General features: G+C 37.9%; 1 protein-coding gene and 1 non-coding gene across 4 annotated transcripts; one reads left to right on the forward strand and one right to left on the reverse strand.

The window, feature by feature from the left end:
* Positions 1-12,276: 12,276 nt before the first annotated feature.
* On the reverse strand, positions 12,277-76,938 carry FAR1 (fatty acyl-CoA reductase 1). Of its 3 annotated transcripts, none has more exons than XM_050758840.1 (12): positions 76,794-76,938; positions 50,569-50,764; positions 45,035-45,210; positions 36,986-37,165; positions 34,184-34,361; positions 33,250-33,294; positions 33,016-33,134; positions 31,985-32,052; positions 30,344-30,515; positions 23,178-23,307; positions 17,345-17,472; positions 12,277-16,014 (listed from the first exon to the last, which is right to left on the reverse strand). In XM_050758840.1, the coding sequence occupies exons 2-12, from the start codon at positions 50,755-50,757 to the stop codon at positions 15,852-15,854; spliced, it is 1,548 nt and encodes a 515-aa protein (XP_050614797.1). In that variant the 5' UTR covers positions 50,758-50,764; positions 76,794-76,938; the 3' UTR covers positions 12,277-15,851. The 3 variants fall into 3 exon arrangements, with proteins under 3 accessions (XP_050614797.1, XP_050614795.1, XP_050614796.1); XM_050758838.1 differs by having other exon boundaries at positions 33,007-33,134; XM_050758839.1 differs by lacking the exon at positions 76,794-76,938 and adding an exon at positions 56,190-57,963 and having other exon boundaries at positions 33,007-33,134.
* On the forward strand, positions 37,420-37,526 carry LOC126936779 (U6 spliceosomal RNA). The gene has a single exon (XR_007719575.1). It is a non-coding gene; the product is annotated as a U6 spliceosomal RNA (small nuclear RNA).
* Positions 76,939-144,179: the final 67,241 nt, after the last annotated feature.

Genomic DNA, 144,179 nt, shown 5'->3' on the forward strand with positions numbered 1-144,179 from the left:
CAAACTCCTAGGCTCAAACGATACTCCCACTTCAGTCTTTCAGATAGCTAGGACTACAGGTACATACCAGCACACTTGGCTAATTTTTAAAAATTTTTTGTAGAGTTGGGTTCTCACTATGTTGCCCAGGCTGATCTTGAACTCCTGGCCTAAAGTGATCTTCCTGCCTTGGCCTCCCAAAGTGCTAGGATTATAGACAGGTATAAGCCACCAAACCCAGCCCCAACATATATGTTAAAATCAGCAGTCAAGGACTTTAAAGCAGCTATTATAAATATATTCAAAATTCAAAGGAATAGATGACATAGGGAATCTATTGGAATAGAGAAATGGAAAGTATAAAAAGATAATTACATGAAAATTCTAAAACTAAAATATATAATATTTGAAGTGAGATTTTACTGGATGGGCTTAATGGTAAATAAGACACTACAAAAAAAAAAATCAGTAAACTTGAAGACAGGTCAATAGAAACTATCCAAACCAAAGCACAAAGAAGAAGAAATGAAAAATTAAACATAGACTGAGTAACCTATGAGTTAACACTAAACAGTGTAATATATGTATACACGAAGTCTCAGCATAAAAGAGAGTAAGATTGGCACAGAAAAAAATTTTTTTAATGGCCAAATTTTTCTAAATTTAATAAAAACTATAAACCCCTAGACCCCAAAGAAGCTCAATAAAACCTAAGCAGTATAAATATTAAAAGAAAAAAAACCTCAACACATCCATTATAGTTAAATTGCCAAAAGCAAAATAAAGCAGCTAGAGAAAAAGTACATACAGGAGACCAATCCTAAGAATGATCACCGATTTTTTTATGGGAAGCAACAGAGATAAAAAGAAAATAGAATGATGTATTAATATTTAAAGTAATAAGGAAAAAAATTATCAACTTATAATTTTTTCCAGGGATAAATAAAAATATAGATTAAAAAAGACATCTCCAGATAAAGAAAAAAAGCTGATGAAATTCATCACCACAGAGCTATATACTACAAGAAATGTTAATGTTTTCAGGCTGAAGGGAAATGTCAGCAATTGGAAATATAAATCGAACATGGAGTTTTGGAATACAAAACTTCAGAAATGTTTTTATGATTTTTTAAGTTATTACAAGAAAAACAGCTGATTATTTAAATAAAAAATATTAACTATGTATTGCAATGTTGTATACCATTTGGAAAAGTAAAAAAAAAAATAAAAATAAAAAAAAATAAGTTTGACCACAGCAGAGCACAGAATGGGGAGGAGATAAATGGAAATATTCTATTGTAAGGTTTCTATATGTTATAGGTGTTACATACATTCTATATGTTACAATATTCTATTGTAAAGCAATATTGTAAAGGTGGTTAGAATATGTTAGGTGGTGTAGAATATGTTAGGTGGTGTAACATTAATTCAAAGTATACTATGATAAGTTAAAATATTAGCAAAATAAATTTAGTGGTCTATACAAAAGCTAGTATACCATGACTGAGTTTAATCCTAGAAATGTGAGGTTTTAATCATTTAAAGTGGAATAATTCACCAGCCCCACAGATTAAAGGCAAATCATCATCATGTTTTTCCTGTTCTAGAACTGTCCTTTTCCATCCTGACAAGGTAACTGGAAAACTGTATTAACACCAGGCCGCTTACAGATACATAAGTTTGACAAAAGATGGCAGATACATAGTACACATTGTCATGTTTTTGTTTTCTGCACCCATGACAGACGTGACTAAATGGTCATGCATGGCATTCTCTTCTGCTGAGCCCCTCTTGGCCCTTAACATTTTTCTTAACACAGATATCAGCTAGCTGATTTGCAAAAACGTCAGATAAAACCTGGTTCTTTGCGATATCTGGTTTGGACCAGGAGAATGAGAATGTGGAATAGAGTTTTATCAGAACCATGGGAACAATAATTTAAAAGACTAATCTTACTGTTATAAAAAAATAATAATTTCTATTAAAAGTAATAGTGATAAAAATAAAAATACAGTGAGTCAATGCTAGCCACTGCTGCTTTCCAGACTTCTTACATAAAAAACAATTAACTGCAGCCTGGGCTTCTAGATATTTGCAGTTGAAAGCATTCCTGATACAGACATGATGCCCACATTGAAACTTGAAAGACAGGTGAAAGTAGACAGAACTTTGCAGGTAGAAGGACATAATGATGAAGGCAAGAAAGAGACTAGAATTTTGGTGGAACAAAAAGTGCTTGGGGTGTGAGAAGTAGGAAAAATGTGAGACATGAGAAGCTATTGTCCAGGCCGTAATGAGCTTAGAAATTGTGTTATGAAGTATGGACTTGATCCTGGGGCCAGTATACAAAAGGGATGATCAGATTTGTGATTTAGAAAGATTATTCTGGCTGCTGAAAAGAGCATTCTTTGGAAAGCAACCAGGCTCATTCTTTGGAAAGCAACCAGGCTAGAGACACGAAGACCAGTTACAAAGATGTTATAATCCATGTAACAGAAGTGTTGGTCTTCTGGATCACAGTAGTAGTGGTGAAGATGTAAGAAAGTTAAGGGACTAGGGTGGAAAACATGGGGTGACTTATGCAATATTTAGTATAAGGAGAGAGAAGATATAAGAGTGATTCCCTGCTGGGCACGGTGGCTCACACCTGTAATCCCAGCACTTTGGGAGGCCAAAGCAGGCAGATTATTTGAGGTCAGTAGTTCGAGACCAGCCTGACCAACATGGTGAAACCCCATCTCTACTAAAAATACAAAAATTAGCTGGGCGCGGTGGCGGGTGCCTGTAGTCCCAGCTACTTGGGAGACTGAGTCAGGAGAATCGCTTGAACCCGGGAGGCAGAGGTGCAATAAGCCGAGATCGCGCCACTGCACTCTAGCCTGGGAGACAGAGCGAGACTCCATCTCAAAAAAAAAAAAAAAAAAAAAAAGATGATTCCATGTTGTGGAACCTTGAGCAGTCTCTTCCTCTTCCAGAGTGGAGTGGATCTCAGGGAATGGATGAAGGGCACTCTACTGAAGTGCTATGACTTTCAGACTGGGTAGAAAGGAAGTTTGTGAAGGTAAAGAATTTGGTTTCTGGACGTTGGTGGACTAACCAAATCCGTGGTCTCAGCACTCTGCCATATAGTGACATGTGAAACAGCACACATGATTCATGATTCCCATGTAATTATGTATCCCCATGGTACATCAGGCACTGACAGGGAAAGTACTCACCAATTTGAAAAATAGAAAAAGGCAGTGACAATTTTTGTCAAGACTGGTCAACAGGCTTTATTCCATCATATTTGGTGTCACAGCACTACCAAAATGTAAATGAGGAGCTGTACCCGCGTCCAGCAGGAAGCAGCATCCTCAGAAAAGTAACAGATTTTAAGGAAAGGACTATTTACAAACGTGTAAGGAGGGCCATGGCACCCAACAAGAGATGGTGAAACACAGTGAGGAGAATGTCAGGGCAAAGGGAGGTGGCAGTTATTGAAACTCTGAGAAATATATAGCCTTAAGAGCAGGGCCACCCTATGGAAGCACTGGCATTTGGTAGAGGAAGGCAACCACTGCCAAGCCAGAGCCCATAGGGAGTGACTGAGGAATAAACCCTCAGTCCTCTCTCCGGTCCTCTACTCCTGCCAGTACCCCTCATTGGCTGAACCCCACCAGAAGCCAGAGGGCAAGGGAACCCAAATGTGTCATCCACAAAGGTCAGCTTGCTGTGGCAAAGAGCAGTGTGGAAAAGAGAGAAGAGGGCTCTGTAGGAGTGAAGGGGTAACACTGAGCATAGGAACCCTCCTCTTAGGGGAAGGAGGTTAGGGTGGGGATTGAATCAGAATAGAAACTTACCTCAGTTGAAATAACTAGGAAGTTCTAGCCAAGGAAAAAAGATAAAAGATAACCAGATTTATTTTGTGAATGTATTCATTTAAACTGTAATGGAAAAAAAGAATAAGCCTAGAAGAAAACACTGGCAACTGACTGTGGAAACATCGTACACACTCCTTTGAAAATGAGAATGGCTGAGAAAGCTGATGGAATGCCTGGAGCAACAAGACCCAAATCATGACCACGCCAGGCGTGGTGGCTCATGCCTGTAATCCCAGCACTTTGGGAGACCAAGGAAGGTGGATCACTTCAGGTCAGGAGTTCAAGACCAGCCTGAGCAACATGGCGAAACCCCATCTCTACTAAAAATACAAAAGTTAGCTGGGTGTGGTGGCAGACACCTACAGTCCCAGCTACTCAGGAAACTGAAGCATGAGAATTGTTTGAACCCAGGAGGCCGAGGTTGCAGTGAGCCAAGATCATGCCATTGCATTCCAGCCTGGGCAACAAATCAAGACTCTGTCTCAAAGAAAAAAAAGACCCAAAACTAGAGCTAAGAACCTGTGATTTAACAATTTCTAAACACATGTGTTTTGCAATTTCTAGTTGTAAGTGAAACTATTCTGGCATAGATGTTTGGTTCTGAGGAAGGAACCTAGTTTGATTGTAAGATTTTAAATGCATATGTGGCTAAGTGGATGATTTCCTTCCTGTTTCAGTTAACTGGGAGCTTGTTTCTGGACAGTTTAAAGTTTTCATGAATTATAAGCCACTGCTCATCCTGTGCCTATAATTTTTCAGCATGGAGGACTACAAGGCTAGTGAAATGTGAAATGTTCTTGGGAGCCAAGTTTCACAATTAGCAAAATCAAATTATTTTGTGTTTCAGGTTTATCTCTTTTAAATACACGCAAAAGGAGGGAAACTCCCAAAATGTTCTTGGGAAACAAATAGGGCCCAAGTTACATGGTATAAACTTCTCAACCCCACAAGGGAAGACAAACCCTTGTTTGCTTGAAAATTGGCTGCCTACAGACCACTGGAGGTGGGAAAGAGGGTGAGTTGTCTCGAGGTCTGGCTAACAATGACAACAGCAAAAAACCATGGGATGATAATTTGGAAGCTGCAAACTGAGGAATTCTTCTGCCTTTGGGAGAAGTAAGTAGGAATTTTGTCATTGGGTGGGAAAGATTAGAAGGATCTTCTCTATCTCCATGGCCAAGAACTGCTGGCTGCAGAAAAGCCACAGTGGGGGAGGTGCTCAAGGAAAGAGATATTATTATTAACACCACAAAGAGAAAAGGGAATTAATGTTTTATATTTTTACTCAAAATTTTCAGAATCTGTAATCCTTAAAAATAGTTTAAAAAAAGAAAATGTGATAGAAATAAAATGTTAGAAATTGGTAAACCATAGTGTAAAAGTGGAGAATATAAATTAGGTTGCATTAATATAATTCCTTTTATAGTTTGGGACTTTTTTTGGTGATTCTGAGGGAAGAGTTACTAGATACTTACTATGTACTACACACTTTATATTCACTGTACCATTTAAATCCTTACAACCACCTTCCCAGGTAGGTATTTTACAGATGTGGAAACTGCAGGTGAGAGGCTAAATGACTCATTCATGACCACACAGCTGGTAAGTGGCAGTGAATTTATACCTAGTCAGTCTCTCTCTTTCCACAATACAGTTCTGCTTCTCTATCCTTACGGAAGAGTTTTGTCACCATAGTTTTTTTATTTTTTTAGACAGGGTTTCTCTCTGTCGTCCAGGCCAGAGTGCAGTGGTGCGATCACGCCTCGATTTCCTGTGTTCAGTCCCCAACCCTACCCACCTCCGCCTCTAGTAACTGGGACAACAGGCACATACCACTACGCCAGGCTAATTCTTTATTTTTTGGTAGAGACAGGGTCTCACTATATTGCCCAGGCTGGTATTATATTATTTTTTTTAATTTGAGAAGTGACTAGGTACTTCTGCTCTGGAGTTAACATGGAATAGTATGTTAGAGATGCAGATGTGGTACATTTATTTACAAAAACAGCAGAATGTTTATACTAAAATGGCAGTGGAATTTGCTGAACAATGCTAAAGAACTGAAATTGTAAACATTGTTGTCATCTACTTTTGTCTTATTTGGAAAAAATGCTGGTATTTTTTTCCTAAGAGTGCCAAAACATTTCTTGAAAAGGTTTGGGTGACTCGTAAATACCCTAAGTATGTCAAATCACCCACAAGGATTATAATAAATGTCTTGTCCCCGTCCCAGTTGTCTGGGATACATGGCTCCTAGGTAGGGCCTAGATACCTCTATGTATATGGAGCTCTTCAGATGATCCTGCTGCATACCACTGGCTTAGGGCAGGGACAATCAAATCTGGATCATCAGAGTCACTGGGAGATAATTTTAAAATTCAGATCCCTGGGCTTTTCTCTAATCAGAAACTCTAGGGATCAGGCCAGTCATGGTGGCTCACACCTGTAATCCCAGCACTTTGGGAGGCCAAGGTGGGTGGATCACTTGAGGTCAGGCGTTCGAGACCAACATGGTCAACGTGGTGAAACCCTGTCTCTAGAAAAAATATAATTAGCTAGGTGCAGTGGCGCTGGCCTGTAGTCTCAGCTACTTGGGAGGCGGAGGCAGGAGAATTGCTTGAACCCAGGAGGCAGAGGTTGCAGTGAGCCGAGATCGCGCCACTGCCCTCCAGCCTGAGCGATGGAGTGAGACTCTGTTTAAAAAAAAAAAAACTCCAGGGGTCAGTCCATGGAACCTTTATGTTTAAAAAATTAGCCAGTAATTTTGAACTGGCTAGATATGAGATCCGGGTTTGGGGGTTAGCTAGAATGAACTCTGAGCTTGTGGTTTTTTGTGGATAGAAAAGTGATTGGCATCATCCAAGGAGATGGCATTTTCAGCTTGGGGCTTTATAAACTTATGATCTGATTCTTCAAGAACCCTAGCAATAATGTGAAGGGAAATCATCTGAATTAAAGAAGAATTAAATAAGCATAATGTTTGACAAACCTTTTCTGCTTTTTAAAAACTACTATGTTTCAAAAAAGGTCTCCCCCCACAAACCAATATTCTTTCTCTGACAGCATCTTTTATTTGCTGAGTTATGTGACATAAAAAGATTAGGATATATATATTAACATTATATATATATTTTATATTTAAAACATATATATAAAAAACATATATAATATATATATTAAACATATATAAAATATATATATACACCACTGACCCCTCAAGGGTCAATGGTAAAATTGGAGTCAGTTTAGTAAGTTAGCAATATTCAATGCTCTTTAAGAATGCCTTTCAACACTGATCTTTATCTGCTTGGTTATTTCCAAAAGTGTCATCCTTCTTGTATGTGGACCCTACAGGAGCCCAGTCCCCTGGAAGAAGAATGCCAACTGACCCTAGAAGGCTCATTACAGCTGGCAAGGGAGCTTTCAAATGGGAGATGGGGAAGGCAGAAGCAGACAGGATCTGTCAAGCAACTATGTGACAAAAAGAAGAATAGCAAATGAGACCAGGGTAGGCAAACAAGCATAAGTGGCTTTCAAAGAGATGAAGCTAGGTTTATACAATATACTCAGGCTTTGTAAAAAAGCCTGTGAACTGGAGTTTTAGAATGCCTCAAAGTCAACATTTTCCCCTTGCATTTTTCTCCGCTAAGTGAAAAAAATGTTTCCTTTCTGCTCTAAGGGGCTCTTCCATTTTCCTCCTACAGGATAGTTTTTGTGTGTGTTTTTGATATGTCTACCTAGTGCCAAGGAGGATTTCTGAGTACTCCAGGACCCAAGTACTGACATTTATTTAAGAACTATCCATTTCCTCTGTGATGACTCAGAATCTAGTGGTCTAGTAAAACTAACAGAGTATGGATATACAAAATGTGCTTGTAGGTAAAGTATATCTGACAATACATGAGAGGCAGAAGGGTATTTATAATGTGGTATGAGAACAATATTGAACACTGAGGGAACTAAGGCTTGAAGTCTGGTGGATCTCAGAGCAAGGTAGGCAGTTCTTACAGTGCACTGAGAACTGTCTCTTGTACCAGATGGGGGAAAAATAAAAACTATAATGCAGGTCTATAAGATGCATTCTGGCATACTGCAGAAGGCAGATGATATAGGCATGGCAGTGTTCCATCTACTGTGCTCTGTCAGGTGTCACATGTACAGCCCACCCTCCTAACCACTTCAGCACTACTGAGCTCAGCAGAGTCATCAAACCTACCCATAAACCAGAAATCAAGTTGCCCCTCAATCTAGACAATTAGATATATTTGGAAAAATGTCTTCAACGAAAAACCCTGGAGGTATAAAGGCATCCGTTAGTACTTTGATTATGATCTGTTAACAATTTAGAAAAGAGCACTTAGCATGATTTTACATTAGTGGACCACAAACAGCTAATCAATGCTTATTGATTAAAAGACAGTAAAGTCTGTCAACTGTGGAGTTTCTAACATGGGATATTTGCATTACATGTTGCGTTAACATCTCTAGGTGACCAACAACAAAAAAGTTAGTGGTGTTAACTGTTATACCCTTCTTGGCAAAGTCTTCTTGATTGCAAAATCTTATATATAAGCAGGAAGCTTAAGAATCCTGTGACTGATGGAAGGAAGGACAAACTTCATTCTAAAGTTAAGATGAAATATTCATTGAGTAACTTCTATGTGCCAGGTACCTTAAAAAATAGGCCCTGCCCTGTAAGAATGCTCATACATCAAATAGAGAAAACAATGTAAATAGGCATTTTTAATGTAATGGGGTAGGTTAGGCCCTGTTTTCATAGAGGTTAAGGCAAAAGAATCTTGATTATTTCAGATTTCTTCTAATAAGACATTTGAAAATGAGCAATACTTTCAACTGTTGGTGCCACACTATGGTAGTTAGACGTTCCCATGGCACAGGCTCTAGAACTCAGCTTTAAGGACCAGAAATACCTTCTCAGTCTACTATGAGTTGAGCAGTCTCTGTGGGAGCTGATTCTCTATAAATTCAGTTACTTGATTTATAAATGAGAATGCCAACATAGCATTATAATGGGAATCACAAAGGAAAACCAAGTTAGCTGAAGGAGTGATTACTTATTACACGGACAAGATGTATACTCGGGAGTTGGCAAGGTCATCAGAGAAAGATCAAGTTAGAAACTGGTAAGGCTGGTAGTATTTACCAAGTCCACCAAACACACAACAACAACAACAAAAACCTGGACAATTTGACGGGCCATAGCAGCCTAATAAATTGTTGTTCCCTACTCACAAGAAAAATTGTCTCAAGCTAAAAATTCAGAATGAATGAACCCTCACCCTTTATTGGAGATAAGACATTTTTTACACTTTTATTTTTCTAGATCCAATCATCCTCATCCTTACATTACTTTAAAATAAAAACTTTGCTTTGGTTAAAAACTCATTCAGGGTCACTGCAGAAAACTAATATAAAAGAACAAGGGGCCCATAACCACCACATAGCGCTAACTTCTTTAATATTTTGGCCTTACTCTTACCAGTTGACCTTTTTCTATGTACACGTTTTGTATCATGTTTTATATATATATATATATATTTTTTTTTGAGATGGAGTCTTGCTGTCACCCAGGCGAAAGTGCAGTTGTGCCATCTTAGCTCACTGCAACTTCTGCCTGACAGATTCAAGCAAGTCTGCCTCAGCCTCCTAAGTAGCTGGGATTACAGGTGTGCACCACACCTGGCTTTTTGTATTTTTAGTAGAGATGGGGTTTCAACATGTTGGCCAGGCTGGTCTCAAACTCCTGATCTCATGATCCGCCCACCTTGGCCTCCCAAAGTGCTGGGATTACAGGCTTGAGCCACCGCACTTGGCATTAATCATTGATTTTTAAATGGTGCTTACTTGACCCTGTCCCAAAATCCCAGAAAAGCACTCTACTTAGATCATGTTGGTATGGCATGAAGACTGACTTAGACCAGTGTTTCTCCAATCTTAGTGTGCATCAGAAATACCCGGAGGACTTGTTAAAATAGATTGCTGAGCCCCACCCCAGAGTTTCTGACTCAATAGGTCTGGGGTGGGGTCTGAAATTTGCATTTCCAGTGAGTTCCCATGTGATGCCCATGCTGACTCCTCTGGTCTCGGATTGCACTTTGAGAATCACAGAAAACTGAAAAACAGAGACTGGTTGTTTAAACACTGGTATGGTCTGTATTCTCAAAAAACAAGCGACACCACACCAGTACTTTTTTCTCTTAAATTTTCATTTAGAAAATATATTTAAAAGTCTGTTCACTTAAAGTACAAAATCTACTCATATTTAATAGAAATTGGGTATGTCAGAGGCATCTGAACAGAGCAACTCCGTCTTGAAGAGGGGCTAGGTAAAATTAAGGCTGAGACCTGCTGGGCTGCATTCCCAAATTAGGCATTCTAAGTCACAGGATGAGATAGGAGGTCGGAACAAGACACAGGCCATAAAGACCTTGCTGATAAAACTGGTTGCAGTAAAGTAGTAAGCTAAAACCCACCAAAACCAAGATGGCGATGTGAGTGACCTCTGGTCATCCTCACTGCTACGCTCCCACCAACGACACGACAGTTTACAAATGCCATGGCAACATCAGGAAGTTACCATAAACGGTCTAAAAAAGGGAGGCATGGATAATCCATTCCTTGTTTAGCATACAATCAAGAAATAACCATAAAAATGGACAACCACCAGCCCTCGGGGCTGCTCTACCTATGGAGTAGCCATTCTTCATTCCTTTACTTACTTAATAAACTTGCTTTCACTTTATGGATTGAGAATTCTTTCTTGCATGAGATCCAAGAACCCTCTCTTGGGGTCTGGATCGGGACCCCTTTTCCAGTAACAGATGTGCTTTAGCTAGCAAAACCTTCTTAGTGTTTTTCTAACAGCCATTGAACAGCCTATAGTGCATTCTGAGTGTATGAAGACCCTCAGATGGCCCAACAATCTCTACAGCCTCATCTCTCTTTAGCCATCCTCTCCTTTAGCACCAAAACATTTCCTCTCGGTTCCTTACACCTCCCAGCCTTTGCAAATGCTCTTCCTGAAACCTGGATGCTTCCCTACCCCAGCATTCCACCAATACAACATAAAACCACAATTCAAAAGTCCTGTTTGCATGGGCTTTCTTGAAATAAGCAAGAAATCGCTCCTCTGTGCTTTTAGTATTTTGTTCTTATCTGTCATTACATACTAAAATTATCTGCTTATTTATCTATACCAAATCATAAAATCCTAAGGGAAGGCAGTGTGCCATATTCAGGTCTGGGCCACTGAGCAGCTTAATTTATGTGATACAGATAACTGCAATATAAGACACAGTGCCTAAATCATACCAGGCACTCAAAATGTGTTGAATGAATGTTGAGTTTTTGAAATGAAGTCAACAAAGACATTTAGTACAAGTCAGGGAACCTCTGAATAGTCCAGAAATATCTATATTCCTATGGTGAAAGGCAGTACAGTATAATGGACTGGACCGTGGGCTTTGGAACTAGTCTTGAGTTCAAGTCTCGGCTCTGCTACTACCGGTGTAACCTGGGGTACTTTATTAACATCATATACCTTAGTTATCACACTTACAAACACAGAGGGCGTAAGTGGATTATTACATGTAAAATGCTTAGAGTAGTGCTTGGCACATTGTAAGAACTTAACAAATGTCATTAGTGTTGTTTTTATAACATACAACATGCAATGCTGGTTTCGCTCTCAAGAAACCAACAACCAACTTGGGAGAAGTTAGGGGAAATGACAAGAACCTGTTAAAGATGTGACATAAAGCAGAAAGTTAGGTATTAAATGTCAAACAACTAAATACTGATAAACAATCTGGATGACTAATAAAACTACACCCATCTGTTTAGGTTCAGCTGTTTGTTAGAAAACAAAAGAACAAAAGGCAGCTATAATACTAGACTGAGCCATATGAAATTTCTTATAGGTCAAAGATATATTAGCATTTTTATATGGCTCAACCTAACACTTCCCAGTTACACCTTGCTCAAGACAAGTGAAGGGACGCTCTCTAGATTTATATGAGAGAGAAACAATTAGGTTTACTGTACAACAGCAGAAAATAAAGGAATTCTGCCTCCAAAGCATCTTTGGAAGACACCTAATTCAACTTCATGGAACTTTAAAAATGAAAATTAAATGTCTAGAAGAGAAAAGTATTTTGAAGACAATAACTAGGAATGTTAACTTTGTTTTAAATAAATGAATTCAGAAAAATCTTGATTGTCTCTCTTGTCCCTTGTATAAAATTATAGGTATTATAGCTATCATCTGTGATCTCTGGCCAAAAAACAATTATGTCCTTATTTCTCTGAGTTCAGGCCCACGGTAAAGACATTAAACTTTTACTTACCATTTCATGTTTTTCTAAATAAATGAACTTTAGAGACATCAACTTGCAAAGGAGCACATCAAACTTACTGTTACTCAAATTTTTCTTTAATAAAGACAAAGGAATTATTTAACAATTTTTGCACAACTATACTTAACTGACAAAGATGATTTGTTTAGGATCTTAAGGACAGCAAAGATATAAGCTAAGAGGGTATCACCAGGAAAAAGACAAATACATCCTATCACTAGAAAACGCTTCAAGACAAAAATATTAATTCAATAAGAAAATATTTCATTTTTTTTTTAATCACAGAGACTATTAAATTAACTCATTTCTGTAATCCAGTTACGTGGCATACATTCCTTTTTCTAGTTTCTCATGCAAAAGGTTGGAAAATTTTTCTCAAAACAGAGCAAGTCACCACTAATGGTTTCAAGTCAGGGCTGGGAGTCAGCCTAGAAGAGCATGCTCAGAAGGCCATTTACACTTACCTGACCCCAGCCTGATGCTCTCCCCATCCAAAAGGGTTCAATTAATTTCTATTACTAATGAATTATCTCTTATACTTAATAGACATATACATTACTACAAATGTACCTATAAATTAACAGGATATCATTCAGTGTGGAGGAGAGCAGCTGGAACCTAATGACACCTTGGAGGTCTCTTGGTTACTCTTTTTAGAAAATAGAAAAAAACCTGCCTCCTTCCAGGTAATACATAAAAATAACACTTTAACACAAAGTGTTCATCCTGCCTGTATGCTTCCCCTAAAATGCCGTGTGAGCAACTCAGAATTAAATAAAATTAGGACATAAGAATTAACAAGTACACCTAAAACAGACAAGAAGTGTAAGTAAGGACTGCTTCCTGTAATCCTAACCATATTGTTTCATGGATAATTTTCAGAACATAAAAATACAATAAATACTATAATGGAAATATAGGGATTCATTTATTACTTTTTGGTTTACAAACAAAGGCACACAATAATGCTTCTATTTCCTTCTTATAAAAGATTATCAATTTACATTAAAAAAAACCCCACAAAACAAAAAATCCCAAGTTAATTCCTACAGACAACACAAAAAAAGGGGGAAAAGGAAATTCTTTTCCCTGCTTTCAAGCTTTATTACACAGGTTCAAAATGATTATTTTATGCCATCCTTAAGTCAAAGAACGTACTGCCCATGCTTCTCTGCACTGAATCTTAGGACATGTTAATGTTGTCAAGTCAAATTTAAATACAGTCTCAATGACATCACAATTTACAAATGCGTATTCCAGGATTAAAACTGAATAGGGGGAAAAACCCCAAATGTTTCATAATACAGTTTAATCAAATGAGTTAAATGAAATAAGAAACATTTAATTTAGTAGGCTATCCTGTTAAATAACAAGTTTGTGTAGGAAACATAATCAAACAACTAAAAATCACATCTAGTAAATGACACAAATGACTTCTCAAATCTTTAAGTCTGACTTAAGTTCAAAGTCTAGTTGGTGGGGATTAACAATCTATATACTCTTTATACTAATCTTAGAACTTTAAATTCTAGAATGACAAACCAATTTATTCATTAGTTTTCTTTTGACCACAGAATTCTAAACACACAAAATTAATGCAGCGGCCTCAGCACCCTCCCAGTTAACATTTCTTTAAGCTAGATTACAAGAACAATAAAACAGTTCAGAAGACATACACTCCCTATGCACTTCACAGGCCTGCCCAAGTTGTCCCCAACTCTTTTGCAAGACACAAAGACAATTCATCTGATTCTAAGTCTATTCGGCAAAAGTATAAAAATCATACAAACGTCAGCATGTTTTCGACACATTATGGAAATACATTTGGAGAGATGGAGTACTCAATGTGTATTATGTGGACCACTTTAAATAAAAGGCATCATTATTTATTCCATTTTCAGACATTGTCATGGTCTCTTATACCTTTATATAAGGTATGGTCCTAGACCAGAGACTTTAGTATCATTCCAAAGAATATAGAGATATTTATATACATATTTCTTTTAAAATAATATTTAAAAGTTTTACTACACAAAATCTGGCTTCAACATGGAAGCATTTTTCCTTTTCAAGATTATACACCTGCATGAAAGTAGGTGATTTCCTTTACATTTAGTTTTTCATAATAGCAAAATAAACTTCTTATACATTGCATTTAAATTGACAAAGAAAGTTAAGATGTAAAGCTCCATGTAACTTTTTGTATTGTGAACTGTTGTCTTTAAACATACTCCAGATACACTGTTGATTATTTAATATAGTACAACTTGATCAACTTAATTAGAAGTGTTATGCTGAACAATTTGTTAAATCAAATGTATGTTAAAACAGTAAGTAGAGTTAACTATTATGATTAAAAGGGAATTTTAATGTATCATTAAAATATACATCAATTTTCTTGCTATTACTTGTTTCTATAATGCATTTCTTTCTAAAGCTAAAACCACATGCATAAAAAATAAATGATACCTTCAAACTCATTCAACAGTTTGCTACTGTTGTGGCATGTAAATAAAGTCCTTTATTTAATTTCATACACATTATCTGAAGCATTATTTTATTTTTCGTGAAGGAATTCAACTTTCAAGGTCAAAATTAGTATGTGTTTACACACGAGGACATTTTCTTAACGTTATTACTACCTGCAAATACATTCTTCCATAATAATGCACTTTCAGTTTTCATTGGAAAGATAGCACAAGCCTTTTAAAAGTCCTAAGAATAAAATTTATAAAGGGAGGAGAACACAAGTATGGTGAATCCCTCCCAACTCCCACTTCCAACAAAGTCTCAAGAAATCCTCCTGCTTCAAAACATACACGCAATCTCACAGGATTTTTATTTGATCATAGTGTGGACAAGAAAACTGTATTCCTATTCTTTTTGATACTAACAGTTTTACTGAATTTGTTTTCACTTTCTGTCAAAAAACACGTAGCATATGTTGTTGATATGGATTCTCAAACCCATTTAGATGCAATAGGGTCATTAGAATAATATAGCCTTCTGATTTTAAAAGCAACTGATTGCTAATTGAAAAACGATATGCATCAGACATTTAATCAGAAAAAGAAAAATGAAGACATGTCTTTCATGTTTGATATCATTTAACTTACAGAATGATGTGAAAATAGGTTGGTTATAATTTTAACAAAACTAAAACCCACTTCAACTAATGAAAAAAATCAAACAATGAAGAATCAAATATCTACCAACTTAGCTAGTATTACTGTCCAAATAAATGTCTTCCATTGCACTGAACATTAGAATTAGAAATTCACTATATGTTAAGGCATATTTTAATTAATATGTTCCAGAATTGCACAGTTATACTGGTCAGTGTTCCTATTTCCCCACTCTTGCCCTCAGCCCATCCCTTTCTTCTAGGGCTCAAAATATTAAGTCATGGTTTTGGTGGCTATTGTAGATTTGAGCTGGCATAACACAGTGTGTTCACTAAGTTTTATGAGCATAAACATTAAAATGTTACATAAAATGTATCATAATTTACTTCGCACTCTGATCTAAGATGGTTTAATGTCTTGACAAAAGGTGAGATGACTTAAGTACATTTTACATTTTGTGCATTTAGATCACCACATGTATAGATGTTCTAATGCTGAATTCTTGGTCTTCAGTATCTCATAGTGCTGGATGCTCGGAAGTATGACAGAAACTTGTAACACAGACTAACCACAAAGTACCAGATGTTTCTTGCCATTTGTGATCTTGCAATAAAAATGCGCCAGATGAGGATCACAAGGATAGTATTAAAACCATAACGTATATTCCGCAACCTGGAAAGCAAATCAAGAGATATGTTAGACAGTATTTTCTAGAATAAAGTATTGTTAGATGGCAGCTAATTAATACTGAGTTTCTAAATCAAAGCTCAAATCCGTATTAATTTGAAACTTACGCTAGACATTAAGTATACTGTAAATAAAACAGATACGTTCCTTGAATTTCTAGAGCTTCCCATCTAATCTAAAAAGGTTCATTCGTTACATACATCACAGTACAGACAAAATAGAGCAAAGTTTTTTTTTTGACATCTTTAGTTGCTTACAAGTTGTCAGACAAGTAACTTACTCCTTCAGTTAGAGCTGACAGTCATAAGATCACAGGCCAACCGGACAAGCCCTCATCCAAGTATAAAACATGGCATTAACTCGATAAAGGAGGATCTTCCCTTTTCTCAAAGAGTAACAACATATTACTCAGCTCATGTTTCAACAAATTTTGATGTTTCTGATGGTGTTTCAAAGAAATACAAACCTTTAGATATGTAATAATGCTACATAAATTATACTCACTTCAGCAGGCAGTGCAAGATAGGACTGCAATGTAAGAAAAATGATGTAGAGAAAAAAGCTTCGAATAAGGAGTCAAAGATCAATATTCTAGTTTGCTTTGCCACTCAATACAATATGGCCTAGGCAAATACAACTTTCCTAAGCCTCGATTTCCTCATCTATTGAACTGACTGCCCTGCAAAGTCTCACAGAGTTATGAGGCATGAGAGGGATAAAAATGTGAAAGTCTTTAAAAGTGTCATAAAAATCATATTAAAAAGCACTACAAATATAAGAGATTACCATTAAAAATTATCTGCATCTTTGAACGATAGATTACCAGTGATTTTTCCTCTTCTATTTTCTGAGTATTAAAAAAAAAAAACAGTATGTGTTACTTGTATAAAGAGATAAAGATACAGCTCTATTTTATGTAAGAAAAAATATTCTATGTTGAATAATATATTCTCTTCTCTTCCTCCAAAGATTATTCAGGATTAAAATAAAAAAAAAACCTTTAAAATAGATTATCTACATTTTCTTTCTTCTAATATCTTTACTTTTTAAGTAGCAATATAAAGAAAGATAATAGTAATTTCTGAAACTCAATTCCACCTGAACTTCATACTAAGAAAGATATAAACTGAAGACAGTAAGTTTCAACAATCTTAGGCTAAAGTAATACTACCATAGTTCCAGTCCAAAGGTAAGTAATTTTCCTTAATATAATAGATTAGCAATATCTTTTATTCAATATACCAGTTTACCAAAAAAATTGTGGAATATTTCATAAGGAAGACAAGAAGCAATCAAATCCATGCATCAAACTCACTTGTTCAGATGTTTTCTGGCTGCAGGGAGGCCAGACATTTCTTCATTCAATACGTACTTCTTAGTTCCCAAGCAGTAGTTTTCTATATATTCTGCCCAATGTAACTGCCGTACATCAATATTGAAGGTCTACGTTAACAAAAAAATTACTGATTATTTTCTTGACTAATTTTTCTCACAACCAGTCAGAAGTTCATACTTTTTCTGAAGGCCAGTTCCAAGTGACATAATTACAAAATTCTTAAATACAGAATTAACTTCTGAAATCTTACTGCTAGTCACAGAAAAGTTCTTATTCCTAGTTCATACCATCCATTAAACATGGAAACATTTGAGAAGATAATCTGGAAACTAATGTCAGCATTTAAAGAGAAGTAGGTTAAATGTAAGAAGAAAAAAGCCTGTACCATTTTGCTAAACAAAGAAAAAAAAGACAAAATTCTATTGTCCAAATAGATCTATGTATTCCTCACTACTTTATGCATGTACTGATACATTTCCAGTTCCTTTCTATCTGCAGTCTCTTCTCTCTTCCTGTACATCAAGCCTACTGAACAGACCAATGTTCCTGGAGAATATTTCTGACATCAACAGACGTTATAAAAACAACATCTGACATCATATCTTGATGAAAGCTGGCAAAGGAGTTTGGATAACAGTAATTCGACTATTTGATGAAAATGATAGGTAAATCCAGAAAAGAAAGCCTTCAGAAATGTTACGGCAAAATAAGAGGGCTATGCACTGCTCAGTGCCCCTTAGCATATAATCAAATAATTTTTTGGAGTTACAAAGATATTATTTAGTATATACCATCACTTATTTAAAAATAGCCAATTCTAGGAAGGGAAAAGCTACTATAAAAAATTAGTAAAATATAAAAATGCAGTAACTCTGCATTAAAATGAAGACTTAGGAGACATTTTGAGAAGGTATATGTGTATGTTATTGGGAATCCCATAAGAACAGTTTTTTAAAAAAATGGAAGAGAAGCAGTATCTGAGAAGACAATGCCTGGAAATTTTCCAAAAATGATAAGAAACCAAGTCACGAATTTAAAACACAAATACAACTCCCACTCCCCCATCCCTGCCCCAATACACATCTAGGCATATGAGAATCAGAAAAAGGTCCTATAGATTACTTCCAAAAGAATAACTATTAGACTGTAAGTTGACTTCTCAATAGAAGCAATGAAAGCCAAAAGACTGAGAGATGTTTTCCAAGTACTCAATGAAAATAAGTGCTAAGGTAAAACTCTATGCCAGTGTAAATATCCTTCAAAAATAAAGGTGAAATAAAGATATTTCTAGAGAATAAAACCTGAGACAATCTGACATCAGCAGAAAACCCATGCTAGAGAAAGTAAACTCAAGGATATTCTTTAGGCAGAAGGAGAATGATTCTAGATTTAAGTCTGGGGATAGAGGAAGAAATAAAGAGCAATAAAAGGACAATTAACCCTGGTAAATTTGTATGAATATTTACTGCATAAACCACAATATACCGGCTTGTGTGGCTTAATATATATATACAGAATTAAAACATGCATTATGGCCAAAACCGAAATTACTTTTGCACCAACCTAATAACAACAATAACAGATACATGCTGATCCTTCAGTATCAGAGAAGGGTAAAAGTATCAATTTATATTAGACCTTGCTAAATTAAAGGATACTATAATCTCTAGAGTAACCCACTAAACCAAAAAGGAACATAATTCTATGCAACACACATAAGATGGGAAAAAATAAAATTATTCAAAATATAATCTAAAGGGCAGCAAAAAAAAAGAAAAGAAAAGAAAAAAGAACTTAAAACCAGCATGACAAATATAAAGCACAAGTCAGGCTAAATCTAAAATGATAGGAATTACATAGGAGTTAAGTTCTCCAATTAAAGGCCAAAAATTGTGAGACTGAAAACAAAAACTAAGAACTATATGCTGCTTACAACTAACTATATGCTGCTTACAAAAGACATATCCAAACGATAAGACACAAAATGACTGAAAATAAAAGAATGGAGAAACATACACCATATAGTTCTACCAGCAATGTATAAGGATGCTGATTTGTCCAGGGACTCACCAGAGTACATTGTCCAAGTTTTAATTTTTGCAAATTTGATAAATAGTAAATAATATCCCAGTCTAACTTTAGTCTGCATTTACACTGAGTAAAGCTGAGTATCTTTTCAAACTTGTGAATCATTTTCTGTAAACTATTCATCTCTCTAATCTATTTTCTGATAGGATTAATTACTTTTTCTTTTTTTTTTTTTTTTTTTTTTTTTACAATTTTTATATAAGCATTGTATGTACTAGGGAATATATCATTTTGTTATACCACTATATACCACCTAAGTGACTAAAAATAAAAATCAAAATTAAAAGGCCAAGTGTTATGGAGGATGTGGATTAACAGGAACTCTCATACACTGTCCTTTGGAATGTAAACTGATACAACCACTTTGGAAAACTGCCATTACCTGCTAAACTGAACGTATGAATGCCCTATGCTATCCTATTTCTAGGTATATACCCTACACAAATGTGTACATATAAACGTAAAGAATGATCGTATGATAATTATTCCTAATAGCCAGAAACTGGAAATAACTCAAATGTCTATCAACAGAAGAATGAAAAAATACTGTATAATACTATTTATGTGAAGTCAAAAATAGGTAAAACTAATATTTCGTGCTAGAATTCAAGAGCTGTTCCCTTTGGGAAGAAGACAAAGGAGGTAGTGATTAGGTGCATTAGTCCATTCTCACATCCCTACAAAGAACTACCTGAGAATGGGTAATTTGTAAAGATAAAAAGGTTTAACTGGCTCATGGTTCTGCAGGTTGTACAGACTTCTGTTTCTGTACCCACCTGTGCCTCTTGGGCACTTTTAATATGGCTAGTCCAAACTGAAACATGCTATGGAGTATAAAATGCACCCTGGATTTTGAAGGCTCAGTATGAAAAAACAGAAAGTAAAATATCATTTAAATAACTTTTAGATTTTTGATATGTTCAAACAATATTTTTGATTATATATTGAGTTAAATAAAACATTATTAAAATTAAAAAAATAAATGGGAAGAGAAAGGAAGTTAGTACTGTATGAAAAAAGAAACTCTTGAGAAACTGTAATGAACCAAATCTACAGTCTTTTTTCTTTCTTGGAGACAGGGTCTCACTCTGTCACCCAGGCTGTAGTGCAGTGGCACAATCTTGGCTCACTGCAACCTCTGCCTCCTAGGCTCAAGCCATCCTCCCACCTCAGCCTCCCAAGTAGCTGGGACTACAGGCATGCGCCACCACGCCTGGCTAATTTTTGTATTTTTTGTAGAGAGAGGGTCTCACTTTGTTGCCCAGGCTGGTCTTAACTCCTGAGCTCAAGTTATCCACTGGCCTCCCAAAGTGCTGGGATTACAGGTGTGAGCCACCACGCCTGGCCCCTACTGTCTATATAAGACCTACATTAATCTGAGTTGTGCTAAAAACCTAATCAGATACTTTAAAGGGGCCCTGGCTTATAAATGCCAGTTAGCTAATTAACTAGGCTACTGGTAGAAGCAAAGGCAAATCCTTATCAGAAAACTGTAATTTCAATCCTGGCCTCAAAAAAATTCTCGCAGAAATCCTCAAAGAATATAAATTTATAGTCAAACAAATTTTTTTTAAAAAAATTAGGTGCCATGGGTGACACCCAGCTCAATCAATAGATGGCAGAATCAGATGCTGCAAATCATCTGGAAGTTTAAATTATCAGAAGCAGAATGCAAAACAATCATATTTAATATGTTTCAAGAAAAAATTCTAGAGACTGTTTAAGAAATATTTATAAGATCTGAAAAATAAATTATACTTTCTAAAACTGCTAATAAGACAACTAAAACTCTACATTCAATTGGATAGTTTAGACACAGCTGGCAGACTGCCACAGAATCTTAAATTATCTAGAGTTTAGCCCAGAAACACAGAGATACAAAATAGGAAATTAAGGTTAAAAGATTTGGAGGACAGAATAATCTAACATACACTAGGAATTTTGGAAGAAGATATAAGAATAGTGAAGAGGCAATATTTGAAGAAACACTGGCTAAGTATTTCTCTGAATTGCTGAAAGACACCAAACCTCAGATTCAGAAAGCCCAATCCAATCAAGGTAAATTTTTCAAAATTACACCCACTTTCATAGTGATACTGCCAAGCGGCAAACATAAAGAGAAAATGGAAGAGGAGACAAGAATAAAAGATCACCTATAAAGGAAGAGTCAACTACTGACTTTTCAATAGCAACAACGTAAGACAGAATATAAATAAACAGGTTTTTTTTTTTTTTTTTTTTTGAGACTCTCACTCTATTGTTCAAGCTAGAGTGCAATGACGTGATCACATCTCAATGCAGCCTTGACCTCCTAGGCTCAACTGATTCTCCCACCTCAGACTCCTGTGTAGCTGGGACTACAGGCACAAGTCACCACGCCTGTCTCATTTTTTTATTTTTGTGGAGATGGGTCTCGCTATGTTGCCCAGGCTGGTCTCGAACTCCTGGCCTCAAGCCATCCTTCCACCTCAGCCTCCAAAGTATTGTGATTACAGGCATGAGCTACTATGCCCAGTAAAAAAGTTCTTTAACGTGCTGAAATCATGTTCCAAAACCAAGGGTGAAACAACACACATATCAGACAATCAAAAACTGATAATTCACTATAAAACAGACTCCCTACTAAAACATATTCTTGGTATGCTGAATATATTTCAGACAGAAAAAAGATCATAAGGAGAAAATCTGAGCGCACAGACATTGGTATACATATATACATATTACACACACACACACATATATAGAGAGAGAGAGAAAGAGAGAGAAATCTAAATAAAAACTAAATGAACAAAATAATATCTCATCATGGGGTTTAAACAGAGAACTGGGCTGGGTGTGGTAGCTCACGCCTATAATTCCAGCACTTGGGGAGGCTGAGGAGGGTAGATCACCTGTAGACCAGCCTGGCTAACATGGTGAAACCCTGTCTCTACTAAAAATACAAAAATTAGCCGGGTGTGGTGGTGTGTGCCTGTAATCCCAGCTACTAGGGAGGCTGAGGCGGGAGAATCACTTGAACCTGGGAGGCAGAGGTTGCAGTGAGCCGAGATTGTGCCATTGCACTCCAGCCTAGGCATAGAGTGAAACTCCATCTCAAAAAAAAATAATAATAAAAAAAATAAATTTAGAGAACTGAAGTAATGTATTAATACAACCATTTTAAGTGAGTGGGAGTGGTAATCACAACTAAAACATTTTAAGGTTCTAAATAATATTAAGGAGGAAGCTATAAATATTGCTTAATTTAGTCTGTGTTAGATATACATGTTAAAACATCTAGAGTAAGCTCAAAAAGAACATACACAAAGAATTTAAGTTCCAAACTAACAAAGGGCAAAATGTGGAATAACAAAAAGTAAAAGAGTTTATAAAAAACAATTTCTTCGAGAAGCGTTTTCTCAAAACTCAAAGAAAACAAAGTGTTTGAAAGAAAAACACATAAAGATAAAATTCTCTCTGAAAGCAACATTAAGGGAAAAAAAGAACCAACATTTCAATCATGCTTTGAAAATACCTTTGCCACTCTAAAATATTTGTATTAGAAATGTTAAGATACAGCAATTTTATTTCACCACTAACAATTATGACTAAAGCTTTATGAGAGACTATAAATAATGGCTTTCTTGTTGCATAATAGCTGTGGAAAATATTTCTCAGGTTGCTAATGGTTCTGTAATTAGTATCCTACTTATTTTCTAATATAAAACAGAAAATACTTGCTTGCCTTTTTATCTTCAGGGTTTAGTTGATTCATTAACATATTGACATTGTCAGTATTCCAAACCCAAGAATTACTTGTGAAATATTCAAGAAACACCATAGCTTTGTGAAGACGAGTTATTGTTTTCATCATCCTGTATTGTAAGAAAAATTGACAGATTTATATTTTGTATAGATTAGGAAAAATCCTATTACCACCCAGGGTGTAAGTTTCCCCCAATATAGACATTAATATTAAAATTATAACATTTAATCATTAAGTGTACCAAATCAGCAGGGAATAAGAATATTTCTGCATCTTGAATGAACAACTTATAAATCCAAAAGGAAACTAAATGCTTTTTGAAAGCAGCAGCAAATGCATTTAATACTACCTAAACAGAGTTCTGCTGATATATAAAATTAATTCTCAAAGGAGACACAATACTCTTAAATTTTCTACACAAAATACTAAGCAAATGAATGGATTCAATTAATATTTCGTTGCTTTCTATTCCTTAAACTACATTTTAATTCACAGCTGCATTTCCTAAGATTTCCTGTGAATTCATAACATACTGTGTTATATTTATAATTCCAACTCTTCAGCACTGCTGAAGCAAAGAATACAGAAATGTTCGTTTGCCACATAGTCAACTCTATTCATTTAAAAAAACAAAACAACTTTTCTTTAACGATTGGCACCACTCTTGATCATCTGGATGTGCTGTGAAATCAATGACTCATGCTGAAAACTATCTGAAACAGATACCCACTCACCTCCGCATACCCCACCAATACGCATCCTTATAGAAATAAAGGAGTGTGACACCCTTTTAAAAGTGTGTCTTTAAAGAAAGAGTGTGATTGTTTTTGAAAGTACAAGGAGCTTTAATCTTCAAATCTGTCATTTTATATATCATGGCTCACTGTAAGTCATTGATATCATAACACTAACTTAAGCAGTAACATCTATACAATAATATTTATGATAAGTAGGGAAAGGGAAGAAAGAACTTTTTGAAACAAAACAAACACCAAAAAAATCCCAACTTCTGTGAACAGAAAAATAATTTGTGGAGAAGTACTTTTTAGAGATTTCATTTATATTATAATAACAATTAGCATTATATGTATCGAATAGTTTAGACAGTCTCAAAATTAGGGGCTTTAGAAATAGGAGGGGCATGGAGGAAAATTACATTAGAAATGAGGAGGAAAAAAACAAGAAAGTATCATTAGCTAAGCAATTCTGATAACACATTCAATACATTTAGAAATAAACTATGAATCCAGAATAGTGGAAGAAAATGAAGCAATATAAATTAGGTAAAGAAAAACTATATTTCATTCAATAAAGTAATTTCAAAATAAAATCTCAATTAAACACAAAATGAATTATCAAGCATCAAAGGTAGTTTTTGAACAGGGATAGTTCTGTAGATAAAAAGCATCTGAGGGGGAAAAACACATGCTGCTCTTAGAAAAGGTTAGGTGATTATTTTTTTCTAAAAAACAAAAAGATACAACAAATCTGTCACTAAATCAACCCATACTCTCATGCCAGTTTAGCATACTTAAATCTCTCTCTCACACACAGTTAACGTGGTTTTCCTATATATATCTTATTAAAAGTTTTTTCTTCTTAACTTTTTTTCACTGATAATTCTCTCACCTAATCTTATCTTCAGATTCATTCAAGTGACACAGTCAACCCTAACATCAATCAGTAATTCAGCCATTCAAAAAATAATTGCAATAAAAATTGGGGAGGGGGAAGATATTTGGAAGGCCATATATTTGTGTGTGAAATTTATTATTTATTATGCAACAAAAATACTGGATTGAAAACAGTTGAGGAAGAAGAAGAAATGTAAAACTTTGCATCATCACTCCTTGGTTAAACATACCATAGAACAGATGTTTATGACTACATTGCCAGGTATGTTCTGAATATGTATTTATTCTTTATTACGGCAACTTAAAAATAATCACAATCCTTTAGACTAAGGCAAGATCTTAATGATTCTCTAGTCCAGGGTTTCTCAACCTTGGCACTATAAATATTGTGGGTCTGATCATTCTTTCTTGTGGAGGGCTATCTTGCATGCTCTAAGATGCTTGTCACCATCCCTGGCCTCTAGGTGCTGACAGCAGCCCTTCCCCAGTTGTGATAACTAAAAATACCTGTGAACATTATCAAATGTCTCCAGTTGAGAAGTATACAGATTAAAAATAGATATCTGGTTTAGAGAAGTTAAGCTAGATAAAGTTATGCTAGTTAACCAAAACATAAGATCATGGAGCCATTTTTTAAAAAATGTCAGGTCAGATGCTTACCTAGCTCACATTCAGAATTACGTAAACGAGTAAACTGGATGAAATGAATGACATGACTGACATCAGTTTAATGTAGAATTAGGCATTATAGTAAGGCCCCCATATAAGGTATAAAGTCTATTACTGTGCTCAATAAATTTCTGAACAAATGAAATAATATAAATTATAAGACTTTGTATTTAACATTTATAAAATTGTCTAAGTAAAAAAACCTTTATATTCCTTGTTGCCTTCAGACTATAAGCTCCCAGAAGTCAAGGATCTGTCCTGCTTTGATACTTAGAAAGCCTCACACAGCACAAACCTCAGGTAAGAAGATTGTTTACTTAATATTTCCTATTTAGGAAAGATGAATTTCCAAAGGTGCCTATGATATGATCTCCCATCCTACATGCCCACCTACAATACAATGTCACCTTGACTGTCTTCTCAATGAAAGTTGAAAATAACTTAGAACCAACAGAATGAGGTGGAGGTGACACGATGTGACTTCCGAGGCTAGGTCAGAAAAGGTGTAGAGCTTTCTGTCTTGCTCACTGAATACTCACCCTTGAAGCCTTCAGTCACCTTGTATGCTGTCCAACTCTCCCTGAGGCTGCCATGCTGCGAGGAAGCTCAAACTAGTCCACAGGGAGAGGCCACATGGAGAGGGTCTGACACTACTGGAGAGAGAGAGATGCCCAGCCACCCCAGCTACTGTCCCCTTCCCCCCTTTACCACTCCCTCCACAGCAAAGCTACTCCAGTCCCTGTCTGACTACAATCATTTGAAAGATCCTGAGCCATTACCATCAAGCTAACCCTTCTAGAATTCTTGACCCACAGAAATTGTGACACACAAATAAAATTATTGCTTTAAGACACTAAGTTTGAGGTGACTTGTTATGTAAAACAGATTAACAAATCTCAACACAGATCTCAATACTAAGAGGGTCTGCTACAATAAAAACCTAAAACATGTGGTATTAGCTTCAGGGTCAAGTGGTAAACAAAATCTGTAAGGCCTGTTAGGTGAGCAGTAGTGAAATGTGAAAGGACAAGGAAAACATTATTAATGGAAGCCTTAAAGGGTTTTAAGAAAGCTGTTGGTGAGGGCTTGAAGTAAGGACAACAAACTGTCACTTCTGGTTATATGGAATATAGAAAGTGTACCTAATAAACTCAATGATCTAGCCGAAATTTGCTGAAAGAGGGCAAAAGAGGACAAAGATGATCTTTAAAAAATGAATTATTTGAGTGGAAATTTGGAAGAAATGTAAAATGTCAGCCAGGAATTCTTTAAGAAATGGTGTCTGAGCATAGCAGGGTAGGGGAAGATGAATCCTTTGCTAAGACTTTAGAAAGACCTAGGTAGTACCTTTTAGAACTTTCAGACAGACAAAAGGCACTCTCTAAATCTTAAATGTGTAACAGAAACTCTTACTGTTGAAAAGGCAGGATCTAAGAGGCAAGGATCTAAGATCTAAAAGTGTTGTCCCACTTTTAGAGGACCCAAGATAGAGAAGGGCTTGTGTCAAAGAGATTTATGGGTATGGCTTTAGTCTAACGGATTAGATTCCTTGAAAACAGATACACCGGAAACCCACACAATTTTTAAGCAATCATGTCAGATTAAATGTAAAGGGATAGACAAAAAAAACAAAACAATGAAGAAACTGCTATATTAACGGTCAGCAAACCAGGGCCTATATACCAAATCCAGTCCACCAACAGTTTTTGTAAATAAAGTTTTACTGGGACACAGTCATGTTCATTCATTTACCTATTGTCTACAGCTGCTTTCATTTTTAACAGCAAAGATAAGTAGCTTCAACAAAAACCATATGTCCTGCTAAACCTAAAATATTTACTATATGGCCCTAATTTACAAGGAAAGCTTGCCAGTTCCTGCCCTGATCCCCTAACCTTTCATGGGCAGGAAGCAGGATAAGAAGGCTACTCGGCTGCACACAGAGCCCACAGGCCAGTTTTTATGCATAAAGAAGGATGACTCAGAGGGCAGAGGCAAGAACCTCAGAGAACTCCCAGAGAATAAGACTGAGCTCCTAATCAAGAAATCATCAACATATATCTGACTGGAATTCAGAAATGTTATAGACCAGTGTTTGCTGGGTGTCTCCCAATTTCTCTCTTTTTGAATAAAACTGTCTAAAGCCATTTCCTATGCTTACCATCATTTATAATGGGTGTATGTAACTCGTTGCTTTAGTTCACAGATCAATTCTTGAGGAACTATACTTGAGGAGCTATACTGACAAAATCACTCCTAAAAAGCCTCATCTTGTCAATCTCAATTGACCAGATTTAGAAGACAGAACCCTGGCTTCCAGCTGATGTCACAGGGATCTAGGGCGGTCGGGGGGTGGGGACGCATGAAGGGGAAGGCAGGATGAGGAGGGAAGAAGCAACTGTCCTTTCCATGTAGAAGAAATATGAACTGTTTTGGCCAGAAGGTTGACTATAGCAGATTGTACTTTCCAAAAACGATGGCAACAATATCCTTCATCTTGACTACTTTCTAAATCCCCTTACTTGGACACAGGGCGGGGAATATCACACACCTTGGCCTGTTGTGGGGTGGGGGAAGGGGGGAGGGATAACATTAGGAGAAATACCTAATGTAAATGACAAGTTAATGGGTGCAGCACACCAAAATGGCACAAGTATACATATGTAACAAACCTGCACGTTATGCACATGTACCCTAGAACTTAAAGTATTAAAAAAATGTGCTATGTCAGGCACCAAAATAAAATTATGAACATATGAAAAAAAAATTTAAGAAGATTTGTGACTCACTTGTGACTAGAAGAATGAGGCAAAAGTGATGCTGCATGACTTCTACGGGTAGCTCAAAAGGCAACACAGCCTCCACCTTACTTGCTAAAAGACTTCCCCTTGAAGCCATCAGCTGCCATGTAGGAAGTCTAATTCCCCTAAGGCTATCATTAATCCTTGCAAAGAACTACATGGAGAGATCCTTATGACATGACAAAGAGTAACATCGGTCCCCTTGCTATTCCATTGCCTCTCTGCCCACCTGCCTCTTTCATCTGATCACAAACACACGAAAGACTCCAAGCCAAAACTGCCCAGCGGATTCTTTCTCAAATTCCTGATCCTGACAGAAATAACTGAAAGAAGTAATAAAATGACTGTTGCTGTTTTTAGCCTCTAACTTTGAGATGATTTGTTGTGCAGCAACATCTCCTCTGAATTGTTTAGTAAACTAGCTGCTCACTTATTTTTTTTAAAAGTTTACTAAGCCCCCTTTCTTTGTGTAAGGCAATGTGATATATTTAACTTGTTTTATTTTTTGACCCAGTTTTTACTTTTCTGCCCTAAATTATAACAATCTTAATACAAACAAAGCATGCACTGCCATCATTCATGAATTTACACCTGCTTTTTAGCCATGAAAGAATGCTTCCAATGGCAAGTACTGCATTTTGCAGATCATTCTAGAAAAGTCTGAAAATATTCTTTATCTGTGCTAAAGTTGTTCAACACCTCTCACATATTTCAATTAGCTAACATATAGGGTTAGAAACATCATGGAAAAGCGAATCCACAGACAATACCTACAAGGAATTCAGATCCTGATACACTGTAATTGGCAGATACTTCACTTTTATTTTTTGAGTAGTTGATGGAAGTTCTGGGATCAGCATCTTCTTTATACCAAAATACTCAAATCCTGAACTCTCCAATCAAAGACTCTACTGTAATGCCATTGTAGTTTAAAAAAATAAGTATTTTTATAGTATATCCCACTGTAATTGTGTGGTAAAGACAGTAGGAGATCTTTAAGTTTGTGGGATTTCAACAAAAACAAAAAAGAAAGAAAGTAAGGCTATAGCAACTATAAGAAAACAAAGTTTTCCATTTGTTATTAACTTTTTTTTTCATAACTATGCCATTCCAAACCTGGAAAATTAGTCAAAAACTGAAATAACCATATTATAAGCTGAATGGGCAGTTGAGATATTTCAAGTAATTTTCTAGAAGCATCCTATATTTTTCACATAAAACTGCACCATCCGTTCAAAGCAAAACTTTTGCCCTTAATCCCCTATAATAACTCATCCCTAGGTTTTTAAGAGGGAGAGAAGGGCTCAATTACAGCTTATAATAACTATGATAACCATGATGTAGGACATTTCCTATATTATGGAATTTTGGAGGATCAATGACCCAATACGATGTGGTCCATAGTTAGTGTCCCCAAAGACCTCCAAATTCTAAGAAATGTCCTAGCATTCTGATTGTGATTAATCAGGTGAGTAAATCTAAAGGTAAAACTCATGCTAGTGATTTTCCATCTCTCCAGCAAGCTTCCACCACCTTACCAATACATAGTGTATTTACTGCTATTCTTCTTACCGCGGTTTCTGACCTGTCAACATGAGTGCAATCGAGCAATAATGCAGATACTCTATGGCTGACACCCTTCCGATAATGGTGCGATAGGCTGTTGGAATTAAACTTAAAACTGGGGCACCTGAATACTTGGTTTAAAGGATTCATCTTGAAGGAATGACTTACATAATATCCTGTAGGAAAAATAAGCGTCAAAGCATTTTAAATATTGTTATTTAGAAAGAAACCTAAAGTAAGACCTAGAATTCAATACATGACGATAACTTATCCAAACTTTAAACAAATTAGAGTGACTTACAACACTACCTTTGCTTTTCTGACAAAGTCTTAAATTCAAGAGTCTTCTCATTCACAAAAGGCTATTAAGCCTTATCATAAGCATAAACAAATACAGAGTTAATATGCATTTTAGTGTAAGCATGGGTTGTTTAACAGTCAGAGGAACAGATAAGACAGAGCTAGTCACCATTACCTTGGGCTTCTTCCAGTCATCCTGAGGTAGATATCATACAGGAATGCTGGGGCCTTATGGCTTACAGCAATCCAGTAATGATATAAAAGATGATTGGAGGTTAGATTTACATTGGGCCGTCTGAAGGCCTGTTCGAGAGGATTCCTCTTGAAAGTGGAAATTACATGGTACTCTGAAGAAGAAAAGTTGTGTAACAGCTTTGATAATAACCATGTAATGAAGTTTTGAAAAAAAAATCACGTTTTTACAATGCAAAATATTTTACCAAAGATGTTAGAGTTCATTCATTTAAAAAACAAACTTTTCTACTCTCTAGTAGCTAAGAGAATATGGTTATTAGACTGCTAAACTCAAGTGGTTTTATAACTGCTGCTATTCATGAATTTTAATTAGATGAATGAATTTTTTCTAAAATTCACTCTTAAAATCCTTTTAATGTTTTACCTATGTCAGTTTACAGTGTCACTTTCTATATTTCACCTCTCTCGATAGCTTCTTTCTTTCTGTTCCTCTTTCCAGACTCTTATTACTGTACTTACTTAAAAAAGAAAAGGGAAATAATCATCCTTTGCTTAAGATGCTTAAATTAACATACATCAACAGGCTTAAAACAACCCAAAATTAATTTCTGTTGTAATTTACATAGGCTATGTAATGTCAACACAATCAAACCTAGTATCATCTATATTAATACTTCACTGGAAATGTATACTGAGATAGTCACTAAAATATAATGCTCAATTTCAGCTTTTACTAAACTTTATGACACAATAAAAGATTACCAAAAAATCTAACTCATTAAAAATGTTTATTCTTAAAAGAATACTGAAAATAATTAAAGTTAAAATCACCTTAGATTTTATCTTTTTCTTATATGCTCTAATGGTCAATTTTACACTGAAATAAAAATGCCATAGAAAAATTCTAGGACAAATGTCATACAAAATTTACATTGAAATCAAAATTGTTCTGCAGGGGTAATTATTCAATTAGAGGTTAAATAAGATCTATCACTAAATCAATGCCAAAAAAAATTTTACTTTAAATTTGAACTCATCAACCAACTATTTAAAAATGATTCAATTTCAATGGGTTTTAACCATTTCTATTTAAGTTATACTATTCCTATAGAACTAGGAACACGTATATCTGCTGTGAATCTGTGAATTTAAATAGATTAATAAAGGTTAATAGAAAATATTCTGGCAAACTGTATCCTACTTCCTAACTCCTTTATTTATTACTCTGAGTACCACTTGATATACCACCTCTTGTAAGAAGTGATACTGTCTATGGATAGGCAATATCAAGACCAAGGGTGCTCACAAGGGAGAAAAAAAGCACTGTTCCCATGCTATAGGTATCTATGAGGGCTACTGCAGATGGCAGCAGAAAAACAGCAAGGCTTAGACAAGGGTAGGGTGGGTGGGTAAGAATAGACAGCAGGATACTTTTAAATTTGTGAAACATTATTAAGGACCACAAGGTAGTATTGGTAGATATTACTTCTAAGATGACAATTAAGAACAAATTGGTAACTCAGTGGCCTTAATGTCTCATAAGTATTCTAACATTAAAACTTCAGGGAGCTTGGTTCTTTAAGATTTATTCTAACATTCAAAAACACAGGTAAAATCATACCAACTTCGCCCCAGTGGAAGGGATTAGTGCTGCCTGTTGTACAATTATACACCATGATGTTTCTTGGTCTGCAAAGACAAAGATGAAACCAATTAATCATAATAAGAGGCCAAACATATCCAATCTAAGTCCTACATAATATTCGAGAAGACATGAGGATGATGGGCATCTTTTCTATACTAATTATTATTTTTTTAATTATCCTTAAAAGATTAGTTTTTACGTTAATGACTATTTACAATTACCCTTTCTTCTTCCCCTACCAAAAAGAATTACTTATTTAAAAAAAATACATTTTTTCTTTCACATTTTTCCTCCTTATATTATTAGGAATATCTGTTTTTAAACATGAGGAAAACATCAAACGACCTCAGCTCTTCTTGTCTTTTTCAGAGGATCTAGTTGAAAAAAAATTATGGACTAAGTTTCCTTATGCCAGAAACAACATATTCACATAATCCTATCTTTCTTTTTTTAGGACAGAAAATACTGATTATCAAAAATAAGGGTAGTTTACTACCTAGAAAAAAGAAGTTATTGGGAAGTTTAAAGTTTAAGTGTTACCTGTGAATGCTACTATTACCTTTTAAAGGAAAGATGCTCATGGGTTGATTAAAGCTGCTCTGGTTTAATCAATCATGTTTAATATATGTAACACCATGTTTAATATATGTAAACCATGTTCTGTGAATTTCAGCTTTTTATATATACCAAGTTTTAGTTTGGATTAAAAAATCATCCTTAGGGAGTTTTTGTTGTTGTTGTTGTTGTTGTTTTTTCCATTTTTAACCTCTAGTGAACTTGTCTATCTTGTAAGTAATACATGAGCATTAACATTAATTTTTCATTACTACTGATGGGAGCACTTGCTATTGTCTGTGATAATACCAACTTTTGGAGTTGGCAGTGCTACTGCCTAAATATTGGTATGGCAATATCTGGATGGAGGGATTAATTAACATTACTCAATAGGTATGTCTTCCCTTTTCAGTTACCACATATTTAATAAGCGACATTGTCACCTCATATACCTATTAACTCCGGAATACCAGGCTGCCGCAAGACTCATGTTGACAACTACATCTACAGGAACAAGATCTGCAAGGGCATTGTTGGAGGCACGTATTGTTCGAAGAATTCCTTTCCCTGCCTTTGTTGAAATTAAAAACAACACCTTAAGATATATAAGCCATAGTGTATATTTAAAGATATACAAAAAGCAGAAAAATGTATAGAATATTAAATAAATCAAAAGGTTTACTTACCGCAATAAAGAGACCACTTGGTCCATTAAAGTTATCAATCCATCCCTAATACCAAAAATTTTAAAAGGGGGAGAAGCTTAGAAACATTATGAAGCTAGAGACTTATTATTTGAACTCTACAACCCCAAATATATACTTGGTAGCTGTCTTCTAAAAACTAAAAAACATACTAGATTCAGGCCAGACTATTTCTACCAGTTCCAAACAGAAGCAGTCTTCCTCTGGGATCAAAAATGATTGAGTAAAATCATTTTCAAAGGGTTACCTACTACTCTTCCATTAACTCTCTGCAAAGAGAAATTTATAAAAGAGGGTTTATATTGTTAAATACTTTGGTAAAATTAAGCTTGTTCAAGTTTGATTTTATGCTATTTACTAATTCAGTATCCTGAGACTAGGGAAAATGGTAAATCCTCCTCAAAATTATGAATAAAACAGAAAAATAGAATAATTGTCAAAGCAACAAGAGATGCTGTCACTTACTACCATTACATAGACTTAGGTTTTGCCTAAATCAATTTACCCAACTGGTTTATATTTCTGCTTTCTCTCATTCCAGGAATTCACAAATACCTTAACACCCTGTACCTTTTTTAGCTTTGTGATCTACAGAGGAAGGGGTCTACCTCTTGGAAGATCTGCTTCTTTTTGGTACTAAGAAACAAACCAAATCTCCTCTGACTTAAGAAAATGTCACAGCTTATGATTTAATTTTCAATTAGGATTTTTAAAATGTTGATCTACATTTCTATACACCCAGCATCACATTATAGAAATGAAAGTACCAATAAAATTAACTCTATGAACACAAAACAGCTTTGCCATGGTAATTCACCTTTAGTAAATAATACCTGTTCTTAAAGAACTGCCAGCTCTTTTTATACAACTTAAAATTCTCAACTCCAATTATTTACAAAGGTTTCTAACAACTTACTGGAAAAGGTTCTTTCCAACTGGCACCAACAATCGATGGCCTTACAATTGCCACATTTAGTTTTGCTCCTTCTTGTTGTACAACATATTCTGCCAATGCTTTTGTGTATATGTATGTATTAGGTCTGTCTCCTATCAATTTTGGCGTGATATCATTTACTAGGCCATCATCCATCCACCTGGTAAAGAAATTGCATACAAATATATTTCCAGATATTTTACTATAAAATGAAAAGCTACTTAATTGAACTTTGCACATTCAAACATACCTGTTGTTCTGACTCAAATCATTTGACAATTTTTACTGAAAAATGGAACTCAGTCTTATTTTTCTTAAACATCAACTACAGGTCCACAATCCCTTATCAGCAATTTCTATATCCAAAAAGATCTGAAAACTAAGAGTTCTTTTATAAATCATACGGTGGATAGCAAAATCTGATCTACACTGACTTACGGTCTTCTTTTTGATACAACTTAGTTTAAACGTTCATATATTTTATATGTATTTGATGAGGGATACTAACCCAGATCAAGTTAAAGTTTTTTCTTATTACATAGTACATAAGTTATATTCCCTCTCTAAAGTCCAAATAAATTCCAAAATATATCTGAAACCTTTTAGAAGGTTGCAGATTAGGAAATATAGATCTGTATATAACCACCTAATGAAGTAACATGTTAAATTATATACAGTTACAATTAACATACACTTATAATGAACATAAAAGGCATAAAAGGCCTAGTATGATGAACAATAAAAATAAATTGAACCATGCTATAAAAATTCAATTAGCAACCTACTATGAAGTGAAAAAATTCCTCCAATTCTCTTTGAGGAAATGGTCTACTCTGTTCATCTGTAAAAGGAGGGTGGTATACTAGGTGGTGTCCATGGTTTTTCCTAAACTTCTAATTCTAATACGTTATGTACTTGTTTTCAGTTCTAATATGTTATGTACTTGTTTTCAGTTCTAATACATTATGTACTTGTTTTCCTTCTTGTCGATAATGTTATGTATGCAAGTAGACTCAGTATATTGTCATACTCTAATCATACTAATTGACAAAAAGGCATAAAATGGAGATCAAGATAAAATTTTCTTCTGTATATGGAAGTACTTTTTGTATATGAAAGGAAAAGAACATTAATTAAATTGAAGGGAAATTGCTACCCAACTTAGGAAAAATTCCACCATGGAGATGAGATTTGAAAAATGAAAGGGATAGTTGACACGTGGGGAAAAAAAAACCTGCCTAAACTCAGGAGAAACTTTAGCCAGTAAGCCTTATTACTAGAACGAGTTTACAGAACAAACCCATGATTATCTTAAAATTATGTTACCTAGATTTCTTTGCAGCAAGGAAAGGAGATACAGCATTAGCTTACAAGTTCTTTTTCAGTTTCTCAGATGTTTGTATATATTGTTAGTAAGAGAAAAAGTAAAATGCTTCATTAACTTCCACACTCAACTTTTCCCACAGATATTAAACACTTCTGTCTATTGACCTATGAAGAAAATGAAGTAGATATTTGGGACCATCTAAGAAAACGAGTGAGAAAATAGAAATTAGGGAATTACAATGAAAATGTCTTGGTAATTTCTCATACTTATTTTTTTTTACAATCTGTTTCTTCATATTAGCAGGAAAGCCTTAAAGAAAAGACTGTGCTTATTTTAAGAGAAAGCAGCAGATGTTAACTAAGTAGTTAAAGTGGATAGAATCTCTGGAAAGAAAGGACACTAAAAGAGACAGGGAAAAAGAAAGGACGAAAAAATTCAAAGATATTATATAAGGATTAACAAATGCGAAAATATGGTGGATACTGGAATGTTTATATAATTGCAGTCTATAGAAGTAAAAAAGATCTCTCTTTTTCTTGGCTGAACCTTGTCTGTTTGATGAGAAAGCCTAAGCTGCAGCAAATGAGAACAAGGTCATGGTATACACTACCTCATTTAATCCCTATCTATCAATACTCACAAATAATTTTCATGTAATAATTGCTGACAAGATCTCAATCCTCAGAAAGATGATAAACAGTAAGACAAAGGGTATGAATTAAAAGACTATGATTCCTCTGATTCTCTAATAATTAAAGGCCCCTCTATAGATATACTCCATGGGCGGGGGGTGGTGAATGCAATCCTTTAATAAATTAGAGGCCTGCTATTAAACAGGCAGTCATGGGTCTCCACAGGTACTTCTTGGTTGCTAAGATTGATTCCCTGAAAAAGAGAGCACCTAATATCACTAATAAGATGTTCAGGAGCCTTCCTCCAAATGTTACCATTATACTTGGTCAAAAGTGAAAACTACACATTGACTTCACTAACATTTATTTAGATATTAATCTATACAATAAAGAGAATATAGGGGATATGCAAAAAATTTTTTAAGAAAAGAGATATACGTATGTATGTGTTTGTGCATGTGTATATGGGGTGTGGTGACGAGTAGAGGGAGAAGAGTTTGAATCCAAAGGTTTTTTTTTTTTTTTTTTTTTTTTTTTTTTCTGAGACAGAGTCTCGCTGTGTTGCCCAGGCTGGAGTGCAGTGGCGCGATCTCGACTCACTGCAACCTCTGCCTCCCAGATTCAAGCAACTCTCCTGCCTCAGCCTCCTAAGTAGCTGGGACTACAGGTGCCCGCCACCACGCCTGGCTAATTTTTTTGTATTTTCAGTGAGATGGGGTTTCGCTATGTTAGCCAGGCTGCTCTTGAACTCCTGACCTCATGATCCGCCCGCCTTGGCCTCTTTTGGGATCAAAGTAAACGTATATAAATTTCAAACAAACATACTCTAAAGAATCAATCAGCTTCTTGGGATCCACAGGTGGTGGATAGACGACTTCATCAATATGCTTTCGATTACAGTAGGCATATGCTGTTGATACATGCATGAACACTTCCAGATTCTTCATTTGTTGTGCAAGGAGAATAAGCTGTCGCGTTGCAATCACATTTAACTGAACAGCATCTCTGTTTAAAAAGAAAAAGTAACAATAGAAAATTAGGAAACTATGTTATTTATTTTACCTGTTTAAAAAAATCTTATTTTCATTAGAAAGGTAGAGAAACAGAGACAGAAATTTTTGTTTCTTTACAACTTAGCCTTTAGCTGTGATTGTGTGTATTTTATTTCCATATTAAATATGTTCACTCTATCAGCTGTGTTAAAAAAAATTTTTGATTATAAAATAAACTGCATTGCAGCACTTAATAATTAGAGTAGAGTGCTCGCTTTTGCAGCATATATACTAAAATTGAAATGATACAGAGAAGATTAGCATGGCCCCTGCGCAAGGATGACACGCAAATTCGTGAAGCGTTCCATATTTTTAAAAAAAAAATTAAAAAAATAATAATAATAATAATAACAATTAAAGTAGAAATTTAAAAATTATGTAATTGTCCAGGAACAAACAGATAATTTCAGTCTTTAGCTTCTATGCACACATTTTGAAGTCATGCTGGACTTATTTTTAAAAAGTATAATCTTGCATAATATGGATGTGCCACAGGGAGAAAAAAACAATGGCTAAGTAATTTTAAAATGTTAAGGTACAGTCACTAATAAGGGTGATACAGCCAGAGAAAACTCAGAAACATTAAATTATATTAACATACAATCAAGAAAGAATATGTGTATTTCCCTCTTTGTAGCAATCAATCCAAACACTTTTCTAAGGCTACCTTATAAAATTCAAAGGGACATTATAATAAAACTGGTACATTTGTTACAAGGCATATGCAAAACCCCAAAATAATCTATATATTCCCTTCTTGGAATTTACTTGAAGTAAATAATTCCACAAAAGCAAAAGCATATAAACAGAAAAGTTATCAATGAAGCATCATGTAATAATAAAAACCTAGAGAGCCCAAATATTCACTATGGAATATGGAACGACTCAATAAAGTAGGTATTTTATCACAATGAAAGAATATAAGTCACTAAAATAATTATGTGAAGTCTATAAAAACATGAAAAATTTGTATGAATAATACCAAAAAAATACATAAATATGATGTGAAGCAGGATTAAAAACAAGGCTCTGGAATCAGGACTGTGTTCAAATCCTGACTTGGCCTACCTATCAGGACATAAAGTTACTGAAGCACTCAGGCCTCAGTTTTCTTACCTGGAAATGGGAACAGTAATGAAACCTACCTACTAAGACTGGTATAAAATTAAACAAATAGCTTGCAAGCATTTAGCAGTATTTCTAACATAGTCACCAAACAGGCAGTCAACAAATATTTCTTAAGGTAATGAGATGGTGGATAGATTTGCTTTGTATTAATCTTCTGTTTACAGCTTTTTAAAAACTGACCAAGAGATCTATTGTACAACATAAAGACTATAGTTAATATCAACGTATTGTTATTTTTAAAAATTATGAAGAGAGTGGATTTTAGGCATTCTCACCACACAAAGTATGAGATAATGAATATGCTAATTAGCTCATTTGACCATTACAATGTATACATATTTCAAAACATGTCGTACACAAAAACTTTGGTCAACTAAAAAAATAAAAACAAACAAAAGACTTAAATACTCAATACCAGTGAGAAAAATGGCAAAGTAATACACTGTTGTTGATACTACAAACTGACACAAATGATTTGAAGGAACCTAGGACATGTTCAAGTACCAGGAGTTACAGAAAAGGTATATTTATTAATCTAGTTAACCTGTTGAAATTAACTCAGAGGAAAAACTTGTTCTAATCTTCATTTTTCAAAAAAAAAGAAACTAAAATTCCTTAAAGTTTATTCTAAGTGAGTAATACATAAACTGTGGTATGTCAACATGATGGAATATCATCAAATCACTAAAATTATAACTACAGAAAAACTTAGAAATACAAAAATTGTTTCTATATTAAGTTTTAAAAGTAAAATTAGAAAGTCTATATTTATAACAAAGAAAAATACTGTTCAAACACAAAGGAAATTTTTTTAAAAAACAAAAATATTTTTCAGTACTTTCCAAAATTCTTTTATTTTCAGTATTTAAGAAAAAAATCCAACTATTGTTTTAAAAGGCCAGGATATTTCATAGATAGAATCCAGTCCACTTCACTGTAAAGCAGTGCTTTGATGTCTATCACATTTGCAAAACAATGGGGATAGGGAGGGTACTGTTTGGGAGAGGAATACAGAGAATATTCTGTTACAGGTTCCTGAGGACAGGACAACAAGTTCTGGGTCACCAGGAACAAGGAATAACTCCAGGAGAGAAAAAAAGTCCTGTGCCATATTTTTTCTTTTAATTTAATAGTATCCGAGACCCTATGAAAACATACTAGAAATAATTTTTTTTAATGAAATAATTGGGTTGAGCTCTTAAAATCATGGATGCATCTTTTTATTTTTCTTCCTTGTCTCAATTGAGGGAGAAAATCTGTTTAAGTGAAAATCCAACAAGAAAGACATTTCACACAGAAGATACTGTCCACTAGACTATAAGGGAATGCACTATTTTCTTTTGCATTTGCAAAACAATAGGGGCAGGAAGAGCAATGTTTTGGGAAAAGTACACAAAGGATATTCTGTTACATGTCCCTGAGGATGGTGACAGAGTTTCTAGGTCACCGAAAATAAGGGATAACTTGAGAGGAACACTTCTGTGCCTTGCCTTTTTCCCTTTGCATCTGTACCTGAGAGCCCAAACTTGAAGCCATTCTGCGCCCACATGAGTAATGTCTAGTATCTCTCTGCCAGGCTAGTCAACCTAACTCTGTTTTACCTCAATCCAATTTCTACTCCATTGACCTTCAGAATGAGACTCTGACATGTGATATCAGAAGTCATTTAGTACTAAACAAAAATAATATTTTCGTTGTTTTGGTCATACAGAGTCATAAATGTATCTTCAATAAGACAGGCTTTTGGGAGAGGGGTACAAAATGAGAAACTCTTTGTAATTAGAATCCTTCACTAAATGAAGACATGGAAATCACTTCAAAGAAAAATTTAAGAAGAAAAAAAGCTCAATGACCTGAAATGCCAATACATTTTCTTGTTCGTCTTTCTTCTACAGGCATCTTAGGTTCTTCAAAGAAATCTATGTTGATAATATTTCTAACGACCTTAAATCAGGGTTCTCATACTTGGCATAACATATACCTGGCAGTGTATTAAAAATGCAGACTCCTGGACCTCATCATCAGATACTTTTAACACATGAAATGAGGTCTGGAAAACTATTTTAAATAAGTTCTCCAGGCCATTTTGACACAAATCTCTTTTCCACCCTCCTGCCTCTGAGAAAATATTGTCTAGATGAGATCTCATCACTACTGCCACCATTTTTTAAAAATCTTAATGAAAATACAGACACAGACATTTAGGGAACAATGAGTCAATCTTAGAGTAAGGGGCTCAGTCATCTGTAATTTAAAACATGTCTCCAAAGCTGATTCTGACAGCAATGGTCCTAAAGGGACAAAACAAGGTCCAACAGTGACTAAATCACACCTTAAGACTCTTGCTAAAAACAAGAACTCTGGAGTATGATTCCAAAATTAAAAAGTCAAACTTTGGCAAGTCTAGGAATATGCATTTTTAACACACTTTCCAGTAATTCTTAAGATTCTTAATACTTTCTAAAGTTTGATAATCAATGACCAACAAACTCAATAGTTTCTTGATCTTTTCTAAGCATCAATCTTAACTTCCATTCCTTTCTGAAAATCTTCCATATTCATACCTTGGGTCTTATCACCCAGAATTCTTCTATTTCTAAAATTTTGTACTATGAATTTTCCCCAAACCACACCATCTGTCCATCTATCTCTCCCTTCAGCCTGGTTTTTGTCCTCACATTCTCTAGTTTCTTGCCTCTCCATTACTGTCAACTCTATTGACCCTGTCTTACTTGCACTTCCTTTACTAGTACCTTCCCTTATACCAGATCCCATGATGAACTACTTAAGTCACTCCTTTTATTACCTTCACTTCTCCCCTCGCTTTTTTTTTTTTTTTTTTTGAGATGGAGTTTCGCTCTTGTGGCCCAGGCTGGCAATGGTGTCATCTCGGCTCACTGCAACCTCCACATCCCAGGTTCAAGTGATTGTTCTGCCTCAGCCTCCCAAGTAGCTGAGATTACAGGTGTGCACCACCATGTCCGGCTCATTTTTGTATTATTAGTAGAGACGAGGTTTCACCATGTTGGCCAGGCCGGTCTTGAACTCCTGACTTCAGGTGATCCACCTGCATCAGCCTCCCAAAGTGCTAGGATTACAGGCGTGAGCCACCAGGCCTGACCCTCCCCACACTTTTTGTCAGTATTTCCTTATGAATCCTAAGCCTGATATCTATTTTTCACCTGTCTCAAGATTTAGGAACCACCACATCTGAAAATAAGTGAGCTCTATCTACCTTCTCTCAACTCTAATAGCATTTCACATATGTTCCTTAATAAATCCTTATTTTCGGCCGGGCGCGGTGGCTCACGCCTGTAATCCCAGCACTTTGGAAGGCCGAGGCGGGCGGATCACAAGGTCAGGAGATCGAGACCATGGTGAAACCCCGTCTCTACTAAAAATAGAAAAAATTAGCCGGGTGCAGTGGCGGGCGCCTGTAGTCCCAGCTACTCGGGAGGCTGAGGCCAGAGAATGGCGTGAACCCAGGAGGCGGAGCTTGCAGTGAGCCGAGATTGCGCCACTGCACTCCAGCCTGGGCGACAGAGCGAGACTCCGTCTCAAAACAAAACAAAACAAAAAAATAAAAATAAATAAATCCTTATTTTCTATCCTATATTATGGTTATTTTGCATATCCTATCTCCTCTAGATCACATGCACTTTGCAAATAAGATCTGTGTGCAATTTATGTTGGTTTCTCTCCCAAGGTATTGGGCTTAACGTTGTAGTAACATCTGAAAACTTCCTCCCAACAGTAAAAGCTTCATGCCATTTTTTATTTGTGGGTTAACTTAACAAGTAGTTATGAAGAGTAACTGTTAGTGAAACCCTGTCTCTACAAAAAATACAAAAATTAGCCAGGCATGTTGGCATATTCCTGTAGTACCAGTTACTAGGGAGGCTGAGGTGGGAGGATCACTTGAGCCCAGGAGGTCGAGGCTGCAGTGAGCCGTGATCTTGTCATTGCACTCTCAGCCTGGGCAATAAAGGTGAGACCCTATCTCAAACAAAAACAAAAACAAACAGTAATTCTTTCATACGAAGTTGTTATATGCCTACCGGGAGTATTAAAGAGTGTCTGACCCAAACCTAACGTCCTATCACCACTTGGATGTCAACATACATTAAAATTGCTTCCCAGAAATAATTTCAATGTAATGACAAGGGCTAGATCAATGAACATACATGCCTTGAAAAAGGAAGAGAAGAACAATGTAATATGTAAGATGCCTTCTGCTATGGCATCTCTAGTAAAATAAGAAAATAATAATGAGAAGGTGTCCTTTTCATTAATGGTAGCCTTGCTTACCCTAGGGGGACAGAAAGTAAGTTCCCTGAAAGTGCTGTACTTTGATCCTGCTTGTAAAGCTTCCCTTTATGAGTTTTACCCTAATCAATGTTTCCTGTTCACCTTTCAAAGCATATAACTTCCCCCGTTAAGTCAATGAGGACTATACCACCATTAGCCAATATCTACATATGCTTTTCATGAAAACATGCTAAGCTTCATAAAGCTGTGTGAACTCTTTCTTTCGTCTATGAAGGAAATAATAAAAGCCAGAACTATGGGGGCAAAAAATCTATTATACTGACCACTTCACACTAATGAATTTTAGGAAAAGATAAAGCACCAAAAATTAGAGATCACATTCTCAATCTTGGAAATGCTAGTTAAAAACAAACAGTTAGACCTATATACAAAAATATATACACACAACGAAAATTTTAAATGTAAAAAATAAGGAGTTTTGTTAGTTTATGAGGGTATCAGTCCCTTTAAGATTTCTTATAGGTGTTACTTTTAAAAATAATTTTTAAAAGTCATTTGTATACAGCTTTATTTGAAGATTAATACATGTTCATAGTAGAAAAAATAATATGCAGGTAAGACTAAAAATGTACCTGTAACTGCAACATTCAAAGATAAATGTATTATCAGCAAATATAGAAAGACATGTACATAAATACATCTACACATATATTTTATGAAAATAAGATACTATAGTCCTAATAACATTCTTTTGTCACCTTTGAATCATTAACACATAATGGCTGCACAATATTTTACCTGTCGGCTGCACAGAAAGAGCTAAAAAATAAATAAAGTAACTGCTACACATTCAGATTTCCTGTCATGGACAGGCAAACAGACATCACTTAAACTTCCTGAAGGAAAAAAAAATAATCTTTTGAGAAATGTTACTTCAATTTTATAAATCAGGAAGCTGAGGCTTAAGGAGGTTAATAACTTACACAAACTCACCAGTAAATAAATGATATGGTCAAGATTAGAACTAGTGTATGTAATTCCAAAGCTCATGGCCCTTCCATTACAATGCTGCCTCAGCTTCCTCAAGCGTACAATGAATTTGCCTATAATATTATAGTAGGTAAGGTGACCATGGAATAAAATAATTAATGAGAAAATACCTTGAAAACCCACAAAGGACTAGATCTAAGGGACTATTACAGTGCCCTCACTTGGAATACAGGCAAAACATACTGTAATGCTTTGGCACTGAACTGTCACCTTATATAATGTTGACTGATGTTTATACTTCCGTATTAGATAAAGACAATATGGGGAATAATATCAAACCTTTTGTAATTAGAACTTAATTTTTAATTTTTTTTATTCCTAATTATTTTGTTTGTAGAGACAGGGTCTCATTATGTTGCCAAGGCTGGCTTCAAGCGATCCTCCCACCTCAGCCTCAGAACTCAATTTTTAAACTTCTAAAAATGTATTTTATTTTTAAAATTGGCATAACTGTACATATTTATAAGATACATAGCGGTGTTTTGATGCATACAATGTATAGTAATTAGATCAGGGTGACTGGCACATCTATCATCTCAAACACTTACCATTTCTTTGTTAGAGCATTCAATATCCTCCTTTTAGTTATTTATCTTTAAAACATTTTAAAGAGAACGTTTTACATTTCAAATAGCTTTGAAACCTATACCAAGTCCATACCATTTTAATTGGCATAAGACTATACAATTAGATTGACATTATAAAAACTGTGTTTTTAGCCACACTGTCAAAAAGAATGCTCTGAATTCAGAACCATTATTTGAAATGCATACTCATTACATTTTTTAGGAATAGTGGACATTTAGAGTCTTTTTCTTGCAACAGGCATCGTGAAAGATGTCTAAATTATTTTTTAAATTAATGTCCAACATACCTTGCCCCTAGCACTACCACAAAAGTTTGAAAATAAAAAAACTTTATTATTTTAATTTATAAGTGTGTGATTTAAATTTATAAGCAATTTTACCTTATCCTGTAAAACCTGAGCCTAATTTTGTTTATTTTCATAAGGATAGGATGTGAATTAGAAGAATAAAGCTGCTGGGGTTTAGGCTTCTGAAGAAAGAGAAGATAAACACTATTAGTTGTTAAGACTAAGTTTTCTTCTACTCCATTTTTTGCCTCTTCCCTGTTGCATGTTTAAATTCATGGCAACTTCTTCCAATAAACATGTATTAGTTATCCAAGGTTTTTAAACTGAGAAGAAGAAGAAGAAAATTCTTTTAACACTTGGTAGGACACTGAAAGCCACAGTTAACATATGGCAAATAGTTTCAAATCACAGTCAAAACAACTTGACTAAAAAGTAGAATTAAAATGAGATTTTTAAATAACTATACTGAAGTCCAAATATTATATAATTACCTGTACTTACCTTAAATTTTCATTAAACCTTACTGTAGCTGCACAGTGGAATATAATATTTGTAGAATCTATGATCACCTCTTTATCTTCTTCACTAAGAGCCAGTTTAGGTTGGGTGAGTTCGCTGTTGATTGCTATAATTTTCTCTCTAAAATCTGGATTTTCATCTCTCAATCTGTCAAAGAGCTATCAAAGGGGAAAAATATTTTAGGGCAGTGTTTTTCCACTTTCTAACACTCATTATCACCATTTTTTCCCACCAAGGATGACTATTTTTTTAGAAACTTAAACTATGCAATTCCTAAAGTTGCTATTCTTAATTGCTATTATTCTATATAGAAAACACCCTATGAGTCCTACACTATCATCCCCATTTTGCAGATAAGGAATCTGAGACTCAGAGAGGTTAAGGAGTTTGCTAAGTACATAAAGCTGGTAGTTCAGAGTTGAATTTGAACTGTCCATGCCTTGGCTGATTAGATTGTATCACCCCTCAGAATAGACTTCAGCAATAGACATCAGGACAATGTTTAAAATGATCATTCAGATTTCTAAAATCTAGATCTTAATTTTTCACTTCACTTCATTTTTATTTTATTCCCTTTTGGTAGATTAGAGAAAAACATGATTTACATTCTACCTAAAATTTTAGAACAAATTTTTAAAAAGGAAAACAAAGTCAACATGTTAAAGGAAAAAGTTGGTAAGCAAATGCAAACTAGAAACTGAACAAACTTTGGAAGTATTACATATACAGGATTTAAGCTGCAAATTCAACATTCTTTAAGTGTACCCAAAGGAATAAATTTTGCTAGACAATCAGATCACAAAATGATTACAGTTTAAAGGCATATTCAATTGTGAGTCAAGTTAAACTTTTTATCCCAGATTTGACAGAGGAACACTGATGCTACCTCCAGGTCACTGCACTAACACATTTGAAGTTCATACTTGAGGTTTAATGGGAGTCTTAACTTAAGGAGAAAGACAAATAACATATCAGTGCTCACTTTTACCTTCCTGGATGACTTTAGTATATAACAGTCTTCTCGCTCCTACTGATAGCTTCTACTGCTACTTCCACTGCTAGCACATGACTTGAATATTAATGTATTCTTATATTAATAAAAACTTACTATTTCATATGAGCCAGGCAGGAACCTTCTAGATTCTAAAGACACAACGAAATGGCCGTTGGTCCAAGTAAATGTACAATTAAAATATAGTGTTCTAAGTAATAACAGATAAGTGTTATGGGCCTGCATAGGAGAAACAACTAACCCAGCTTTGAAGGAACACACACAAGCTGGCTTCTCAGAGAAAATGACACTTAACAGAATGTGTGTGTGTGTGTGTGGTATGTGTGTGAGTTAGGGACAAAAGTGAGGGAGGAAGGCCCTGAAATTGCAAAGTAGAATAATAGTGTTTCTAGGCAGAGGAAGTAGTATGTATAACCCTTAGAAATCAGAAGGCATTAACATGCTTGGGAAATTAAAAATAATTCAGTCAGCCTAGAACATAGAGTATGCAGGAAAAAGCGGCCAGAGTTGTATGGAGATAAGAAAGGCCAGATAACTGTGTCTTTTAAGCCACGTTAAAAAGATGAATTTTATTTGGGAGTAATGGTGAGCTACTGATAGATTTTTTTTTTTTTTTTTGAGATGGGAGTCTCGCTCTGTTGCCCAGGCTGGAGTGCAGTGGTGCGATCTTGGCTCACTGCAAGCTCCACCTTCCAGGTTCACACCATTCTCCTGCCTCAGCCTCCTGAGGAGCTGGGACTACAGGCACTTGTCACCACACCCAGCTAATTTTTCTTTATTTTTAGTAGAGACTGGGTTTCACCATGTTAGCCAGGATGGTATCGATCTCCTGACCTCGTGATGCCCCCAACCTCGGCCTCCCAAAGTGCTGGGATTACAGGCGTGAGCCACCACGTCTGGCCGCTATTGATAGATTTTAAGCAGAGAGGTGATACAAGCATGTTCATAATTTTTAAAAAATCCTTTGGCAGTAATGAGTTTTAGGACACTCTTGTGGTTACTCATATCAAGATATTTACTGGTCTGAATCAAAATAATGGCAATGAAAGATTCAGGATGGAACATTCAGGATTTTGGCCAATGACTGGATTTGAGAGATAAGGAATGCAAACTTCATTAGGGTAGGGTCCATATCTATTTTGCTCAGCATACAAGTCCAAGAGAGCAGATCTTGCCTGGCAAGATAAATACTTTAAACATTTGTTAAGTGAATAAATTCAGTAGACTGAGGAACACAGGGAGAGAAAGAAGTACTGTTTTGGAGATACAAATTCAGTCTTGTAACTGTCGAGTGTAAAGTGCCTACATGACACCCCAGAACACAGGTCTAGTAGAGGTGACTGGCTTTGTGGGTCTAAGTTCAGGGAGAGAGCTAGACTATCAATATAGATTTTATTAACCACATACAGGTCGTAACTGAAGCCCGGAGAATAGGAAAGAGTTTATCCAGGTAGCAGCAATAATAACTACCCAAGATCCTAACTATATGAAACTAAATCCAAATCTAATTTAAAGGACATCCATTCATCTCACATAAAACAGAGGGAGGCTGAGTAACCATCTCACTGGACCTAGTAAGATATCAAGGCCTAAGCCTGAAACTTGAAGAATATCAATCCTTATAGGGCAAGCAGAGGAAAAGTAACCTAAGGAATGACTAAAAAAGTACTTTTTAACACCCTAAAGTCATATTTCTTCATTCTCCTGATTGCTCATGACCTTTAATTCCCTTTAATATCAGCTACCTATACCACTACCACGAGGACATGATCATGCTGCTCTTAAATTTGCTAGATCTTAAATGTGATATTCTTCCCTTCTTTAGCCAACATCTCTTTACTCAATACCATCTTTTCTGGTGCTTTCAACCCACTAGTACCCAATTAGTTCCTACTTTACTAAGTTTACGAATGCCTTTTTAATATCCTTGATTCTCTTTCCTGAATTTACTTCATGATCAACTACTTCATTTTAGTTTTTATTTTTTTGAGACAGGGTCTCACTCATCACCCATGCTGGAGTGCAGTGGCACAATCTCAGATCACTGCAACCTCCGCCTCCCAGGTTCCAGCGATCCTCCCACCTTAGCCTCCCGAGTAGCTGGGACCACAGGCATGTACCACCTTGCCCAGCTAATTTTTGCATTTTTCAGTAGAGATAGGGTTTCTCCATATTGGCCAGGCTGGTCTCGAACTCCTGGCCTCAAGTGATCCACCAGCCTTGGCCTCTCGAAGTGCTGGGATTATAGGCATGAGCCACTGTGACCAGCCATGATCAATTATTTTAATTCAATCTTCATCACCCAATGGAGTTTCTGTTACCTGAGACATTCCCATAAGTCAGTGGTTCTCAACCAGGGGTGATTTTGGTCCCCAACAGACATTTGGAGATGTCTAAAAACATTTTGGTTGTCACAAGAGGGAGTGAGGCCAGGAATGCTGCTGATAACCCTGTAATGCATAGAATAGGCCTCCAGAACAAAGAACTAGCCAGCCCAAAATGTCAATGGTACTGAAGCTGAGAAACCCTACTATAAGTTAATGTCCCATATGGTGGTATGTGCTCTTGGAATTATGTTCCTTATTCCTATTTCAAATCAGGTAGACCATACCTAAAATTTCCTACTAACTTTAAGTGCACACGCACTGCTATCTGACATAAAAAGGGCTCATTTTTATGGACTCACCAGCAATGCTATACATAATGGAGAATACATGGCTTTAGGATTAAGTGGTAGGATATGCCAGGAGGTAACTGAAGGCATAAGATAAAATTACATAATTTCATAAAGTATCAAGTTTAGTCAAATATTTGGGGAAAAAACTTTTTTTATATTGAAAATAACAGCTGTATGTTCAGGCTAAACCACTGAAGTTCAATGAAACCTCAGGCTCTAAGTAGAAAATACTCATTTTCTTAGGCTTGGTGTGGAAGAAATTTTAGAAGCACTGCTCTAAAGACCCTGAAGAAGATGCCCAAGTCTTCTTCATGTTTTACTCAGACCCTCAATTCTGGCCAGCACATCAACTTAAATATCTGTTCCTATCTCCTCCTGACACGACTATCACTTCCTCTTCCTTCCCTCTTCCCTCTTAAAAACTGTCTAAAAGGCCAGGAATATATCTTACTTATCCCTGAATTCAACCCCCTGCAACAAGTCAAACCCCCAGGACTAAACAGGCACAATAAATATCATCTAAAAAATAAAAAGTGAGTCAGAACAAATAACCCCTCACAGCGGGGAGAGGAATATTAGGAGAAAAATTAAAACATACCAATTACAAGAGGTTCATAATAAAAATGCCAAGATGAGTAAACAAAGGGCAAAGGGCAGAGACAGCAACAAAACACACATGTAGACATTTTACTTAGAACAAGTCTTGTGGTTTTATAGCCCCATTGATGACTCCTTCCTTATAGGTTTTAAGGGAAGCAAAGGATTCCAGAAGGGTTCAGCAAAGAATCAGAGAGAAAAAATGATTAAGGGAGACTAATGTCGACTAATTTGAATAATTTCAAAGTATAATAATAAATTTTAAACTTCTAAGAAAGAATCTTACATCCAATCATTAAAAAATAAAACCAACATAATGAGGAATATCTGTTGCATGGTGTCAAACAAATGCTAATGGGATATGACAATTAATTCCAAAGAACTATCATAAAGGTATATGAAGTTCATTCAAAGTCAAACTCTAGTTGGTTGCTATGAAGAGGGTTGCTACAGTTTCAGGATTTTTTAAGAGGCCTGTAAGAATGTAGATATTCAAATGAGTGTTATTCTAATTATAAAAGAAATGTTCTACTTGAAATTCCTTTTTGAGATATGCCTGCAGTCAGATTCCTTATGTGTACCAAAATTGAGCTTATAGCTTTCCGATTCAACTTATTATTTATTAGTAAATGCCAGATAAATTCATTCACTTTGAGAGAATTCACAAACTTATGATAGTGAAATAATTTTACTCCAGCTCATTTCCATTTTTTCTTACAATATTTTTCCCAAGGCTCAAAATGTTTGACATAGTCTTATATTCTATATGGCCCCTCTGTCATCTATCAAATGGGAATATGTGACTTCTCTACCTCCTAATACTGTTGTGGGGGAGTAAGTGGTGTTTATAAATTTTATCAAAGCACAGTGTCTCACAGAATAGTAGGTAGTCTCACCACCTAATTACTATTATTATCAAAAGACTATTTAAATTATTTAGTAGTTACAAACAACCTCCCTCAAATGTTCTAAAAACATACTTTAAATACCTACCATAAAGGTAATTTAGAGCTTGTTATACAATTTTGCCAGTCACAGAGGAAAACTTTTTCTCCTTGTGATTCACAAGTCATATCCAGTTTCTTGCCATCCTGTAGGAACTTACTAAATTTTTTTTACCAATTTTTTCAGAATACGGAAGAAATATACTAAGCTACTGACGGTTACAATAATTACACACACAAGCACACACTTTTTTCTCCGTTCCGAGTGCTCATTTTCCATACTTACCTTGCCACTAAGGACTTCTTCCACTCGCTCTTGTGGTGTCTGTCCAGCTTTCTGCCTCACCAAAACATATACTGAATTCACCTTAGGACAAGACCTCAGCAACTTTTCCAGAAGCACCTTCCCTAGAAAACCGGTAGCTCCCGTGAGGAGGACATTCTTGCCTTCATAGTATTCTGGGATTGAAACCATTTTGATCCTAAGAAAAACATGGCAAATAAGCATTAGTTTAAGGATTCACCATCATTCTTACATACTAAAAATCTCTTGGTATTCAAATAAGTATTTTTAAAAGCAGGCAAAAGTCAAAATAGAACATTAACAAGAGAGGACTCTAACCTCTAGTTCAATGTAGTAAAGTGGAAAGAAGAATGAGAACTATAGCTTATTTTAACCCTGTGTTTTACCCTTGTATCACCTCAGACAAGTCACTCACCTTCTCTGGACCTGAGTTTCTTTGGTACAATTTGTACTAAAGGATGTGTAAAAATTCCTTCCAGCAGTAAGAACCCAAATCTTCATTCAATCTCAGTTACACCCTAAACACAAATGAATGGTGTTTCTCTGACTCCAAAGGGATTTATAACACCAAATACAGGTCAGCAGCAAGACTCAATTATCTAGCTTGTGTAACACTGGAGGTGTCATATTCGCCTATCAACATATTCGCCTGAAACAAGAAGAGGTAACACCAAGCCCTTTCTACTACGTGTCTCTTAGTGACAGTATATCCAAAAAGTGCTTAAATCTCCCTTTTTAAAAAGTTAGAGTAAGAAATACATGAGCTGACTTATCTTCCCTACCCAAATTCCACTGAAACAGCAGAAAAGATATATTAAGAAAACAAACCATAATGAAAGGAAAAATAAAAACAAGGTGAAGAATTCATGCATTATATCACTACAAAAAGCTCTAACACATTCAAAACAATGCTCTGTATTGTTTAGAAATGCATACAGATGGAAAAATATTAATAGATGCATGAGAGGGAGTGCAATACAACCAGAGACAGAATAAGGAGTTTGAATTGTATTTATGTTTTATTTAAGCTGGGGAGTAGATACATGTGATTTATGTCCAAATTTTTCATAATTAAAAAATATACATATTCCCATTAACAACCTGGAAAAAATAGCTCCATTAAACCAAGCCAAACAAAAAGGAAGAAAGAAAAGAAATAGAAGAATTTCTAGAAGAAATAGATAAGACTGAATTGGTAGAAGAGCCATACCAAAAGAAACAGCAACCCAAGCAAAACAAGCACAGGAAAGGACTATAACGAGGCAAGAGCTCTTTTTACCAGTCCCCTAAATGGAACCTGGGAGAAAACACCAAGGTCAGGATCCAGAAGCTGGACTAAAGCATAAGGAAATCAAGGTAATTAAAAGACTGTTCATAGAACAGCAGAGCTACTCATGACAGTCTTACTTTCTGCATAAACTTTGGCTCCCAGGCTTAGTATCTAGATCTGATTGAGAAGAGCATCCAGCATGGGTACCAGGGACAAAACAGAAGTGGAACTGATCCTGATGGTTGCTTCAAACCTCCACAATTGAAGGTGGGGAAGGCAGTGGATCAGGAGAGAGCTAACAAAAACTACCAAAAGAAAAAAGCATTTACAGCACTCAGAATACATTTTAGGTCCTCAGCCTCTGCTTCTGGCCTTAATGCAAGCTTGTCCAACCCGTGGCCCAGGATGGCTTTGAATGCAGCCCAACATAAATTCATAAACTTTCTTAAAACATCATTAGTTTTTTTTGTGATTTTCTGTTTGTTTGTTTTAGCTCATCAGCTGTCATGAGTGTCAGTGTAGTTTATGTGTGGCCCAAGACAATTCTTCTTCTTCCAATGTGGCCCAGGGAAGCCAAAAGCTTGGATACCCCCACCTAAAAGGAAACTCATGCAGAGCTCTCAACCATACCATCTGTGAAAAAGCTCTTTTGAGGAAATAGACCTCAAAAAACTAAAGGAAGCCAGTATCAGCTACCAAAACCAACCACCCTATTCCATTATAAATACGAATAGATAACCACAGATCACCAGATATTTTAAAGAAAAATACCTACAAAATAAAGAAAGACCAAAATGAAAAGCAATAGAACTACAAAGGAAACTAAGGTAAGGACAAATGTTAAGAAAACTTAAATTCCTATATTCTCCAAGTTGTTCACAAGACTGCTGCATCCATAATTACTAAAAAAGGAAACAAATAATATGAAAGCACTTAGAACTTGGAAATTCAGGTGTAAGTACAAAATCCAATAAATAAATAGACTATTAAAATTAATAGCCCCCAAGTGAATTTAAGAAGGTCACCAGATTACAAGGTTTATATGGAGAAAAAATGTATTTCTATATACCAACAACAAATAGTGAAAAATTTTAAACTCAAAATTACACCACTTAAAACACTACAAAACACTAAAATTACAGAAAAAAAGTAAGTGTTGGTGAAGACGTACAAAAATTAGAACAATCATACACTGTTGGTGGGCCTGTAAAATGGCTCAGCTCCTGTGGAAAAACGTTTGGCAGTTCCTTAAAAAGTTAAACGGAATTATAGTATGATCCAGCAATTCCACTCCTAGGTAAACACACCAAAAAATTGAAAACAGTACTCAAACAAGTTGACACAGGTTTGTAAGGTTAATTATCCCCTATCCAAAATGCTTTGGACCAGAAGTATTTCATAGTTCAGATTTTTTTCAAATTTGGAATATTTGCATTATGCTTACTGGTTGAACATCCCCAGTATCTGAACATCTGAACATCTGAAATCTGGAAGCATTTCCTTTGAGCATCACGTTAGTGCTTAAAAGTTGTTCTTTTTGGATAAAGAATCTCACTTTGTCACCCAGGCTAGAGTATAGTGACGCGATCTCGGCTCACTGCAACCTCCACTCTCCCGCCTCAGCCTCTGAGTAGCTGTGACTACAGGTGCCCGCCACCATGCCAAGATAATTTTTGTATTTTTAGTAGAGATGGGGTTTCTCCATGTTGGCCAGGCTGATCTTGAACTCCTGACCTCAAGTGATCCACCCACTTTGGCCTCCCAAAGTGCTAGGATTACTGGCATGAGCCACTGCACCCAGCCAAAAGTTTTGAATTTTGGAGCATTCTGAATTTCATATTTTTTGATTAGGGACACTCAATCTATAGCAGCACTGCTCACAATAGCCAAATGGCACAAATAACTCACATGTCAATCAGCAAATGAATAAACAAGTTGTGGTATACACATAAAACAGAATACTACTGAGCCCTAAAAAAGAACAAAGTTCTGATACTTACTACAGTATGGATGAACCTCAAAAACATATCAAGTGAAAGAAGTCAGACACCAAAGGTCACATATTGTATGATTCCTTTCATATGAAATATCCAAAACAGATAAATCTACAGAGACAGAATGCAAATTGGTAGTTGCCTGTGCCTGTGGCATATGGGAATAGAGAGTATAGAGAAACTGCTAAAGGAGTTTTACTTTCAAATGATGAAACATTTTGGAATTAGATAGAGGTGGCAGTTGCACAACACTGAATGTACTAAATGCGACAGAATTGCTCACTTTAATGGTGCTATGATTTGAATGTGTCCCCTCCAAAAATCAGTTTTTGCCAATGTGATACTACTAAGAGGAGGGTTAAGAGGTGATAAGGGCAGGAGGGCTCCTTCCTCATCAATGGGATTAAGGGCCTCATAAAAGTGGCTTCACTCAACATTGGGCTAGTTTGCTCTCTTGCTTTTCTTTTGCCTTCTGCCAGGTGAGGACACAACGTTCCTTCCCCCTGGAGGGTTCAACAACAACGTGCCATCTTAGAAGCAGGCAGCAGCTCTCACCAGATAACCAAAACAATTGGTACATTTTGATCTTGAACTTCCCAGCCACCAGAATGGTGAGAAATAAATTTCTGTTCTTTATAGATTACCCAGTCTAAGATATTTTGTTATAGCAGCACAAAACAGATGGAGACAAATGGTTATTTTATATTATATGAATCTCATCTCAATAAATTATTTTTTAAAAAACCATCAAGAATTGGAAAGGGATAGAAAAGATATATAAGACCTCTATTCTAAAACCTACTAAATACTGACAGAAATTAAACAATACCTAAGTAAGTGGAGACATATACTATATTCCTAGATTGGAAGACTGAAGATGTCAATTTACCATCCTTAGAGTCAATATAATCCCAATCAAAATCTATGTTTTTTTTAAATATAAAAACTGAGATTTTAAAATGTTTATGGAAATACAAAGAGCCAAGATTAGCCAAGACAAACATAAAGAACAAAGATGGAGAACTTACATTACCACATATTGAGATGTATTATAAAGTTACAGAAATGTAGTATTGGGACAAGAAGAGAATGGTGCAGAGTCAATTATCCATAGAGAAAGAATGAAATTTTGACCTCTATCTCACACTATACACAGAAATTCAGATAAACTGGAGATCTAAATGTGAAAGGTAAAACAATTATGTTTCTACAAGATTACAGAGGAGGACCATTTCCATGACTTTCATGTAGTCATTTCTTAAATAGAATATAAAAAGGAAAATATTGCTAAACTGGACAAAACTAAAATTACATTTATCCCAAGACATTAACAATAAAGAGAAAAGGCAAACCAAAGTAAAAGATAGTTGTAATCTATATATAATGAAAACATTAATATCCAAGATACATAAATATGTAAATTCCAAATCAATAAGAGATAAACCAATAGAAAAATGGGCAAGGTTTGAACAAACAAGGAAGAGTATACAAATGGGCATTACAAAAGAGGATCGGGCCAGGAGCGGTGGCTCACACCCGTAATCCCAGCACTTTGGGAGGTCGCTGGTCAGGAGTTCAGAGACCAGCCTGGCCAACATGGTGAAACTCCGTCTCTACTAAAAATACAAAAATTAGCTGGGCGTGGTGGCACACGCCTTTAATCCCAGCTACTTGGGAGGCTGAGGCAGGAGAATTGCTTGAGCCCGGGAGACAGAGGTTGCAGTGAGCCAAGATCGTGCCACTGCACTCCTGCCTGGCCGACAAAGCAAGACTCTGTCTCCAAAAAAAAAAAAAAAAAAAAAAAAAAAAAAAAGGATCGAAATGACCAATTAGTACATGAAAAGGGGCTCAACTTATTAGTTATTGAGTTAAAACCCCTATGTGATCCCATTTCACTGACCCTCAGAATAAGAGTGCAGAATAACTGGAACTCTCATCTTACTGCTGGAGGAAGTACTGGTTGATATAATACTTAGGAAAGGTGGTACTACCTGCTAAAGCTGAACATTCACATATCATATGACCTAGCAATTCCACTCTTAATTATACACCCAATAGAAATGAGTACATATGTTCATCAAAACAAGAAGCAAGTATGGTTATAACAGCATCATTTCCGTTGGCCCAAAATAAAACCAAAGTGTTCATCAACAGTATAACATACACAGTGTGGTATATGCATATAATGAAATATTTAAGAACAATAAAAATGAAGGTACGATCGCTAAAACACAACGTGAAGGGATCTCACAAAGGGAGCATTGAGCCAGTAAGGCCAGGTAAAAAAGTGTGTACTACTATATGCCATTTGTATAAAGTTCAAACTAGGCAAAACTTACCTATGGCCAAAGGTCTTGCAGGGAAGAAGATGGAGTGACTAGAAGGTAACATGAAGGAGACTTCTGGGATACTGGTGATGTTCTATTTCTTGATCTGGGAGGCTCATTTTTTAAAAATTCATCAAGCTGTCCACTTAGAAAATATGGACTTTCTGAATTTATTATATTTCGATAAAACATTTACTTTGAAAAATAAAAACAAACAGGGTGACCACATGTCCTAGTTTGCCTGGAACAAGCCTGGTTTATACATGCTGCTCCTACTTAATTTTGATTAATTAATTTCTCAAAAATGTCTCAGTTTGCATAATAAACTATATGGTTACCTTCATTATAATCTACTTCAGGTTTGAGACTATTTCAAGATTTCAATGACAAAAAGCCTAATTAAAACTATAGAGAATAGCTGAACAGTCCCAGCTATTCTGAAGGCTGAGGCAGAGGGATCACTTGAGCCCAGGAGTTCAAGGTCAGCCTGGGCAACACAGAAGACCCCCATTTCTTTAAAAATAAATAAATAAAATGGTTTGATGTCAATAATCTCATATGGGAGATATGAAGAATAATTCTGCATCAATATAGTTCCTAACAAGTAGATATTAATGACAATTACATACTCAATATATATTAAATAGTATACTTAGAACATACCTAGGACAGCTAATTGTTTGAGCTTTTTGTTTTTCTTACGTAAAAATATATTCAACAAATATTTTTTAAGGACCTACTAGGTACCAGGCACCAGAAAGTTTTCCATAGGTGTACATATGCATCTAAGACAGGGAAAGATATTAAGCAGTTTTCCCTCTAACAATTGAGAATTTAGAGCCTGAATATGTGATTAGTTCAACCCTAAAAAAAAACCAAAATGATGTACTTCCTTCAGTTATCAAGACATCTGCCCTACCAAAGCCTAAACAGCTCATCTCTCACCACCAAATAGCAGAAAATTTTTACCAAACTTAATTCTCCTCAAGCCTAACAGAATAAAGATTGCTTTATTCAATAAAGAGAGTTGTAGAATGAAGTGGCTTCTTTCAAAGCTATTAACAAATGATTTTATACTACTATAATGACTTACGGTTTTCCTCCTAGGGAAAAAAAAAAAAAACAAAACAATTCCCACAACTTAGCACAATGCCACCAAAAACTTTACAAGCACTAAATATTTTTAAACTCTGCCTCTGGCTCAAAGGAAAGCCGCATTAATTTGAAAAGAAATGTACTCTTGGCTTCCCCATCCAAACAATACACTTTACCCTACAAACTTACTGGCAAAGCCAATAAAAATGAGAGTTCTTTTAAGGGAAGTTCGGACTTGTCCTATCTTCCACAGTTCTGCCAGAGTGGCCAGAAGCAACTAGAAAAGCAAAAGCCATGAAAGGAATGCTGACAATCCTTCCAGAGCATGCTGTTCAGATTCCTACTACACAGCAAGATATCTACAAGTGCCTATCATCTGTTGAGAAGTAGCTGCACCACTGCAATAGGAGAAAAGCTGCAACATTAGCATTCACACACATTTGGTGAAGGCGATGACAGGACTGTGGAAGGTGATTCACATTTATTTTCACTGTTCTTGGGCTGCTTTAGGAAATATCACCTAGCAGTTGTAGCTAGCTATTTTGTTCAAAACACACCTTATCTTTTGACTCAAATTAAAGAAGCAGAAATCTTTCTGAAGATCAGCAAAATGCTGAGTACCATGTATCACCATTATTTTCAAGGAATTCACTCAGGCTTACTTACAAAGTGGGTTTTCCTAGTGGCTGTAAAAAAAAAAAAAAAAAATCACTTATTTGCATTTGTAAGTGCCTTAAGAGAAACACATTACAAAGCTACTTAAGATATATTTACTTGCTAGGAGTTCAAGTCCAAACTCTGCCATTTAGCAGCTATGAGATCCTAAGATAAAGCTACTACTCTGAACTTGTTTCCTCATAGGCAAAAGAACACGCGGGTCTCATGGACCAAAAGAGTCTGAAATGATCACAAATGGAGAATCACAGAGAACTTAAAAGGTAACACCCCACTCAATATAAACCTGCACTTTTGTAACATGATTGTATTCTCTTAATAAATGCCCTAATATTAATGGAAGGTTAATCATGTTGTTTCATTAGTTTTAGAAATTTTGGGTAATTAAAGACAAGCTCCTCTCATTTTCAACTTTTTAAGAGTTTTTTAAATAGATAAAGCAATTAAAATGAGAGATTGGAGTATTCTAATAATCAGAAAAGTATAAACCTGGTCCAAAGATCGTGAGTTATCACAATTGATTGTTCACAGTTATAGATAGAACTCTTTGTTCTACTCTTTCCCTTCTCACTACTGCACTTGACTAGTCATGTTTTTAAAAGCAGAAAAAATTAACATTTTTTTTTAAAAAGGCTGCTTTTTGGCACCAAGAAATGAGAATTACTTTTTCTGTATTAGAATTTAAAACAGCTCAAATTAATTAAAACTTTTACCATAATGTTAGCTGATTATTTCAGATACTTGCTAAGCAGTAAGACAAATATGAACAAATATATAAGAAGTGGGGGATGGGGAAAGGAAATGAGAGGAAATTCCATGGGCCAGCCAGGTAGAATAAGAATGGAGTTTGAAAGAAGACTCACCAGTGATGAGAAAAATATATAGTGAAGAGAAGAAAGGGAAAGAAAAATTTATTTAGCACAAACTGTCTCTCTCTCATGCCTTCAGATACTATTTTCCAAGTCTCCTTAATAACTTTTCTTGCCTAAGGTCCCTCAGCTCATGTATATGGGTAGGGTGAAATTGGAACCAAATCTTCTAACTAAATCCCACTTTTAGAGAAGGCACATAAAGTTTCTACTTGTCCTTCAGCGAGGTGAGGCATCACAACATGAATGAGAATTGGGTGCACAGCACTAGAAGTTCAGAGAAAGTGAAGGGGTTAGAACAGATGATCCGGAAGGTCCTACCCAGTTCTAAAGTTGTATGACTCACCACAGGAGGAAACAACAGCAGTCTCCACTACAAGGCCTCAGCTTTTACTAACTGAATACAATAGACAAGAATCTGCTCCACAGAAAACTTTAACATATGAAATAAGACAAACTTTGCTGAGAATCCTTAAAAATTCCACATCATTGCTTTAATTAAAAGTTGATGGGCCAAACAAGCAACTCAGTATAGAAATTTTACTGTAAAAAAATTCAGGCTCTCTCTTCCTTTCTCCACCATCATTGTGTGTGCTCGACTCGGCTTCTCACCAAGTCTTCTCACAAGAGTTTCCAGATTAAGCGTTTCCTGGCCAAGAAACAAAAGCAAAAAATGGTCCTATTCCCAGTGGATTTAGATGAAAACTGGTAATAAAATCAGGTACAACTCCGAAAGGAGACACTGGAGAAGAACCAGACTGGGTCTATAAAGAATTGCATATGAGATGGCACACATACTTATGCTGTGTCAAGGTCATGACCATGTTACCATATCAAGCTGAAAATGTCACCACTATCTGGACAGTTGGACATGTCTTATTGGGAATATATTTTTTTCTCTCTGTATGTGCTATGAAGGTACCAGTTGGCTGGGTTCAATAACAAATATGTGAGACCTTGCATTTCAAAAAAAAAAAAAAAATCAGGTAGTTAAAATCTAAAGGCAATTAGACTTTACCAGGATTTCCCTGAGGGCCATTTCCAGAGGCAGCCAATAAGAGAGAGAAAAGATAAGTGGTCTACTGTCAACCTTAGAACACTACTCAGAAGACCATGTTCTAGGTAGATTTAATTGACACTATCAATTTGAATAAAAAGACAACATTTTCAGGTAAGATGCACATATCAAAGATTTATTTCCAACCCCACCCCACCTGACCCACAGAGAGAATCTTACCTAGAGAGAATCTTTTATTGAAATACTAGAAACAAAAAACCCCCAGGGCAGTAGAGGTAATAAGGTAAGGTAGAAGGTAAGAAGTTTTGGGGTCTCGCTTAAGACTAATAATAAATTCAAACATGTTTCTACAAATACCTATACCAAGGTAATCCTATGTATCACTTCAGTTTGAAAATATGCATTGGAACTTAAATGCCTTAAACTTAAATGGTCACCATGTTCACAAAGCAATAAAGTACACAGACTAGTGAGCTATTAGGAAACTAAATATTTAGTGAAAACATTTTCAATACTGAATGAAATGAGGCCCAGCTTATAAACTGCTCCTTCCTAGATAACGTAGGCCCTTCATAGAAATAAGCCTTTCAGATAACCCGGTGCCAAGACACAGCAGAAATCCTTGGGGCACCGAGTCTAGCAGGTTTAGGTTAGAATCTAAACTTACCTGTTTACCTTGCCATTGAGCTTGCTTACCTGTTTGGGTCCGCAGTTTCTTTATCTTTAAAATACAGATAAAACACCCAGTCCACCCAACTCCACCTCATATCATTTTTGTGAAGTTAAACACAAAACACTGGGTAGACAATTACATTTCCTCATGCATCTTCCCTTTACTTCTATGATAATGATTATCAGTATGGTCCTTCAGCTGTCAGTCTGATCTGTAAGATTTCAGAAATAGTCTAAAAATTTTTAATGTTATGCTCAACCTATATTTTCCTTCTTTTACTAATCTTTATTACTTAAATTCATTTCACTTCTTTATTAGATGGAAAATGTACTAAAAACATTACATGGTTACTTATGTATGAAACAAATAATTCACAGGACGCTAACAGGATGGATTTCTTGAATGGAGTGTGAAAAATTATTCTCCCTCTTGAGATAATGTTGATCTTGGGATTCGATGTACCTTCTTCTATCTCCTGTGAGATTCACCTCGTTCACAATGTTCACTATGTTCACAAAGCAATAAACTACATAGAATATACAAATATAGTACAATACTCAATATAGTACTGCAGTCAAGTCTAGACTGGCTCTGCTCGTATGCATCTTTCTGTATCATCATTTATTGTACAAACCCAGTAACTAACAACAGGTATGTTTGTAAGGCCTCTTAGTTCCATGTTTTAGCTGCTACACATTTATTTAGGGAAACTAAGTACTGCAACGGAAAGTCTCAAATTGAATATCTAACCATTAAATCCAGTTGCCTAAAAATTTTACCACCTATAGCTATACCTGGAAGTCTGGCCCATTTACCTGTTTTTTTCTATTAAAATTGGCTCTTCTAAATCAAAACCTACCAATGAAGCTGGGCACAGCTGTTCGCGCCTGTAATCCCAGCACTTTGGGAGCCCAGGCAGGAGGATTGCTTGAGGCCAGGAGTTTGAGACCAGCATGGGCAACATCGCGAGACCCCATCTCTATGAAAAATTGTTTAATTTCGAGACCAGCCTAGGCAACATCGCTAGACCCCATCTCTATGAAAAATTGTTTAAAAAAACAAAAAACTTACCAAAGGAGAGACAGTGGGGTGAGCAAATGGACAAAGAACAAAATATTAATATTTCACCTGTTTTTTTTTTTCTTTTTTACTCCCAATCAGGTGCAATTCCTGTGTTTAACACAGCCATATCCAAGGCTGCTTTGTCATTAACTCTTTTTTTTTTTTTTTTGGGACACAGTCTTGTTCTGTCGTCCAGGCTGGAGTGCAGTGGCGTGATCTCGGCTCACTGCAACCTCCGCCTCCCAGGTTCAAGCAATTCTCCTGCCTCAACCTCCCAAATAGCTGGGATTACAGGCACCCACCACCACGCCTGGCTAATTTTTGTATTTTTAGTAGAGATGGGGTTTCACCATCTTGGCCAGGCTGGTCTCTAACTCCTGACCTCAAAAAATCCACCTGCCCCAGCCTCCCAAAGTGCTGCAAAGTGCTGGGATTACAGGCGTGAGCCTCCGCTCTGGTTGTCATTAATTATTTAACTAATTCTGCTTATCTCATTATCTTATCCCTTTCGGCTGGAAGACCACATGGTAGGAGTACTGAAAGAAATTCTAGCAGCAGATAGAAAGTTAAGTTAAATAATCTTTTAATATTCATTAGATTGCATGACTTTAAAAGTAAAAGTAAAAATAACTTCAAATGTCCTTTAAAAGGGGGAACTGGCCAGGTGCAGTGGCTCATGCCTACAATCCCAGCACTGTGGGAGGCCAAGGTGGGCAGATTGCTTGAGCCCATGAGTTTGAGACCAGCCTTGGCAACAAGGCGAAACCCCATCTTGAAAAAAAATACAAAAATAAGCCAGGAGTAGTGGTGCACACCTGTGATTCTAGCTACTTGGGAGGCTGAGGTGGAAGGATCACTTGAGCCCAGGAGGTCGAGACTACAGTTAGCCTTAATAGCGCCACTGCACTCCAGCCTGGGTGACAGAGTAAGACCCTGCCTCAAAAGTAAAAAACTAATAACTAAGAAATAGTCTAAACCAGGAGCTGGCAAAGGTTTCTGTAAAGGGCCAACTAACAAGTATTCTACTTTATGAGCCATACAATCTCAGCAACAACTTCTCGGCTCTGCCACTGTACCACAAAAGCAGCCATGGATGATAAATAAATGAATGGGTGTGGCTGTGTTCCAATAATACTTTAAAAAAACAGGAAGACAGTTTGCAGGCCATAGTTTGCCAACCTCTGTTTTAAACAGTGATTTCCAATATTCCACAAACATTCAGAAAAATGAAGTATAAATGAGAAAGACATCAATGGGAAAGCAGTACAGTCTAAATATTCGTTGTCTATGATTTCACTACTACTATTGTTACTGGCACAACACTGTAAAACGGGCAATAAATGCTTGTTTGATACAATAATATCTTCATAAACAAAACAACAAATTAATGCCAGGCTTCAGAAATATAGATATGCCAGAGGCTGAATGCAAAAGGATGACATTACCTATAGCCTTTTTCTAGGTATATACTTTTTAAAATCTGTATTTCTAAAAGGAAAGTCCATTAAGATATGCAGGGATGAGGCTTGGGCTGCATTATTTTGCAGAAAAGACTACAAGTGAACAAGAGCACAGAATATAATCCTGTCACAAACTCAGAGAAACTCTTGCCCACTACTTTGTTCAAAAACTTCATACAACAATAATAAAAAAAAAAAAAGCAGAGAATTTAAAAGTATGGATGGGATAGTAGTGTTGAATGGACAGTAGTATTCCGGCTACCTATCACTAGGTAACAAAATCACTCTAAAACAGTGTTTTCAAACAACCACCATTTTTTATTTTCTTTCACAATTTTTATGAGTTAGCAATTTGGAAAGGGCTCAGCTAAGCAATTCTGGCTGAGTGGTTCTAGCTCCGGACTTTAGCCTCTTTGATTTTCCCAATGAGATAGTCTGGGCTTCCTTATAGCATGGGGACCTCAGACTAGTCAGATGCTTACAAAGCTGCTAATGACTTAAAGACCAGTACTCTTGTGAGCTAGGCAAAAGCTCTCTCACCTTTTCTGACCTCGCCTTGGAAGTCATACAGTGTAATTTTTTGCCACATTCTGTTGGCTACAAGTGATTCACAAGACTGAACAAATTCAAGGGACTTAAATCGCATCTCAGAATGAGAGAACAGTTAGGGTATGTACAAGCTCACACATGTGCAATGGGAAATACTGTTGCAACCATCCTTAGAAAACACAGTCTGTCACAAAGAGCATCAAGTAAAGTAACTGCCTGTTACTCTTGAGACTGTCAACCACCAACCCATGTTGGACCTATTTCACAGGTCTATGGTACAACAAAGAGTTGTTTCTTACTGCATATTTTTTTAGCCACTCAAAACCCATTTTAAAAATATGGACTCATGGACCTCACACTTTGAAATATTCTGTCTACCCAATAACCTCATCTACTGAACAATAATTTCACATTCCCATGTTCAATTAACTTTCCCACGTTCAATTAACTATGAACTCCTGAACCCGGTTTTAGCTGAACTAAGGAGCAAAGTTCTGCAGCATTACCATCTGGAGTTGACACAACTCTAGTCAAAAGCAAGACAACTTGTTTTACAGAAGTTAGACTACGAAGAAGCCTCGAGCTAAGTATATCCATTAAGATTTTCTGATTCCCATCTGAAACATATTGAAAACCAATGATCCAGTGTTTTTTCTACTATATTTTGGTAACTGTAGTCATCACTTAATGTTTTGATTAAGACTGCTATGGTTTAGACATGGTTTGTTTGGTCCCACCAAGTCTCATGTTGAAATCTGATTCCCAATGTTGGAGGTGGGGCCTGGTGGGAGGTGTTTGGGTCATGGGGACAGATTCCTCATGAATGGCTTGGTGCCACTAAGCATTCTCACTCTTAAGTGAGAACTGGCTCAGTTCTCAGCCACAAGAACTGGCTGCTGAAAAAGGCCTGGCAGCTCCTCCTCTTTCTCTGTTGTTTCCTCTCTCACTGTGTGATGCCTGCTCTCCTTCACCTTACACCAGGAGTGGAAGCCTCCTGAGGCCCTCACCAGAAACAGATTCTGATGCCATGCTTCTTGTACAGCCTGGAGAACTGTGAGCCAAATAAACCTCTTTTCTTTATAAATTACCCAGCCTCAGGTATTCCTATATATCACTACAAATGGACTAAGACAGACTCAACATCAAAGAAAACATCATCTGAGCCAGGCACAGTGGCACACAACTGTGTGCCCAGCTACTTGGGAGGCTGAGGCAGAAGAATCGCATGAGGTGAAGGGTTTGAGATCAGCCTGTGCAACAGGGCGAGAACCTATCTCAAAAAAGAAAACCTCACCTGAAAGAAATCTATAAGCAACAAAAAAAGAGCCAAAATGCATACCCAAACTGTACAATTTAGTGTAGTCAAGCTCATAGTAACAGTGGGTTCCTTTCTCCTTTTTCAAAAATTAAGGCTTATTGAGCATTTTCCACAAATAAAGATTAGCTGTAGCATCCTGGTTAACATTTCTTTTTTCAATAAAAGATGCTAGTGTCCAACCCTGTGGTAAGTACCCATTGAAGTAGATATAATGGCCACTCTGTTTGCCTACACAAGCACTGATTTACCAATATTTAACTGTCTATATCCTATTTTCCCCAATACTTCCCCCCTAAGGCACTTCTTGGTACTAAGGAATCTAAAGACGTTCATGAGTTCTTAGGCCACTATACAACTGTTTCATATAGTGATGCTGTTCCCTAAGCATGGCACTTTGACAAGAGTTAAAATGCTTCTAGGATCTTACTATCCTAGGAAATGTTACACACTGAGAAAAATAAGATTCAGAATTCCTCTGAGTGATGTAAAAATCAAACATAAAGACACCTTTAAAAAGTCAAATTCTACTCTATCAGAGAGGAAATGTCAGTTTTGTAGCATTAAAATTATCTGCTGATCAGAAAACAAATTTTTCAATAATATACATTTTCCTTTGTTTCTGTTTCTGTCCTTAAGGCTAGAACCAGTAGGGTAACTTCTCTACTATAAAGCCTACAGAAGGTGGGCTGTGTTCTTGTTAACACACGGCTTGAAAACACTGAATAACAAACAGGAGGAAGCACCCAAAATAACAAAGAAGTAAACAGTTCTAACAATTAGTAAAGTTAGTGAAAATGGAGGGAAAAAAAAAACAGTCTGCTGCTTGCAAAAACATGTATTCAATTTTCTTTTAGGGGAAGAAAACAGTTTTTTAAATAAAGTAATTCCCGTAAGTCATATATGACTCTTTTTTTAGGTAAACTATTGTTTACCTAATAATACTTTTTACCTTAATAATACTTTTATTACCTTAATAATATACTTTTATATTATATATTATATAATTATAATACTTTTATTACCTTAATAATACTTTTTACCTTAATAAAAATGTTTTCATATTAAGACATGAAATTGTAATCCTAATACTTTCAGACTCAGAGAAGTGAAACATAGTATTCCAATATACAAAGATATACTAATATTTTAAGTGTACTACCAAAGACAGAGCTTTTCAAACTTTTATAACAGAATTGCAATATCTTTTTTGCTTAAAAATTTATAAAATTTGACTTCACGATATACCTAAAGATTTATATAAAATATTTCAAATTACTGAGTAAAACTGATGTTATAGGAAAATGTACCATGTTTACCCTGAACACTACATATACACTACACACAGCTTCACCCGAAATTAACACAGGTAAATTATGTATGCTTCATATATATGCTGTATTTTCTCTCTCTGTTTCTTGTGTCACTTTCTTATTGCTGCCTTCTGAATCTGTTCTCAAGGCTGAACCTAAAAACAGGACTCAGTTCTTTAAGGCAGCATTTGTAAAGGTAAATGGGAAGTGTATGCCTTATCCCAAAGAGATTAAAGATGTGTATTAGCATATCAAAGATTACAAATGTCCTGAGGTTAAAAACAAACAAACAAAACAAAAACTCACTAAATTCTATCTAAGCCCCGCCCTTCATAAATTTCCCAACACGGCTAGGAAAACAATGCTCATGAGAAGCTCAAGGATTACTAAACCAGCCTTCAAAACTAATGATTTTCCAAGAAAGGGCCAAGACTCCTGATGGACTATAAATGATTTAGAAAGCATGACCTTCCTGGTCGGGTGCAGTGACTCATGCCTGTAACCCCAGTACTTTGGGAGGCCAAAGCGGGTGGATCACAAGGTCAGGAGATCGAGACCACCTTGGCTAACACAGTAAAACCCCGTCTCTACTAAAAACACAAAAAATTAGCCAGGCATGGTGGCGGGCACCTGTAGTCCCAGCTATTGGGGAGGCTGAGGCAGGAGAATGGCATGAACCCGAGAGGCGGAGCTCGCAGTGAGCCGAGATTGCGCCACTGCACTCCAGCCTGGGCGACAGAGCAAGATTCAGTCTCAAAAAAAAGAAAAAGAAAACATGACCTTCCTTTAATCCATAAAGCTACTTACGAATAAACTACTAAGCTAGTTATTAAGAGTTGCAAAAATGAGGACTTTACTAGAATGTAAAACTTCAATTTGTATCCCACTAGTATGTCCAGTTGCTGCAACTGGCAATGCTGGAAGCTCCTACCACGTATGCACACTCAAAACGTAGACGTCTGTAACTTTCAAGAGGGGCACTTGCCATCAATGAAACTGTGTTGTCTTTAGTTGGTCTTCGTTTTCAATTGTCATTATTCTTACCTTTTAATTAAAAATTACCATTAGGTTTGGCTCATCATTATCCATTTAGTTTTTAGTTATTTTATTATAACTGTAGAGAATATACTGATACAGTTCCATCACCAAGATTTGAGGCCTGCAGTTTTCTAATTAGTCTAGACTTTATGACAAGTATATTTTTTGTGACTCAATTAAGAACCATCCATATCGCTCTTCCCAAAAAATGCTTATACCTTGACAATTGTTATTATTCCATTAGAATAAAACATTTTTATTTCTAATTATTCCATTAGAAAGTAGAAATTATTGAGCTAAAGAATGACTCAGCTAAAAGGCTAGGATTAAAAAAGCTCGACAGGCACTGTTCTAAGGGTCCTCACTCTGGCTATGACGTCGCTAATGTACGGGGCAAGTCTTAGCCCCAGCCAACCTTTCCACATGAACCAAATGTGGCAAAAGAACTCAGAATCGGAATCAGTCATGTAAGTAGTAACTTCTTTGAACCTGGATGTCAATGATCCTTCCAGTGTCTAGTTTTGAGTGGGGAAAAAACAGCTTTTAGGAATGAATTTAAATGACTAAATCCCATAACAAATTCTCTTCTCAAAAATCTTCTCCTAGTTTATTTTTAAAACTATGCCAAGTTCATAGACACAGCTTGCAACTAAATGCTGTTGGGCAAAGATCACCCCAGAAAGGTATAAAAAAGCATGATGAAAATGTTTTAAGAATTGTGGATTCTTAATATCTGTTTCCAACTATGGAATGGAATTAAGCTCCTAAAACACCTACCCCAATAAATCTTGTAACTATGATTATGTTAAAGATGGAAGGAATATATGACGGCAAAGTAAAAACATTATGGTATAACAGTTCAGGAAATTCTTAGCCAATTTATCAATAACTTAGTTACCATGCTAAAAATCCTAGTGTTAATATACTTCCTTCTCCAAATACTGAGATCCAGAATGAAAAGACAGCCAAAATAAATGAGCACAATAGACTTACCAAAAATCAGGTAATGAGAAACAACGCTGTTGGGATTGCCATAACCAACAGACCTTAGGCAAGTCAACCTCTCTGGTCACTCTTTAAATTCACTGAAGGAGAGGCCAGATCACTGATTGCTAAAATCTCTTCTGGCTCACACAGTCTGTATTTCTACTACTATGTATTGGAATAAGTTGTTTCCTACTAGTAGATTAGGTACTTGAAAAATTATTAACTCCAACAGGTCACAAGGGTATCACTTTAAAGCAATTCACCTAATATTCACTGAACTTGGAACAGTCTGTGCACAGCTCTGTGGGGTCAAATGTCCCATTACCAGCTAATTCACCTGTTCCTATCTCCTGAGAATTCTGCTTATGCTAACAATCATTATCATTACATTTTAATTACATTTTAATTATAATCCACAAGTTTTTAAAGCCATATATTTCTAAGAAACTCATTTAGGGCCACTCCTCAAACTAAGTGAACGATGAGCACTTGTATCTCAGGGCTCCAGTGAGAATCAATCTTTTGTCAGCCAAAACCAGTTTCTAAGCTCCTGCATTACTTCCGGTTGTTTCAACACAGATGTGAACCTCAAAATACTTTAGCAGATCCTTCCCTCCACAGATCTTAACTGCCTAAGGACACAGTAAGTCAAAGTTTTTACTTCTAGGGAAAAAAAAAAAGTATTTATGCGTTTATTCATTCGTACGTCATATATTCTACTTCCTGTTAATACAGGATGGACAGGAGCCATTAAATAAAGTACGGTTTCTAAGCTCCTGCATTACTTCCGGTTGTTCCAACACAGATGTGAACCTCAAAATACTTTAGCAGATCTTTTCCTCCACAGATCTTAACTGCCTAAGGACACAGTAAGTCAAAGTTTTTACTTCGGGGGGGGGGGGAAAAAGGTATTTATGCATTTATTCATTCATATGTCATATATTCTACTTCCTGCTAATACAGGATGGACAGGAGCCATTAAATAAAGTACCACACGCTTATTCCAAAATCTTCAGTGAAATAATTCCTATTTATTAAACTGGCTACAGCTTGTTTTTCCCCAAGAATTCAATTAAGAATTAGTCTAATTTTTTAATTACGCATTTGCAATAATAAGCTTTATCATTTTATCACTCCTAATGATTAAAAACACTTGTCTGTAAAAGGCAAGCAGAACACACAGAAAGATAACTGAGTTGAATTTTAGCAGTATGCTTTCTGCCTACATATTAAAGAATAAATTATTAAGCCAGAATCCACAGACTCCAAGGATATCTGAATGTACATTTTTCTGATGAGATGGCACAACACTTTGAGGAGATGCTCAGAGAAGTTCATGACCTTTGACAAGCAATTTCTGCATTAGGGAATATACTTTAAGATTTTATTCTCAGAATACTTCAAAATAATAAGCTATAATGATAACAATTCCCTAAATTCAAGGATTTCTCATGAATTGTCATGACAACTTTTCTGGAAAAAATTTCATGTAAGACAAGAATGATCTAAACTAGGTATTTCAAAAAATCTTAAAATTGTCAAATAGTTAACATTTAAATTAAACACACACACACACACACACACACAACTGCACACCAAAGCTGATGGCACAAACCCACAAACATTCTAACAAGAATGGATCCATTAATACATGTGGTATTAAGATATTTAGAAGGCTTTTTAACAGAATGTGCCAAAAAATTAACCACAAACAGAGATATATTCACAAAGGAGTGTGTCCTAATTTCTACTACAGCAATTGGCTTAGTTCAAGTTCTGATGTAACATCTACACTATGCCAATTACATGTTGTAGTGGTCTACAAGATAAAGAGAGAGAGATACAGAGTTAGATATAACTTATTCTATGAAGCCAAAGTTAGATTTTCTAAGTGCATGCTTTATCCACGTGATTACCCTCACCTTACTCCTAAATGTTCTTTCTCTCTATTGCCACTTGTTTAAGTTCTACTTTCATTCTAAAATAATGTCAGTTCCCACTTAAGAGTCTCCACCACCAATTTTGGCACATGATTCAGTGTTGCTACATTCTGTTTCACATATGTACATAGTCTCTTCAATTATATTATCCCTGCCCTACAGTAGCTTACTATATCTAATTTCTCGTGCCCAGAACAGTATAACGCTCGTCTCAAAATACATTTATATGAACAAATTTGCACCTCACTTGGATTAACATGTCTATTATTATACTTATCACACTGCATGGTAATAACTGGTTAAAAAAAAAAAGTCTAGGGATTTGCTTCAAAATAAAGAGGGAAGTGGGTGGAGGTATGGATGAAGCAAGACTGACCACAAGTTGGTAACTCTTAAAAGTTGGTGATGTGTGTATTATCGCTGTCGATTTTCCATAATACAAAGTTTACAGAAGTTTGCTTCTCTTACTAGAGGGCTTCTTAAACACAAGTTCAAGGGTTTTCTTCTTTGTACGTCTATCCAATACAGAGTAGACAAATTGAACTTTACTAAAACACATTTCATTCTTTAGGTAGAACTACTTTTCAATGAAACTTCAACATCTTTTTGACAGTACTTTATTTAAATAATTTTTCATTAGCTCAAATAAAACATATATTCATTCATTATTTTCTGGGTCCCTACTTCCTAAGATATGCTGTCCTGGTAAATGTAGGATACCAAAAATAATTTATCCTGTCTAATAAATTAAGAAGGGAAAGAAGGAAGATGAAGAGAAAAGAAAATACTGTAAAATGCAGTAATACGGTTTTTAAGAAAGACATCTAAGGCATCTATGTTTTTAATTAGAAAGAAGGCATACAACCCATTCAAGGCAGACGGGTTTAAAATTTCTTCTCCCCTCCATTTTACAGATGAAGAAACTAAAGCCCACAGAGGGGAAGTGACTTGCCTAAAGTTACACTTCAAGTAGCTAACAAAACAAAAATTAAAGCTCAGATCTACCGACTCACAGTTCAATTTGAATTTTCTTTCTTTCTTTTTCTTTTTTTTTTGAGACAGAGTCTCGTTCTGTCATCCAGGCTGGAGTGCAGTGGCGCAATCTTGGTTCACTGCAACCTCTGCCTCCCAGGTTCAGGCAATTCTGCCTTAGCCTCCCGAGTAGCTGGGACTATAGGTGGGTGCCACCACGCCTGGCTAATTTTTATATTTTTACTAGAGATGGAGTTTTCACCATATTGGCCAGGCTGGTCTCGAACTCCTGACCTTATGATCCGCCCACCTCGGTCTCCCAAAGTGCTGGAATTACAGGCGTGAGCCACTGCGCCCGACCCAATTTGAATTTTCTCCATCATAATGCTTTTCTCTACACTATAATGTTAACTAACAAAAGATAATTAGTTATTTTATTGGTAGTATACATTTCAATTATTTATTAAATCATTTTTTTTTAATAATAGGATAAGATGGGGAAGCCTAGGAAGAAAAAGTGCACAACAAATTGGTAAGATACTTATGTGTGAAAACTATATGTATATGCCAGGCTTCATCAATTTTGAGATACATTTAAGACATAGTATCCATTTCACAAATATTTTGAAGTAAATACAGACAAGACATCTTCAAAAAATTCTAAAATATGAATTTAGAGATGGAAAACATCCATCTCTAAAGCAAGAAAATATAAGATATCCTATGAGACACCAAAAAATCACTGTCATTTATTTACAGGCAGTGTCACAGAGCACAAACACTGAGAGCAAGAGTCTCACCTTCTAAGGTAACAAATAGTTACTAAACACCTAAGGCTTGTGGCATTTTTTTTTCAATTGAAGGTATAAATCAGTCCTCCTTGCTACTAGTTTCACAAGCATGAGTTTTGGAGTTAGACAAAGAAAGGTTTGAATCCTAGCCATGTCCCTTTAACTCTCCAACTCTGGAAAGTTACTAACTTCTCTGAGTCTCATTCTCCTCATCTGTAATATGGTATTCACATTTTAGAGAAATTATATGAGAATCAAATGTGATAATTTATTGAAGGATTATGGTACAGTGCCTAGATGAAATAGGAATCACATTAATATCATTTCTTCTCAGAATCCCTATGGGCTAAGTGAAATTAAACTAAAAGCTAGATTAATTTACGCAACTCTTTCCTCTCAGTTTAGGAGACTATCATAAGTCTGTATTGATCCTAGGGCAAATCCTACTAGTTTGGGTATCATTCTTTGAATAAGAAAAGCTTATTTTCTTGAAGTCTGTCTCCACCCTTCAATTGAGAACCAAAAAAATGGTGAAGTTATAAGTGTTTAAGTTGATCAGCTCTATCTAAATCCAGCACTTTCATTTTGTCTTACTGAACTGAAACTCTAAGCCTATTACAAACCCACTGATGAGAGGAACTATAGAACTAATGTGTAGGAAGAAGAAGGATATAAAGCCAAAAGAAACAGTTAAAATGACACAATTCTATCAGTGGTTTGTTGGGTTTTTTTAAACTTTAAATTCATGTATTAAACTCTTAAGAAAACAAATGTTCAGGAAAGCCAAGACTGTATCTTCACCATTCGGGTGTGTTAGTTAGTAACTGGATCCTTCAGATTAAGCAAATACCATCTTTCAGTACATACAGTTTCAGTTTCCATCAGTGACAATCCAGTCATTTCCAAGATGGGAACACACCTACCAAGGTGGCTCTTACGGAGTAGGGACTGAAATAAGACTATCTTCTCTCCTACCCCAAGTTCAGACTAGCCAACCCACATTTTCCTGAGTATTCACTCATTTCAGTTGAATGCTTGTCCCCACTAATTATAAAAATAATGCTCACTCTTTATTTTTTTTTTATTTTTATTTTTTTTTTAGACAGGATCTCACTTTGTCACTTAGGCTGGAATACAGTGGCATGATCAAGGCTCACTGCAGCCTCAACCTCCCGGGCTCCCACCTCAGCCCCCCAAGTAGTTGGGATTACAGGTGCGCACACCACCTTGCCCAACTAATTTTTTTTTTTTTTTTTTTTTTTTTTTTTGGTAGAGAAGGAGTTTTGCCATGTTGCCCAGGCTGCTCTTGACCTCTTTAGCTCAAGCGGTCTACCTGCCTCAGCCTCACTCATTTTTTCAAATTTGAAAAAATACTAAAAAGTACAAGCATTTTAAAGCATCCATGATCTTTCCAGTCAAAGATTAAAACATTACAAAGGGCCATACCATTATCTTTCCTATGAATCTGACCATAACTGTGAAAACATTTAAGTTTGTATAGAGTACCTGCCACTAAACACAATTAACTACCAACCCAAACATTAATATCTTTATTCCAGCTTTCTTGTGACTAAATTCACATAACTTTTTTTCTTACTTAACTCAATGGTTTCTTCTCAATTGTTCTGAATCTCTCAGCTATATATTTTGTTGCTAACCACCTCCTCTTTAAAACTCTATCCCAGGTTTCTCTAGTGTATTCCTCAGTATCTATAGAAATCTCTCCAACTAATCTTTTTCTTTCTTCACTGGCTCTTCTTACATAAACTGACAATCTCTAGAAAATAGATAAGGTCTGACTTGAATTTTCTTGTCAACGTTGAATACCCAGCACTTAGTACAGTGCCTGGCATCAAGCAGATGCTCAATTAACGTTTACTGACTGATTCTGCCAATCCTGACCTGTCCCTTCCTAGCTGTGTGAGCTTGGTCAAGTTATATCTCTCTGAGCCTTATCTCCCTCATCTATAAAATACAGATAATCAGAAGATGATATAATAAATATTTGGAAGGTTCAAAACAGTGTCGGCCACAAAGTAGCACCCAATAAATTTTGCTATTATCAATACACTCTAGCACAGGACTCAAAAATGTTTTCGATTATGATATATGTTTGACCGTTAAACCTATCTCTCAATAACCTTACTTTCACTTCATTCTCCTATAACTATCAAATAATATTTTTATGTTCTTTCCTGTATTACCTATCTCCAATCCATTAACTGTTAATTTTCTCTCCTAACCAACATAAAAAAATTATTTATCAGCTAAGCTGCAACATAGACTTACTTGATTTCCAAACCCTTAAATCTTCATTCAAATCTTCAATTACCATTTTTAATTTGTCACTCTTGTCCATAGTTGCTTATACCAAGTACAAACTCCCGGAATGTCATCCTCATGTCTTCTAATAACCCACATCCCAACTTCTGGTTCACAACTTCTTGTGATGGCTCAAAACTCACCTCTTTCAGGAAACCTTCCCTGATTCACTCCACACCACTCAGATTACTATTCTACTCCAAGTCGCCTCAGCACTTAGGTATTGTTATACTAAGGGCAAATGTGATCACAGGAAATAGCATCACTAAGAAATCACTTTCACAAAATTGTTTCTAGATCATAAATAATGGTCCATTAGTTAAAATGCTTTGCTGATCTCGTTAACAAGGAAACATGTTACACAACAAATGCTCTCTTTGGCTTCTGTCCTTGACTCTCTAACTCTTCACAAACCTTTTGTCCCATCCTCAAACAGAAACTCTATCTCCCATTTAAATACACTGGAAATATGGTAGTGGGCCACCTTCTTTTCTACTACTTCTTCTCTGACCTCAGTCTCTGCCTCCAGCCTCTATCCACACCCCATAAATAAAAATTCCAAAAGCTTCATATAGAATAGCAGAGATGCATATATACTATGTCTTTCCTGAGTGAAAAAAAAAAACAAAACTGAATTTACTTAACTACAAAATTCTTCACAAGGGTGATAAATTTCCCAACGAGCCTAATACACAATCGAACTCCAGAAAATTTATATGGAATTTTTATGGATAAATTTATGGAATAATTTTGGCCGGCGCCGTGGCTTACGCCTGTAATCCCAGCACTTTGGGAGGCCAAGGCGGATAGATGACTTGAAGTCAGGAGTTCGAGACCAGCCTGGCCAATATGGTGAAACCCCGTCTCTACCAAAAATACAAAAATTAGCCGGTGTGGTGGCATGTGCCTGCAGTCCCAACTACTCGAGAGGCTGAGGCAGGAGCTGATCACTTGAACCCGGGAGGCCGAGGTTGCAGTGAGCCAAGATCACGTCACTGCACTTCAGCCTGGGCGACAAAACGAGACTTTGTCTCACACACACAAAAAAATTTATAAAATAAATAAATAAATAAATAAATAAATTTATAATTTTATGGAAAATGTATGGAATAACGGGGCCTGGGCAGAGTGGCTCACCCCCGTAATCCCAAGACTTTGAGGCCACGCTGGGAAGATCTCTTGGGCCCAGAAGTTTGAGGCTGGAACGAGCTATGATCTCGCTAATGCACTCCAGCCTGGGAGACAGCAAACCCTGTTTCTGTTTACTTTTTTAATTAATTTGAAAAAAAGACATCACGATTGTACTTATACGTTAATTCTCACTTGTGTTACTGTGAGAGATCTTGCATCATTTTTATGTTATATTACACATGCCCAACATGACAGTTGAGAAACTCCCCTGGAGGGCAGTTTTTCTGAGAGTATCTTCTGATGTTGTCTTTAAACCAGCACTTTTTTTTAAATATAAAGAATTAAGGGATTCCTGACTGCCATCCAGTCAAAAGCAAACAATATGTATGCCATTACTTCGGAGGGAGTGAGTTTTTGTGCTGCTGAGGCAAAACAAAGAGCTGGACTGTCACAGGGATGGCAGGAGGGGTGGAGTGCAGGAGGAGGATCAGCCCCGGTAGTGAGAATTAAAAACTTTTCAGTGTTTGGCCCTCGACTAGCAGTAAATTAACCTTCAAACCTAACCAAGACACTACCTAAGACCTCTACTCTCCCACACTGCAGAATCAGACAACTGTTCTTGCTCAACTACTCATAAAAGATTCACAACCTTCACCTACCACACATAAATCTACCGCGTTTGCTGCTAGTATACTTTAAACAGACCAACTAATGCCTTCTAGTCCAACAGCCTCCCGTCCACACCTCACATAAAACCTTCTCGCGGCCACCTTCCGGTTTCAGTAGGTGCCTCTTACTCCAGATCCACGTGTCCCCAGTTCTCCAGAAACCTTCACCTTCAAACCCCAAGCCCGTCCTCCCTTCACTCCCAGCTGATCTCCCCCCAAGCCCTATCAATGCTTACTTCTAAGAGGCCAACCAGACTCCCCGGCCCCGTGCCTTCTCCCTGAGCACCCTTTTCAGAGCATCACCTTATTTCCCACCACTTTCCTCCTCCCCAGACCCGAAATCCTGCAATCACAGGCCTCCCTTTGCCGCCACCCTCCAGCAAGCACGCGAGCCCGCTGCTCGGTTAACTACCCCGCCCCACCTTCGCCACCTCTACGCGGCCTCCTACCCCAGGCGGCCCCCCGGGCTCCGCGGCTACAAACCAGGCCCCACCGTACGTCCCCCTCGCGGTCCCGGCCCCGTGAAGGGCGGTGGCGGGGCCAAACGGTGCAGAGACCACCCGCGCAGAGGCAGGCGCCCTCACTTCTGGGCGTACCCGGGCGGGGGCGGGGGCGGGACGGCTGGTTGTCGCCCCCACCTCGGCCCGGCCTGCAGCCCCGGCTCCCGCAGCCGCTGCCCCAGCCAGGCGAGGAGGAGCCCGCAGCCCGGCCGCTCCCGTTGGCGCACCCGCCTCTCACCTAGACGCAGAGGCTCAGACCTCGCTCTCCCACTGGCTGTCCAGCGATAGCTGCGCCGCCGCCGCCGCCGTCGCGCTCTCTTCACTCGCTTTTCCACCGCCCCCGACCGGCTGCTGAAGAGCGGACGGGCAGTGGCACGTCCATTGGCTGAGGCCCTCACTCGCGTCAGCCGGCCCCGACCGCACCTCGCGATGTGAGTGGCTGGCGCGGCGCCTCTTTTCCACATCCGCTTCTGATTGGCTCTCGCGCACACCCTTAGCAGGAGGACCACTCATCCTCCTCCCTGCTTTAGCTTCCCACCCCCAACCCGGTTTCCCTCCGGGCGGGAGCGGGGCAGGAGCGGACGCCAGCGGAACGCGAACGGCCAATGGGGGTGCGGAGGGAGGGCCGGGAGGTGGGCCCTACGGCCGGCCAGCTCGCGGGGGAATGCTCAGCCAATGGGCCCGCGCCCCACATCCCGAGTCCTGGAGCGCCCCCGCCGGCTGCTGGCGTCCAGTCGGGTCCCGCCCAGGGCCACGCCCGGCTGTCCGTCGCGCGGGAGGGGCGCCAACCCCTAAGGTTGGGAGCAAGCGGCGAGGCCCGCGCGGGAGACAGCGGGGCTGCCGTTGTGGCGTGCTTAGCGCTATTATGGTGGGGCCTGGGGGCCCTGCGGCCAATGCTGGGCGTGAGGGATCCGTTCGGAGAACTGCCAGCTTGGCAGGTGTGGCCCGGGTCGGTGAAAGCGGAGAGCTCTGTGGACCCCTGGAGCCTCCACGGGTCTCATCCAGCCCCAAGGCACTGTGGGCCCATTCATTCCATCTTCCACTTCCTCCAAAATAATACCCTACAAAACTTACCGGTAGTGACAGGAGTTAGAATAACGTTTACTTCTGAGGGGTGGGGGCACGAGGGAACCTATAGAAAGCTGGAAACATTGCGTGTTGATCCTGGTGGTCGTTCCGGGCTGTGTACACATGGAAAAATTCATCGAGCCGGACACTTAATAGTATTACCAGACTCATACAGTTCATTTTAAAAAATAATAAAAGGATCATAAGAATTCTGTAATAATATTACCACAACCTTTGGGCTCCGTGGGACTCCATTGTATAAACAGTCGGCATTAGGATTTAGCTGTCATTCAAAACAGGCAAGCCATAGGAAGAAAATAAAGGATTTGTGAGAAGCAAAAATGAGTGAACACTCTTGGCAAGGTGAATAGCATGCACAGGTTGGTATTTAGGGATGGGCCAGGATGGCTCAGAGTGATTTTTCGGTGGGGATTTACAGCTTGTTTCAGTGCCTGGCCCTGTTAGTAGCTAAAAGCAGTCATAGTGCTGCATCCAGTTGGAAACTACAAAAGCTCACTGAGCTGCCTACTTTGTGGCAGATGTTAAGTTCTGGCTCAGGAAACTAATTTGAATGCCATGGCTTCTGCCTCGATGAGCTCACAGTCTTGCACCAAGTACTGTCATTTCTGGAGGAGGGCACAGAACACAAAGCTAACACACTTTCTTACCCTCAGGGATGTCACATTCTCCTACTTGAGGCAAGACACTGTATGCCTGGAACCCATCCAGTGCAATAGCCAAATTCATAAATAGCCAGGATCAGGTGAAACACTTCTTAGAAGTGGGTCAAAATAGTCTCCCAAAACAAACGTAAGAACTTTGGACCAAATTCTAACCTGTAAAAGAACACAAGCAACAAAACAAAGATTACAGTATTCATATTTATTAATTTAGTCATTAAAAATTGTTTAAATCAGGTAAATGCCTTTATTTAAAGTGCTTGTCACTACACTAAGCATATAAACTTGAATAGGACAGTATTCCACAGAACATAGGGTTTAATGGAGAGACAGACGTAAACAATGCCAGTGTAATACAGGATGAGGGAATACCTAGAAAGAAGATGTAACTCAGCATGGGGGATTCGGGAGCATCTTAGAACACGTGTAGTTAAGTTAACCACTGATGAGGTTTATCAGTACTGATAGGGTAATATCACTATAGAAAATAGGCACTATTTCCAGAAAATACTTCTGGAACGTAGTTCCAGTGTATTGATAATAGCAAAATTTATTGGGTGCTACTTTGTGGCCGACACTGTTTTGAACCTTCCAAATATTTATTATCTCATCTTCTGATTATCTGTATTTTATAGATGAGGGAGATAAGGCTCAGAGAGAGATAACTTGACCAAGCTCACACAGCTAGGAAGGGACAGGTCAGGATTGGCAGAATCAGTCAGTAAACGTTAATTGAGCATCTGCTTGATGCCAGGCACTGTACTAAGTGCTGGGTATTCAATTTTTCGTTGTTTGTGCATACGTCTTAATTTTAACAATTGATATAAGTACAAAAGCAAAGTAGTACTTAGTTCTGAGGAAAACATGATATAAATAGTAAGTAATCACTTAATAAATGATTCTCAAAAATAGCTGTACACTTGAGAGCATAAAGGGATCTCATTTGATTCAAGTCAATGTGTATGAAATGTGTACCTCCAGCAGACCCACACAAATGGACAGAGTGCTTTCTGGAGGAAGATTTAAAAAAAAATAGATCACTCTCCAAGATGGTACAATTTCATGGGTAGGGCATGTTGTATGACTTGAATCTTCCATAATATACCATCATTCTTAAATGAATTCAGAGAATTAACAAATCTACAAAAAGTGAGTAATTAAATAAAAGGCAGTGAAAGATTTTGCACCAGAGTTTAAACTAGAAAAATGTAATGACATCAATCATTCATTCATCTGCCTTTCCCATCTTTATTCAACAAGATCCCTGAAAATTGGGCTGCCAAATATTGATTGGTATCAACTGCATTATAATTTTATCCAAACATGAAACAACTCTTCATGCTTTTGATCCATGCTATAAAAACAATATCTTGTAAATGAAGGTAAATTACATCAAGCCAAAAATGTACTTATAGTTTCTAGCCTAAAGGGAGACACTATATATCACTGAGATACTATATATCATTGAGAAAATTTATAGGAATAAAAACCAAAACCAATATGCTACCCTTAACGTGGTTAGCATATTGGCCATAACGTGGCTATTATGACTCTCAGAATTTCATAACTTTTTAGAAACAAAAAACAAGTTCAAGCATTTTTATGCAAATACTGCTCTGAGGAAACACTTTTCTTCTGGCATGTATCATTTTCTAACACATATTTTTTTGTGGGAATGTCTTATTCAGTATAGTTATGATGAAGTCTTCACTTTATCCTCACAGCAACCCTATGCAAGTATTCATCTATTCATCTAAATTCTATAGAAGACAAGCTTGAGGCTCAGTGAGACAAGTAACTTGTCTAAAGACATATAGCTGTTAGGTGGCAGAAGTGGGATTAAAATCTAGATCGATTTGATGGCAAGCCCCATTATCTTTCTACTCATGCTACATTTGCCTCTTCCAAAACCAGACCAAGTCATTATGTCTTGTCATTATACATCTTTGTATTCCTCACAATGAGTAGTACACAATCTTTTTTTTTTTGAGACGGAGTCTCACTCTGTCACCAGGCTGGAGTGCAGTGGTGCAATCTCGGCTCACTGCAAGCTCCACCTCTTGGGTTCATGCCATTCTCCTGTCTCAGCCTGCCAAGTAGCTGGGACTACAGGCACTCACCACCACTCTCTTGACCTTGTGATCTGCCCACCTTGGCCTCCCAAAGTGCTGGGATTACAGATGTGAGCCACCATGCCCAGCCTTCAGCCTTTTTTTTTTTTTTTTTTTTTTTTTTTTGAGACGGAGTCTTGTTCTTGTTCTGTCTCTCAGGCTGGAATGCAGTGATGCAATCTCGGCTCACTGTAACCTCTACCTTCCTGGGTTCAAGCGATTCTCCTGCTTCAGCCTCCCAAGTAGCTGGAATTAGAGGCACCCGCCACCACGCCCGGCTAATTTTTGTATTTTTGGTAGAAATAGGGTTTTGCCTTGTTGGCCAAGCTGGTCTCGAACTTCTGACCTCGTGATTCACCCACCTTGGCCTCCCAAAGTGCTGGGATTACAGGCGTGAGCCACCACGCCTGGCCCAGAATCTTATATACACACCCCTCACGGAATTCACCAAATTAATCCTTCTTTTCACCATGCTTTACTTTACAGATTGCATGACAATAGAAAATATAAACTATTTAAAAGTAACTATAGTACATTAAAAATATTTGTTTTGATAAAACTAATGAGAATACAACTTTCTTTGTAGTTGCTGTAGAAAACCCATCATAGCTGTCTAGAATGCACCAGAGATGTTCACTCTCAGCATAGACAGAGTTACAGGCAACTTTTCCCAAGTGAACTAAATTTTAATGAGAGCAGTATTCTCTATAGTTCATTTTATGATATATGCCTTGCCCTGCACCCAAAGATGCTTCCAGAATAGGTCCACTTTAAAAATATTTTTAAAGCCTGTTAGTAAAAACAAAAACAAAAAATCCTGTTAAGGTCTATTAAGGTTTTAACATTTCCACCAGTACATCGATTGCCTGTCTAGGCAAGTACACACAGGTTCCTGTGGCTTCATTTCCTCAGTATCTGTTCTGGGTGTTTCAGAGATGTGTGAAATAAGTTTGGTTTTCATCTAAAAGGGAGTGCTCTGACCCTCAGATATTCTACAAGTTTAATCTAAGTGGAACAAAAATGGAGCTGCTATGTCCCTCGATCTTCTAAATTATTCTTTGTGTCTTGACTATTGACTTTCTGGTTCTCAACTATCTCCTCTAGACGTTTATTGTTAAAAGTGCCCTGGTATTACTGAGCTCCCAGGTCTTGGAAAGAAGAGGCACAGTATTTGTAACACGTTTTAGATACCATCTGTTGTCAATTTCCCAAGCATCATTGTGAAAAGAAAGTAGCTTGTTGGCCAATTTATTTCCACATCTCATTAGATGGTCATTGTTCTGCCTGTCTTTTGTGGGTAGCATTGCCATGGTTTGGAGTTCATTTGGGAGCAATAGTAACTGTACAGAACTCTGGAAATTATTCTTCTTTTTCCTGTCTTCTTTTCTTTTTCTTTCTTTCTTAGGGATTTACTCCCTTTGCACATGAGTCAGAACAGAGCTGCCACAGATGCCCAGAAATGAGAATGACTAATTTGACATATTTTATCTAAGGTCATAGCATGTCCAAGGTGTAAGCCCCAGACTCTGACTTGCCCTGTTCTTTGCGGGGTGCTTCTTGAGAACAGCACCTAAAGTCTCTAAAGTCTCTATCAGCACACCCTTGGGCTTCTAAGGTAAGGCCTCCTCCTGGGTAGATTTGCAAAGAAAGGCCCTAGACTGGGAGAACTTCACACAGCCAACCACACCTATGTGTAAAAAAACTTGTCAGTGTCTACAAAGGCATGACTCTAAGGAAATAAAACATTTGACTCATTTGCTAATCTCCAGTTATCCAAAGTAGAGAACAGTGCACAGATTACAGTTTCTCCATAAACAAAGCCTTTCAATCATTCTATTATGGTATTTCTTAGAGCAGCCAGTTATTTATATATATATATAAAATTAAAATTATTTTCATCTGGTTTTTTACATTTTTTATGTGCCTACTAGAAAAGTTAAAATTATATGTGGCTGTTAGCCAGGAATGGTAGCATATGCCTATAATCCTAGCTACTCGGAAGGCTGAGTCAGGAGGATCACTTGAGCCCAGGAGTTTGAGGTTACAGTGAGCTATGATCATACCACTGCATTACAACCTGGGGAACAGAGCAAGACTCTTTCTAAAAAACAATAAAAATAAATTATTTGTGACTTGTATTATCTTCCTGTTGGACAGCATTGATCAAGATGGCAAAAAAGGCCGAGGGTGGTGGCTCACTCCTGTAATCCCAGCACTTTGGGAGACCAAGGTGGGTGGATCACTTGAGGTCAAGAGTTCAAGACCAGCCTGGCCAACATAGTGAAACCTTGTCTCTACTAAAAATACAAAAATTAGCCGGGTGTGGTGGCAGACACCTGTAATCCCAGCTACTCAGGAGGCTGAGGCACAAGAGTCACCTGAACCCGGGAGACGGAGGTTGCAGTGAGCCAAGATCGTGCTGGTACACTCCAGCCTGGGCGATAGAGCAAGATTCAGTCTCAAAAAAAAAAAAAAAAAAGGCAAAAAATGATAAACACAATAAAATGTAACTGCTACAGGAAAAGTCAATAGAAAGTATTGTGGGCACACAGAGGAACAACTGTGTAGGAGATTCTAGGAAGGCATCACAGAGGAGGTAATATATGACTTGAATCCCAATGGGTGAGTAAGGGTATTGATACGTATTTCCCAGGCAGAAGATGAGCATGTAGAATGTTACATTAACATGAAAGAGTGACTAGCAAGTTGAAACGTTAAAAATAGCTTGCTGTTTCTCAAGTTTGGCATAGAGGGCAGGGTGCTCGCTGAAAAGTAGTAAGAAATGAAGTTGGGAAAATAGATTAAAGCAAGATGTGAAAAGTCATGAAAGCCATGCACTATTGATATTTTTAATAAAAAGGATTGATGTTTTTTGAGCTTTAGAAAGGTAACTCCAGTGGCCACATGGAAGTTGAACTAAAGAGAAGAAAAGACTTGGGGTGGGAGAATAGGAAACAAAGGTAGGAAGTTTAAATGACTATAATTTTGGGCAATGGTAGTGGGAATGCAGAGGATAGGGCCACAAAAAGTATCTCAGAAGTAGAATTGACGAAAACTGGTAACTCATGTAGGAGAAATAAAGGAAAGAGAGGAATTAAGAGAGATGGCCGAAAGTGTTCCCACTAGGTCATAGGCTGGAGTGACAATTTCCTTCTGTTCATTCAACAGATATGCTGAAGGCCCATACGGGTGCCAGGTAGTAGGGTATTGGTGCTTAATGGGCTGCCAGTGACAATGTCATAACGTTGTGTGATTCAGTTTAAAACATTTACTAGAGATCAGGCATGAGCCACGGTGCCTGTAATCCTAGCACTTTGGGAGGCTGAGGTGACCACTTGAGGTCAGGAGTTCAAGACCAGCCTGGCCAATATGGTGAAACCCCATCTCTACCAAAAATACAAAAAAAAAAAAAAATTAGCCGGGCATGGTGGCACGTGCCTATAATCCCAATTATTTGGGAAGCTGTGGCAGAAGAATGGCTAGAACCCAGGAGACAGAGGTTACAGTGAGCTGACATCATGCCATTGCACTCCAGCCTGGGCAACAGAGAGAGACTCTGTCTCAAAAAAAAAAAAAAAAAAAAAAAAAATTTTCTATTTTATGTACTGTTCCTTGTGTAAGAGCATGTACTTACCTTAAATCCTGTCCTTAGGTCTAAACAACCTTGACCATAAATCAGGCCCTAGGCATATTCACATAACATTTTTGGCTTTTCCTACAGTTGCCCTACACATTCCCTCCCTATGGTATATAAGCCCTGGGTCTAGGAGGTAATGTTATAGGGGTCCATCTTCTTGTCTTGCTGCTGCCCAAAACACAGACATGGCTTCCACTTATAAGTCCCTATTAAATGTTTTTTTGTTTTGTTTTTGAGAAACTTAGTTTTTCAGCCTCTTTCTTCAACCTCTCAGCTCCCTTGGACCTCTGTGGGTAGATTTGCGTAGACCTGCCCACCACAGATATGTGGCAAGCCAGGCAGGAGCTGAGAGACCAAGAAATGGGCAAAGGAAATAAAGCATCCATGGGGGAAATCCCAAGGTGGCCAGCCACTTCAATGTGGAGTGGTGTGGCTTACCTGTTAGACATTGGTAGGCCACCAAGCAAATCCAGAAACTCCCTGAAAATGCTGATGGATTTAGAGCGATCATTAACTGTGAGCCATCTGTCACACATCACACTGCTGTAAGGAAGAGTAGTGAGTAGCTGATGCAGTCAGTTGGCTGCTTCTGTGGGTAGTCCATTTGACAGTGGAAGCCCAGCTAACAGCAGAAGCAAAGTAAGATGGCTTGAGGAAACACTTTTAAAAAGTGTTTTTTAAAGAGCTCTATAGTCAAAAGTACATGTATACTGTTTTAAGACCTCTGTTCTCTCTGTAAAACTTCTCAGTTGACTGAATTCTGTTTTTCTATCTGTCTGTCCCTCCTTTCTCTTGACGCCCTTGATATCACATGAGGGACCTGAAAAAGGGAATTTGAAATAGCTTGGTGTGTTAGTCCATTCTAACACTGCCATAAAAAAATACCTGGGACTGGGTAATTTATAAGAAAATAGGTTGAATTGGCTCAGGTTCTGCAGGCTGTACTAGAAGCATATCCGCTTCTGCCTCTAGTGAGGCCTCAGGAAATTTATAATCATTGCAGGAGACAAAGCAGGAGCCAGCATTTTGCAATGGCTGGAGCATAAGTGGGGCAGGGAAGTGCTGCACATTTTTAAACAACCAGATCTCATGAGAACGCTATCTCGAGAACAGCACTAGGGGGAAGGTGCTAAACCATTCATGAGAAACTACCCCCATGATCCAATCACCTCCCACCAGGCCCCACCTCCAGCATTGGGGATTACAATTCAACATGAAATTGGGTGGGGACACGGATCCAAATTATATCATTCTGCTCCTCATCCCTCCCAAATCTCATGTCCTTCTCACATTGCAACATAAAATCATGCCTTCCCAACAGTCCCCCCGAATCTTAACTCATTTCAGCATTAACTCAGAAGTCCAAAGTGTCATCTGAGACAAGGCAAATTCCTTATGCCTATGATCCTGTAAAATAAAAAGCAAGTTGTTTACTTCTAAGATACAATGAGGGTTTAAGCAGTGGGTAAGTACTCCTGTTCCAAAAGAGACATCAGCCAAAAGAAAGGTGCTACAGCCACCAAGCAAGACTGAAACACAGCAGGGCAGCCATTAAATCTTAAAGCTCCAAAATAATCTTCTTTGGCTTCATGTCTTACAATCAGGATGCACCTGGTGCAAGGGGTGGGCTCCCAAGGCCTCAGGCATCTCTACCCCCATGGCTGCTCTCATGGGCTGATATTGGGTGCTTATGGCTTTCCAAGTGCATGTTGTAAGCTGTTTGTGGCTCTACCATTCTAGGGTCTGGAGGAAAGTGGCCCTCTTCCCACAAATCCACTAGGCAGTGCCACAGTGGTGATTCTGTATGGGGGCTCCAACCCCACATTTCCCTTCCACACTGCCCTTATAGAAATTCTCCGTGAGGGCTCTGCCCCTGCAGCAGGTTTCTGCCTGGACATCCAGGCTATTCTATTCATTCTCTGAAATCTAGGCAGAGGCTCTCAAACCTCAAATCTTGCATTCTGCACACCCATAGCCTTAACACCATGTAGAGGCCACCAAGGTTTATGGCTTGCACCCTCTGAAGCGGTGTCCCAAGCTGTACCTGGGTTCCTTTCAGGCACGGCTGGAGCTGGAGTGACTGGTATGTAGGCATCAGTGTCTTGAGGCTGCACAGTGCTGCAGGGCCCTGGGTATGGTTCACAAAACTATTGTTTTCCTAGGGCTCTGGGCCTGTGATGGGAAAGGCTGCCACAGAGGGTCTCTGAAGTGCCTTCGAAGCATTTTCCCCATTGTCTTGACTATCAGTACTTGCCTTCCTTTTAGTTATGCAAATTTCTGCAGCTGTTTGAATTCCTCCCCAGAAAATGGGCTTTTCTTTTCTAACACATAGTCAGGCTGCAAGTTTTCCAAACTTTTATACTCTGCTTCCCTTTTAAATATAAGTTTGATTTTTACATAATTTGTTTGTTCACATATATGAGCATAGGTTGTTAGAAGCAGCCAGGCCACATCGTGAACACTTGGCTGCTTAGAAATTTCTTCCATCAGATACCCTATGTTATCACTCTAAAGTTCTTTCGCCGATCCACAGGGCCACAGGCAATAGTGCAGACAGCTTCTTTGCCAAGAGGTAACAAAAGTGACCTATGCTCCAGTTCCCAATAAGTTCCTTATCTCCATCTGAGACCTCATCAGCCTGGACTTCACTGTCCATATCACAATCTGCATTGTGGTCACAACCATTCAACAAGTCCCTAGGAAGCTCCTAACTTTTCCTCATCTTTCTGTCTTCTTCTGAGCCCTCCAAACTCTTCCAACCTCTGCCTATTACTTGGTTCCAAAACTACTTCCACATTTCCAGGTACTTCCACATTTCCAAAACTACTTCCACATTTCTTTGTAGCACTGCATCACTCCTCAGTACTAATTTTCTGTATTAGTTCATTCTTGCACTTCTATAATGTAATACTTGAGACTGGGTAATTTATAAGAAAAAAGGTTGAATTGGTTCATGATTTTGCAGGCTGTACAGGAAGACTGTACAGTGGCTTCTGCTTCTAGGGAGGTCTCAGGAAACTTACAATCATGGCAGAAGGTGAAGGAGGAGCCAGCACTTCCCATGGTTGGAGTAGAAGGAGAGAGATAGAGGGAAGTGCCACACATTTTTAAATAATCAGATCTTGTGAGAACTCTATCACGAGAACAGCACTAGGTGGATGGTAGTAAACCATTCATGAGAAACCACCCCCATGATCCAGTCACCTCCCACCAGGCCCCACCTCCAGCACTGGGAATTAAATTTCAACATGACATTTGGGCAGTGACACAGGTCCAAACCATGTCACCTGAGATCTCTGGGAAAAACAGGGAAAGCTGACAAAGACTCCTTTTTTGGGAAGGAATCTCTGTTTTTCCTCATGGAACCCTAAAAGTTGTAAATGGATAGATTCCACTCAAGTTTAAAACTGCTCTCTTTTGTATTGTTTTATCTTTTGTATATTTTAGGTATGCGGGGACATAAGAGGTTACTTCGTACTATGAGAGGACTTGACATCAGTGTGTATAATGGCTGGAAGTCATGGGCAAGAGCTACAGTGTTAGAGGTGACTGATGACAGTTGCTTACACTAAATGGTTATTTCCACAAGGAACTACCTGTGTTTCTTTGGTTTATGTATCTAGAGGATACAGAAACTCTTGATACTGAGAGATAAAACTCTATGGGGGATGGGGTGATCACTGAATTGGCTGATTGGCATGGGGTTGCCCACCAGCCTCAGGGAAATGGTCTTGCAGGACCACTGTGGTAGCATTGCATTGCATTAACCAGGTCATGGTTTTTCTTTTTAAGGACCCAGGATTCAGCATAAAATGGAATCCTTGATTTCGTGGGATCTAAGTCTTCTGCCTTTCAGTAAACATTAGGCCCTAAAAACTGCATGCTTTCTTTCCTCTGTTCATTGAAGGGTCATATAGTTTGGCTCTGTGTCCCCACCCAAATCTCGTCTTGTAGCTCCCATAATTCCCATGTGTTGTGGGAAGGATCCAGTGAGAGATAACTGAATCATGAGCGTGGGTCTTTCCTGTTCTGTTCTCGTGATAGTGAATAAGTCTCGAGATCTGATGGTTTTAAAAATGGGTTTCCCTGCACAAATCTCTCTTTGCCTCCCACCATACTCCTTGCCTTCCCCTATGATGTGATGCCTCCCCAGCCACATGGAACTGTAAGTCCATTAAACCCTTTTCCTGTATAAATTACCCAGTCCTGGGTGTATCTTTATTAGCAGCATGAAAACAGGTTAATACAAAGGGCTTCACCCTGAAGCTGGTAATCTAATTAAGAAGCTAAGTTAAAAAGAAGATACTTTCTGTCAATCTTATCTTCAGATAATGATGTTTAGGTCTAAGTTCTGTGCCTTTGAAATTAAACTTTTCCTTTTTTTTTTTAATACTTTAAGTTCTAGGGTACATGTGCACAATATGCATGTTTGTTACGTAGGTATACATGTGCCATGTTGGTTTACTGCACCCATCAACTCATCATTTACATTACGTATTTCTCCTAATACTATCCCTCCCCCAGCCCACCACTCCCCAACAGCCCCCAGTTTGTGATGTTCCTCTCCCTGTGTCCATGTGCTCTCATTGTTCAGTTCCCACTTATGAGTGAGAATATGTGGTGTTTGGTTTTCTGCCCTTGTGATATTTTGCTGAGAATGATGGTTTCCAGCTTCATCCATGTCCCTGCAAAGGACATGAGCTCATCCATTTTTATGGCTGCATAATATTCCATGGAGCATATGTGCCATATTTTCTTTATCCAGTCTATTATTGATAGACATTTGGGTTGGTTCCACATCTTTCTACTGTGAATAGTGCCACAATAAACATGCATGTGCATGTGTCTTTATAGTAGCATGATTTCTAATCCTTTGGGTATATACCCAGTAATGAGATTACTGGGTCAAATGGTATTTCTAGTTTTAGATCCTTGAGGAATCACCACACTGTCTTCCACAATGTTTGAACTAATTTACACTCCCACCAACAGTGTGAAAGCATTCCTATTTCTCCAAATCCTCTTCAGTATCTGTTGTTGAGATGGTATCTCACTGTGGTTTTGATTTGCATTTCTCTGATAACCAGTGATCATGAGCATTTTTTCATATGTCTGTTGTCTGCATAAATGTCTTCTTTGAGAAGTGTCTGTTCATATGCTTTGTCCACTTTTTGATGAGGCTGTCTGTTTTTCTCTTACAAATTTGTTTAAGTTCTTTCTAGATTCTGGATATTAGCCCTTTGTCAGATGGGTAAATTACAAAAATTTTCCCCCATTCTGTATGTTGCCTGTTCACTCTGATGATAGTCTCTTTTGCTGTGCAGAAGCTCTTTAGTTCAATTTGATCTCATTTGTCTATTTTGGCTTTTGTTGCCATTGCTTTTGGTGTTTCACTCATGAAGTCTTTGCTCATGCCTATGTCCTGAATGGTATTGCTTAGGTTTTCTTCTAGAGTTTTTACGGTTTTAGGTCTTAAATTTAAGTCTTTAATCCATCTTGAGTTAATTTTTGTATAAGGAAGTGATCTAGTTTCAGCTTCCTACATATGGCTAGCCAGTTTTCCCAGCACCATTTATTAAATAGGGAACCCTTTCCCCATTTCTTGTTTTTGTCAGGTTTCTCAAAGATTAGGTGGTTGTAGATGTGTGGTGTTATTTCTGAGGCTTCTGTTATGTTTCATTGGTTTATGTGTTTGTTTTGGCACCAGTACCATGCATTTTGGTTACTGTAGACTTGTAGTATAGTTTGAAGTCAAGTAGTGTAATGCCTCTAGCTTTGTTCTTTTTGCTTAGGATTGTCTTGGTTATGTGGGCTCCTTTTTGATTCCACATGAAATAAAGTAGTTTTTTCCAATTATGTGAAGAAAGTCAGTGGTAGCTTGATGGGGATGGCATTGAATCTATAAATTACCTTGGGCAGTATGGCCATTTTCACGATATTGACTCTTCCTATCCATGAGCATGGAATTTCCCTTCATTTGTTTGTGTCCTCTTTTATTTCATTGAGCAATGGTTTGTAGTTCTCCTTGAAGAGGTCCTTCACATCCCTTGTACGTTGGATTCCTAGGTATTTTATTCTCTTTGTAGCAATTGTGAATGGGAGTTCACTCATGATTTGGCTCTCTGTTTGTCTGTTCTTGGTGTATAGGAATGCTTGTGATTTTTGCACATTGATTTTTGTATCTTGAGACTTTGCTGAAGTTTCTTATCAGCTTAAGGAGATTTGGGGCTGAGACGATGGGATTTGCTAAATATACAATCATGCCATCTGCAAACAAAGACAATTTGACTTCCTCTTTTCCTAACTGAATACCCTTTATTTATTTCTCTTTCCTGATTGCCTTGGCCAGAACTTCCAATACTATATTGAATAGGAGTGGTGAGAGAGGGCATCCTTGTCTTGTGCTGGTTTTCAAAGGGAATGCTTCCAGTTTTTGCCCATTCAGTATGATATTGGCTGTGGGTTTGTCATAAATAGCTCTTACTATTTTGAGATATGTTGCATCAATACCTAGTTTATTGAGAGTTTTTAGCGTAAAAGGCTGTTGAATTTTGTCGAAGGCCTTTTCTGCATCTATTGAGATAATCATGTGGTTTTTGTTGTTGGTTCTGTTTATGTTATGGATTACATTTATTGATTTGCATATGTTGAACCAGCCTTGCATCCCAGGGATGAAGTCAACTTGATCGTGGTGGATCAGCTTTTCGATGTGCTGCTGGATTCAGTTTGCCAGTATTTTATTGAGGATTTTTGCACTGATGTTCATCAGGGATATTGGCCTAAAATCCTCTTTTTCTGTTTTGTCTCTGCCAGGCTTTGGTATCAGGATGATGCTGCATAAAAAGAGTTAGGGAGGATTCCCTCTTTTTTGATTGATTGGAATAGTTTCAGAAGGAATGGTACCAGCTTCTTTTTGTACCTCTGGTAGAATTCAGCTGTGAATCCATCTGGTCCTGGACTTTTTTTGGTTGATAGGCTATTAATTATTGCCTCAATTTCAGAACCTGTTATTGGTCTATTCAGAGATTCAGCTTCTTCCTGGTTTAGTCTTGGAAGGGTGTATGTGTCCAGGAATTTATCCATTTCTTCTAGATTTTCTGGTTTATTTGCGTAGAAGTGTTTATAGTATTCTCTGATGGTAGTTTGTATTTCTGTGGGATCGGTGGTGATATCCCCTTTTCATTTTTTATTGCGTCTATTTGATTCTTCTCTCTTTTCTTCTTTGTTAGTCTTGCTAGCGGTCTATCAATTTTGTTGATCTTTTCAAAAAACCAGCTCCTGGATTCATTGATTTTTTGAAGGGTTTTTTCTGTCTCTATCTCCTACAGTTCTGCTCTGATCTTAGTCATTCCTTGTCTTCTGCTAGCTTTTGAATTTGTTCACTCTTGCTTCTCTAGTTCTTTTAATTGTGATGTTAGGATGTCGATTTTAGACCTCTCCTGCTTTCTCTTGTGGGAATTTAGTGCCATAAATTTCCCTCTACATACTGTTTTAAATGTGTCCCAGAGATTCTGGTGCATTGTGTCTTTGTTCTCATTGGTTTCAAATAACATTTTTATCTCTGCCTTCATTTCGTTAGTTATGCAGTAGTCATTCAGGAGCAGGTTGTTCAGTTTCCATGTAGTTGCGTGGTTTTGAGTGAGTTTGTTAATCCAGAGTCCTAATTTGATTGCACTGTGGTCTGAGAGACTGTTTGTTGTGATTTTTCTTCTTTTGCATTTGCTGAGGAGTGTTTTACTGCCAATTATGTGGTCAGTTTTAGAGTAAGTGTGATGTGGTGCTGAGAAGAATGTATATTCTGTTGATTTGGGGTGGAGAGTTCTGTAGATGTCTATTAGGTCTGCTTGGTCCAGTGCTGAGTTCAAGTCCTTGATATCCTTGTTAAGTTTTTTGTCTTGTTGATCTTCCTGTTTTGTTGATAATATTGACAGTGGGGTGTTAAATTCTCCCATTATTTTTGTGCAGGAGTCTAAGTCCCTTGGTTGTCTCTAGGAACTTGCTGTATGAATCTGGGTGCTCCTGTATTGGATGCCTATATATTTAGGATAGTTAGCTCTTCTTGTTTAATTGATCCCTTTACTATTATGCAATGGCCTTCTTTGCCTCTTTTGATCTTTGTTGGTTTAAAGTCTGTTTTATCAGAGACCAGGATTATAATCACTGCTCCTTTTTTGCTTTCCATTTTCTTGGTAGATCTTCCTCCATCCCCTTATTTTGAACCTATGTGTGTCTCTGCAAGTGAGATGGGTCTCCTGAAAACTGCAAACTGATGGGTCTTGACTCTTTATCCAATTTGCCTGTCTGTGTCTTTTAATTGGGGGCATGTAGCCCATTTACATTTAAGGTTAATATTGTTATGTGTGAATTGGATCCTGTCGGCATTATGTTACCTGGTTATTTTGCTTGTTAATTGATGCAGTGTCTTCACAGCATCGATGGTCTTTATACTTTGGCATGTTTTTGCAGTGGCTGGTACTGGTTGTTCCTTTCCATGTTTACTGCTTCCTTCAGGAGCTCTTGTAAAACAGGCCTGGTGTTAACAAAACTTTTGGCATTTGCTTGTATGTAAAGGATTTTATTTCTTCACTTATGAAGCTTAATTTGGCTGGATATGAAATTCTAGGTTGAAAGTTCTTTAAGAATGTTGAATATTTGTCTGCACTCTCTTCTGGCTTGTAGGGTTTCTGCTGAGAGATCTGCTGTTAGTCTGATGGGCTTCTCTTTGTGGGTAACACAACCTTTCTCTCTGCCTGTCCTTAACATTTTTTCCTTCATTTCAACCTTGGTGAATCTGACAATCATGTGTCTTGGGGTTGCTCTTCTTGAGGATTATCTTTGTGGTGTTCTCTGTATTTCCTGAATTTGAATGTTGGCCTGCCTTGCTAGGTTGGGGAAGTTCTCCTGGATAATATCCTGAAGAGTGTTTTCTAATTCGGTTCCATTCTTTCCATCACTTTCAAGTACACCAATGCAATGTAGATTTGGTCTTTTCAAATAGTCCCATATTTCTTGGAGGCTTTGTTTGTTTCTTTTCACTCTTTTTTCTCTAATCTTGTCTTCTTGCTTTATTTCATTAATTTGATCTTCAATCACTGGTATCCTTTCTTTTGCTTGATCAAATTGGCTATTGAAACTTGTGCATGCTTCACGAAGTTCTTGTACTCTGGTTTTAAACTCCATCAGGTCATTTAAGGTCTTCTCTACACTGGTTATTCTAGGTAGCCATTCACCTAACCTTTTTTCAAGGTTTTTAGCTTCCTTGCAATGGGTTAGAACATACTCTTTTAGCTCAGAGAAGTTTGGGATTACTGACCTTCTGAAGCCTTCTTCAGAAGGTTTCTATTACAAGGTAATAGAAGTTAGCTCGTCAAACTCATTCTCCATCCAGTTTTGTTCCCTTGCTGGCGAGGCATTGTGTTCCTCTGGAGGAGAAGAGGAATTCTGGTTTTTGGAATTTTCAGTCTTTCTGCTCTGGTTTCTCCCCATCTTTCCGGTTTTATCTACCTTTGGTCTTTGATGTTGGTGACCTACCGATGGGGTTTTGGTGTGGATGTCCTTTTTGTTGATATTGATGCCATTCCTTTCTGTTTGTTAGTTTTCCTTCTAAAAGGCCTCTCAGGTGCAGTTCTGTTGCAGTTTGCTAGAGGTCCACTCCAGACCCTGTTTGCCTGGGTATCACCAGTGGAGGATGCAGAACAGCAAATATTGCTGTCTGACCCTTCCTCTGGAAGCTTCATCCCAGAGGAGCACCCACCTGTATGAAGTGTCTGTTGGTCTCTACTGGGAGGTGTCTCCCAGTCAGGCTACACAGGAGTCAGGGAGGGACCCACTCAAGTAGGCAGTCTGTCCATTATCAGAGCTTGAACTCCGTGCTGGGAGAACCACTGCTCTCTTCAGAGCTGTCAGGCAGGGACTTTTAAGTCTCCAGAAGTTGTCTGCTGCCTTTCGTTTACATATGCCCTGCCCCCAGAGGTAGAATCTAGAGCAGCAGTAGGCCTTGCTGAGCTGTGGTGAGCTCCACCCAGTTTGAGGTTCCCTGCTGCTTTGTTTACACTGTGAGCATAGAACCACTTACTCAAGCCTCAGCAATGGCAGACGCCACTCCCCCAGCCAAGCCCCACCATCCCAGGTCAATCTCAGACTGCCATGCTAGTAGCGAGAAAGCCTCCATGGGTGTGGGACTTGCCGAGCCAGGCATGGGAGGGAATCTCCTGGTCTGCCAGTCACAAATACCATGGGAAAAACCACAGTATTTTGGCAGAAGTGTACCATTCCTCCAGGTACATTCACTCTCAGCTTCCCTTGGCTAAGAAAGGGAAATCCCCCAACCCCTTGCACTTCCCAGGTGAGACAACACCCTGCCCTGCTTCGGCTCACCCTCCTGGGCTGCACCCACTGTCCAACCAGTCCCAATGAGATGAACCAGGTAGCTCAGTTGGAAATACAGAAAACACCTGTCTTGTGCATTGATCTCGCTGGGAGCTGTAGACTGGAGCTGTTCCTATTCAGGCATCTTGGAAGCAACCTGAAATGAAACCTTTCTATTTTTTTTTTTTACCTAAAAGTCATGTCTCTGGAAATGACTGATAGTCTCCAACAGGGGTAAAGAAACTATTTGAAAACTGGCAAATGAAGAATGTTATAAATCTATAAGATCAGCTTCTGTCTGTGTCTCTGTATGTCTTATATGTGTCACATGTATTTGATATTTACTACCAACTAATATGAGAGAACTCTAATTGATTGGCTTAAAGAAAAAGCACGCCTGGGGCAGAGCAAGATGTCCGAATAGGAACAGCTCCAGTCTCCAGCTCCCAACGCGAGCAACACGGAGGACAGGTGATTTCTGCATTATCAACTGAGGAACGCAGCTCATCGCCAGCAACGGATCAAAGCTGGATGGAGAATGACTTTGACGAGATGAGAGAAGAAGGCTTCAGTCCATCAAACTTCTCAGAGCTAAAGGAGGAATTACGTACCCAGCGCAAAGAAACTAAGAAGCTTGGAAAAAGAGTGGAAGAATTGATAACCAGAATAATTAACACAGAGAAGGCCATAAACGAACTGACAAAGATGAAAACCATGACACGAGAAATAAGTGACAAATGCACAAGCTTCAGTAACTGACTCGATCAACTGGAAGACGGAGTATCAGCGATTGAGGATCAAACGAATGAAATGAAGCGAGAAGAGAAATTTAAAGAAAAAAGAAGAAAAAGAAATGCACAAAGCCTCCAAGAAGTATGGGATTATGTAAAAAGACCAAATCTATGTCTGATTGGGGTGCCTGAAAGTGAGGGAGAAAATGGAACCAAGTTGGAAAACACTCTTCAGGATATCATCCAGGAGAACTTCCCCAACCTAGTAGGGCAGGCCAACATTCAAATTCAGGAAATACAGAGAACGCCACAAAGATACTCCCCGAGAAGAGCAACTCCAAGACACATAATTGCCAGATTCACCAAAGTTGAAATGAAGGAAAAAATCTTAAGGGCAGCCAGAGAGAAAGGTCGGGTTACCCACAAAGGAAAGCCCATCAGACTAACAGCAGATCTCTCGGCAGAAACTCTACAAGCCAGAAGAGAGTGGGGGCCAATATTCAACATTCTTAAATAAAAGAATTTTAAACCAGAATTTCATATCCAGCCAAACTAAGTTTCATAAGTGAAGGAGAAATAAAATCCTTTACAGATAAGCAAATGCTTAGAGATTTTGTCATCACCAGGCCTGCCTTACAAGAGACCCTGAAGGAAGCATTAAACATGGAAAGGAACAACCGGTACCAGCCATTGCAAAAATATGCCAAAATGTAAAGACCATCGAGGCTAGGAAGAAACTGCATCAACTAACGAGCAAAATAACCAGTTAATATCATAATGGCAGGATCAAGTTCACACATAACAATATTAACCTTAAATGTAAATGGACTAAATGCTCCAATTAAAAGACACAGACTGGCAAAGTGGATAAAGAGTCAAGACCCATCAGTCTGCTGTATTCAGGAGACCCATCTCACATGCAGAGACATACATAGGCTCAAAATAAAGGGATGGAGGAAGATCTACCAAGCAAATGGAGAACAAAAAAAAGCAGGGGTTGCAATACTAGTCTCTGATAAAACAGACTTTAAACCATCAAAGATCAAAAGAGACAAAGAAGGCCATTACATAATGGTAAAGGGATCAATTCAACAGGAAGAGCTAACTATCTTAAATATATATGCACCCAATACAGGAGCACCCAGATTCATAAAGCAAGTCCATAGAGACTTACAAAGAGACTTAGACTCTCACACAATAATAATGGGAGACTTCAACACCCCACTGTCAACATTAGACAGATCAACGAGACAGAAAGTTAACAAGAATATCCAGGAATTGAACTCATCTCTGCAGCAAGCAGACCTAATAGACATCTACAGAACTCTCCACCCCAAATCAACAGAATATACATTCATCTCAGCACCACATCACACTTATTCCAAAATTGACCACATAATTGGAAGTAAAGCACTCCTCAGCAAATGTACAAGAACAGAAATTATAACAAACTGTCTCTCAGACCACAGTGCAAACAAACTAGAACTCAGGACTAAGAAACTCAATCAAAACCGCTCAACTACATGGAAACCGAATAACCTGCTCCTGAATGACTGCTGGGTACACAATGAAATGAAGGCAGAAATAAAGATGTTCCTTGAAACCAATGTGAACAAAGATACAACATACCAGAATCTCTGGGACACATTTAAAGCAGTGTGTAGAGGGAAATTTCTAGCACTAAATGCCCACAAGAGAAAGCAGGAAAGATCTAAAATTGACACTCTAACATCACAATTAAAAGAACCAGAGAAGCAAGAGCAAACACATTCAAAAGCTAGCAGAAGGCAAGAAATAACTAAGATCAGAGCAGAACTGAAGGAGATAGAGACACAAAAAACCCTCCAAAAAATCAATGAATCCAGGAGTTGGTTTTTTGAAAAGATCCACAAAATTGATAGACCACTAGCAAGACTAATAAAGAAGAAAAGAGAGAAGAATCAAATAGATGCAATAAAAATGATAAAGGGGATATCACCACTGACCCCACAGAAATACAAACTACCATCAGAGAATACTATAAACACCTCTATGCAAATAAACTAGAAAATCTAGAAGAAATGGATAATTTCCTGGACACTTACACTCTCCCAAGACTAAACCAGGAAGAAGCTGAATCCCTGAATAGACCAATAGCAGGCTCTGAAATTGAGGCAATAATTAATAGCCTATCAACCAAAAAAAATCCAGGACCAGATGGATTCACAGCTGAATTCTACCAGAGGTACAAGGAGGAGCTGGTACCATTCCTTCTGAAACTATTCCAACCAATAGAAAAAGAGGGAATCCTCCCTAACTCATTTTATGAGGCCAACATCATCCTGATACCAAAGCCTGGCAGAGACACAACAAAAAAAGAGAATTTTAGGCCAATATCCCTGATGAACATCAGTGCAAAAATCCTCAATAAAATACTGGCAAACTGAATCCAGCAGCACATCAAAAAGCTTATCCACCATGATCAAGTTGACTTCATCCCTGGGATGCAAGGCTGGTTCAACATATGCAAATCAATATACGTAATCCAGCATTTAAACAGAACCAAAGACAAAAACAACATGATTATCTAAATAGATACAGAAAAGGCCTTTGACAAAATTCAACAGCCCTTCATGCTAAAAACGCTCAATAAATTCGGTATTGATGGAACGTATCTCAAAATAATAAGAGCTATTTATGACACACCCACAGCCAATATCATACTGAATGGGCAAAAACTGGAGAAAAATTCCCTTTGAAAACTGGCACAAGACAGGGATGCCCTCTCTCACCACTCCTATTCAACATAGTGTTGGAAGTTCTGGCTAGGGCAATCAGGCAAGAGAAAGAAATCAAGGGTATTCAGTTAGGAAAAGAAGAAGTCAAATTGTCCCTGTTTGCAGATGACATGATTGTATATTTAGAAAACCCCATTGTCTCAGCCCAAAATCTCCTTAAGCTGATAAGCAACTTCAGCAAAGTCTCAGGATACAAAATTAATGTGCCAAAATCACAAGCATTCTTATACGCCAGTAACAGACAAACAGAGAGCCAAATCATGAATGAACTTCCATTCACAATTGCTACAAAGAGAATAAAATACCTAGGAATCCAACTTACAAGGGATGTGAAGGACCTCTTCAAGGAGAACTACAAACCACTGCTCAGTGAAATAAAAGACGACATAAACAAATGGAAGAACATACCATGCTCATGGATAGGAAGAATCAATATCATGAAAATGGCCATACTGCCCAAGGTAATTTATAGATTCAATGCCATCCCCATCAAGCTACCAATGAGTTTCTTCACAGAATTGGAAAAAACTGCTTTAAAGTTCATATGGAACCAAAAAAGAGCCCGCATCTCCAAGACAATCCTAAGTCAAAAGAACAAAGCTGGAGGCATCACGCTACCTGACTTCAAACTATACTACAAGGCTACAGTAACCAAAACAGCATGGTACTGGTACCAAAACAGAGATATAGACCAATGGAACAGAACAGAGTCCTCAGAAATAATACCACACATCTACAGCCATCTGATCTTTGATAAACCTGAGAGAAACAAGAAATGGGGAAAGGATTCCCTATTTAATAAATGGTGCTGGGATAATGGGCTAGCCATAAGTAGAAAGCTGAAACTGGATCCTTTCCTTACTCCTTATACGAAAATTAATTCAAGATGGATTAGAGACTTAAATGTTAGACCTAATACCATAAAAACCCTAGAAGAAAACCTAGGTAATACCATTCAGGACATAGGCATGGGCAAGGACTTCATGTCTAAAACACCAAAAGCAACGGCAACAAAAGCCAAAATTGACAAATGGGATCTAATTAAACTAAAGAGCTTCTGCACAGCAAAAGAAACTACCATCAGAGTGAACAGGCAACCTACAGAAAGGGAGAAAATTTTTGCAATCTACTCATCAGACAAAGGGCTAATATCCAGAACCTACAATGAACTCGAACAAATTTACAAGAAAAAAAACAAACAACCCCATCAAAAAGTGGGCAAAGGATATGAATAGACATTTCTCAAAAGAGGACATTCATACAGCCAACAGACACATCAAAAAATGCTCATCATCACTGGCCATCAGAGAAATGCAAATCAAAACCACAATGAGATACCATCTCACACCAGTTAGAATGGCAATCATTAAAAAGTCAGGAAACAACAGGTGCTGGAGAGGATGTGGAGAAACAGGAACACTTGTACACTGTTGGTGGGATTGTAAACTAGTTCAACCACTATGGAAAACAGTATGGCGATTCCTCAAGGATCTAGAACTAGAAGTACCATATGACCCAGCCATCCCATTACTGGGTATATACCCAAAGGATTATAAACCATGCTGCTATAAAGACACATGCACACGTATGTTTATTGCGGCACTATTCACAATAGCAAAGACTTGGAACCAACCCAAATGTCCATCAGTGACAGACTGGATTAAGAAAATGTGGCACATATACACCATGGAATACTATGCAGCCATAAAAAAGGATGAGTTTGTGTCCTTTGTAGGGACATGGATGTAGCTGGAAACCATCATTCTCAGCAAACTATCGCAAGAACAGAAAACCAAACACCACATGTTCTCATTCATAGGTGGGAACTGAACAATAAGATCACTTGGACTCGGGAAGGGGAACACCACACACCGGGGCCTATCACGGGGAGGGGGGAGGGGTGAGGGATTGCACTGGGAGTTATACCTCATGTAAATGATGAGTTGATGGGTGCTGACGAGTTGATGGGTGCAGCACACCAACATGGCACATGTATACATATGTAACAAACCTGCACGTTATGCACATGTACCCTAGAGCTTAAGGTATAATTAAAAAAAAAAAAAAGAAAGAAAAAGCACACACTTATAGAAAAATAAAAACCGACTCAAATGCCTTTTAGTTCACATGACTTTAGTGGTCTTTGACAAATAAAACTTGTTTCAACATTTTCTTCAGTAATTTAAAATTTTAAAGTCATGTTATGTTAAACTAAGTAATCCTAGATTTTTCACTGGAAATTAGGGTTACTAAGAGTTTAAACAGTAGTTAGTATGTGTAATTAAAACTACTATATATAACAGAAACAATCTGTATGGAGAGTATGCAAAGAAAGATGTGTTTTTGGTAAAGAAGTTTATAAAAATGACATAAAGATGTGGTTTTTGCTAAAGAAGAAGTGTTTTTTGTCTAGTTTAGATGTTAGTTAAAGGTTGTTTCAAAATGCAGGAAAAGGCTGGGTGTGGTGGCTCACATCTGTAATCTCAGCTTTTGGGGAGGTCAAGGCAGGAGGATTACTTGAGACCCAGAGTTTGAGACTAGTCTAGGTAACAAAGCAAGACCCCATCTCTATCAAAACAAACAAATAAGCAAAATCAGTCAGGCAAGGTGACACATGTCTGTATTCCTTGCTACTCAGGAGCCTGAGATGGGAGCATTGCTTGAGCCCAGGAGTTTGAGGTTGCAGGGAGATATGATGGCTCCACTGCACTCCAGCATGGGCTCAGGGGAAGACCAAGAAGAAGGAGAAGGAGAAAGAGGAGGACAAGGAGGAGGAGAAGGATGGTATAGATAAAATTAAACTAACAGAAAAAAAAGGATAGGCCAGGTGTGGTGGCAAATATCTATAATCCCAAAACATTGGGAAGCCAAGGCAGAAGAGTCATTTGAAACCAGGAATCTGAGACCAGCCCTGCAGTCTCAGCCACTCATGTTGCTGAGGCAGGAGGCTGAGGTGGGAGGATCACTTGATCCCAGTAGGTCAAGGGTACAGTGAGCTGTGATCATGCCACTGCACTCCAGCTTGGGTGGCAGAGTGAGACCCTGTCTTGAGTTAATGTATATATGAGTATATAGTATATATAGTGAACACATTATGAATATATATGTTCATTTATGAATACATATACATTCAAATACATATTACACACATATACATATTACACATACATACATATATACACATGTATACATATATACACACTTGTATACTTATATACACATATGTATATACACCTATATACATGTGTGTGTGTGTGTGTGTTTATATAAAGAGAGAGAAAGAGAGAGAGAAAGGATAAAAGGGTGGGGATGAGGAACTTTTCATTCCCAGGTGGCCATGTGGTCACCATTCGTGGTATAGAGCTGCAGCTGTGCTGCACTCAGTTACTAAAGGTAAAAGTTACCAGTGGAATTCAGAGATGGATTCCACTCTTGCAGGAATGTTCACTGGATGCATAAGGAAATGCAAACTAATAAGGAAAAAGCAATATATTCAATCCCTTGGTTATTGTTATCTATGATAGCTAAAATGAAAGTAAAAGAGAGTGCTGGATCAGGTCTTGAGGCTGGACCAAGCTCAGATGTGGTCTGTCTGAGCTCAGGTCACCAGCCTCAAAACTACCCATGAGGGGCAAAATTATGCCAGGGCAACAGAAAGTACCTTTAAGACCTGTGGTCACCAAGAAGATAGTCAATGTGGGGGAAAGGAAAAACCAAGTTAATTATTGAAACCAGAGGATATAGTGTGCATAAGGTGTTCCATTTTATAGACAGGTATCATCAGCTCCCTGAGTAGCCTTTACTAAAGTGGATTGTGAGAATAACTAATTTAGGGGCAGTATCTTGGTTTTAAATGCTGCAGAGTGAAAGAGCATGTTTGGGTTGATGCAGGACCCACAGCTCAGTATTGAACAATGTATAGCAGATGACTATACATGATCCAGATATGCTGTGGGTTATACCTGAAGGAACAGCCAGTCTGGTGGACTAGATAAAAGCCACTGTAAGATATGTTTACCCGGAGACGGAGGCCTGCCCAACAGCCCCTATAAATGCCCAGTGAACTACCCCAGCTGTATTAATTTGTTCTTGCATTGCTATAAAGAACTACTTGAGACTGGGTGATTTATAAAGAAAAGAGGTTTAATTGGCTTATGGTTCCACAGGCTGTACAGAAAGTACTGTTAAGGAGGCTTCAGGAAACATTCAATCATGGCAGAAGGCGCAGGGGAAACAGGCATATCTTACATGTCCAGAGCAGGAGGAAGAGGGTGAAGAGAGAGGTGCTACACACTTTTAAACAACCAGATCTCGTGAGAACTCACTCACTATCACGAAAACAGCAAGGGGGGAAGTCTGCCCGCATGACCCAATCGCCTCACCAGGCCCCTCCTCCAACACTGGGAATTACAATTCTATATGAGATTTGGGTGGGGACACAAATTGAAACCATATCACCAGATGAAGCAGCTCATACGTTTCATATGCAAACCATGTGGGACTGGCTTCATGACCACAGGGCCATTCAAAATGCCCATTACCCAGGTCATGATAAATACTGTGGCTTGGGAGACTCCTTCTACATGGGCATCCCATGTGATGCCATTACTTCTGTAAATCCAATAATGGTTTGGTTCCAGGAACCTTATCAAATGTGCCATCACGGCTTTCTCTCATGGGTCTTACAGATGGTAATAAAAACATTCAATTAACTAACAAGAAAATGGTGAAGAGTAGAGGGAAGAGTCAAAAGAATCATCTCATGAAGGTGAGAATTTTTGAAAAGTTACTAAGCAATAAGGTGAATAAAGAAAACATTGGATTGGATGCAATGGCCCACACCTGTAATACCAGCACTCTGGGAGGCCAAGTCAGGAGGATCACTTGAGCCCAAGAGTTCGCTTGAACCTGGGAGGTGGTGGTTGTAGTTAGCCGAGATCCTGCCACTGCACTCCAGTCTGAGCAACAGAGCGAGACTCTGTCTCACCAAAAAAAAAAAAAAAAAAAAAAAAAAAAAAGAAAGAAAGAGAAAAGAAAAAAAAGGAAAGAAAACATTGGGGTGAAACTACAAGAAAAAAAAGTCATGGGACTCATTCCAACAGGATGGAAATCTGTAGATGGTTATTAAGAAATGAAATGAGTAAAATAGAAATTGATGAGGTTAGAGCAAAGATTTTAATACAACACTATCAAAAGTTGAGTGAACCAAAGGGAGCCCCAAATGAGTTTTCTATATTTACTCCAGATCGAAAAAAAAATATCAGAAGGCAAAGGTTACAATGAGAATGCTGACCAATTGCCGGGGGCAATGTTGAGGCGAGTTACTTGAAGCAAATATGGACCAAAAGGCTCCACCCTGTGCTGGGAACCCATATCCTTTTTCGCAAGAGAGTGTAAAATGTCATGAAGGTGGAAATATGAAGTTTCTGGGACCAGAACAGAAAATGTAAAGGTTGACAGCATTATGAAAGTTGAAAAGTTTAAAAAAGCTTCATGTAGAGTAGTTGTGTATCTTTTACCTAAATGTTTTATGAAAGCAAATCTTATGTTTAACTGGGGAATGTTTTCCCTACCTAGTACTTCAAAAAAGAAGCATGTAATTCTGCTCTTTGAGCAGTATTAATTGGTCATGCTAAATGGGAACCAGTAAGGTTGCCCAAGCCCACACAGTGTAGAGTAGAAGCTGGAGTGCTGGTAAGGACAAATTCTCCACCCAATGACCCTTAGTGGAACATTTATTGGACTCACGGGGTGATGTCAGGGAACCACTTTCATGGGGATAGCAGTGCCCCAAAGAGTTCCATGATAAAGTTGAAATGGTTTATATAGCGTTTTGCTACCTAAGGCATGCAGAGATATGCATGAGCAGGGAACCTCTTTTTCCCCTGGGACTAACTCTGCAACTGTGTGAGGAGCTGCTGGATTCTAGGGAGACTGATAAACAGCTCTTACCGGACTGACAAAGAGCTGCGTGGTTTGTGGATGGCAGCTGTAAAGTGAAAAAACAACATCTTGTTTGGAAGTCTGCTACTCTGATTGAAGAAGAGTCAAGAAAACCTTTTTTGGCCAGGCAAGGTGGCTTACGCCTGTAATCCCAGCACATTGGGAGGCTGAGGTGGGCAGATCACCTGAGGTCAGGAGTTTGAGACAAGCCTGGCCAACATGGTGAAACTCCGTCTTTACTAAAAATACAAAAATTAGCCAAGCATGGTGGCAGATGCATGTAATCCCAACTACTCTGGAGGCTGAGGCAGGAGAATCACTTCAACTCAGGAGGCAGAGGTTGCAGTGAGTGGAGATCACGCCATTACACTCCAGCCTGGGCGACGAGAGCAATACTCCATCTCAAAAAAAAAAAAAAAAGAAAAAAAAAAGAAAACCTTTTTCTCTTAAGCTATTTATAGCTTGAAATTATACTATATCGAAATTATTTCATACCCAAATTGCTTCCTGGCTACAAGAAGTCTCTAAAGGAGAATAGGGTTTTAACTTTCTTCCTGTGGTGGCTCTCTAACAGAGTAGGTTCTTTTTGTTATTGTTCTGACACACAAATTCTCTTTTGACGTAATCATTGTGTGCATCATATTTTTACTATTCCAATTATTAATGTTTTGTATCTCATTGTTTTACTTTTTCAAAGAAAACTGAAGCCATGGTATTTCAAAGACAAGAGATGATTCAATAGAGCCTGTTATTCTCCCTTATTTGGAATCCCACTGGGCCTGATCTGTTTTCCATTGCCGGTGCACTGCTACTAAAGCTGTACCATATTAACCACTCTCTCTAAAAGCTCAGGGACCATCACAGAAGAGGAAGGTGCATGAGATTATAAAAGCCAGGTTAGCGAGGTGGAGTGTGGAGGCCAAAGCAACTCCATCTTAAATACTAATCTGCCATTTTGATTTTGGATTAACCCTAGTTCCAGGAATAGCTCTAAGATTTCTATTTTACATACTGTTCCTTGTGTAAGAACACATACTTACTTTAGATCCTGTTCTCAGATCAGAACAACCTTGACCATACATCCTGCCCTTATGCTATTCCTATAGCATTCTTGCCTTTCCCCATAGTTGTCCCACATATTCCTTCCCTGTGGTATATAAGCCCTGGGTCTGGGGACTGATGGAGCCACCACCTTGCCTCACCTCTACCTGAGACATAGACATGGTTTCTGTTCGAAAGTCTCTATTAAATGTTTCTTTCTGAGAAACTGAATATGTCAGCCTTTTTCTTCAGCTTCTCTGCTTCCTTGAATTTTTAGGGGTAGGTTTGCATAGGCCTGTCAACTGTGGAATGAGGAATCATCAAAATAAGTTATGTGAAATAAAGTTTGAGCAATGAAGAGGAAACAAATATTCAGTAACTTTGGTTTTCATTCTGGCTTACCTAAGAAGATACCCTGTATGCCTTATGCTTGACTCACTGACACATTCTAGTTGACAAAACAGCGTAGCATTTGGTGATCTTTGGGTGGGGAAGAAAAGCCCTCAGTTACCGTAAGTATTAAAAATTATTGACAACCAGGTTACAGTCATGTTGGTCAGAAGAACTTGAAGTTAAAGGCAAAGTCTTAGAAGCCATAAAAAGTGAGAAAGAGGAAGGACCTAACATTTGACATACAAACGAAATGTGTACTTTTCTCTTTATCTCTGAAAAGAAAAGTGGCAATTCAGGTTACATGGGCCTTCGAACACATAATGATTAAAAGCACAAGGAAAGTACACAGAGATTAAAGAAAGATTCATTACACAAGAGGGAGTGAATCAAGTTTTTTTCTTTTAACACAGTAAAAACCTGGTTGAGACTGGATTCTAGGGCCATTGATTATTATTCTATATTTTCCACAATACGACCAAAGCTTTTAATTAATAAAAATGTCAAGGGAGAGAGGGATGACACTTTTGAAAATGGGAGAAACTAGTGTTCTTATTATTTAAGAAAGTAAAAGAAATGTCAAAGTATAAGAAATAGGCTTGATTGTATGTAGCAGCTTTGGTGTTGCTGGGGCTATTCCTGAAAGAGCTGGCTACCAGGACAAATGGGCTAGAACAGCAATAAGGACAAAAGAGTGAAGGGGTAAGAGAGCGGGGAGGTGACTAGGGGTGTGTGTAGGGGAAGCCCATGATAAGATTTGGATTTGTGTCCCCGTCCAAATCTCATGTCAAATTGTAATCCCCAGTGTTGGAGGAGGGGCCTGGTGGGAGTTGATTGGATCATGAGGGCAGATGACCCCGTTGCTGTTCTCATGATGGTGAGTTCGCATGAGATCTGGTTGGTTAAAAGTGTGTAGCACCTCCTCCTTTGCCCTCTTCTTTCTGCTCCAGCCATGAAAGACCTGCCTCCTTCCTTTTTGCCTTCCACCATGATTGTAAGTTTCCCGAGCCCTCCACAACCATGATTCCTGTACAGCCTGTGAAACTGTGAGCCAATTAAACCTTTTTTCTTTATAAATTACCCAGTCTCAGGTAGTTCTTTATAGCAATGTGAGATCGGACTAATGTAGCCCAACAGTTTGTAGGGCCTCATTTTGAGCCTTGGTGGTCCAGAAAGCAGACTTTAGATCCTAGGATGAGAGAAACTCAGTAACTAAATTTTCTGAGGCTGATGCAGTTGTCCTGAATGCTAGTTAATTGATTTACAATTTGAGGATATGTGGTGGTTAATACTGAGTGTCAGCTTGATTGGATTGAAGGATACAAAGTATTGATCCTGGGTGTGTCTGTGAGGATGTTGCCAAAGGAGATTAACATTTGAGTCAGTGGGCTGGGAAAGGCAGACCCACCCTTAATCTGAGTGGGCACCATCTAATCAGCTGCCAGTGAAGCTAGAATATAAAGCAGGCAGAAAAATGTGAAAAGAGAGACTGGCCTTGCCTCGCAGCCTATATCTTTGTCTTATTCTGGATGCTTCCTGCCCTTGAACATCAGACTCCAAGTTCTTCAGTTTTGGGACTCAGGCTGGCTTTCCTTACTTCTCAGCTAGCAGACTACCTATTGTGCGATCCTGTGATCATGTGAGTTAACACTTAATAAACTCCCTTTTATATGTATCTACCCTATTATTCTGTCCCTCTAGAGAACCCTGACTAATACAGGATATATCTTCCTAGTGACAGGATGCTCACGTGCCCTCTTTGATGCATTCCTTTTCTCAGGACCACAGTCCCATTTTGCTGTATTCCAAAATTTGCTGGTTAAACAAGGAATTCTAGCCAAAGGAGAGATCTAGACTTGAGGCATTTTTCAGACAACTCATGCAGAGGACTGAGGAAATATTCCTGACCTACAAAATAATACTTTACTTATACTAGACACTGCCAGAATTTGCTTTTCTGAACTTGCTTAAACATTTTAATATTACTTTCTAAATAATTTTAGATTTACTAAAAAGTTGTAAAGATAGTCTATAAAGTTTCCATATACCCTTAACCCAGCTTCCCCTAATGTCTACATCTTATACAATCATGGTGTAGTTGTTAAAACTAAGAAATTAACATTGCTGCAATACAAGTAACTATGGACTTCATTCAGATTTTGTCAGTTGTTTCACTAATGTCCTTTTTCGGTTTGAGGATCCAATTCAAAATCCTACATTGCATTTAGTCAATATGTTTCTTTAATCCCTTCTAATCTTTGATGTTTTCTCAATCTCTCCTTGTTTTTCATGGCTTTGACAGTTTTGAGGAGTTCTGGTCAGATACTTTGTAGAATATCTTTCAGTCTGGGTTTTTCTGTTTTTCTCATGATTATATTAAAGTTATGAGTTTTGGGGAAAATTACCACAAAGGTGAAGTGCCTTTTTCATTACATCATAGCATATCAGGGAGGACATGCTATCAACATGAATTATCACTGATGATGCTAACCTTATCTACTTGGTTCATGTAATATCTGCCAGTTTTTTTCTCCCATATTCTGTTCTTTAGAAGAAAGTCACTCAGTTCAGTCCACACTTAAGGTGGGGGAAATTAAGCCCTACCTCCTGGAGAAACAAATATCTACAAAAACAGTTTAAAATTCTTCTGTACAGAAAAATTTCTGCTTTTCCTGCACTTACCTATATATTTATCATTTATTTATAGCAATATGGGCTCATGTATGTATTTTTTATTCTTTGGTTTATAACAGAATACCATCAATATTCTGTTGCTCAAATTGTTCCAGCTTTGGCCATTGAGAATTCTTACAGGCTATCTCCTGTGTCTTTTTACAGTAAAATTGTATTTAGAAACAATTCCCCAAAACTCATGAGGCTTTTGGTAAATGAGGGGAGTCCTCGAACCAACCCACTGTGTATACCAAGGGACAACTACATGTACACACACACACAATCTCCTATTGGTTCTGTTTAGAGATCTCTAGGGAACTCTGGCTATTGCATACATCAAACTGTAACAAAAACACAGTGAATTCCCACAGAAATGTCTAGTTCCTATCTCACTATGAAAAATGGTGAAAACTCTTAGTGCTTATTTTAGTTCATTTGCTTTGCTATAGCAAAATATCTAAGAGTGGGTAATTAATAAATAATAGAAATTTATTTCTTACATTTCTGGAGGCTGAGAAGTTCCAGATCAAGTTGTCAGTAGATTTGGTGTCTGCTGAGGGCTCTCTGCCTCTAAGAGATGCCGTCTTAGAAGGTGCCTTGTTGCTGTGTCCTTTCATCATAGGAGGCACAAGGGCAAAAAATAATAATAATAATAATAAGTGGGGAATCTCACTGGTTCCCCCCTGACCTTTCATAAGGCACTTATATAGGGAAGGGCATATGATCCAGTTCTGGCAACATGAAAGAGAAAATCTGTTCAGGGGCTGGGGGAGGAAGGAAAAGAATTCTGAGGAAGATGCTCCTTTCTGAAAAAAAATTAAAGACAAAGTCCTTTTAGTCTCTTCTTCTTTCTTGCTGCCTTGGATGCTGATGGACTGAATTCATAAAGCGTAGCCACTATTTTCTGATTCTGAGGTATGGCAGATCAGAAAGGTAAGAACAGCTCAGATCCTTAATGACATAGTTAGATTACTGAATCAACCTTGGAACTGACTATCTTTAGATATTAGGTATATGAGAGTGTCTTTATTGTTTAAACTGTTAGAGATTCTGTTATTTGCAGCCCAAAGCATCCTAAAAGATAGGGTTAAAACATAATAGGATTAGGGATCTACATTAAGAATTCTGCCACTCTCTGAAAAATACCTAAATCGTACAAGTGTAGAGAGATGTGGGGTATTTAAAAAGAAACAAAGCTGGGTGTGGTGGTGAATGCCTATAGCTGTAGTCCTTGCTACTCAGGAGGCTGAGGTGGACAATCTCTTGAGCCTAGGAGTTACAGGCGATCCTGGGCAAAGTATTAAAATTCTGTCTTTGAAAAAAAAGTGTTAATCTGTCATGGGATTACAGTAAACAAAGAAAGAAAATAAAAAGAAACAAACATAACTTAAAATACTGTGTATATTCAGTACTAAGAAACAGGAGAAAATGTAAATGAGTGCTTTACACTAGGAAAATTTAATAAGAATAGCCATTTAATAAAGCAAGAACTCAAATATCAGATAAAACAACAACAGAAGATGGAAAAGGGAATAGCAGAGTTAAGAAAACAATTCAAGGATCAAAGTAACAACAACTGTCAGTTAATAAATTAACATGACATGGAATGGACATAACTGAAATGAGATTTCTAACCCAAAAGCAAGCCTGCTTACTCACTACAATGGTGGAGGAAAAGCAAATCAAGGTTAAATCAATTGGAGATAAGTTAGTCAATGTAAAATACAAACATAGAGCATGAGACTAATAACTGTCCCCGAAAGAGCAAGCCTAAAACATGCAGCAGAACAAAAATGTGTTAAAAAATAATAATAATAAAATAAAATCTGAAAATTAAAGGGGCCGTCTTGTTCCAGAAAAGAAAGTGATTGAGCTGAGATGACACATCAAATTAAGTTAAATTTTGAGGATTAAAGAATGTTCTTCAGGCATCCGTACAGAAAAATAAGAGGGGAAAATCAAATTATCCTCTACTCCTCCTTAGCAATATTCAATCAATGCCAGAAGATAACAGAGCAAAATCTGGAAGGTTAAAACGTGATACGAGAATATTTCATAGCCTAGTCGTTCGCATATAAAAGAATATTTACATTCCTAAGCATCTAAGAACTCGGAAACTACAGTACCCAGAAATTCTAGAACAAAACTGCTTTCAATAAAATCCATATATCCATGTGATTTGAGTGTAGACAAACTAAGAAAAAAGATTGGTGGTAAATAACGAATACATTTAATATAGAATTAAACAGCTCTGATACAAAGCATCATTGGAAATGGTATTTACCAAATACCTTTGATGATTATTACTAGGTAGTAGGACTTTGATTTTTTTATGTTCTCATTAATATGTCGTTATGTTGATTGAATGCTTATCCAAGAATATGCTATATTTCTATCTTCATAGATACAATCATTATAAAAATACATTTATGATATAGTTTAAATACATTATCTTTAGAAATATTTAGGAGGGGGTAAACTTTTTCTGGAATACAACATGATTAGATTTTTGTCTTTTACATGTTTAGTACCTTGTTCACAAGAGTATCTTTGTAATACTTTTGTATTCTTTTAACCCAGAAGAGTAGACAAAGCAGAATCTATCATTTTCTTGACCTTTGGTTGTTGAAACTACAGGTCTTCTCAGACTCTTTGAAAAATAAAAGGAGGGAACACATTTTGACTCACTCTATGAGGTCAGTATTACTCTGATACCAAAACCAGACAAAGATGTCACAAATAAAGAAAAAGAAACTACAGACCAATATTCCTTATCAAGATAGTCACAAAAATCCTCAGCAAAATACAAGAGCATAGTTTTGCATATGCAAACCAAATTCAGCTGAATATACAAAGGAATGTATTATGACCAAGTGAGATTTATCCCAAGAATGCAAGGTTGATTTAATATCAACCATATTCATAGAATAAAATGTGTAAAAAGCTATATAATCATCTCAGTATTTCTGATAAAAACATTCAACAAACTAGGAATTGAAGGAAACTTCCTCAATCTTATAAAGGGCACATACGAAAAGTCACAGCTAATATCATACTTAATGATGAAAGACTTAAAGCTGTCTCCATAAGATCAGGAATAAGACAAGGATGTTTGATTCTGCCACTCCACTTCTATTTCACATTGTACTGGACAGTATAGTCAGGGCAATTAGGCAAAAAATAGACATTTAACAAGCATCTGTATTAGAAAAGAAGAAGTAAAACTACTTCTACTTGCAAATGCCATAATCTTGTACATAGAATATCCTAGGGAATCCATTAAAACCCACTAAAATTAACAAATGAATTAATTTGCCAAGGTTTTGCAGGATACTAGATCAATATACAAGCATTGTATTCCTATACAGCAGCAATAAACAGCCAGAAAATAAAATTAAGGAAATTCAATTTATAATGGCATAACAAAAGTTAAACACTTAGAAAGAAATTTAACAAAACTTATTTACAATTTTGAAAGAAATTAAAGAAGATCTAAGTAAATGCAGAGACATCTTATGCTCATGGATTGGAAGACATATTATTAAGATGGTAGTACTCCCCAAATTAATCCACATATTCAGTGTAATCCTTATCAAAATCCCAGCTGCTTTGCTTTTGCAGAAGTTGAACAAGCTAATCCTAAAATTCACATGGAGCAGCAAGAGACTCAGAATAGCAAAAATAATCTTGAAAAAGATTCAAGGCTGAGGACATAAACATTTTTATTTTAAAACAAGTTACAAAGCCCAGTAATCAAGACAGCATGGTGCTAGTATAAGGATAGAAATATGAATTAATAGAATTGAATTGAGAGTCCAGAAATAAATGCTTACATTTATAGTCATTTGATTTTAAACAAGGGTGCCAGACAATTAATTCATGGGAAAAAGAAAAATCTTTTCAACAAATGATGCTGAGACAATGGATTATCTAGATGTGAAAGAGCGAATTTGGATCCCCTACCTCACACCACACACAACATAAAATAAAATGAAGAAAAGACCTAAATATAAGCACTAAAACTATAAAACTTTCAGAAGAAAACAGGTGTGGGTTTTTGTTATCTTGGATCAGGCAATGGTTTCTTAGATATGCCACCAAAAGCACAAGTAACCAAAGAAAAAATAGATTGAACAACATTAAAATTAAAAATATTTGTACTTTCATGTCAGAAAAGTAAGATAACAAACCAGAGAATAGAGGGCTAAGTGTGGTGGCATGTGACTGTAGTTCTAGCTGCTTAGGAGGCTGAGGTGAGAAGATTGCTTCAGCCCAGGAGGTCAAGGCTGCAGGGAGCCATGATTGCCCTCCCGGTTGGGCAACACAGAGAGACTCTGTCTCAAAAATGAAATAAAAAATTAACAAACCACAGAATAGAAGAAAATATTTGCAAATCATTTGTCAGATAAGACTAGTATTCAGAACACATAAAAGATACTTTCATCCTTTCAACTAAACCATGAAAAGACAATCCAATTAAAATATGAGCAAAGAATTTGAATAGATATTTCTGCAGAGAAGTTACACAAATGACCAATAAGCACATGAGAAAAATGCTCAACATCATTAGCCATTAGGGAAATGGAAATCAAAACACAATGAGATACAATTTCACACCCCCTAGGATGGTTAACATTCAGACAAGTATGTATAAAATTTAGACAGACAAGTGTTGATGATGTGGAGTGGAACCCCCAGTGCATTGCTTTCGAGAATGTAAAATGGTACAGCCACTACAGAAAACAGTTTGGCAATTCCTCAAAACGTTCAACATAGAATTACCATAATTCCACTCCTAGGTATATACCCAAAATAATTGAAAACATGTCTACACAAAAACTTGTACATGATGTTCGTAGCATCATTGTTCACAGTAGCCAAAAGTGGGAATAACCCAAATATCAATGAATGGATAAATATATTGTGGTATAATGATACAACACAATATTATTTAGCCATTAAAAGAAATAAAGTGCTGACACACATTATAACATGGATAAGCCTTAAAAACATTATGCTAAGTAGAAGAAGACAGGCACAAAGAGCTGCATATTATATGATTCAATTTATGTGAAATGTTCAGAATAAGTAAATTCGTGGAGACAGAAACTAGATTAGTAGTTGCCAAGAGTTAGGGTGAGGGGAGAATGGGGAGTAACTGATGGAAACATTCTGGAATTATACAGTGGTGATGTTTGCACAAGTTTATGAATATACTAACAACTACTGAAATGTATTCCTTAAAAGGGTAAATTTTATGGCATGTGAATTATATCTCAGTTAAAAAAAAAAAGAATGAGGGAGTGTGAGAGTCCTGGTATTGCCCTTGTTTGCGCTGGTCTTCTGAGACATACTAGCCTAAAGCATTAACTGAGAAAGGAAATAACTATAATATTATGACCCCTTCCTTTCCCACATGGAAAATGCCCCAAGAGAAAGCTGATAGAAAAGACAAGTTGATAGAATCCAGCAGAACCAAATACTCCTAGAAGAAAGTTGGAGTCTTTTTTGAGAGGCTGTAATCATTGCTGTCGAAAATATACACAGAAAAACAGAGCAGCACCGTTTTCCTCAGTGGTCTGACTCAGTTGTTTTGTTGCAAGACATTGGGAATCATCAAATAACAGTTATGGGATAGCTGGTGTAAGATACTTATAGGAACAAAGACAGAAATGTCAATCATGTGAGAAGGCCTGTGGGAAATCAGGAAAGGACAATAAGCCATGTTGCTTGGCAGTGGACAGTTCTAGCTTTGGCTTTCCAATATTCATCTTTTTCTCTTTTTCCCCTTCTCAGCACCCCAATTTCCATTTTTTCCATTGCCTTGTCCACTTTAATTAGTAGAGTTATTGTTTGGGACTTGACTTGTTATTGTTTGGGACTTGATTTGTTATTGTTTGGGAGCAGGTCTGTGACCCAAGCTAGGGCAACTGTATAAGTCCTCACTGGAATGTGAATCTCTGGCACAGGGATAAAGAGACTAAAGGTTCCCCTCGGTCTGCATAGCAGCACCCTGACTAAACCATTCCTGCCATGAGACGGCTATTGTCTCCAGAGCTGTCTTGGTTCTCACCAGTTCCTGAGCCTGATTCTCCTGGCTCTTGTCAATTTGGTTCTATTCCTAATTCCTCTACATAAATCCCCTTCTGCCTAAGTTAGAGCCATTTTCTGTGGTTTGCCACAAAAAGATTCATTCATGAATGGCAGGAACTCTGGTAGGACTGGGTCCAGTGAGACTGGATGGTCATGCAGAATCCAAAGCAGCCCTCGGTTCTCAGCAGGAGAAATTCAGAACCATTGCTCCAGTGTGACCATGGTCAGCTACTCTTTGCCTAACTGCTGCTCTCCAAATCTGTGTCTCTATCACCAATCAATTTCTTCACCTTTTATCTTTTCTCTAGCTCACTGTTTCTGTACACTCAAACTTTCAGTTATTCTCCTCAACACACTCATGATGCCTTAGGGAAGGAAAACCTTTCTTCTACCCTCTTAGGTTCTGTGGCTGGACCTGAGAATTAAACTGGTATAAAATAGATTACCAGGAGAAAAATGTGTGCATTTTATTTAATAGGAGCCTTCACAGGAAAAATGAAGACCTGAAGAAGCAGTTAGGACTGAGAGCTTATATACTTGTTTAAAAATAAAGAACAATAAATTTGCAGAGAAGTGGCAAGACAGAATAGGATTTCTACTATTAATAGGATATTTACCACTTCTAGGAGTGGCAAATTGTGAAGGAATTTCTAGAAAGTGATTAGGAAATATAGAGAAGCTAAAGGAAGATAAAGGTTATTTTGGTAGGTTTATTTGTATAGATCCATTGCAACATTGACTTCCATTCTCTGATGATAAAAACGTTATCTTCCTGGTCCATGGAGGGCATTGTTTTCATGGAAAAGTTTATGATCTGCTTGTAGGTAGAAAAAGGGAAGTCAGATAGCCCTTCCTGCATCTGCTGTTTCACAAACATCTGCAGCTCAAAGTAATGAATTTGCCAAAAGGGCCTATTTTGGGTGGCATGTTCCAAATCCAATGGTTATTCCTCAGTTTCATTTTATTAATCTTTCAGCTGTGTTTGACACAGTTGACCGCTTACTGTTCATTGAAATATTTCTTCACTTGGCTTCCATGACATTACATGCTTTTGATTTTTTCCTTCTACCTCATAATCTGCTCCTTCAGAGGCTCCATTGTTGATTCCTCCTCAACATGTGTTGGAGTCCACCAGGGCTCAATGCCCAGCTCCCTTCTCTATATATCTTCCCTCCCTAGATCATCTCACTACAGATCTTATATAAATAAAAAGATTTATAAGAGAATAGTATGAACAGTTATACACCAACAAATTAGATAACTTCAATGAAATGAATAAATTTCTAGATATACACAAGCTGCCAAAACTGATGGAAGAAGAAATAAAAAATCTGAATATAATTATAACAAGTCAAGAGATTGAATCAGTTATATTTATCGGGGGAAAACCCCACCCCTGATATTTATCATGGGTTCTTTTCTATTTCCTAGGCATCTCAGCTGGTTTGAGAAATAAACGGAAAGAGTACAAGAGAGAGAAATTTTAAAGCTGGGTGTCCAGGGGAGACATCACACGTTGGCAGGTTCCATGATGCTCCCTGAGCCATAAAACCAGCAAGTTTTTATTAGTGATTTTCAAAAGGGGAGGGAGTGCACGAATAGGGTGTGGGTTACAGAGATCACATACTTTACAAGGTAATAGAAGATCACAAAGCAAGTGGAGGCAGGGTGAGATCACAGGACCACAGGATGGGGTGAAATTAAAATTGCTAATGAAGTTTTGGGCATGCATTGTCATTGATAACATCTTATCAGGAAATAGGGTTTGAGAGCAGACAACCTGTCTGACCAAAATTTATTAGGCGGAAATTTCCTTGTCCTAATAAGCCTGGGAGCACTACAGGAGACCGGGGCTTATTTCATCCCTTCAACTTCGACCGTAAAAGGCGGCTGCCTCAAGGGGGCCGTCTATAGACCTACCCTCAGGGCGCTTTCTCTTTCTCAGGGATGTTCCTTGCTGAGAAAAAGAATTCAGCAGTATTTCTCCTATTTGCTTTCGAAAGAAGAGAAATATGGCTCTGTTCCGTCTGGCTCACTGGCAGCCAGAAGTCTTATCTCTCTTGTTCCCTGAACATTGCTGTTATCCTGTTCTTTTTTCAAGATGCCCAGATTTCATATTGTTCAAACAGACATGCTCTACAAACAATCTGTGCAGTTAATGCAATCATCACAGGGTCCTGAGGTGACATTTATCCTCCTCAGCTTACAAAGAAGATGACAGGATTAAGAGATTAAAGACAGGCATAGGAAATCGCAAAGGTATTGACTGGGGAAGTGATAAGTGTCCATGAAATCTTCACAATTTATGTTCAGAGACTGCAGTAAAGACAGGAGTAAGAAATTATAAAAGTATTAATTTGGGGAACTAATAAATGTCCATGAAATCATCACAATTTATGTTCTTCTACCGTGGCTTCAGTCAGTCCCTCCGATCGGGGTCCCTGACTTCCTGCAACAATGTTAAAACTTTGAAAAAAGAAAAGCCCAGGATCAGATGGCTCACTAAGAATTTTATCAAACATTTAAAGAATTATCACCAGTTCTTCTCAAACCGTTCCAAAAAGTAGAAGAGAAAATGAGAACTTCATAACTCATTCTATGAGTCTGGTATCACCCAATACCAAAGTCAGACCAAAAAAAAATCACAATAAGGCTGGGCGAGGGGGCTCACATCTATTATCCCAGCACTTTCGGAAGCTGAGGTGGGTGAATCACCTGAGGTCAGGAGTTTGAGACCAGCCTGGCCAACATGGTGAAACCCCGTCTCTACCAAAAACACAAAAATTAGCTGGGCATGGTGACACGTGCCTGTAGTCCCAGCTACTTGAGAGGCTGTGGCAGAAAGCAATTCTGTTTATAATATCATCAAAAATAATAAAATAGTAATAAATTAAACTCAGGGCATGCAAAATTGGTACACTAAAGACTACAAACTGTTGTTTGTAATACTGTCTTTATAGAAGACCTTGTGAATAAGTGAACCTTCCTCTATTCATGTGGAAGACTTACTATTATTAAGATGGCAATCTTCCCCAAATTTATCTACAGATTTAATGCAATCCTTATCAAAATTCCAACTTCCTGTTTTGTGGAAATGGACAAGCTGCTCCTAAAATTCATGTAGAAGAGCCAGGGACCCACAATAGCCAAAACGATCTTGAAAAAAATTAAAAAGTTGGAGGATTCATAATTCCAGACTTCAAAACTTACTACCATAAGACCCAACAATTCCACTTCTAAGTATATACACAAGAGAATTGCAAACAAATTGTTCAGACAAAAATTTGTATAGGAATATTCATAGCAGCATTATTCATAATAGCCAAGAGGTAGAAACAATTTAATGCTCATGACTGATGAATGAATTAAACAAAATGTGGTATATCCATATAATAAAATATTATTCAGCAATAAAAAGAAATGAAGTACTGATACATACTACAATATGGATGAGCCTTGAAAACATTATGCTAAGTGAAAGAAGCCAGACACAAAAGGCCACATATTGTTTGACTCCATTTGTGTGATATGTCCAGCACAGGAAAATCCATAGAGACACAAGCTGGTTACTGGTTGTCAGAGGTTGAGGATGAGGGTTGGAGTGGAATGTGGAATGAAACCCTAATGGCTAGGAGCTTTCTTATTTGGGTGATGAGAATGTTCTGGAATTAGTGATGATGGTTGTACAACATTGTGAACATATTACAATCACTGAATTGTATATTTTTTAAATGGTTCCAAAGGTAAAATTGTTAATGTAAATTTTACCTCAATTTTTAAAAATTGGCTTAGTGTGGTGGTGCATGCCTATAATTCTAGCACTTTGGGAGGTCAAGGTGGGTGGATGGTTTGAGCCCAGGAGCTTGAGAACAGCTTGGGCAATATGGCAAAACCCCGTTTCTAAAACAAATACAAAAATTAGCAAGGCATGGTGACTCACCTGTAGTCCCAGCTCCTGGGGAGGCTGAGGCAGGAGGATTACTTGAGCCCAGGAGGTCGAGGCTGCAGTGAGCCAAGATCATGCCCCTGCATTCCAGCCTGGGAGAGAGAGAAGGACCCTGTCTAAAAAAAAAAAAAAAAAAAAAAGTCATAAATTGCTTCATCAACCTGTAAATTTTTTTTTTCAGTAACAAGACACTAACAATGTGAAAAAGATGGCCCGTCTAGAAAAAGGGTAGGTGACATAAAGACAACTCATAAGAGAAATAGAAGTAGTCTAGAAAGATACAAAAAGAGACTGAATCTCACCAGAAAACAGGAACATGCAAATTATCAATGAGATAGTAGTAGATCTGCAAAACTGAAAGAGTTTAAAAATATCAAGGGTAGCTAAAGGTGGGAAAAAGATGATCTCATATGCTGCCAATTGCCACAATTTTGCAGTAAACTAATAAAACTTTAAAACATACACACCCTGTGATTCAGCAATTCTACTTCCCCATATTTGCTCAAAAGAAATATCAATGTAAGTGCACAAGGATGCACATGCAAAGATGTTCGTTGCAGCATCGTTTGTGTATGCAAAAATAAGAAGTAGATAAAGAGTATGGGGAAATAAATTGTGGTAAAGCCGCACCATAAAATACTACATAATCTTAAAATAAATAATGTTAATATGGAAATATCTCTAACATATAATATTGAATGAGAAAAAGCATGTTTCAGAACATTCTTCATTTATATAACATTTAAACTAACTTACAAAATTATTTATTCCCCATGGAAATATATGGATGAATGTATATAAAAGCAGAGAAAGAAGTCTAGAAGGTCAAAAATTTAAGTAATGTCAGTAGTTATTCATGGTGAAAGGGGAAGGATCCAGATTATTGATGGTAATCAAAGAGAATTTTAGCTTTATCTAAAATATATTTTACATGAAGGGATGATGATAATAATAAAGAAAAATTAGATTCAAAAGCCAAGATTTAAGTGGTGAACATATGGCTGGGCCCACTGGCTCATGCCCATAATCCCAACACTTTGGGAGGCTGAAGCAGGCATATCACTTGAGGTCAGGAGATCGAGACCAGCCTGGCCAAGATGGTGAAACCCCATCTCTACCAAAAAATACAAAAATTAGCTGGTTATGGTGGCATGCACCTGTGGTCCCAGCTACTTGGGAGGCTGAGGCGTCAGAATGGCTTGAATCCAGGAGGCAGAGGTTGCAGTGAGCTGAGATCATGTCATTGTACTCCAGCCTGGGTGACAGTGAGACTGCCTCAAAAAAAAAAAAAAAAAAAAAGAAAAGAAAAGAAAAGAAAAAGAAAAAGAAAAAAAAACTTGAATTAATTATTCAGTTATACTGAAAATTCATTAGAAAAGTTTTTCCAAACATCCAAAACCTGAAAAATTATCAGGGAGGAATACTCTTGCAAAAATCCTTGAATTGGGCCCGGTGCAATGGCTCATGCCTATAATCCCAGCACTTTGGGAGGCAGAGGCTGGTAGATCACCTGAGGTCAGGAGTTTGAGACAGGCCTGGCCAACGTGGTAAAACCCTGTCTCTACTAAAAATATAAAAATTAGCTGGGCATGGTGGCAGGCGCCTGTAATCCCAGCTACTAGGGAGGCTGAGGCAGGACAATCACTTGAACCTGGGTAGCAGAGGTTGCAGTGAGCGGAGATCACACCATTGCACACCAACCTGGGCAATAAGAGCAAAATTCCATCTCAAAAAAAAAAAAAAAAAAAAAATCCTTGAATTGTGTCATCAAGGTTTCCTAATAATATAGACACAGATGCTATGTATGGAAGGGCTGTTGTTGCTGCATATAATTATTTAGTACAATAAACTATGGGTAGGGGGCGAGGGGAACAAATTAAAAAGCAAAAAAAAAAAAAAGGGTAATTGCAAAAAAGAAAGGTGGCAGCAGTGTTTTAGAATGCTAATTATGACACAATGAGAAAAGCACAGGATCTGGAGTCAATAACATAGGCTAAGTTTGACTCCGCCACTTTCTAGTTGTGTGACCTAGGCAAAACACTTAACTGACATGTAAAATGAGAATAAGGATACTTGCCTTGCATAACTCACTGGATTGCTGAGAAAAGCATTATAAACTGAAAAGTAGTAACAAGATCAAAAGAATTCAAAAGAGAAAGGTGTGAAAGAGATCCACTCAGTAACATAAAATCCTCAGGAGAAGAGCTGCCAAAAGACTTGGGACAGATTTGTTTCAGAGAAACTAATTTTAAGCCAGTACAGCTTTATTCTTTATATTTTGCCTATTAGTGTAATCGCCAAGGATTATGCCCATGTTTTGCAGATCATTGCAGAAAAACTGCTCTACGATCACCAGCTGAATCATTTATATCACTACAGCCATGCCTATCTCACAGGTTCACTGACATAACTAAAATATATCAGTCTCTCTCATACACCCAAAACAGATGTTTTTGAGAATTATGTGTTCAAGTGATGCAGTAGCAGAGTGTAAATAAGATGGGGATTCTTGGGTGAGATTGCCTTGATTCAAAGGTGAGTTCCACACCTTAACAAATATGGAGGCTTGGAAAAATTACTTAATTTCTCCTTGCCTCAGTAAAATGGCTTAAGAAAAGTGCCCAATATGTAAAACTGTTAGGCAGTGAAAGAAGGAAATAAATATTTCTTAGAACAGCATCTAGCACATATTAAGCCCTCAATAAATGTTAGCTCTTTATTCATACGTTAGTGTCTTTATTTTAATGTATTAAAATATATAATACATTAGTAGATTTTCTTAAAGACACTACTATGTTATATATCTCACATAGAAACTAAATGTGAGAAATATATATATATATACACACATATATATATATCACTGCACTGTATGTTAATAAGCAAAAGACCATGAGATTGTTTTCTCCCTTTTTAAGGCCCCTTTCTTCTTCAAGGTTAAAATATTATTACATTTAAAATTAACACCATTAAAGAAGAGTTTGCATTTTCTGATTCCAGAGGCAAGAGTGAGAAGAGGAAAAAAATCCCACTTACTTAAATCTAAGACATACATTTAATTATTTTAAAATTATGGGCAAGTTGAGCCAAGATGGTTGACTAGATAGAGCCAGGAAGAGTATCTCCAACTGAGAGACCAGACCATGAAGAATACTGGCACACTCTGAACAGATCTTCAGAAGGAAGGCATTGAGAGTGGATGCAGACCCTAGGCTGAAGGGGTAGGAAGCTGGGAACACTGTATGGAGCTGCCAAGTACCAGGACTTGTTCCTGGCCCCTAATGGCTCCTGAAAACAGTGTCAGTTAAATAGGCAAGGAGTGGCCCACCATTACCACAAACCTCCAGAATCCTAACTTCAGGAGACCCCGTGACTCCCCAGGGACATTTGAGCTGGAAGGGAGAGCTGCTTGGAGAAGTGGCAGGGACGGGACTCCAGCCTGTGTGGGGCCCAGAGGGTTTGGTATGGAAACAGCTGAAGTGGAGGATGGCCAGGGACACCCATTCCCCACGGTTCACTGTGCTTATTTAGATGGCTTTGGCCTTTGTTGACTGTCAGGCCTGGTCAGAACAGGGCTATCTTGTCCATGGGATGGGACCAGTCTGATCTGAGCATCCCCCTGTCTACCAGTCTCTCCTGGGGTCCCTCCTTAGCCATGCCGGCTTGCAGCTCAGCCTTGGAGGCCCAACCAGGGCACTTCCTGGTGGCTGCCACCATAGCTTCTTCACCAGCAAACCCTGTATAACATTGGAGATCTTCAGCAGACGGGTCCCTGCCAATATGAACCCACCAGCAGCTTCCCCCTACCACTTTGCCTGCATGTACCTGGCCAGAGCCTACCCCTATTGGTTTCCATGTGTGTGTATGTGTTATGTGTAGGGACCTCACTGCCCTGCTGCTGCTGACGTGTGTGTGGACCTCACTGTGTTGCCACCCTGTTGCTACTGGTGCACATGGACCCTGCTGCACAGCCACCATTGGCACATGTGCATGCAGAGCCTGCCATGCCACTGCCAAGCTGCTGCCAGCACATGAACATAGACCTTGTTGCCAGCGTCCTGATGAAGCACTTTAGCTGGCACCCATCATCAGAGTGTTGCTGCCAGCAGACTGGAAGCATCTTGACCTCTCTAGCACAGCAGGTGCTTAACCTTGGGGGCCAGAGAACAAAGCTGTGGGCCTGGTCCCAGGCCCCTGGGATTAGAGCACATAGCCTGGGAGTGCTGAGATGAGGTTGGGTACCCTGAAGTCCTTCAGAAATGAAGCCAGTCAACTGAACCCAAATTATACCATAGTCAAACCCTCGAGGGCATCAAAGAATATTGAAGTAAAAACCCCTCCCCAAAGGAACTTCAGCAACTTCAAAGATTTGGCTTTTGTTGACTGTCAGACCTGGTCAGAACAGGGCTATCTTGTCCATGGGTTGGGGCCAGTCTGATCTGAGCCCCTCAGTTGAAGGCAGCAACTTCAAAGATTAAAGGAACATCAGCCCACACAGATGAGAAGAAACAGTGTGAGAACTGGCACTCCAAAAGCAAGAGTGTATTCCTACCTCCAAATCTCCAAACAATTGCCCTAGCTCCCCGGCAATGGTTTGTGTTTTTTTTGTTTGTTTTTTTGTTTTTTTGTTTTTGTTTGGTTTTTTTTTTTTGGGATGGAGTCTTGCTCTGCTGCCCAGGCTGGAGTGCAATGGCACATTCTCAGCTCACTGCAACCTCCAGCTCCCAGGTCCAAGTGATTCTCCTGCCCCAGCCTCCTGAGTAGCTGGGATTATAGGTGCACACCACCACACCTGGCTAATTTTTGTATTTTTAGTAAAGATGAGGTTTCACCATGTTGGTCAGGCTGGTCTCGAACTCCTGACCTCGTGATCCGCCCACCTTGGCCTCCCAAAGTGCTGGAATTACAGGCATGAACCACCGTGCCCAGCCAGCAATGGTTCTTAATCAGGCCGAAATGACAGACTTAGAATTCAGAATCTGGATAGAAATGAAGATTATCAAGATTCGGGAGAAAACTGAAACTTTCCAATTCAAGGAATCTAAGGAATGCAATAAAACGATACAAGTGATGAAAGATGAAATAGCCATTTTAAGAAAGAACCAAACTGCCAACTGATTTGATATAGCTAGAAAACTCATTACAGGAATTTCATAATATAATTAAAAGTATTAACAGGAGAAAAGACCAAATTGAGGAAAGAATCACAGAACACAAAGACTAGTTCTTTGAATCAACTCAGTCAGACAAAAATAATTTAAAAAGAATGAAAAAGAATGGATGACACCTCTGAGAGATATGGGATTAGATAAAAAGACCAAATTTACAACTCATTGGTGTCCCTGAAAGAGAGGGAGAGGAAGCAACTTGGAAAACATATTTGGAGATACTGTCCACAAAAATTTCCCCAACCTTGCTAGTGAGGTCACATTCAAATTCAGGAAATTCAGAGAACCCCAGTGACACACTATGCAAGATGACTATCACCAAGAGACCTACTCACCAGATTCTCTAAAGTCAATGTGAAGGAGAGCATATTAAAGGCAACCAGAGAGAAAGGGCAGGTCACCTACAAAGGGAACCCCATCAGACTAACAGTGGACCTTTCAGGAGAAATTCTACAAGCTAGAAGAGATTGGAGGCCTATATTCAACATTCTTAAAGAAAAGAAAGTCCAACTGAGAATTTCATATCTAGACAAACTAAGTTCACAAGCAAAGGAGAAATAAAATCCATTTCAGACAAGCAAATGCTAAAGGAATTTATTACCATCAGACATGCCTTATAAGAGGTTCTTAAGGAAGTGCTAAATATGGAAACGAAAACCTGTTACCAGCCACCACAAAAACACACTTAGGTACACAGACCATTGACGCTATAAAACACCTATACAATCAAGTCTACATAACAACCAGCTAACAACACAATGACAGGATGAAGTTACAGATGTTGATATTAACCTTGAATGTAAATGGGCTAAATGCTCCACTTAAAAGTTCCAGAGTGGCAAATTGGATAAAGAAGCAAGACCCAACTGTATGGTATCTTAAAGAGACCCATTTCACGTGCAATGACACCCATAGGCTGAAAGTAAAGGGATGGAGAAAAATCTACCAAGCAAAGGGAAAACAAAAAAAGGCCAAGAGTTACTGTTCTAATTTCAGACAAAATAGAGTTTGTCCCATCCAAGTAGTAACAGGCCTAATCCTGCTTAGCTTCCAAGATCAGACAAGATAGGGAGCATTCAGGGTGGTATGTCTGTAGAGTGGACAATAGACTTTAAACCAACAATGATCAAAAAGAACAAAGAAGGATACTACATAATGATAAGGGGTTCAATTCAATGAGAAGACTTAACTATCCTAAATATATATGCACTCAACACTGGAGCACCTAGATTCATAAAACAAGTTCTTAGAGACCTGAGAAGAGACTTAGATAAACACACAATAAAAATGATAGACTTTAACACTCCCACTGGCAGTATTAGACAGATCATTGGGGCAGAAAACAAACAAACAATATTCAGGACCTAATTCAACACTTGATCAAATGGACCTAACAGATATCTATTGAACACTCCACCCAACAATAACAGATATACATTCTTTTCATTTGCAAATGGAAGATACTCTAAAATCCACCACATACTCAGCTGTAAAGCAATTCTCAACAAATTCAAAAAACCCCAAATCATACCAACCACATTCTCAGACCACACAGCACAATAAAAATAGAAATCAATACTAAGATCTTGCAAAACCATACAATTACATGGAAATTAAACAACATGCTTCTGAATGACTTTTGGGTAAACAATGAAATTAAGGCAGAAATGAATAAATTCCTTGAAAGTAATGAAAACAAAGATACAACATGCCAGAATCTCTGGGGCACAGCTAACGTAGTGTTAAGAGGAAATTTTGTAGCCCTAAATACCCAGATCAAAAAGTTGGAAAGATATTAAATTAACAACCTAACATCACAACTAGAGGAACTAGAAAATCAAGAGCAAACTAACCCCAAAACTAGCACAAGAAAATAAATAACCAAAATCAGAGCTGAACTGAATGAAACTGAGACATGAAAAACCATACAAAAGACCAATGAAAAAAATATTTGGTTGTTTGAAGGAATAAATAAGATTGATAGATCCATACCTAGACTAATAAAGAGAAAAAGAGAATCCAAATAAACCCAATTGGAAATGACAAAGGGGACATTACCACAAACCCCGTAGAAATCCATAAAACCCTCAGAGGCTATTTTAAACACCTCTATACACACAAACTAGAAAAGTGGACAAATTCCTGGAAATATATTGTCTCCCAAAATTGAATCAGGAAGAAACTGAAATCCTGAGTAAACCAATAACAAGGTTCAAAATTGATTAAATAATAAAAAAAATCTACCAACCAGAAAAAGTCCTGACCAGATTGATTCACAGTCAAATTCTACTACACACACAAAGAAGAGCTGGTACTAATCCGACTGAAAGTGTTGCAAAAAATTGAGGAGGAGAGACTTCTTCTTAACTCATTCTATAAGACCAGCATCACTGTGATATCAAAACCTGGCAGAGATATAATGAAAAAAGAAAACTCAGGTCAATATCCCTGATGAACACAGACGTAAAACTGCTCAACAAAATGCAAGCAAATCGATTTCAGCAGCACACCAAAAAGTTAATCCACATGATCAAGTAGGCTTTACTGCTGGGATGCAAAGTTGGTTTAGTCTATGCCAATTAAGAAATGTGATTCATTGTTTAAACAGAACTAAAAACAAAAATTACGTGATCATCTCAATAGATGCAGAAAAGACTTACAATAAAATTTAATATCCCTTCATGTTAAAGCCCCTCAACAAACTAGGCATTGAAGGAACATATCACAAAATAATAAGCGCCATTTATGACAAACTCACAGCCAACATCATACTGAACATGTGTAAGATGGAAGCATTCCCCTTGAGAACTTGAACAAGATAAGGATGTCCATTCTCACCACTTCCATTCAACATAACACTGGAAATCCTAGCCAGAGCAATTAGGCAAGAGAAAGAGATAAAAGCCATCCAAATAGGAAGAAAGGAAGTCAAACTCTCTCTCTTCATAAACAATATGATCTTGTACCTAGAAAGCTCCATAGTCTCTGCCCAAAGTCTCCTAGAGCTGATAAACAACTTCAGCAAAATTTCAGAATACAAAATCAATTACAAATATTAATATAAAACTTCTATACATGAATAACTTCCAAGGTCAGAGCCAAATCAGGAATGCAACCCCATTCACAATAGCCACACATACCAAAATAAAAGAGCTAGGAATACAGTTAACTAGGGAGGTGAAATATCTCTGCAAAGAGAATTACAAAACACTGCAGAAAGAAATCACAGACTACACAAATAAATGGAAAAACATTCCAGGCTCATGAATTCGAAGAATCAATATTGTTAAAATGGCCATATTGCTCAAGGCAATGTACAAATTCAGTGCTATTTCTATCAAACTGCCAGACATTTTTTGTAGAATTAGGAAAAACCTATTCTAAAATTCATATAGAACCAAAACAAGAGCTTGAATAGCCAAAGCAATCCTGAGCAAAAAGAGCAAAGCTGGAAGCATAACACTACCTGACCAGACTTATACTACAAGGCTACAGTAACCAAAACAAGATGGTATTGGTACAAAAATAGACACATAGAACAATGAAACAAATTAGAAAACCCAGAAATAAAGCTGCACACCTACAACCATCTGATCTCTGACAAAGTCAATAAAAACAAGTAATAGAGAAAGGATTGTCTATTCAATAAATGGTCCTGGGATAACTGACTAGGCATACGCAGAAGATTGAAACTGGACTCCTTCCTTTCACCATATACAAAAATTAACTGAGGATTGGTTAAAGACTTAAATGTAAAACCTAAAACTATAAAAACCCAGGAAGAAAACCTAGGAAAGATCATTTTGGACATAAGACTTGGCAAAGATTTCATGATGAAGACTCCAAAAGCAATTGCAACAAAAACAAAAGTTGTCAAATGGGACTTAATTAAATAAAGAGCTTCTGCACAGCAAAAGAAACTATCAATAGAGTAAATAGACAACCTATAGAATCAGATAAAATATTTGCCAACTATGCACCTCACAAAGGTCTAATATCTAGAATCTATAAGGAACTTAAACAAATTAATAAGCAAAAAACTAGCAACCCCATTAAAAAATGGGCAAAGGACATGAATAGACACTTCTCAAAAGAAGACATATGCACAGCCAACAAGCTTATAAAACAAGCTTATAAAAAATGTTCTACATCACTAACCATCAGAGAAATGCAAATCAAAACCACAATGAGATACCATCTCACATTAGTCAGAATGGTTATTACTAAAAAGTCAAAAAAAAAAAAAACCAACAAACAAAAAGCAAAACAAACAAACAAACAAACAAACAAACAAACAAAACCAGGTGTTGGTAAGGGTACAGAGAAAAGGGAATTTTTATACACTGCTGCTGGGAATGTAAATTAGTTCAGCCATTGTGGAAAGTAGTTTGGATATTTCTCAAAGAACTAAAAATAGAACAACCACATGTCCCAGCAATCCCATTACTAGATATATACCCAAAGGAAAATAAATTGTTCTACCAAAAAGACACCTTCACTCATATGTTTATTGCAGTGCTATTCACAATAGCAAAACATGGAAACAACCTAGGTGCCCATCAATGGTGGATTGTGTTTATAAAATGTGATATATATATATACACACAATGGGATACTACACAGTCATAAAAAAAGAATGAAATTATGTCCTTTGCAGGAACATAGATGTAGCTGCAGGCCATTATCCTAAGCAAATTAATGCAGGAACAGAAAATCAAACTTTGCATGTTCTCACTTATAAGTGGGAGCTAAACATTGAGTACATACAGATGCAAAGAAAGAAACAATAGACACCAGGGCCTACTTGAGGTTGGAGGGTAGGAGGAGAGTGAAAATAAAAAACTAACTCTCAGGTACTACATTCATTAACTGGGTGATGAAATAATCTGTATACCAAACCCCTGTAACATGCAATTTACCCATGTAACAAACCTGCACATGTACTCCCTGAATCTAAAATAAAAGTTGGAAAGAAAAAGATTATGGGCTATAATGTCATCATTTGTTCAGTTGTCCATGTAAATGCATTATTCACAAAGAATCAACCAAGGTACAAATTAAGTTATCTCTGAAAACATAAAACCTAAAAAATCATATAATTTATCACACAATTTACCAATGAAGATCATCCTCAAAAATTACTTGGCACCTGTCTGTATTTCCTGCAAACAGATCTGTGAAACATGTTGAAGAGCGACAGATACTATGAGACAGTCCAAATAGAACTTTTTATGGACTATATATTCCAGGCAACTTATCCTCATTCACTGAACATGTTTCCTGTTTGTCCTTGGTTGTATTTGGTAAAAACCCTAAAACTGATACTGAGCTTCATGTCCTCAGAGGTGGATGTGGAAAAGTCTCTTCCACTGCAATTATAGCTGTATTATTAGGACCTGAATTCCTATATACAGCATGAAGGAAAAAACTGTATTGGTCTTCGTTATGGTTTAAGTGTGTCCCTTACAAGGTTATGTGTTGGAAAGCTAATCCCTCTGCTCTCATGAATAATGAGAGTTCTTCTCTCATGAATGGATTAATGGCACTATCACCAGAGTGGGTTCATCATCACAGGAATGGTTTTATAATAAAAGTGAGCTCTCTCTGGCTCTCTTGCTCTTGCCCTCTCACCATGTGATGCCTTCTGCCATGTTCTGAAGCAGCAAGAAGGTCCTTGTCAGATGCTCTTGGACTTCCCAACCTCCAGAACTGTGGGCCAAATAAGTGTCTTTTCTTTACAAATTACTCAGGCTGTGGTATTGTGTATAGCAAAATGAAATGGATGAAGACAGTCTTTTTTTTTTTTAAATTTATTTATTATTATTATACTTTAAGTTGTAGGGTACATGTGCATAACGTGCAGGTTTCTTACATATGTATACTTGTGCCATGTTGCTGTGCTGCACCCATCAACTCGTCATTTACATCAGGTATAACTCCCAATGCAATCCCTCCCCCCTCCCCCCTCCCCATGATAGGCCCCGGTGTGTGATGTTCCCCTTCCTGAGTCCGAGTGATCTCATTGTTCAGTTCCCACCTATGAGTGAGAACATGCGGTGTTTGGTTTTCTGTTCTTGTGATAGTTTGCTAAGAATGATGGATTCCAGCTGCATCCAAGTCCCTACAAAGGACTCAAACTCATCCTTTTTGATGGCTGCATAGTATTCCATGGTGTATATGTGCCACATTTTCTTAATCCAATCTGTCACTGATGGACATTTGGGTTGATTCCAAGTCTTTGCTATTGTGAATAGTGCTGCAATAAACATACGTGTGCATGTGTCTTTATAGCAGCATAATTTATAATCCTTTGGGTATATACCCAGTAATGGGATGGCTGGGTCATATGGTACATCTAGTTCTAGATCCTTGAGGAATCGCCATACTGTTTTCCATAATGGTTGAACTAGTTTACAATCCCACCAACAGTGTAAAAGTGTTCCTATTTCTCCACATCCTCTCCAGCACCTGTTGTTTCCTGACTTTTTAATGATTGCCATTCTAACTGGTGTGAGATGGTATCTCATTGTGGTTTTGATTTGCATTTCTCTGATGGCCAGTGATGATGAGCATTTTTTCATGTGTCTGTTGGCTGTATGAATGTCTTCTTTTGAGAAATGTCTGTTCATATCCTTTGCCCACTTTTTGATGGGGTTGTTTGTTTTTTTCTTGTAAATTTGTTTGAGTTCTTTGTAGGTTCTGGATATTAGCCCTTTGTCAGAGAGTAGATTGCAAAAATTTTCTCCCATTCTGTAGGTTGCCTGTTCACTCTGATGGTAGTTTCTTTTGCTGTGCAGAAGCTCTTTAGTTTAATGAGATCCCATTTGTCAATTTTGGCTTTTGCTGCCGTTGCTTTTGGTGTTTTAGACATGAAGTCTTTGCCCATGCCTATGTCCTGAATGGTACTACCTAGGTTTTCCTCTAGGATTTTTATGGTATTAGGTCTAACATTTAAGTCTCTAATCCATCTTGAATTAATTTTCGTATAAGGAGTAAGGAAAGGATCCAGTTTCAGCTTTCTACTTATGGCTAGCCAATTTTCCCAGCACCATTTATTAAATAGGGAATCCTTTCCCCATTTCTTGTTTCTCTCAGGTTTGTCAAAGATCACATGGCTGTAGATGTGTGATATTATTTCTGAGGACTCTGTTCTGTTCCATTGGTCTATATCTCTGTTTTGGTACCAGTACCATGCTGTTTTGGTTACTGTAGCCTTGTAGTATAGTTTGAAGTCAGGTAGTGTGATGCCTCCAGCTTTGTTCTTTTGACTTAGGATTGTCTTGGAGATGCGGCCTCTTTTTTGGTTCCATATGAACTTTAAAGTAGTTTTTTCCAATTCTGTGAAGAAACTCATTGGTAGCTTGATGGGGATGGCATTGAATCTATAAATTACCTTGGGCAGTATGGCCATTTTCACGATATTGATTCTTCCTATCCATGAGCATGGTATGTTCTTCCATTTGTTTGTGTCCTCTTTTATTTCACTGAGCAGTGGTTTGTAGTTCTCCTTGAAGAGGTCTTTTACATCCCTTGTAAGTTGGATTCCTAGGTATTTGATTCTCTTTGAAGCAATTGTGAAACGAAGTTCATTCCTGATTTGGCTCTCTGTTTGTCTGTTACTGGTGTATAAGAATGCTTGTGATTTTTGCACATTAATTTTGTATCCTGAGACTTTGCTGAAGTTGCTTATCAGCTTAAGGAGATTTTGGGCTGAGACAATGGGGTTTTCTAAATATACAATCATGTCATCTGCAAACAGGGACAATTTGACTTCTTCTTTTCCTAACTGAATACCCTTGATTTCTTTCTCTTGCCTGATTGCCCTAGCCAGAACTTCCAACACTATGTTGAATAGGAGTGGTGAGAGAGGGCATCCCTGTCTTGTGCCAGTTTTCAAAGGGAATTTTTCCAGTTTTTGCCCATTCAGTATGATATTGGCTGTGGGTTTGTCATAAATAGCTCTTATTATTTTTAGGTACGTTCCATCAATACCAAATTTATTGAGCGTTTTTAGCATGAAGGGCTGTTGAATTTTGTCAAAAGCCTTTTCTGCATCTATTGAGATAATCATGTGGTTCTTGTCTTTGGTTCTGTTTATATGCTGGATTATGTTTATTGATTTGCGAATGTTGAACCAGCCTTGCATCCCAGGGATGAAGCCCACTTGATCATGGTGGATAAGCTTTTTGATGTGTTGCTGAATCCGGTTTGCCAGTATTTTATTGAGGATTTTTGCATCGATGTTCATCAGGGATATTGGTCTAAAATTCTCTTTTTTTGTTGTGTCTCTGCCAGGCTTTGGTATCAGGATGATGTTGGCCTCATAAAATGAGTTAGGGAGGATTCCCTCTTTTTCTATTGATTGGAATAGTTTCAGAAGGAATGGTACCAACTCCTCCTTGTACCTCTGGTAGAATTCAGCTGTGAATCCATCTGGTCCTGGACTTTTTTTGGTTGGTAGGCTATTAATTGTTGCCTCAAATTCAGAGCCTGCTATTGGTCTATTCAGGGATTCAACTTCTTCCTGGTTTAGTCTTGGAAGAGTGTAAGTGTCCAGGAAATTATCCATGTCTTCTAGATTTTCCAGTTTATTTGCGTAGAGGTGTTTATAGTATTCTCTGATGGTAGTTTGTATTTCTGTGGGGTCGGTGGTGATATCCCCTTTATCATTTTTAATTGCATCGATTTGATTCTTCTCTCTTTTCTTCTTTATTAGTCTGGCTAGTGGGCTGTCAATTTTGTTGATCTTTTCAAAAAACCAACTCCTGTATTCATTGATTTTTTGGAGGGTTTTTTGTGTCTCTATCTCCTTCAGTTCTGCTCTGATCTTAGTTATTTCTTGCCTTCTGCTAGCTTTCGAATGTGTTTGCTCTTGCTTCTCTAGTTCAATTGCGATGTTAGAGTGTCAATTTTAGATATTTCCTGCTTTCTCTTGTGGGCATTTAGTGCTATAAATTTCCCTCTACACACTGCTTTAAATGTGTCCCAGAGATTCTGGTATGTTGTATCTTTGTTCTCATTGGTTTCAAAGAACATCTTTATTTCTGCCTTCATTTCGTTATGTACCCAGTAGTCATTCAGGAGCAGGTTGTTCAGTTTCCATGTAGTTGAGCGGTTTTGATTGAGTTTCTTAGTCCTGAGTTCTAGTTTGATTGCACTGTGGTCTGAGAGACAGTTTGTTATAATTTCTGTTCTTGTACATTTGCTGAGGAGTGCTTTACTTCCAATTACGTGGTCAATTTTGGAGTAAGTATGATGTGGTGCTGAGAAGAATGTATATTCTGTTGATTTGGGGTGGAGAGTTCTATAGATGTCTATTAGGTCTGCTTGCTGCAGAGATGAGTTCAATTCCTGGATATCCTTGTTAACTTTCTGTCTCGTTGATCTGTCTAATGTTGACAGTGGAGTGTTGAAGTCTCCCATTATTATTGTATGGGAGTCTAAGTCTCTTTGTAAGTCTCTAAGGACTTGCTTTATGAATCTGGGTACTCCTGTATTGGGTGCATATATATTTAGGATAGTTAGCTCTTCCTGTTGAATTGATCCCTTTACCATTATGTAATGGCCTTCTTTGTCTCTTTTGATCTTTGATGGTTTAAAGTCTGCTTTATCAGAGACTAGTATTGCAACCCCTGCTTTTTTTTGTTCTCCATTTGCTTGGTAGATCTTCCTCCATCCCTTTATTTTGAGCCTATGTATGTCTCTGCGTGTGAGATGGGTCTCCTGAATACAGCAGACTGATGGGTCTTGACTCTTTATCCAGTTTGCCAGTCTGTGTCTTTTAATTGGAGCATTTAGTCCATTTACATTTAAGGTTAATATTGTTATGTGTGAACTTGATCCTGCCATTATGATATTAACTGGTTATTTTGCTCGTTAGTTGATGCAGTTTCTTCCTAGCCTCAATGGTCTTTACATTTTGGCATGTTTTTGCAATGGCTGGTACCGGTTGTTCCTTTCCATGTTTAGTGCTTCCTTCAGGGTCTCTTGTAAGGCAGGCCTAGTGTTGACAAAATCTCTAAGCATTTGCTTATCTGTAAAGGATTTTATTTCTCCTTCACTTATGAAACTTAGTTTGGCTGGATATGAAATTCTGGGTTTAAAATTCTTTTCTTTAAGAACGTTGAATATTGGCCCCCACTCTCTTCTGGCTTGTAGAGTTTCTGCTGAGAGATCTGCTGTTAGTCTGATGGGCTTCCCTTTGTGGGTAACCCGACCTTTCTCTCTGGCTGCCCTTAAGATTTTTTCCTTCATTTCAACTTTGGTGAATCTGGCAATTATGTGTCTTGGAGTTGCTCTTCTCGAGGAGTATCTTTGTGGCGTTCTCTGTATTTCCTGGATTTGAATGTTGGCCTGCCCTACTAGGTTGGGGAAGTTCTCCTGGATGATATCCTGAAGAGTGTTTTCCAACTTGGTTCCATTTTCCCCCTCACTTTCAGGCACCCCAATCAGACGTAGATTTGGTCTTTTTACATAATCCCATACTTCTTGCAGGCTTTGTTCATTTCTTTTTCTTCTTTTTTCTTTTGGTTTCTCTTCTCGCTTCATTTCATTCATTTGATCCTCAATCGCTGATACTCTTTCTTCCAGTTGATCGAGTCGGTTACTGAAGCTTGTGCATTTGTCACGTATTTCTCGTGTCATGGTTTTCATCTCTTTCATTTCGTTTAGGACCTTCTCTGCATTAATTACTCTCGCCATCAATTCTTCCACTTTTTTTTCAAGATTTTTAGTTTCTTTACGCTGGGTACGTAATTCCTCCTTTAGCTCTGAGAAATTTGATGGACTGAAGCCTTCTTCTCTCATCTCGTCAAAGTCATTCTCTGTCCAGCTTTGATCCGTTGCTGGCGATGAGCTGCGCTCCTTTGCCGGGGGAGATGCGCTCTTATTTTTTGAATTTCCAGCTTTTCTGCCCTGCTTTTTCCCCATCTTTGTGGTTTTATCTGCCTCTGGTCTTTGATGATGGTGATGTACTGATGGGGTTTTGGTGTAGGTGTCCTTCCTGTTTGATAGTTTTCCTTCTAACAGTCAGGACCCTCAGCTGTAGGTCTGTTGGAGATTGCTTGAGGTCCACTCCAGACCCTGTTTGCCTGGGTATCAGCAGCAGAGGCTGCAGAAGATAGAATATTTCTGAACAGCGAGTGTACCTGTCTGATTCTTGCTTTGGAAGCTTCCTCTCAGGGGTGTACTCCTCCCTGTGAGGTGTGGGGTGTCAGACTGCCCCTAGTGGGGGATGTCTCCCAGTTAGGCTACTCAGGGGTCAGGGACCCACTTGAGCAGGGAGTCTGTCCCTTCTCAGATCTCAACCTCCGTGTTGGGAGATCCACTGCTCTCTTCAAAGCTGTCAGACAGAGTCGTTTGCGTCTGCAGAGGTGTCTGCTGAGTTTGTTTAGTTTACTGTGCCCTGTCCCCAGAGGTGGAGTCTACAGAGACAGGCAGGTTTCCTTGAGCTGCTGTGAGCTCCACCCAGTTCGAGCTTCCCAGCAGCTTTGTTTACCTACTTAAGCCTCAGCAATGGCGGCGCCCCTCCCCCTGCCTCGCTGCTGCCTTGCCGGTAGATCACAGACTGCTGCGCTAGCAATGAGGGAGGCTCCGTGGGTGTGGGACCCTCCCGGCCAGGTGTGGGATATGATCTCCTGGTGTGCCTGTTTGCTTAAAGCGCAGTATTGCGGTGGGAGTTACCCGATTTTCCAGGTGTTGTGTGTCTCAGTTCCCCTGGCTAGGAAAAGGGACTCCCTTCCCCCTTGCGCTTCCCAGGCGAGGCAATGCCTCGCCCTGCTTCAGCTCTCGCTGGTCGGGCTGCAGCAGCTGACCAGCACCGATCGTCCGGCACTCCCCAGTGAGATGAACCCAGTACCTCAGTTGAAAATGCAGAAATCACCGGTCTTCTGTGTCGCTCGCGCTGGGAGTTGGAGACTGGAGCTGTTCCTATTCGGCCATCTTGCTCCGCCCCCCTGAAGACAGTCTTGACCACTCCAGTCTTCTCAGTGGCTAGCGTGTAGTAGATGTTTACAAAACATTGGTTAATGTGTAAATAAATAAAATAAAACATTCCTACTTACAGCCAGAGGTTCATTTCCTCTGGGACATTATAGACATAAATGTATGTAGGCATTTTTTAGTTTCTTAATTATTCCCACAAAGAGTACTGTCCTCTTTAGAAAAATGAAACATTGTAAGCAACAGTTCTTCTAAGACTGTCAGTCCTTAATGTGGTGATAAAATGACCCAGTGCCAACTCCCACATATTCCCAATTTAGCAGACCAACTCAGAGAGGCTCATGTTTTCACAAAACCAGGCCCTCAGGTTAGAAAAAAAATTATATCCAACTCTAGGAGACCACCAATAGAAGATGACTTTCCCAATATACATATTTGGGTCCTTCAGTCTATGCAGCACTCCTAGCAGTTTTAAACAATTTATGATAATAATTCTCCAAGGTGTGGGTAAGAAGGGATGTAGAATGAATAATAATAATATAATTATTAAATGATATCTGGATTTCCTCTCCAGACCTAGTCTCATAGGAGCTCCTGATGCTTATATTCCTGGGCTATCCATTGCAAAGTCACCACAGAGCAGTTTATGGTTTCCAAGGTGTGGGGCTTATCTTGTGCCTCCAGAAAATGCACACAATAGCTAACAAGACATTCCTCATCTATGAAGAGAGATCACTAGGATAATAAAATTTTGTGAATTATACTCCTTGGGGATAAGAAAGAGCCTTGGTTTACCTCAAATAATAGAGGGTATACTGTTTTTTTGCTGTTTACACTGCAATCTATTCCTTACTTTGCATTGTAGGGAGCTCTGTGTCTCAAGTTTCTTTGACAACTGGCTTCCAGGTAGGTTCAGCCAATGGGAGGCCTTTGGAGAAATTGGAATTCAGAAGGTGAGGGAGGAAACTTAGATTTTTCTCCATGTCTTGCTCTATCTCCAGCAATGTCTCTGGTTCCAATTCCTGATAGATAGCTCCTCTCTCTATGGTCCCAGCTCCCTCTGGGCAACATTTTTGGGCTCTTGTAATTCCACTTCTTTCCTTTGTCCTCTGGCCCTAGACATGGTAGTAGATCCCTGCTATTGTTAATCTCTGATTTTACTTATCATACCCTATTTGACTTCTCAGTGCTTCCATAACCCATTTAATTAATTAGCTGGATCATGATTGACAAAGCACATTTATACTAACCCTCCATGTGCTTTGGGAACCCGGGATGAGTCAATCAGACTATGAGAAAAGCAGGATCTGTAGTATAGCCAAGCTTCCCAGGAGCAGAAACTGGAACCAAGGCGGTCCTTCAGACCTCAGCACAGGAGTTTATTGATCCTCACTTTGATACTCTGTCATCAATATGAGTCAGCTATTTTCTTCATACGCCCATTTCTTTACTGATGACTTCCTCCTCTTCTACTCTCATTGTGTTCTTTGTGTTCCTCATGACTTTGGCTTATTCATAGTTTTTTAATCTCTCTGTCTTTACTTTACACATGGCCTAGCATGGCTTTGACAGATTCTCTCCATATTGAAAACTTTCTCCTTTAGCTCCCACTAATAATATGCTTCTATTTCTTACTATTTGTTGATTCAAAGATGTGAGAGTGGAAATCTGATTATCCAAGCTCATATTTTCACAGCATCACAGGAAACAATGTCATAGGTTATAGTCAGTCTGTGGATTGGGGCTACCCATGACTAGGGTTCAGATTCAAAGACAGAGAGAGAGAAAGAGAGAGAGAGAGAGAGAGAGAGAACACGGACACATTCGGTTAAAATTATAGGTTGTGGAATCAGACTGCAAAGGCTGAAATTTTGTCCTGCTACTACCATGTGTCTATGGTATTCTCTTTGAACTTCCATATATTCACCTGTAAAGTAGAGATAATAAATGTGCCCATATCATAAGCTTGTTGTGAGTTAGTATGTGTAAAGCATCTACCACAGTGCCTGGCACATGGTAAGCACTCAATAAATGTCAGTTATTATGATATTACTACTAGTAGTAGTAGTATAGGACAACTCCTCAGATGGGATAGTTTCTCTCAGAATTAAAAAACATTTTAAACCCGTAAATACTTAAGAATAAATCTAGAAAAAGATGCACAAGACTTCTACATAGAAAATCACAAAACATGGCTAGGTGCTGTGGTTCACACCTATAATTCCAGCACTTTGGGAGGCAGAGGTGAGCATATCACCTGAGGCCAAGAGTTCTAGACCAGCTTGGCCAACATGGTGAAAACTTGTCTATACTAAAAACACACACAAAAAAAATTAGCTGGGTGTGGTGGTACATGCCTGTAGTCCCAGCTACTTAGGGAGGCTGAGGCAGGAGAATTGCTTGAACCCAGGAGGTGGAGGTTGCAGTGAGCCAAGCCTGGACAACAAAGGGAGACTCCATCTCAAAAAAAAAAAAAAAAAAAAGAAATAGAAAAGAAAATCACAAAACACTACTGAAAGAAGTTAAAAAGACACAATTACACATAAATTATAAAACTGAATATTAAAAAATATCAGTTCTTCCCCAAATTATTCCTAGATTTAGTGCCGTTTTAATCAATATGCCAGTAGGTACTTTTGTATATGTGGAAACTGACAAACTAACTTAAAAATTTATATGGAAAAACAAAGAGCTAAGAGTAGCATCATACTCTTATAAAAGAACAAAGTTCTTACTCTATAAAACAGCAAAACTTCTTATAAAGTTACAATAATTTAGACACTGTGGAATTGTCAAAAGAGTAGATGAATAGACCAAAGAACAGAATAGAAGATCCAGATAGACCCAAGGAATTTAGATACTTGATTTATGATGAAGGTTTTACTGAAGATCAATAAATGGTGCTAAGTTAATTAAATGCCAACAAATAATATGTAGATATACCTTGATCTCTACCATACATAGAGCACAAAAAAAATTCCAAGTAAATTGTAGGTATAACGTGGAAGCTAGTAACCTATAAAGCCTCTACAGTATTACAGAGAATATTATCATGATTTTAGAATATACAAAATTATTTGATAAATTGAATTAGGTTAAAATTAAGAAATATAGTTCATGAAAAGACACCATTAGGAGAAAAAGCTTTAGAGTGAAGAAGAGGTGAGAATGACTCCCGGACCAACCACAGCCACTGCATCCTGTGGCCACTGCAACCCATGCCCAGCGCCTACCACCCACCACCATCTCTGACACCATGCCCAAGAAGAAAGGCTAAAGGGGATGCTAAAGGAGTTAAAGCCAAGGTGAAAGACAAACCACAGAGAAGATCTGTGAGGTTGACTGCTAAACCTGCTCCTCCAAAGCCAGTGTCCAAGCCTAAAAAGGGCCCTGCAAAGAATGGAGAGAAGGTACTCAAAGGGAAAAAGGAAAAAAGTGATGCTGGCAAGGAGGGGAATAACCGTGCAGAAAATGGAGAGGCCAAAACAGACCAGGCACAGAAAGCTGAAGGCACTGGAGATGCCAAGTGAAGTATGTGCATTTTTTATAACTGTGCACTCCTGGTGACTGTACAGTTTGAAATATTATTTTTATCATGTTTTACAAAAATGCAGAATTCTGTTTTACTTTTTTTTTAAGTTATGCTGTTAGCACACAGAACACTTGTTTTTGAGGGAAGGGACATATGTCACTTATAGAATGTCTCCAAAGTTGGATTGATGTGGGGAAAACACCTTTCCATTCTAGATTTGACAGATTTCCTTTTGGCTCCCAGGAGGAGGGATTCCATGACTTTGAGACACATGGCCACCTTGGCACAAATATTTTGTGGTATGAAAAAAGAGATCCATTTTTTATGTCATCTTCTCCCTTTCCACCTTTCAACATAGACTTAACTTCCTTAAATCCAGACGCCTGTTGGGACCTGACCCCCAGTCATTGGTTACCAGTGTGTCAGGCAATCTGGACTTTCCAGTGATGCCACTGAGATGGTGCCCTTCAAAAGAGCAGTGGTTCTGTTTCTAGACTGTGGATCTTCAGATAAATTCTGCCATTGTTTTTCCAGTTCCTGAGAGTCAGGGTCGGCTCATGAAAAGTTGTTAAACAACATGCTGAATATGAAATGTCAACCCTCACTCTAAACTTCCCCCGTTCAGAGCATCAGATGAAGACTTTATTCTGTTTCACAGTGGCTTTCTAATTTTTGATAATCCATTGAAGAAGGGAGTTTGAAAGTTGTGGTATACTATTAACAATTTCTGCCCATATCCTGCCTGATTGTTTATAGAAAGTATCTTTAATAAAGCTGGATACAGTTTGGCTTGAGAAAAAAAGAGAGAGTAAAAGCTTTGAGAAGATATTATTATATGTGTCTTTCTATGCATAAATTACTATATCTAATCAAAGCTTTGTATCTGGAATCCATAAAGAACGCCTATACATCAAGAAGAAAAAATTGAAAACTCAATTTTAGAAATGGGCAAGAGAGTTGATCAGGCACTTCACAAGAGGATATCAAGTGGCCAATACACATTTGAAAAGGTGCACAGTTATTAAAGAAATACAAAGTAAAATCACACTGCAATACTACTTTGCACTCACCAGAACAACGAAAACTAAAAAACAGTGAAAATGCCATTACTGGGAAATTGTGAAGCAACGGTATCTCTCAAAACACTGCTAGTGGAAATGCATAATGATGCAACTAATTTCAGTCCTTGATATAGGAAATGAATGAATATGCATATCTGAAGACATGTAACAGAATGTTCACAGAACAGTATTCATTATAGCTCAAACCAACTATCACCCAAAAGCTATTGTAGTAGAATGGATAAATAAATTGCAGTATTTCCAGATCGAAGTTACAATGAGATACCATTTCATATCCACTAGCATGGCTATAATCAAAAAGCAAATGTAAACAAGTGTTGGTGAGGATGTAAAGAAACTGGAACCCTCATGCATTGCTAGAGAGCATGTAAAGTGGTGCAGCTGCTTTGGAAAACAGTGTGGCAATTTTTCAAAGGTTAAAATAGAGTTACCATATGGCCAGCTAGTATATGATGTTCACGAAAGTATTTTTCATAGCAGCCAAAAAGCGGAAAAAACTCAAATGTTCATCAGCTGATGCACGGGTAAACAAAATATAATATATTTATACAATGGCATATTATTTATTCATCCATGGAAAAAGAATGGACTGTTGATACATGCTACAACACGGATGAACATTGAAAACATTACACTAAGTAAAAGAAGCCAGACACAAAAGGGCATATATTATGATTCCATTTATATGAAATGTCCAGAATAGGCAAATCCATAGAGACAGAAAGTAAGTAAGTGGCTGCCAGGGGCTTGTGGGTGGGAATAGGAATGAGGAATGGCTGCTAATAGTTACAGGGTTTCTTTTTGGGGTAAAAAAAAATGTACTGAAATAGATAATAGTGATTCTTGAACACAAACTTGTGAACATACTAAAAAGCCACTGAATTGTAGACTTTAAAACAGTGTATTTTTTACAGTATAAATATATATCAATAAAAATAAGTAAGAATTATATGGCCTAAAATGTCAATAGTATTGAAAATTAAGAAATCCTGTCTAGGCCAGGCTCAGTGGCTCATGCCTATAATTCTAGCACTTTGGGAGGTTAAGGTGGGCAAATCACTTGATCTCAGGAGTTCAAGACCAGACTGGGCAACATGGCAAAACCCTGTCTCTACAAAAAAAGTATAAAAATTAGTTATGGATACTGGCATGTGACTGTAGTCCCAGCTACTCGGGAGGCCGAGGTGGGAGAATCACTTGAGCCCAGGAAGTTGAGGCTGCAGTGAGATTGCACCACTGCACTCTAGCCTGGGCGACAGAGTGAGACTCTTTCTCAAAAAAAAAAAAAAAAAAAAAAAAAAAAAAAGAAAAGAAAGAAAGAAAAAAAAAGGAAACTCTGATTCAAATACATGCTAAATGCAGTCACTTCGCTACAGATAGCTACAAGGCAGACTATAAAACATAGCCTTTAGCTAGGCAGCCATATACTCAGCTAAAAATTTTACTGTTATATATAACAAGGGTTGCCATACTATGGCTAGAGACCAACTTCCACAAGCACCTATTTTTGTAAATGAAGTTATTGGAACAGAGCCTGCCCAATTGTGTATGTATTACATGACCCTCAAAGCCAAAAATAATTACTATCTGGCCCTTCACAGAAAAAGTTTGCTGGATTTGCTTTTTAAAAAAAACAGAAAGAAGAGCTATTGGGGACAAATAATCTCTGACACAATCTCCCGTGACAGAAACAGTCTGAGTTCCACATGGTACATTTCTTGAGTGGTACAGCTCTTTCAATTCACACAAAAAAACAATTTTTCACCTAACAACCCACAGCTTCAGTGTGGGAAGGCAGAAACAGTCTCCGTAAGGAGTGCTCCCCTCTGGCCTGAATGTGAAAGCTGACCCACTGATCCATATAAATTTGATTCTCATGGGGAGTATATTTTTACAGGCATTGTCCCCCTATCTTTTATTTAGACTTTGGTCAGGCCTACTCTGGTCCATCAGACATCTTTCAATATCTTTATGCCTCTGTTAAATTGCAGATACAACTAGACATATGTGGGAAGATAACGATCCTAATTCATCTGGCCACACCCCTTTTGCAAATGGGCTGAAGGGTAATGCCACTCATGAACAGAATCTGAACTCTCCAAGATTGCATTTCTATCAATACATCCTATTATATTTCTTAAAAATGCAAACTACCTTGTTGATTCCTTTTATTAAATTATTTACCCATAACTCAACAAATATTATGTTCCTGGCACTGGCTATAGAAGTGAACAAATTAAATCCCTTTTCTCATTGCACTTATGTTCTAGGGTCTGGAAGGTGGGGGTAAGGGTGCAGAATATAAATGAATAAGCAAAAACACAGATATTGCTGAGTGAGCGATTGCAGAGCGGAGAGGGGCAAGAGGCTATTCAGGTAAGATGGACGGGGAAGGTCATTCTAAGGAGGTGATAAATGAAGACTCTGCTGAAGTGAGATAGCAGGTCATGTGACCCAACTGGAAGCATTTCTGGGAGAGGAAACCCAAAAGGCACAAATACCGTGAGATGGGAACAAGCTTGATGTATTGAAGACCAGCAGGAATGCTGTGGCTGGAATGGAGTAAGCAGAGAAAGAGAAGGAGGAGGCAAGGCTGGAGAGGCAATCAGAGGGCAGATAATGTAGGGAGATGGCAAGTCATTTGAGCTCTAAGATAAGGGCAGTGATATAATCTGATTTATATTATGAAATACTTTGGCCACTATATAGAAGGTAAGGGTGAAAGCAGAAAGACTAGGTAGGTGGTTATTGCAACAGCCAGATGTGGAATGAGGGTGGCTAGGGCTGAGAAGACAGTGCGGGAGAAGGTGAGGAATGCCTGGATTTGGAATATATTCTGATGTTACAGGTAGCAGAAATTGCACATAGATTAGATGTAGGACATGAGAGCATAAAAGAATTTAAAAAAAAAATGACTTCTTCATAGAAACAGAGAAAAAAACAATCCTACAATTTATATGGAACAACAAAAGACCCAGAATAGCCAAAGCTATCCTAAGCAAAAGAACAAAACTGGAGGAATCACAATACCTGACTTCAAATTATACTACAGAGCTATAGTAACCAAAACAGCATGCTACTGGCATAAAAACAGACACATAGAGTGATGGAACAGAATAGAGAATCCAGAAACAAATCCACACACCTACTCATTTTCAACAAATGTGCCAAGAACATACATTGGGGAAAAAACCGTCTCATCAACAAATGGTGCTGGGAGAACTGAATATCCGTATGCAGAATAATAAAACTAGACCCCTACCTTTTGCCATATACAAAAGTCAAATCAAAATGAATTAAATGTTTAAATCTAAAATCTCAAATTATGAAGCTTTGGGGGAAATCTAATCTCCAGGACATTGTTCTGGGCAAAGACTTCTTGAGCAACATCCCATAAGTATAGGTAACCAAAGCAAACAAACAAACGGGATCACATGTTCTCACTCATAGGTGGGAACTGAACAATGAGATCACTTGGACTCGGGAAGGGGAACATCACACACCGGGGCCTATCATGGGGAGGGGGGAGGGGGGAGGGGGGAGGGATTGCATTGGGAGTTATACCTGATGTAAATGACGAGTTGATGGGTGCTGACGAGTTGATGGGTGCAGCACACCAACATGGCACAAGTATACATATGTAACAAAGCTGCACGTTATGCACATGTACCCTAGAACTTAAAGTATAATTAAAAAAAAAAAAAAAAGCTTCTGCACAGCAAAGGACACAATCAACAAAGTGAAGACACAAGTGACAGAATGGGAGAACATATTTGCAAACTATTCCTCTGACAAGGGATTAATAGCCAGAATATATAAGGAGCTCAAATAACTCTACAGGAATAATCTGATAATCTAATTGATCTAATAATCTCATCAAAAATGGGCAAAATATTTGAATAGACATTTCTCAAAAGAAAACATACAGATGACAAACAGGCATATGAAAAGGTGGTCAACATTATTGATCATCAGAGAAGTGCAAATCAAAACTACAATGAGATATCATCTTACTCCAGTTTAAAACAGTTTTTATCCAAAAGATAGGTAATTATAAATGCTGGCAAGGATATGGAGAAAAGGGAGCCCTCATACACTTTTGGTGAGAATGTTAATTAGTACAACCACTATGGAGAACAGTTCAGAGTTTCCTCAGAAAAACTAAAAATTGAGCTACCATATGATCCAGCATTCCCACTGCTGGGTATATACCCAAAGGAAAGGAAATCAGTATATCAAAGAGATATCTGCACTCCTATATTTGTTGCAGCACTGTTTATAACAGCTAAGATTTGGAAGCAACCTAAGTGTCCCTCAACAGATGAATGGATGAAGAAAATATGGTACATATACACAATGGAGTACTATTCAGCCATAAAAGAGTGAGATCCAGTCATTTGCAACAACATGGATAGAACTGGAGATCATTATGTTAAGTGAAATA

The sequence above is a fragment of the Macaca thibetana genome, chromosome 14 (assembly GCF_024542745.1).
Source record: "Macaca thibetana thibetana isolate TM-01 chromosome 14, ASM2454274v1, whole genome shotgun sequence".
In the NCBI taxonomy this organism is placed as follows: domain Eukaryota; kingdom Metazoa; phylum Chordata; class Mammalia; order Primates; family Cercopithecidae; genus Macaca; species Macaca thibetana.

What these genes read in the sequence shown, in the direction of transcription:
- FAR1 (XM_050758838.1), bottom strand. Translation starts at nt 50,757, where the DNA reads ATGGTTTCAATCCCAGAATACTATGAAGGCAAGAATGTCCTCCTCACG. An exon ending in GTTGGAAAGAACCTTTTCCA is followed by an intron (nt 33,295 to 34,183) that starts GTAAGTTGTTAG and finishes TTTTGGTATTAG; the next exon opens with GGATGGATTGATAACTTTAA. An exon ending in CTTCCACTGGGGCGAAGTTG is followed by an intron (nt 30,516 to 31,984) that starts GTATGATTTTAC and finishes TTTCTTCTTCAG; the next exon opens with AGTACCATGTAATTTCCACT.